The following is a 144,179-nucleotide window of genomic DNA, read 5'->3' as shown; positions in this document are numbered from 1 at the left end:
AATTTTACCTCCACTCTTTAATTATTCTTTGATTTGGTCCATATTCACAGTTAGACCTTCTCTATCTTTGTCAATTGTCTTGATTGGGATCTCAATTCTTTTCTTTTCATAATCTTTCTCTACATTGTGTAGAGCAGCCTCTCCAAGACTCTTCATTTGCCCCCCTTCAAATGTGACCAAGTGGTCCAATTTTTCAATGGGAGTTGTGAAACTATCAGTGTCAATCTTTGGTAACATACTGGAAAATATGTCAATTACAGTCTGTATAGTCTGAGCTTCTCTCCTCTTAGATCTTATCATCTTCTTCTTAGATTGCATTGCAGATGTAATCTCCATCCGTTCTGTTGGACTCAAAATATCCATATTTATTGGTCCTTGGATAGATATTGTACCATCATCTTCATCATCATCAATGATTATCTTTGAAGTAAATAAATGGGGGGTTACTTTTTGCTCTTGTTCTTCTTCTTTATGCTTCTCTTCTTCCTTCTCCAGTGACTTTTTAGTTTGCTCGACATCTATTTGTACACTCTCTTGAGTATCTTTCTGTATTTCTTCATCTTTCTTCAGTGGCTCGATGATTTTCATATCATCAATTTGTGCATTCTCCTTTGTATCTATCTCCTCTTTATCTTTACCAATTGGAATGTCTTCTGGTAACACTGGTTGTTCTATTGTGACAGTAGGAACTGATGTGGTATTATCTTTCGATTCTATCTGATCAATCTCAAACACATCTGGTAGTTCACCTTCAATTACCGGTGCTTCGAGGATATCTTCTTCCTCAAAAGATTCTATCATCTTTAGTTCCTCTTCTTTTTCAAGTTCTAAAAACTTCTTCAAAATTCCTTCAGTCTCAACTTATACTGACTGGGACTCACCAACAAGCAATCTTGCTAACCTCTATTTGGTGCGGAATAATGGTTTTGAATTTGAAACAATTTCTTGCACTTCCTCCTTGGGGCTCTCTAGTTGTAAATGCATAAGAACATACTCTAATATTTCTTTGTTCTACCTAATTGCAGTCTGCCATATAGCTTCCAATTTGCTATACAAAGAATGAGGTTTCTGACCTTGTAATTCAATCAATGCTTTTCTATAATGATTCATAAACCAAATAACTAAATCCTCAATTTGTTTCTTCTCTTCCTCACTAAAAATGTTATAGTACTTATGTACACCAACCAATATACCATACTTACTTATATTAATCAACAAGTTCCCAAGAGAAGTAGGTTTAGTTACCTTAACTGATTTTATAGTGGGTGCACCAACCACTTGCTCTCAGTTCTTTCTTTCCTCCTTCTAATTCGGTTTCCTCTGCTTCTTCCTCTGCTACAGCCTTAAAAACTTTTTGTGCTTGTTCTTTCTTCATGTAGATTTAGGTACTAATTTAGGTGCTTGAGGCTCATCTTTTTTTGTCTTTCTTTGGATTTGTATCTTTGGAGGAGGAGGGGGCTTCTCCTTCTTGACATTTGCACTCATAGTTTGTCTATCGGTGGAGACACTAGACGTTCCTGCCTTCTTTTCTTCAAATCTAGTTCTTGCTTCATCAATCATCTCCTTTGTGAAGCCTTGTGCAATAGAAAATTCCTCAATCTCCTTCCTGACCTTTTTGGCTATTACCAGTGTGGCCAATTCAGCATGTACTTGTATTGATTTCTCCTCAAATGTGCCAAACCTAGGTACATTAGGATCTACCGGTTTAGATAGAAGGTGATCAGCATAAATAGTCAATATATCTGCTTCTACCTCATACCCCATAGGCATGACCCATGAAGTTCTTGGATCTGCAACCTCCATCTGACAAGTATCAATATCAACCATAAAACAGATAGAGTCTTCATACCTTTTTACTGCATGCTTTGGTATCCTTTCTCTGACATGCATTCTCTTATGTAAATCCTTGAAGTATCCCCAGATTGTCTTTGTAAATTCATTGCCAAGCATCTTAATGATGTTCTTAATTTGCAACATTATCGGTGTATCGACAAACCATTGAATATCATCTATACCGGGAAAGAAATTATGGAAGTGGAAAAATAATCCAATAATGATATGACCAAATTTGAACTTTTGTCACTTGTCCTTCTTGATTGACTCAAGATTCAACATCAATTGCGCTCTCAAGGCTTCTTCTAGATCATAATCAACATTCTCTTTCAACATTCGATATGTTGTGTGGATAGCAGCTCCAGGAATGCTATTCATTCAGCTTGAATGATAAACTCTATAGCCGATGACCATGGATGCAAACTTCACTTCTGGATCTTCAATATCATTTAGTGTCATAGCATGACCGTCCCACTTTCAATTTGTTGGTTAGATAACCTCATCCTTTGGAATTGATCTCAGAACAGGGACTTCAATGGTGGCCCATAATCTGGTGACAACATGGATGGCTTCTTTTACGATCTTGTGTGGTCTATCCAACCACATAAACTGATCATGAATCCTGCTCAAAATATATCTCACATGCTCTTCTTCAAAATAATCTATAAAGTTTACAACATGGTGAAAACCCGTATCGGATTACCTTCTAAATTCATCCTTCATCAATCCTTGTTTATCACACAGTAATAAGTATTGATCAAAGATGGCAAATGGGCCCAAATCCTCCAGTTTGCAATGAAAGTATGATCTGAAGTCTTCAACATGCAAAACTCTGTAGGGAATGCTAGATAGGGCTCTAGCTAGATCTGTCTTCATGGACTTATGAGGATGTCTCTTGAATTACAATCGAGACCTTTTGGTAATATCAACAATTTTTGGTGTATCCATTGTGAAAATTCAAATACAAACTCAGATTCACAGAGAAATACCTTTAAATTTCTTCATGGCTAGGGTTTCTGGTCTGAATGCTCTACCACCGATTCAATTTTCCACAAATCTTCACAATCCACTATCAACTTTGCCAAAGTAGAAATCAAATGCCCTTTTGTGCTTCTATCACTCTCAAATATGCTCAAAAATGCTAAGTGAGAAATGAGACTGTAAAGCACCTTTTATTTCTCTTTTACCAACTGCATTTAATACTAAACCGGTTGAACATACCCTAATTACCGTTCAACCCTAAAACTTGCTACCGGTTTATATAACACATCCAATTTACCGGTTTTAACTCAAAATCACTTCATAACATCATTTTGCATCAAAACATGCAGATTTGACTTACTGCACACTATTTAGGGGGTTTGGAAATGGATATGACAATATGCTCCCCCTAAGTTTCATAAATAGCTTAGTTTACTGGTGAGGGATTCTCCACACTAGGTGAATAATTGGAGTCCTTCGATGGTTTCTCCTCACTTTTCTTCCTCCAAATCTTATTCATCTCACTTCTGGTTTCTTCCACATCTACCTTCTTCTTTCCTTTCTGATCAACAAACTGATTAACCAATTGGTTCATTCTAGCTCTGCAAAACCTTGCAAAATGTCTCGGTTTGTGACAGTGGAAATGTGTCATTCCAGATACTCTCCAGGGTCCAACATTGCCTCTATTAGTTCTTCTTTGACAATTCATGGCTACATGACCATAGTTGTGACAGATTGAACACGTCTCATTCCATCTATTGTCCATTTCATATGGACTAGATCGATTCACATAAGGTCTCTGCCAAGTAGGGTTCTCCAGTCATTGTAGATCTCTTCCATTCACCATTAGACCTCTGATTCATGTAAGATCTTATATTGTTTACTCTTGACCTGCAATCAACAGCTCTATGCCCATACTTGTTGCCATTGAAGCAATATCCATCAAAAGTACTAGGCTTGTATCCTTCATATTCATAAGGTCTATATCCATCAAAAGTATTGGATCCACTTGTACAAACGTTTGCAGTGTGACCTACCTTATGACAGTTAAAACATATTGGTTTATAAGCTCTCTTACCGGTGTTCTTCTTTCTCTTTGGTGCAGATTTAGCTCCATGCATGGTGTCCTTGGTACTAGATGGCTCTCCTTGTTCAAAGGTTGTGTATCCCAACCCATGTGTATCTCCTTGTTGCCTTTGTGTCTGAATTTGCTCATCAAGCATAGCAGTGCTCTTGTTGAATTTAGCTAGTAACTCATTTGCATCAACCAAATCCTTGGTAAGCTCCTCATTCTTCTTTGTAAGAGTTTCTCTAAGAGACATATCCATGTCTAGATCAGCTTGTATTTTCTCTTTTTCCTCTTTTTCCTCAATAAGATGTGCATGCGGGGTACCAATCTCCCGATTCACCTTAACGATCTCATGCTCCTTATCTCTTATTGTGTCTTCAGTTGTCCTCCTAGCTTCCAACTCTTAACTCATCCTGATGGTAAGGGCTTCCAACTCTCTCCTCATTTTTGACTTTTCATCATTCATCTTCTCCACCTCATTAGACAAGGCATCAATGTTTGCTTCCTCAAATGAACTATTTTCATTGAGTTCCAACAACTACTTAGCCAACTCTTTTCTCTTAGCCAAGGAAGCTTTGTACTTGACTTTTTAGTCACCAAGGGCTTCTTCAGATTCTTCAAGTCTATGTGAAAGCTCTTTGTAACTCATTGAACCTTCCCCCATGTTAGCCTTAGAGATCCTTCCCAAGTGGTCATGCCTTAAGGGAATTGGCTCTGATACCAATTGATAAACTTATAAGGCACTGAGAGGGGGGGGTGAATTAGTGCAAGCAAAAACTTAATAAATCTAATAACTGCTTTTCACCAACTCGAAAATCAATATACATACAAGAAATATAACCACATAAGCAAACACCCAACAAAGCATGCAAACCATTTTTTTTGTCTATAAATAGCAGAGTGGCAATGGGGGAAGGAGCAGTAAGTAGCAATGGAGGAATTCAAATTTCAAATTCTCTGCAAGGCGGGAACTATGGTTCCAATGATGGGAGCGGCCAAATTGTAGCTGGTCCCATAGGAGAGAAGGATAAGCCTCCAGACTATCTAGAAGCTACTGCTATTCAACAGACTGGTGGTACTCTGCCAGAGCAGATAGTGGGTTCCTCTGGTCCCTTGGGGGAAGGGACCAGCGGGGGGCCCATCCCATGTGATAGTTCCAGGGAGAGCGGAAAAGAATTAAAAAAATGGTCTTCCCTCTTTGGAACTAGACCAACTGGTAAATCCTCTTTTCCTCCTATCAAGAATATATCTGACCCTTCAGGAGGTAAGTTTGCTATCTCTATCCCGGATCTAGTTTTGGATCATAATATAAATAGTATGTCGAACTCCTTGGTAGGCAAATTTATGGGACAATGTCCTAACATTGAAGTTCTTAGGGCCTATGTCAAACGAAAATGGGCCCTTAAGGGTAATGTTGAAATTTTGGCCCTACCCAAAGGCCTTCTATCCTTTTATTTCTTTTGTGAAGAAGAAAAATGCATGATTCTTTGTGGAAGTCCCTGGTTGGTAGGAAAGACAGCCTTGGTTCCCCGTAAATGGCAACCAAATCTGAATATGAATGACTCTCTCTTGACACAAGTTCCAATTTGGGTAAAGCTGCCAGGCTTGCCTCTAGAATATTGGGCATAAAGTATCTTCTCTGGTATTGCAAACTCTTTTGGTGAACTGCTTTCTATAGACCCAGTAACAACTTCAAAAAGGAGACTCGCTCATGCTAGATTTTGCGTAGGGATAGCCCATGATGTTGATATGCCAGAATAGATAGATTTAGTTTCAAAGCTAGGAACATGGAAGCAACATATTGAATATGAATCTATTCCCTTTGCCTGCTTCCATTGTAAAAAAGTAGGGCACTGGGCAAAGTCTTGTCCCATCAAACCCAAGGTAGAATCCAGGCAGCCTAAGCCCCACTCTGAGAACCAAAGGGTACCAGAAAAAATGGTATGGCAAGTTAAAAACTCAGAAAGTAAAGAAGAAAACTCAAATTGTTTTAATCCCTTGGGGGAGAAGAAGGAAGTGCCCTTAGTCTCTATCTCTAGTCCTACAACCTAGGAAGCTCTGAGAAATGATTCAACCGTTGCCAACTTTTTGATTTCTTCTCAAACAAGAGAGTAGAAAGATCAGACTGATTACCTAAATGATATAGTTGAAGTGGTGGCTGATACTTGTGAAGTAAATGAACTACAAGAGGAAAATGATCAACTAGAGGAAGGAGAAATTCCTACCTCCCAAGAAGAAAAGACTGATCCCTCTATGCTCATGCCTAGTCTTGAAATTCAAGAATCCCAAAAATGTTCAATTTTGGGCCTAAACCTCTTGGACTCAGACTAGAGTTCAAAATCAGCTAACAGTGACTTAAATGAATCAAATGCTTCTAGAACCCCTAATTGGGGAAATGAAGAAGAAATTTCCAAAATCCTAAGCAACTCGGTAGCGGCTCCTGAGATAGATGCTGAGTGGAAAGTACCAAAGCAAAGGAATAAGAAAGGATCTACTCCCTTGACTTCTCTTCTAAGGAAATCTAGCAAAATAGCTCAAGTGGACGTCGGGTATACCTCTTCCTCCCCAGGTCGTCCCTCTAATCACACAGTCAGAATCAAGGAGGCTAGCAAGAACATTGCAGATGGAACCCAGAAGACTCTTAAGGAGTTAAGTATTGGTAAGTAACTATGAAGATTATATCTTGGAATATTAGGGGACTTAATAACCCCCATAAGCATGATATTATCAAGAACATGATAAGGGATAGTAAACCTGATATATTTCTAATTCAGGAAACCAAAATGAGTAAAGAAAAAGTCGAATCATTGAAGTTTTTCAAAAATGGAAATGTCAGTGACGGCAGTTCTGAAGGTGCTTCAGGAGGTATAGCTACCATTTGGAATCTTAATTCTGTTAAAGGGCATGTTATCATTCAGGACAACAATTTCTCTTGTATTAAATTTGAGCATCTAAAAGATGGTACTTCATGGGTCCTCACCAACATTTACACTCCCAACACCTTGAAGGCTAGAAATTCCTTCTGGAAAAAACTTATTCAAGCTAGGGATAGCTTCAGGAATCTTAGCTAGTTGGTTATGGGAGACTTCAATACTCCTTTGAGAGAGGAGGAAAAATATGGAGGAAGCCCCCCTCAGTTGGAAAGCAGATTGGCCCTTATGGATTTCATTAACTCTCAGGCCCTCAATGACTTGGAAATTCAGGGATGTAATTATATTTGGACTAACAGGAGAACTGGTACTGATCTTATCCAAGTCCGTCTTGATAGGACCCTCATTTTCGATGACTGGTTTAGTCATTATTACTCTTCTCTATCGGTCCACATTCGGGTTGGTTCGGATCATTTTCCCATCACCTTTACTACTGACTCCATCAACAGAAGGAGAAACGTCCCCTTCAGATTTGAAAAAATGTGGACCCTCCACCCAGACGTCAAAAGTAATATCCAGAAGTGGTGGAGCATTCAAGTTGAGGGAACTGCTATGTATAGAGTTGTTAAGAAGCTTAAGAGTGTTAAGGACAACATAAGAATCTGAAATAAATCCAGCTTTGGGAACATTTTTGAGGCCAAAATTAAAGTCAAGGAAGACCTCAAAGAAATAAAAACTCAAATCCAGAAAGATGGTTTCAGAACTGTATCCATAGCTGATGAAAATGAGACTCTCAAAAAATATCATGATATCATTGCCAAAGAGCAATCCTTTTGGAAGCAGAGATCAAGATGCATCTGGATTAAGGAAGGAGATAGGAACACAAGATTCTTCCACATGTTGACTATCAAGCATAAAGCAGGTAACAGGGTAACCAAACTCATGGTGGATAAAGGGGAGATTAGTAAGGAGGAGGAAATTAGAAAGGAAGCTAAAAGGTTTTTTTCAGAACTGCTAACAAGGGATAACAGATTGATGTTGAAGCTCAATCTTCTCTTCTTCTTAACATCCCCTGTCTCATTTATGATCATAAGAATGCCTCCCTTTCTTCCATTCCCTCTAATCAGGAAATCAAATATGTTGTTTTCCAATGTTCTTTTTTCAAGATTTCTGGGACATTGTTGGGAAAGATGTTACCAATGGAGTCAAGGAATTTTTCAGGGCTAGGAAACTTTTGAAAGAAATCAATGGCACATTTCTGGCTCTCATTCCCAAATCTCAAGGCGCTGACTCAATGGAAAAATTTAGACCTATCAGTCTTTGCAATTCCTTTTATAAGATTATCTCTAAGGTTCTTACTTCCAGATTGCTTTCTATCCTTCCCACTCTCATTAATCACCAGCAAAATGGTTTTGTCCCTGGTCGTCAAATTCTTGATTCTATTATTACTGTCCATGAGAACATCCACTCTCTTGTTAAAGCTAAGAAGCAGGGTCTCATCCTTAAGCTAGATCTCTCTAAAGCCTATGACAGGGTTGACTGGTCTTTCCTCTTGAAGGTTCTAATGTCTTTTGGTTTCTCTCCCAGAGTTTTGGATCTCATCACCCAACTTATCACATTTGCTTCTTATGTTGTTATTATCAATGGTTCACCTTCTCCTTTTTTCCAAGCCTCTAGAGGTCTTAGGCAAGGGGATCCTATTTCCCCCATCCTCTTCATTATTATGGCAGAATGTTTTGGAAGGAGTATGGAAAATTTGGTTTTGCAAGGCTCCTTTAAGGGTCTCCACCCCTTCTCAACGGATCTTGTTTGTTCTCATCAATAATTTGTCGATGATACTAATATCATGGGGGAATCTAGTATTTTTGAAGCTAAAACTTTGAAGAGTACTCTTTGCAAGTTTGTCTCTGCTTCGGGTCAGCTTATCAATTGGAATAAAAGTGAAGTTTTTTTCATCAATACCCCAGAAAGAAGACAACAGAGAATCAGTAGAATCCTGGAGTGTAGGATTGTTGATCTTCCTGCAAATTATCTTGGTCTCCCCATGGGCACTGCTCCTCCTGACTCCTTCTGGAGTTCTCTTGTGGAAAATTTTTAGAAAAAGTTAGTTGGATGGAAAGGAGCCCTCCTAAGTCAGGCTAGAAAGCTCCAACTTCTAAAAGCTTCTCTTCTAAGTATCCCAATATATGCTCTTAGCCTTTTCAGAATTCTAGTTAAGTATGCCTATGCTATCGAGAAAATCCAAAGAAGATTCCTTTGGTCTGGGGTTGAGGACAAGAAAATAATGTCCTTGGTGGCTTGGGACTAGGTTTGCAAATCGAAGAGCCATGGCGGTCTGGGCCTGAGGAGGATTCGAACCCTGAATGAAGCTCTTATGTCCAAGCAAGCCTGGAGAATGTTTCATCTTGATACTAAATGGTGTAAAATTTGGCAAAGTAAGTACTCTCTTCAGTCCTCTTCCCTTTCTTCTTTTATCAATTCGGATATTAGTATTAAAGGCTCCCACATATGGAATTATGCCTCTAAATGTAAAGAAAGTATAGCTAAAAGTGTGATCTGGAAAGTTGGAAATGGTAGGAAAGTCAAATTCTAGGAGGATCCCTGGCTTTTTGATAAGCCTTTGATAGAAATCAATGAATGGGCCCCTTATGCTCCCTCTTGTGTAAGATCTTTTGGCTCCTTAGTTGCTGAGTACTAGACTGGTAATGAATGGCAGAATATTGAAAGCATCCACCCAAGCCTCTCTAAGCTCAAGATCCATTTGTTTGCGGTTTGGTTGAATAAAGAGGTAGACTCCCTGATCTGGAAACATGATCCAAAAGGTATCCTTATTGTTTCCTCTATGTATCATGTTTTGTCCCCTGATCCTTTAGGTAATCCCTTCTGGTCTAAAGTCTGGATTAGAGGCCTAACCCCCAAGATCAATTTCTTCTTCTGGACAGTTCTCCATAATAAAATCTTGACCCTTGACATCCTGAAATTTAGAGGCTTTGCTATCCCTAATAGATGTGCTCTATGCCTTCAGGAAGAAGAGTCTATGGACCACCTTTCCATTCACTTCCCATTCTCAGCCTCAATATGGGAAAGGTTTCTCAATAGTTTTAGCATTGCCTGGGTGTTTCCCAACACCATCATAGATATGTTTTCCTCCTGGAACATAAAATGGACTAATTCTTTTTTGAGATCTTTGTGGCAGCTCTCACTTCCTCACATCCTATGGGGACTATGGAAAGAAAGAAATAATCGAATCTTCAGGGATATTTCCCTTAATCAAGATATTGTGTTCCAGAAAATCCAATGGGTGATTCAGGAAAATATAAGATCATTGAGGGTCCTTGTTTTTTGAACAATACATTGGAAGCAAATGTTTTAAGGGTGTGGAATATGAAGGGTACCGACAGTCCAAACCTCACTCATAACAAAAGGCTTGAAGTTAAATGGAAAACCCCCCCTCATGGTTGGTTCAAAGTCAATTTTGACGGTGCTGCCAAAGGTAGCCTGGGTCCTTCAAGTTGTGGAGTTGTTCTAAGAGATGACAAAGGAATGTGTAAGGAAATGGTTGTTGTCCCTATTGGAATTCAAAATAATCATAAAGACGAAGTGATGGCTGCTCTCCAAGGTATCCTCCTAGCAAGGAAATGGAATTGTTCCCACCTATGGATTGAAGGGGACTCAAACAATATTATAAACTGTCTTAAGGGGGTCTCAAAACCTTCATGGTTGATCAACAATATCATCATCTCTGCTAGGGACATAATTAGCACCTTTAAAAAAAGCTACATATCCCACATATACCAGGAGGCCAACGGCTCTGCTGACTGGGCCGCCACTGTGGCGGTTAACAAGGAAGCAATTACCACATGGATGGGAGAACAAGGACTCCCCAAAGATGTCAGGGAAATCATTTGCTATGATCACTACAAAAGTACTCCTAAGATAGTTGATGGATAGGATAATTATGAAAAGAACTGACTTGAGTACTTCAAGTCATTATAATAATGAGAGACTCACTTATTATATTACCAATGCCATAAGTTCCCATGCTTTTTGGGTGACTTTGATAGTTCTAAAAAACTCACCGGCTAATCTGCTCTGCAAGGTTCAAAACTTGGCGTTGAGCAGCGACAACATGAGTGGTAACAGGAGGCGATATGAACCAAGTAGTTGTAAAGAATGGAAACAGAAGGAGGAGGTTTGGGACATTCTGCAGAAGGGTGGCTTCTCAAAATTCATGGAGAGACTCCACGGTCATGACAGTATGATCACCAGTTTTTTCTGCAAAAACTGGAAAAAGGGCATACTGAAAATGGGAGACCAAATTGTCGAAATTGATGAAGATTTAATTGCTCAAGCTACGGGACTCACAAGAGAAGGGTGCAAATTCTACAGAGATAGGAAAGTCAGTAGGGAAGCTATTAAAAGATACCCGGTCACCGAGAAAGAGAAGAAATGACTGGTAAAGTTGAGCAAAACCTACTACCTGCCTAGGGCTTTTGCCAAACCCTGGCGGGAAGTCCTCTTTTTTTTAATACGGTACATCACTCTAGATGGTAGGTTCACTAAAGTTTATGGTTATCACTGTGTTCTACTAAATCACTTTAGGCACAATGATAATGTTAACTTCCCTTATTTTCTGCTTTGTTTGATGAATGCGTCCCTCAAGGCCTACAAAGAGAACCCACGGGGTGATATGACCATGCACCAAGGCCTTATGGTACTAATCTATGACCATCTTAAGGCCAACCAAATTGCTCGGATGCAGCCCTCTATGGATTGTGAGGATGAGGGGTCTGACCCTTCCTTCTCAAAGGAAGAGGAGTCTGAAAGTGACCCTTCGACTGATACTAAGGACAACATGGATGTCTCAGACTATGAAAGTGGGAAGAAGAGGAAACACATCAAAACCAGACCCTCATCCTCTAAGGGAAAAAAGCCTAAAGGCAGACCCCTGATTAGCATTTCTTTAGAAGAAGAGACTTCGGATGACTCTGAGGAGGAGCACCCTCAAGGGTGGCTGAAGAAGAAGACTAAAGCTCACACCGAGGCAAGGAAAATGCACAAGAAGAAAGAGGAGACTGTTAAGGAACCATAAGCCCACAAGCAGGTTAAGGCCCTGGAAGATGATCAAAATTTGGAAAAGGAGACCATGGAAGAGGTTCTTAGGGTTGTTGACACAACCATCCAGCACACTCCTAAAGAATAAAAGACAACCCTTGGAAAAGATGACCCCCCCTCTAACCCTCCCCCCGAGGGTTTGAAAGGTTTCATGGAAACTATGGAGTGGCTCATCAATGGTTACAAGAAAGCTGTGGACGAAAATAAAAAACTTTGTAACAGAATCTTGATCCTGGAAACCATCAATACAGGGGAAGGGAAGACCATGGCCAACTTCATAGAGGACCTAAAAAGTACCATCGCCAAAGTTGAAGACATAAGAGATGCTTTCAACCCCAAGTTCAAAAAAATTGAGAAGGATTTACTGGAAAGAAAGAATCTTGCTGACACTAACGACCACACCCTTACGGAAATTGTTGGCAAAATTGGTAAAATTACGGAGTGCTTGAAGAACATTGTTGAACAGAGTCTTAGCATCTTGAAGATTTCAGCCAACAACACCAACACTCTCATCAGTAAGTTGGATGATGAAAAGGAAATCCTAGACATTGACCTAGAAACAGAAGGAACAGGGGAAGCTCAAGGCCCCAGAACCCGCACTAGAGGCAAAAAGAAGGACAAAAAACCCAATAAGGATCTGGAAGACCTTAAAGCTGTTGGGGCTTCTTACAACAAGCTGGTGACAAAGGTGGAGGACTTGTTGAAGAAAATTTCCATGTAGCGCCTTCTCAGTTTATTAGTTGTTGTTAGTTTTGTTGTCCTTTTTGTTCACTGGTTTTTTTACCAGTGTTTTTGCATGCAGCTCTTAAGCTCTGATCTTTTTGGTGTCCTTTCTTAAAACTTATGTTAAAGGTTTCAGGTCCTGAAAATTTGTTTTTTAATTAATCAGAACAAAGCATGCAAACCATAACACAATGAGTTTTCATGTGAAAACCCAAATGGGATAAACCACGATGGGAATTAGTACCCACAAAGATCTACTAACTGCAGTATAGAGATCTGATCGGTTAAGGTCATACAATACTCTGTTAGGGGTACACCCGGTTAAGAGTGTTTTAGCCTGGTTAAGAGTTATACAATAAGGCCTATTAGGACCTAGCTCTGTTAGGAGCTACCCACATTACTGGGATTTACAAACACAAGCTAATATGTCACCTTGTTAGAGGATTTCACCCTTGGACCTGCTAGGATCCTACTGCACCCTGTTAGGAGTGATCTTATTAGAGGATTTTCTTGCTGCAACTGTTAGGAAGACAACAAGTTCAATGGATCTGAAGCTAGCACCTTTGTGCTTGATTAGATCTACTTCTGCTTAGCTTCTATCACCAACTAAACATCAAACCCTAACTTCTCCTTCCACCGCACGATCAAATTCTCACTCTTGATCCATGAAATCATACAAATTAGATCTCTTTATAAAGAACTCTATTAAGTCGGCTAAGAACCTTGGAACAATTCCCTAGATTCAATGGACCTAGTGACCTTTTACATATTTCCCACTCATTACACTTTACTTATGTCGGCCAAACAATTCATAACTTAACAACATAACAATAAGTCTATCAGTTACCGATCAAAGTAACTCTATTTTACCGGTTCTCTGTTCTTCTTGACTGTGATTGGAAAATTCACCATATCACTCAATACACTGAATCTGCTAATGCAGTTTGGAAAATAGGTGTATGTTCCTGTCTCCAACACTCTTGTAAAACCGCAATGTCTAACTCTTCTCCAATCGTTTGTACCGTTCGCTTGATCATCGCTCTATTTCTGCTTACCGGTTGACAACAACTTAGCAATTTTGTTGTCTAACTAATTCCACTACCAGTTAGGCTATACCAGTTGGTCTAGATGACCTAGATGACTAAAAAAAACATGGTTTCCATCAATGACAACACAAATAAAGTCATCAATCAACCTATTACAGCTCTATCGTCATCATCAAGCCAACAGTCCCACCATAGCTTGAAATTGATCTACATGTAGGTCTGTAGGCACTGTAGCAGTAGCGAGTGCTTTATCAAGGATAGCTTAATGTTAAGGGATAAGCGTAGCAACTCAAGTATAGAAATATTTGCAGGCATCTTCCCTGATTACTCTATAAGGTTGTATTGTCATGATGGTGCAACGGGTTTAGAATTAGGGCTTCTAAGGATAAATGTGCCTCTATGGATGGTAACATTACAATCAATTTTTTTGCTCTTTATGATGAAAGTGTTCACATGATTTTTGGCCTCACTGATGTTATTTATGGTATATTCATATTTAGCATTGGTATAGTTCACATTGTTACCATATTTTAGGGCCTTCCCTTTATCCTGGTCATGCTTAGGGAAAGGATTCTTTAATATCTCACGATTGGAGTTACCAGAGGAAGTATGTCCATCAACTAAAATCTTTCCTTCATCAAGAAGGTCTTGTATCAAATGTTGGATTTTATTGCAACTGTTAATGTTGTGACCATCGTGTCTATGATAATCGCAAAAGTGATCATCATTCCACCATGGGGGTTTGACTTGTGGATCGTATTCCCTTATCTCTGGCAATGTTATAAGATTGTTTTCAAGGATTTATTTCAATGTCGACTCAAGCGGTTGTCCCAATGGTGTAAAATTTTGTTTAGGGAAGATTCTATGTTTCTCTTTTCCTTTGTCTAAGGATTAACCCTTGAGGTTATAAACAAATGATTATGTTTTAGCATTTTTTGCGTCAATGACTCCGTCATTAACCTCATTCTTGTTCATAGCCCAGAAGGGTGTTTTGTGGTTCGAACTTGATCCTTTGTGATCTTTATCATCATTTATATTTATAGTACCATCATTGATAAGGGTTTGTTCAATGCAGAATCCCATGTCTATTACCTCATCAAAATAATCCAAACACTTAAGACGAAGTTCTCTTCCAATTTCCTTGTTTATATTGCGACAAAAGAGATCAACAAGTTGCTTATCGGGAATGTCATAAGGTGCTCTTTTTTTCAAATGTCTCCATCTTTGCAAAAATGATACAAAGGATTCTCCTTGTTTTTTGTTTTTTTTGAAGAGGTTCATCATGGTCACCTCATGTTTGTAGTTGTAAGCATAGTGTGAGATAAACTTATCAGCCAATTCTTGGAAAGATTTGATAGTTGGAGGTAATTAGGAGAACCATTCCATGGAACTTCCTCCAAGACTTTGAGAAAATAATCTCACAAGGTATGTTTCGTCCACTGCAAATTCTAGGGTAGTGGTGCCAAATTCTCTCAAGTGATCTTTAGGGTCTCCTTTTCCTCGATACTTATCCAATTTGGGTATCTCCCTATGACTAGGAAAATGTGGCATCGAAATGCTCAAATCAAAAGAATAGGGACATATGTCCTTAATAGAAAATTTGTGTGACAATGCCTTCTTATTCTTGAGAGTGTCTAACTCTTGTCTTAATGCTTTCAACTCCTTCAAAACAAGCTAATTGATAGGCATAGGTTTCAATGTTTTCATAGATCTCTTGTATCTCGGTTGCAAGTAGAAAGGTCTATGATCTTTTATCCTCTCCTCATTGTTTGTCCTTGTATATTTAAATTCACTAGCTATCGGTTTGTCATTAACTATGAGCAATGATATGTCAAAATCAGGTGGCAATTTAATTCCCTCATTAGCAAGGGCTTTGAAGTATGCTCATGGATCACATTTAACCACCTCTTTAAGAAGTTTAATAAATCTATGATCATGAAACACTTTGTCAATGGTGGATCGAGTTATTTCTTCATTGCTCATTTTGCTTGTTTCACTAGTCGCAATGCTAACGTGTTCTTCTTCATCAAAATCAATAAGGCTATCTCCATCTTGAAATAGACGATTTTGAAACATTTTGATTCTCGTGTTAGGAGACATAAGTGATTGTTCTGATCGTTGACCTAAGATAATGCATGAGACTCAAGATGGAATGAAAACTCTAAAAATATAGACTCAACTATATGATAGGATAATTATGATATGAGGCTCTAAATGAGGTATCAACGACCAACGGTGAACCTAGTATGATAAAATGCAAGGATTCAAGGCAGCTCTAGGACTGAAGGAAATTGTGATGCAAGGTGTTACTTGTGCTACGATGGATAGACATGAGGACAATGATCAAGAGAGGGTGTGCTAAGTAGGAGATGATGAACTCCAAGTAGACTGCCCAACTCAAAGATGCTAAAAATGTTTCCCTAACTCAAGGATGGTGTGCTTCAAGTGATGCGAGAGGATTTATAACCAATGTTTGTTTCAAGACCTTTTAAGAGTGACTTAAATGCAAGGCTAAGATTTGTTTGACCAATGAATGAGTTCAAGGATTGAATATGCAATGAGATGAAGTGATCTAAAGGATGCAAAGATTAAAGATGATGCTAGATGGGATGATCTAAATATGTAAAGACTAGGTATGACTAAGTGAGATGACAAAAACTATGCAAGCATTAAAGGTGCAACTAGGTGTAATGATGTGATTGTGCAAGGACCTAAAAAGATTAAAAATTTTTTGTAGAAATGATGCCCCAAGAGACCTAAAATGATTGTTTCAAGAGGAGTTCAATGTTTAATGTTTGTTTTGCAAGGTTTCAATTTCAAGTGTGGTGTTGATTTGTTGATTGGAAATGTTTATTTTGAACACACACACAAGACATGGTAGACATAATGTTTGTTTGATTTTGCAATGAAATAAAATCACATTCAAGCACAATCCTAAGGTTTGGTCAAGGCAATATTTGTTGAATCCCCTTTCAACAGAATACCATATTTAATTGGATAGATAGAAACTTGGTAGCACTGGCTCCCCTCCATGGCACTCACTTCTTGGGCATACCAAGCTTCGAATTTCTAAAGACCTGAAGATCTCGAGAAATCTTCTATCTCAAATTGAAGGGTACATGAGAGGTTTCTTTGGCATATGTGTTTCACAACACCTGAGTCAACAAGTAGAAGGTAAGGTTGCTAAAACAATTTGGCTCTTAGTGAGGGAACTTCAGCGAAACCCAATGTCTAACCATGTGGTGGCCGCTCATTTAAGAACCCATTCCCAGTCCTCGAGAGGAATTTTATGCATCTCATACAAGTGTGAATACTAAGAGAAAACTACTGGTGTATATACATGTCGGCAGGCAGTCACTATTTTTGCCTGACTTATTAATTTGTATAGCTGGCTAATGAAGTAGCGCTTGGGTTGTTCCCTCTCACCAGCCAAAGTGGCACTCGGGAGGCATGCCCTCTACCAAAAAATAAAAACTTGAGTGTTGCTAACACTTTTCTCTTGCAAGCATGACCACAAGAGCCAGGGGAGAAGATGGTGTGTGTTAGCAGTAGGTCCACTCACACACACAATTGTGCCAATCACATAAAACACATATTCATTTTAAGCCTAAATCCAAATATTTGCTATACTAAAAGACAATTGGTTTCAAAATCAAGTCTTCGTCAAATGTCCTGCACCAAATGTCATTAATAGTTTCAAGATATTATCTTCGACACACGACAATAGATGTCCTGCACAAGTAACATTCAAAAGATCAGCCTCCCAAGATTTGAAACAAGCTCAACAAACAAAACAAGCCATGTTAACTAACAAAAAAAGTTTAAACTAACAACAAAAAGATCTAGGCTAAAAAAAATTTCTAAACTAAATAACAAGAAAATAAAAATAAAAACAAACCTATTTAACTTGTTAGTCGACTAGTCTAAGCTAGATTAGTCTAATTTAAGCTAATTAAAGAAAAATCTAAATTAAGGTCTAACTAGCAAAATTAGAAATTTAATATGATTAACAAAAACTAAAAACTAGTTAATAAAAAAGAAGAACTAATTAAAAACTAATTTAACTCTAATCTAAAACTAAATTAAAATCTAAAATTAAAAACCTATTTTAATTCTAAATTCAAAAGTAAATTAAAATCTAAAATCTAATTTAACTTTAAAAATAAAAAATAAAAAATATAATCTAAAAAAAAAAGAAGATAAAAAAAAGAAAGAGAGTTGGGGGCAAGGTAGCCACGTAGGCTACTAAAGAAGCTCCACGTGCTGCTAAGGTAGCTGTGTGGGCTAATAAGGTAGCTCCATAGGCTACTAAGGTAACTACATAGGCTACTAAGTTAAAAAAAAGCAATGAGCAAGCATGAATGAAAACAAGATATGCACGAAAATGGATTCACTGAAACAAAACTCTGGCAAGCAAGGCAGATTTATATGCAAAATGGGAAGCGCAAACAAAGCGATGTGAATTATTTAAAAACTACTTGACAAATATATTACACATTGATCATGTATTGGCAAGCATTCATGCAAATTGATGGAACATAGACTGCTAAATGGTGTTTAAATGAACTCTAGGCTAAAGGGGATAGACTTGTATCATATCATATGGATTAGAGAGGCTAGTAGAATGCATCGTGAAAGATAGTTATGTGGATTTGCATATGAGCATAGATGGGAATTAGTGGACATCATGTGTTGTATAACATTGTAAATGGATCAATAGTAGATTAGATTGCATCCATGATCATGTAGTTGCATGTCATGAAAGGGATAGTTAGCGAGAGTGCATTTATGCATATGCAAGATAATAATGAATAAGTAAAGTTAGCTCATGATAGTTCACGATAGCTAAAGATAACTCTCAATGTTTAATAATGTTAGTGAGTAGATGTTGTTGCTGAAATTTAAAGTAATGACATTAATGTACCCTAGGGAATAGACGTGGTATCAAAATGTAAATTCTGCTTGCGTAAGAACTTATTAAGATAAACCAAGGAACAAGACGAGAACATTAAGATGAAACTAAGTTAATTAAAGCTTAATAATGTTGATAATATAAGTTAAGTGACATTAGTTTATTAAAGAAAAATAAAAAATTAGCCCTCTTAGAGTAGTTTGACTTTATTTCTCTAGGGTGTTTTGGCGGGCATTACATCTGGTATCAGAGCCCATGTTCTACACTGGGTACTCTGGTTTCACATGAGCCCATTATGTTTGTTAAACACATAGTGTGGGATAGCCCAGTGGTTTTATTCCTACTATTTAATTTCTTGTTTTAGTGGCCTAGTTTAGTAGCTTATAGTGTCCTTTTGCGTCTTGCCAGTCGATATGCCTGCTAGAGGTAGAGGATGCGGACGTGGTTGTGGTGGACGTATGGGGACTTGTAGGAATCCTCATCCTGAGATTTCTGATGAGTCACACCATAGCGAGAAGCGTCAAGAGAATCTTGGAGGAGATGCAATTCTGCAGCTAGTGAACGTGTTACAGGAGCTTCTTGGTCGGTTAGGACCAAGATGGGAAGAGAATTGACAGCAGGAGTCACATCAATTTGAGTGACATGAGAGAGAGTGCTCACGTTCTCCTAGGAAGAGAGTGGTTGTTGATCAGGAGGAGTTAGCAGCTAGTCACATGAGGGACTTGTTGAGATCTCGCCCTCCTACATTTGATGGTTTAGGTACTAGTATGGAGGCAGAGACTTGGTTGTTAGATTTGAGTCAGTGTTTTGCTATGCATCCCTATAGAAACAACACCAAGGTGAGGTGTGCCATTATGCACCTACGTGACTTCGGTTCTACATGGTGGCACACTGAAGAAAATAAGCTATAGTTAGAGATTACCATAGTTTCATGAGAGATTTTCCTTGAGCGATTCCGAGCACAGTTTCTTTCAGAGCATTGGAAGTAGTGTAAGGCTAACGAGTTCCATGATCTTATACAACACAGGATGTCAGTGGATGAGTATGAGCATAAGTTTTTCAAGCTCATGTAGTATGCGGGTATAGTAGGAGATGAGTCGATGCTTATCCAACACTTTGTGAGAGGAATCAACGATAGTATCAATGGTGAGGTTTGGATGCACGATCCTAAGACCTTAGACGTAGCTATAGAGAAGGTGGGGTTAGTTGAGGAGAATCATACCTTATCTACAGGAGGTGTTGCAGGAGGATGAACATTTTGTGCACCAATTATAGGTTCAATGGTGAGAGGTTCACAACAATAGTCTGCAGGTGTGGCTAGGAGCCATCCCTCTTCTTTCCATAATAGTCAAAGGTTTAAGAGGAGGCACTCTCAGGCACAGAACTTTGTGCAAGGAGTTAGATTTCAGGTGGATAGAGGTCATAATCAATAGTGTGATAGGAGACCTACTCCTACACAGCCATCACAGAGTTTGCAGCCAACTTCTAGTAGAGGCAGTGTACAGTAGTCGAGTACTGCACCTGGGAGTAAAGTGTTCAATAGGAGAGGTTGCTTCTCATGTAGACAGTAGGGACACATAGCAATTCATTGTCCTCAACGTACTTCATAGGTGTCAGGGCAACAAAGAGCAACTACTTCAGAGCCTACTATTGGTGATGCAGGTAGGTCACATAGAGTATTTGTAGCGGTTGATAACCATTAGGTTGAGCATCAGGCCACCGTTGTGGAGACATCAGGTGTGATAGGTGGTATTTCCTGTTCAGTATTGTTTGACTCTGGAGCATCTGATTCTTTTATTTCCCCTTTTTTATTTGAGATACGTGGGCTTGCTATGACAAAGTAGGATGACAGGTGGCAGGTAGAGTTAGCTACGAGGTCCAAGATAGTAGTGGATCCCCTTGTTCTCAGTTGTCCTTTGGCTATGGGATACTTCCATGGATCTTCATGTTATGGCGTTGGGATCTTATGATGTGGTTCTTGGCATGGATTGGCTTGGGTCTTACCAAGCGCATATAGATTGCAGAGGCAAGAGATTTCACTGTGTAGATGATGGTGGGAAGAGTGTGGAGATTGTAGGGATTTAGAGACCTATCTCTCTTCGCATGATTTCCGCCATGCAGATGAAGAGATGCACACGTAAGGGTTGCGAGTTGTTTGTAGTTAGATTGAGGGATGTGGACGAGGGAGTTAGTTCAGAGGAGTTATTGCAGCAACATCCCATTCTTCAGGAATTTGCAGATGTCTCTCCTAGCGAGATTCCAAGGATGCCCCCTAAGTGTGAGATAGATTTCAAGATTGATCTTGTGCCAGGAGCAGAGCCTATCTCTAAGGATCCTTACAAGATGACCACTCTGGAGTTGAGTGAGCTGAGAGTATAACTTGAGGAGTTGTTGGAGAAGGGTTTCATTCATCCTAGTATATCCCCATGGGGTGTACATGTTCTATTTGTGAAGAAGGATGATTCTCTTTGGTTGTGCATTGACTACAGACAGTTGAATAAGGCAACAGTGAAGAACTGGTACCCTTTGCCTCAGATAGATGACTTATTTGACCAGATTAAGGATGCAAAGGTCTTTTCTAAAATTGACCTTAAGTCCAGATATCATCAGTTGAGGATACATGAGGCAGACATACACCACACAATTTTTCATACCAGGTATGGGCACTATGAGTTCACAATTATGCCATTTGATCTCACAAATGCACCATCAGTCTTCATGAGTTTGATGAATGGTGTGTTGAGGACATACTTGGATAGATTTGTATTGGTTTTCCTGGATGACATTTTGATTTATTCTAGATCAGTGGAGGAGCATGAGGATCATGTCAAACAGGTTTTACAGTGCCTTAGGGAGAATCAACTATACGCCAACTTGGTGAAGTGTGAGTCTTCTAGTCAAAGGTCAGATATTTAGGTCATGTTATATCAAGAGAGGGTATCACAGTTGATCCCTTGAAGATTCAGGCGATAGTGGATTGGCCAGCACCCACTAATGTGGGTGAGGTGCGCAGTTTTATGGGACTTGTTGGTTATTACCACAAATATGTGCAACATTTTTCCAGGATTGCTCACCCCATTACTTCTCTTCATAGAAAAGGGAAGAAATTCATTTGGTTAGAGCATTGTGAGATAACTTTTAGGATCCTTAAAGAGAGGTTGACCAGTGCATCGATTCTTGCAGTTCCAGATCTACTAGGTGATTTTGTTGTTTGTATTGATGCTTCATTGGAGGGTCTAAGAGCAGTGTTGATGCGGGATGGTAGAGTTATAGCATATGAGTCGCGAAAACTCAAAGACCACGAGCTGAATTACCTCACACATGATCTTGATTTAGTGGCAGTGGTTCATGCCTTAGTCAAATGGAGGCACTTTCTTTTAGGGCATTGATTCAAGCTGCACACAGATCACTGTAGTTTACAGTATATATTTACGTAGCCAAATTTGAATGCTCAATAGAGGCACTAGATGGACTTTCTATGCGAGTATGATTTCGAGGTGAAATATATTCAGGGGAAGGAGAATGTAGTTGCGGATGCCTTGAGTCGCAGGAGACATGAGATATCAATAGTGACGCTTGAGGTAGATTTGAGGAGTTGTATTATTAGCGCACTTCCAACATATGCTTGGTATCAGGAGGTCAGTTCAGAGATTGCATCAGGTAGAACTTTAGAGGGCAGATATGCGAGATATTCAGTGGATACAGATGGTCTTCTTAGATACATAGGATGCATTTATGTTCCACCATCCGATGGACTTCAGAAGTTGATTCTAGTAGAGGCTCATCGTGTACCTTACTCGGCACATCCTGGTGTCAAGAAGATGCACATAGATTTGAGACAATTGTATTTTTGGGCAGGTGTGAGGAGAGACAGTGGATTTTGTGTCATGTTGCCTTGAGTGTCAGCGGGTTAAGGCAGAACATCAACATTTGACAAGATATTTACACTGTCATGCAGTTCCGGAGTGGAAATGGGACATCATTTCCATGGATTTTATAGCTAGTTTGCCTACATCTTTGTGACGACATGATGTTATTATGGTCACTGTTGATCGGTTGACTAAGGTTGCACACTTTTCACCACTTAGATCTTCATACACAACAGCTTCAGTAGCGCAGATTTTTGTTAGGGACATTGTCAGATTGCATGGTATTCCGCATAAGATCATATCAAATAGAGATCCAATGTTCACTTCTACATTTTGGATAGCTTTACAACATGACTTAGGGACTCAACTGAACTATAGTACAACTTACCATCCAGAGACAGATGACCAGATAGAGCATGTGAATCAGGTTTTAGAGGACATGTTGAGGATGTACGTGATGGATCAACAATCCAGATGGGAGGGTTACCTATATTTAGTTGAATTTGCCTATAATATTGGGTACCACAGTTCCATTAACATGTCACTGTATCAGGCTTTGTATGGTAGACCATGTCACACACTGTTGAGTTGGGACAAATTAGATGACAGGATACTCATTGGTTCAGAGATGCTACATGATATGGAAGAGCATGTTGTGTGTATTAGAGAGCATTTGGCAGCAACAAGATAGACATATTGGAGTTGAGAAATACAACACCACAGGAGCCTGAAGATCTTCTGCAAGTTGAAAAACCTGTTACAAGGAGAAGCAAAGAAGTAATAATCTAAAGAACACACAAAACACATGAAAAATATTCTCAAAAGATGAGAGCTCCAATTCACCAAAAAAGTATTGTGAATAATAATACAATAAAAAATAAAATTAACCTCTAATAGGTCAATAAACCCTAAAAAGTGAAAACCCTAGGCTTGCACATAATAATTAATAAAATAATTAATTAATATGCACCTAATGTTAGCTTAAGTGTAAAAAGATAATTGGGAACTTAAAGAATTAAAAAAATATTGTTTAATTAATCAAGTAAAGATCCAATTACTCTAATACCCCCCCTTAAGCTAAACTTAGGGAGAAGCTAAAACCTAGAACAACTACTAAAAGCATGAAAGATGGGTCCCGACAACAAGGCCTAATCAGGTACCCAAATACAATGAACTCTCTATGAAATGGAGACAAAGGAGAAAACTTAGTGGGAAAAAACTCCTCTCCAAAAAGAAATTAAAGAACATGCTAAAAGAAGAAGAAGGAAGGAAGGCCTCATATAGACCCCCCAAGGACAACTTCCTTCACCCCAAGCACAGAGCGCAATTGAAGATAGCACGGTGATGCAAAAGGTTTCGTGAAGATGTCTGCAACCTGGTCGGAAGTGGGAATGTACTCTAGAATGAGAACACCATGCATTTCATCTGTGGCAGGGGCCGCAAAAGGCTACTGGCGGGGCTGACCTGACAGGTCTGCAGGCGTTGTACGACGACCGGATTGTCAGGTCCGGTACCCTCAAAACCCAAAAAAAATAAAAATTCGTGCCCTCCTTTTTTTGATTTTTTTGAAAAGATTTTTTCTTCAAAAAATAAAAATGTTGTCCTGCATGCCATAAAAAGGCAAAAAAAAATAAAAATTGGAAATTGTTTTTTCTCGATTTGCGTGTTAGAGCTATATGGCCTAGTTGAGAGGAAAAAAATCACCCAGATACCCAGGAGTCAAAAAAGGACAAATTTCATATGACTATAGGGGTTTTTGGGCCTTCTGAGCATGATGGTGAGGTCCGTTTAGGACCAAAGTGCTTAGAAAAAAAGGCCTAACCCTAAGCACACAAAAAAAATTCCTGAAACCCCAGATCTGCTTCCAATGCAAAATTCTCAAAAATAGGAACAGATAGCTGCAGATCTGAGCTCTGATACCATATTGGAGTTGAGAAATACAACACCACAGGAGCCTGAAGATCTTCTACAAGCTATAAAACCTGTTACAAGGAGAAGCAAAGAAGCAATAATCTAAAGAACACACAAAACACAGGAAAAATATTCTCAAAAGATGAGAGCTCCAATTCACCAAAAAAGTATTGTGAATAATAATACAATAAAAAGAAAAATTAACCTCTAATAGGTCAATAAAACCTAAAAAGGGAAAACCCTAGGCTTGTACATAATAATTAATAAAATAATTAATTAATATGCACCTAATGTTAGCTTAAGTGTAAAAAGATAATTGGGAACTTAAAGAATTAAACAAATATTGTTTAATTAATTAAGTAAAGACCCAATTACTCTAACAAGACAGAAGAAATATGTGGATGCACATCGAGTGGACAGGTAGTTTTCTGTAGGTGATAGGGTATTTTTGTAAGTTCACCCACGAAAGAGTCTGATCCGTTATGAAAAAGGCTCTAAGTTGGCACCTCAATTTGTAGGACCTTTCAAGATTTAAGAGCGGATTGGTCCTATATAATATTACCTTGCCTTGTCACCTAGCTTGTCCTGCATCCATGGTGTCTTTCAGGTATCTTTTTTGAGGTATTATCATCTTGATATTTCACATGTTCTTAATTGGAATGCATTGCAGGTCGAGGATGGGCAACTTTCTTTGGAGCTCGTGTGCATTCTATAGAGTAGAGAGATGTCCCTAAGAGGTCAAGGAATAGAACAGGTAAGGGTCTTGTGGGATCCGAATGATGATACATCATCTACTTGGGAGGATGCAACGCGAATGAGAGAGTTGTACCCCTATTTGTTCTCAGGCTTCTAGGAGTAAGCCTAGGCAAAGGGGGGGAGGATGTAGTGTCCACCCTTGACTGAACATATATTTCATTTTGATAGACATACTTAGACCTTTATTTTATGCAGGATGGATATGTTTAGACATGATTAGACATATTTTATGATATGGATTATGTTCATGATCAAGATATGATACTTTATATGTTTCAATTTATTAGTATGATGATAGATACCATGTGGATTCATACTATTTTATGATGATGTTATCTTGATGATTACATGATTTGATGGTTTTACATGCATTCATATGTGTTAGATGGATTACATTGTTTATGCCTTGATGATGCTTAGTAGTGATAACCCTAACCTTTGATTATATGTATGCGTGATGATCACTGGTTGTACATTGTCTAACTGTATTCGTGGGGAATCAACGTCACATAACTCATTGCGAGTGGGATGTGTTGTTGCAATATTATTCCACTTGTTTGTTACACACACACACACACACACACACACACACACACACACACACACACACACACACACACATATGTATATGTATATGTATATGTATATGTATGTATATGTATCTATATCTATATATGTATATGTATCTATATCTGTACGTATATGTATATGTATATGTATATGTATCGGCTGGAATTTTCGCTAGGGTTTTTGAGTATTGGCTTTGCTTTTTATTCTCTTGCCGTGAAGTTTTACGACTTCTTCTTTCATGTTTTTCTCCTATAAATTCTTGCTCTTCTGAAAATTTTTCAGTTTTGATCTTGGAGCTTGGATTGGCTAGGATTTACTGGTTTCTAAAGGAGTGAGGAGGTTGTTCTTCAACCTCTTGCTTTTCCATTACACGGGGTGAAGGTCGGTGATCTGTAGCCTTTGTTTTCTCTTTGTATTTTGGTCTTTGCATCTTCTCTGTGAATGTTTTTTCTTGCTAGGAATTTGGGGAAAAAGTATTTGTATTACATATATTCTTGTTGCAATGAATAGAGGGGGAAAATTTATTTGTGCATATATTGAGTTGTTGGTTGTATGCATTTTTTAGTTGCCTGTAGAATGTTGTTCACAACAATGGCCTCATCTTTGTACATTTCTTGTTTGAAGCTGAATAGCTATTGTTATTTTATTCATTCTGTTGGAATCATTTTGGGATAAACTATATTGGGTGTTTGTATTCATAGTTTTATTTATGTATGTTCATCTCCCTGTAGAATGTCGTTCACAACAATGTGATGTGTCTTTTGTGTATTCTTGGTTGAAGATTAGCTTTTGTGGCTTGTGCCTTTCCTTTTGATTCTTCTTATTAATATTGTTCAATAGTGTTGTGGATGCTTATTTTGGAAATGAGCTCTCCAAGAGAGCATTCTGAAGGTTCATAGTTTTGTTGCAGAGAGATTCATTTCTTGTGGAATCTCTCGCTTCACTTAGCCTTTTCAATTTTATTTATTCCCGAGTGTTGTTGGGACTGGGCGACCCTATCAATACCTATTTTGTGTATTTCCTTCAAGTTTTGAATTTATTTTCTTAACTGTAAAGTCTTATGCGTCGTAACCTGTATTTTATGTTTGCGTTGTATTTGTTGTTCTTATGTACAAGTCTGCAACTTTCTGTTGAACTTATCCCAAAATTATCAATTGGGTTTTCACGAATTTTATTGGACTTTTTTTCATTTGTCTTTTAAATTTTGTGTTAAAATAGTAAAATTTACAATTTGGGTTTTTAAGTTATGATTAAAACACTAAGACTATGTATTTAGAGTTTTCTAGTATTTTTGGTTATTTTGATTTGTTTCTCTCAGTCATTTTTTGTACTATAGGCTAGGTTATGATGTATTTTTTGCATGTTTCAGATTTTCCTATGCTCAATTTTATGTTTTTGTGATGTTTTATGAGCTTTTGATCTTCATGTAGTAGTGCTATTGGGTTCCTCTCATGTGGAGATGTCATGAGAGAAGGTTGCATCTGGTTGTTGTTGATACCAGCAAGTGTATGGCCTTGCTGTGATTTATATTATGTCTTTTTAATAGCTTATGATGGCCTTGTTGATTGGCCTTTGTTTTATGATTTCTTCTCAAGAGGTCCTCTTGCTTATTCTCCTTATTGTTGTAGTCTTGTTTCATGCTTCTTGCTCATGTATATGTTCATGTGGAATGTTTGGGTTGCACGATATGAATCTCTTTTTAGTTTGCATACTTGATTTTAGGACCTCTTGGGCATGTTAATTTTGTATGGGTACATGATAGGGGGAGTGGGCTTCCTTGTGATGACCGGGGTCACAAGAGATAGACTCTCATGAGGTTCCTTATAAGGATGCATGAAGTCTAGACCGCTAGGGCACAAGGAGATTTTCCTTGCATTGTAAAACAAGTGATAACCTAAAATCAATATGGGATGGGTAGTTAGCAAACTAATATGATAATAATTTGATTTAGCCTCATGGCCTAGTCCTAAGAAGGATGTTTTAGGATAGGCATGAGAAGGTCGTGAAGGCGGTAAGCTAATCTCCCTTAATCTCTCATAGGTCGAGATGGCTCCACATGTCCATCGGGATAGTGCATTTTTGTTATGTTATATGGATGGCATGTGATGACAATCCACTCCTACATGTGTCCCCTTGTTATTGGTTGCATTTGCATTCTTGCCTTGTTTGAATTGATAGCCTCTAGGAGTTTCCTTATTGTGTTGTTTGTGTTTGTTCATGCTTGAGAGTCTACGTTATGGTCTAGTCCTTGGTATTAGGTGTCAACCTTAGATGTAGAGTCTGCATCAGGACCTAACGTCATCTCCTAGCACGCGGGGTGGTTCCTTGTAGGTTCCACATTGGTTGGGTGGTTGGTGATTTTTACCATCGGGGTTTTTCCCTTGCTTGTTGGTGTTCTTCTCTTCGTGCGTGGATTGGATCTTCATTTTGATGGCAAAGGATCTTCATGGTAGTCAATATATGTATTTATATTTACAATGGTTAGAGTATTCTTTTGTAATACTCATTGATGTATATGAAAAAAAATGTAAACAGTTGAAATAGTTATAGGAAAACATTTGTACTTGTGCTAGATGAGCTATGCTCATGTTGTAGTGACCATGTAATGAGATTGTAATTATTCAAGTGATATTGATATGTTATGTAATTGATGTATGGCTATGTTCTAATGGAATAAAAAAAGGATTCTTTAGCTGGTTTTATCATGTTATGCTTCAATGTTGGAAGTAGACTTAGTTAATGGAAATTGATTAATTTCATAAGATTGTTAAAGAATTGCAATTAGATGATGGAAACATTGAACATGATCTAACCTCAAACATATGATATGATTAATGGGATAAAGAACCACAATGAATGCATGAAATGGTTAGAGGTAGAAAACATGCTATGTAAAAAAGTACCTTAGACAACAACATGGAAACTAAACAAGACATGTGGCTGAAATTAGATTAGGACTAATGAAGAATGATATCACTAAGGAGACATAATTGATATGATGACATTAATAGGATAGCTGAAATAAAATATATCATGTATAGTTAATGACAATACTCTCATAGTTACATTGGCAAGTTAGTAAGCATGCATTTCATAGTAGTAATAAGTGGAAATGGCATATAGAGCTATACATTATGCATGTGGGTAGCATTAAAGATCTTATCATAATAGGAGTAGGAACTCATATGCAACATGTAATGGTAAGAGATATATGCATTTCATGATATGCATTACATAAGGTTGAAAGGAAGAAGTTAGACATTGCATATTACATCAAGGATTCAATGATCATGCACGAGGAGATGGATTATCATGATAGATGCATTATTTTCTTAAGGTATGGAATGGTTAAGGGATTAGGAATATTTATATTTGGTGTTTAAATGAACTTTAGGCTAAAGGGGATAGACTTGTATCATATCATATGGATTAGAGACGCTAGTAGAATGCATCATGAAAGATAGTTATGTGGATTTGCATATGACCATAGATGGGAATTAGTGGACATCATGTGGTGTATAGAATTGCAAATGGATCAATAGTACATTATATTGCATCCATGATCATGTAGTTGCATGTCATGAAAGGGATAGTTAGCTAGAGTGCATTTATGCATATGCATGATAATAATGGATAAGTAAAGTTAGCTCATGATAGTTCACGATAACTAAAGATAACTCTCAATGTTTAATAATGTTAGTGAGTAGATATTGTTGCTGAAATTTAAAGTAATGACGTTGATGTACCCTAGGGAATACACGTGGTATCATAATGTAAATTCCGCTTGCATAAGAACTTATTAAGATAAACCAAAGAATAAGATGAGAACATTAAGATGAAACTAAGTTAATCAAAGCTTAATCATGTTGATAATATAAGTTAGGTGACATTAGTTTATTAAACAAAAACAAAACATTATTATCCCTCTTAGAGTAGTTTGACTTTATTTCTCTAGGGTATTTTGGCAGGCATTACACATCAAACAAAGATATCAAAACCTCCAGCCAACTTGCAATAAAAACTGGTCAAAGATATGAAACTTCTATTAGGCGAAAGAAAAACAATAAAAAGGATAAATGCATGTCCCACCGGGTGTGCCAAATGAAGATGGAGGAAATGGGAAACTAAATCATGGATTTAGCTTCTTCCAACATCCAACAATGAAGTTCCTGCCAAAACACACACATGCAAATCAAAATCTAAACGAAAAACACACATGCATGGTATAAAACCTACTCCATTGTACTCCTTAAATCAAGATCTTATGTAGATAATATGGCTCTCATAAGCACACACAAAAAGCTATGATTTATCAAAGATTTGAGATGATGAATGTAAGATGATTGAAAAAGAAAGCAAAATGTGAGATAACAAGAATGCAAAATACAAAAGATGAACTAAACGCTAGATGGTTGAAATGAGATAAGAGCCGAGTTTTTATAATTGTCCTCAAGGGTGAATCCAACATCAAGATGAATGTGGGATAAAGGATTGATTTAGAAATGAAGAGTGTTTATCCCACATTCAATAAGTGGATGAAATGGATAGAGTGGGAGGTGATAAATAGAAAATGAAGTTTGATAACTAGGAGATTTGGAAAATAGAGTAATAATAGAATATATTAATGGATTTAAATGAATTAATAAATAATAATATTAATAAATGGAGTTAATGAAAAATTATGAATGAAGAATAATGATGGATTATGATATGAATATTATAATGTAATGAAGAATGAAATAATGAATAATGAATAATAAGATTATCCACTTGATAATGGGAAAACAAATTAAGTTTAATTAGGAGGACATTTTAATGAAATTTTTTATGTGTCTACAATCTTAATACTCTTCTCCCCATGAGGGAACTTGTTCAAATTCAAGGCCTTTTTATTATTAAGAGCATATAGAGGATCTAGGAGTCCATCAAGCCCTCACTTCTTTGGGATGGTAATGAAATGACCTTTCAATTAACCAATGATCTATCTAGTAATCTCCCATTATTTCTAGTTAAATTTGTCCTCTTGCCCAAGCCTTAGGTTCATGCTTTGAAATTCTTTATTAGAGACCCATCATAATTCTACTTGATCTCTTGGTCATGAAAATGAAGATTTTTCTCTCTTAGCTTAAAGACAAGTTGAAATTATAACTATCCAAGGAAGATTTAGAGACCTTTCAGACTAGTATTGATGTCATTTCTCCCTATATAGTTTATAAGATTGAGGCTATACCCTTTAAGCCTTGGTAGAAATATTGGAAATATATCTTGAAATGTTATTTTATAATTATAGATCCTCAAGGGATATTAGTGGCTAACGCCTCATCTTTTAGTGGTGGATTAATTAAACCATCATTGGCATCTCCTGTAATGCCCCGCCAAGAAACCCTAAAGGATTCAACTATAACTCTTGAAATGAGAGCAAATAATTTTTTTTTAAACATTAATGAACTTAAAGATGCATTAAATTAAACATTGAAATAACATTTTCACAAGCAGAAGAATTAACTTAAACTCCTAAAGAGTTTTTAACGAAGATAGCTCATTTAATCTAATGAACATTAACGTTAATTAATCTAATTAACAATGAGATTGATTAAACCAACTCATGATAGAATGATTACAAAATGAAAATAGAAATTAAATTCATTAAGAGATTAAACTAAGCATGAATGAATATATATACATTTTCCATTAGTTACATTACATCACTAAGCTACATTCATCACAATCCATTTTACAACATTTAATTAATAACTTCATACATACAATTAAGATAAATATCACCTAAATTACATTAAATAATTTAACCATAATGTCATTCATACATCCAAAATTAAAAGGAACCAGATGAACACATACACCATACAACACAAATTGACAACGAAGTTCACCCCTAATGGGCTACGTCTCTGGGTTCGCTTCAAGCGCAAGACCATTCTATTAAATGAAAGATGAAAAATATATAAGGTTTACATCAATTATATCCCACCATCAAGGCTACATAAAAAAATGATACATATGACCACACAAGGTCCAAGAGATACATGAATGATCTGAGAAGAACAAGAGGATCCATCTAAAACATGGAATGGAGTAAATACAAAAGAACAACTGGAGCACCTACAAAACTAATTCCTCGCAATCCATAACTAAGCATTCCACGGTCTAACATGAATATCAAGTACGGACATAAAGCATAAACATACATATATGACTCCCACAATAGTACTCCAAGCAAAACCAACATAAGACTACACACTAGTGAACATAAGGAAAGAGTGTCATCATCGCATAGCTAGTATGGGTTACCCTGGTAGGCCTTCATACCAAATGAATTGATTGGGTCTGCGATTTTGAATGGGGCTAGGAGCCCATTTATTTTTTAAGTTTTAAACCTACTATGTGACCACGTGGGAGCCAATGTAATGGTGGGGTTACCCACCATCGTGGCCACCACGATGGGTGAGCCCCCCCCCGCCCCCAAAATCGTGGTGCCCACGATCGTGGTACCCCACGATGGCTGGGGTTTTCCCACCATCATTGTGCCCCCCCATATTGTTTTTACAATTTTTCAACAAAAAACACAACCCAAAAAAAAAAAAAAAATTACAATCTGTAAAAATAGTAGAAAAATCTTGCCCAGCAATAGAATGAAAGAGCACTTTAAGTTGTTTGACACTATGCATTCAAAAATCTAAGTCAATAATTCAAATATGAATCTATTTTTTTTAAAGAAATTTCTATTTAACAACTTTCCTCAAACAAATTCTAACTTCCAAATTGGGAAAACAAAAAAAACCCCAAAATATGAAGTTTTCCAGCCATACCCAATTTTTTAAATATAATTTTTCTTGCCCCAAAACTGAAATTCCTCAAAACCCCATATAAAAACAAAATTCTTTCTTTTAAACAACCATTTTGATGGAAGAATAATAACAATCCACACATAAAATCATAAATTTTAAAAGAAGAGCAACAAGGGTTTGCAAAATTCCAACCTTATATACTTTCCTAAATGAAGATTGATGAAGAGCAAACCCCTTCTCCAACTACAAGAAATTCTTCACCCAAAATCCACATTTTCCCAAAATACCAAAGCCTCCCCAAATCTGGAAAATTCCCCTTATAAAAGAACTTCTTTTTCTAAAATATCCTTTTTCTTTTTTTAGGGCAAATTTCTTTTCTCCAATTTTTCACTTTTTCAAAAAAATGCAAATTCAAAATACTTTTTCTTCCAAATGATAGCAAAAGTCAACAAGGGGGATATTTTATTTTTCAAAGTTTATTTACCCTTTTCTAAAATGCATAACACATAGTTTAAATTCACAATATGAGATTTTAAACAACCCTCTAGTTTAATAACTTGATAAATTTGTCTCATCAATTAATAATAAAAAGGGTTTCATTTTATTTTTATCCCTTATTTAAATATGCAAGACAATATACATTAACTATTAATCCCTTTAAGGTATAATAATTAATTTCACACGAATACAAAAAAAGGATAGCACTAACAATCACAAAACGCATAACACGCAACTCAGACTAACCAATGCATGACAAAATACATTAGTGGTTAATAATTCCTCAAGCATTAATAGATAATCTCACATGAGCGACACTTAGGTAATAACAAAGTTGCAAAACACAAAACAAAACAAACTCAACCCAAACAAAACAAAGGCAAGACTCACATACCGACATTGGCAGGGTTGACCGAAAACTGACAGTGCTCACTATTGAGCAAGGCTAGAGACAATATTTAGAGCCTTAAGAATATCTCTTCCACTTCCATTGGGTACACTCAGACCTGTGGAGCTAGGTGGAGTCAATACCTTGTACCTGCATGATACTTGTGCATGCAATTCCTGCATCACTGATCCACACATTCAATATACATTCAAACACGATAGACACACCAGTGAAGGAGAATCATGACGTCTCGTGTCCAACCGAAGTGAGTGACGAAAAATCATCTCCTTGCACCCCATACAGATTCCACTCATACAAGAAGACAGATGCATAATACAACTCATATGTAAAGTAAAAGTGTTAGTCCATGATCAATAATACATAAATAAAGCCAATGTCTAACCATCTATCAAAAACTATGCATAATCAACATTCACTGATACACACATCAAGCATAATACCTAAATATAAACATCACCACATGATGTACCAACCATCCACATAAGCCACTTAAAAGTCAACCATGGTCAAACTAGGTCAAAGAGAAGTCTAGTCAAGGGAGGGGTACTACATCTCCAATCTTCATTTGCCACTTGGCATTGACAATTTTAAATAGTTTGACCAATCATTATTAAGCCTAAATTAGCTCATTTGACATAGTGCATTATTTATTGGGTCTTTTGCCTGGTACTCGTTGACTCACTAGGGAGTTCTCAACTTTTGTTGTCCCTTTAATGGATAATTGGAGTCTCTCAATCATCTTTTCTTTTCTATTTTAAAGCTTAAGAAACTTAGAGTTGGATACATGATTTATTCAAGCCTTTTCAACTTAACCCGTTCAAATCACATATGGTGTTGCTAGGTGATTAGCCTTGCCATTGTTTCCAATTTAATCAAATTTGACATGCTCTTGGGTGGAAAGCTCTCCTCAATATCTAGAAAGATAAATTTAGCTCTCTTTCTAGTTGTTTGTTCGATGATCACTTTATACATTAAAGCTATGATCTTATCTAATATACTTATGTAGATCTAGGTGTATGCTTGCAAAGTTTCACTAGAAGTTGTGCATCTACAAGAGCTTCTTAACCACTAGGGTAATGCTCCGTACATAGTTGCTATCCCAACATTTGCATGATGGTATGATGAAAGAATAAGGATCCGATCAACTACTAAGAGGGGGGGTGGGTGTGAATCAGTAGATGGAAAACTGATATAAACTTTCACCAATCTCAAAAACAACTTCTCAATGCAAACTCTAAACTGACAAGTTTAAACACTGAACTTCAAATGCGATAAGTAAACCGGTTGACTGTTATAACAGCCTAATAGTAAAACATCTCTGAAACTCTCAAACCATTTAACTAAATCATTCAAATACTTTACTGACATAAGTTAAACCACATTTTAGAGTGTTGTCAATCAACATTGTTAGGATTCCCAAAGATATTGAGAGGGGGGGTGAATCAGTATCTTGTCGATTAACAGATTTTCTGACCTTATTAAATAAATTGCATTCCAAAACAGTGTGTCAATATACAAGAATTTATGCAGTAAATATGAACAATAAGCACAACATGGAAAGCACACCATAACACAAGATTTTTAATGAGGAAACCCAGTGTGGGGAAAACCTAGGTGGGATTTGTGACCCACAATATTCACTCACTGGCTAATGAATGGATATTACTTACAATAGGGGCCTGCACATGCAGGAACGCCAACTACCTAAAGCTCACTGCTTAATTACAAAAAGGAAGTCTCACTGACTTACAAAATGGATTATGCAAATCCAATATAATGTACTGCTTTAGTTCAACATCTTCTATGCCAGGTTTAGTACTGGTTTAAGCTCGTACAGTAACCATAAACCTTACTCCAAAATCTACCTTAATATTCGCATATTACTTCTGCAATAATCTAACCATGTTCGCATCTTAAATGATCTACAAGATCTCATACTTATATATGAGCCTTATTACAATACGCCTTGTTGGCTTACAAAAAGATATTACAATTAAATACAAAATGCAATATTCAAAATCCTGTCGGCTAGGGTGTCAGTAATCATCTTTGCTGCTGCTAGTAAACTATCTGCCGGTGTTGGTGCCATAGGATTGCAAGGTTGCCATCAATGACAATACCTTCAATCACCTGCAATTTCTCATTGGAGTGTGCAATGCCAACAATTAACATAACATATCAAAGTGGATTTCACAGTTAAGCAATTCAACAATAATAAACATAACCACAAAAACATTCACCACTTAACACAATATTTTTTACGTGGAAACCCAAATGGGAAAAACCACGGTGGGGATGAATACCCACAAGTATTCTAAACTCTTTTGAAGTTTGCACTGTTAGGAGCCAAGCCTATTAAAGCTTTACAATAAGCCATGTTAAGAATAGATCCTGTTAGGGACCACCCGGTTAAGGGATTGACTATAATGCCCTATTAGAAGCAATACCCTGTAAGGAGTAACCTCGATAGAGGATTTGAAATCCAAGCTAATGGATCATCTAGTTAGAGGATTTGAATAACACTAAGCTTGTTAGAGCTTACCTGGTTAGGGGATTTAATTGCTGTAATTGTTAGAAAACAACAGGGGTTTGCTGATCTGTTTGAATAGCACTACACTTGCTTGTTTAGATACTTTTCATGCTCCTATCTGCCTTTACACATATTGCAGATACATCATCTGGTTCGGCAACCACACTCTCACTTTCAACTACAAATTGCCAACTCTTCAACTAAACAACTCATCGACCTTATAAACAAAACAATAGGTTGGTAACACATCACAAACCTAATTCTCTCATAGAGATTACAAACAAATCAATTCAAGTATGACAGTTGGATTACATAACAATCACTGCACATCATTCAAGATAACCTCGACCACTCCTTGATCATCGTTTCATCGAACTCTATAACTCATCACGCGGTTTACATTACATGCAATGAACTTGCTCGTTCCCAAGATAAAAACCGTTATCTCTACGCACCAAAACCGTTTGAAACTCTTCTCGTACAACATGCATATGTGTTATAATCATTACCGCTCATCATCAAATCATAAACCAATACAATCGATTCACCAAACTTCATTGGTTAGGGTTTATCATATCAATAGGTAGGGTTTACCGGTTCACCTCTCCATTACATAGCAATACTGGTTTCCTCCACAAACTCACCTTCCGGTTGCAGTTCCCTTCACTAGCTCTACCTACCGGTTACAAAACAACATCATTACCAATTAATTGACATCAACGACAACATAACATTTCATTAATGCAATCTTCATGCAAATGCCATCATTGTATCCTCCCTAGTTTGAGAGTGTATAGGTGATCGTTGTCAATTTGCTAAATGAGATTGTAAATCCCAATCATAAGGCTCTTAACCACAAGCTCCTAGGGATTGCAATGCTCTTGGATGGTCTCAACCCTCTTGGCTAGCTAGACTCCAACAAGTTTTTTTTGCTTGGAAATGACAATTTCTCCTATTCATGCTCAACAACATGTAGAAGATCAAGAGGAAGAGGGCGCTCTTATTGGTTGGGAACCTAATATTAATGATACTATCCTTGTAGGATTTTGCCAAGATCAAAGGCACAATGAAAAGCATAAAAGAGACAATAGAATGACAAGAATAAATTGTATTCTCATCAATATGCAAAATGATCAACTGGATTAACCAATACAATAAATAGAGGCCTGCTTATATAGGCAAGGCCATATGGATGTATGAGCACACAAATATGACATGTGGCTGGATGAGAAACAAGGGTAGGTAAGAAATAGTAAGGGTAGGTAGGAGAAATAATATAATATTCCACAAGAGGTGGATGACCCACCAAATGTGGAGTGTAACAGCAAAATAAGACTACAAAAGGTGGAATTTCTCCTACAAGCTCTATCCCTAAGTGCACACTTCCCTAAGTGTCTCAAATCCAAACTACAAAGAGATGCATTGTCCTAAGTTAACTTAAGTAAGTGTAATAATATCCATAATGAATATTTATTTACACCAACACCCCCCCTTAAGTGCAACTTAGGGGAATGAAGACTCAAGTCAACAATGCAAGATGGGTCTCGGCTACTAGGCCATGATAGGTACCCATGTACAATATGCAAATGCAAGCAAAACTATGCAATGCAATCTCTCACAAACGGAGAAAGGGAGAAAACCCAGTGGGAAAAAACTCCCCCCCAAAAGAGAGATGAATGTACAAAAGAATCTCAAAGAAGAAGGACAAAACCTCAAAGAGGAAAAAGTCCCCCCCATAAGAGAGGAAGGAGAAGTCAGCTGACCCCCCCTAATGACACATCCCGCACCCCCAAGAGAGCTCGCAACTGCTGGAACTTACTCTCGGTGAAAGGTTTGGTGAATATGTCAGCAACCTGCTCTGTTGTAGGACAATACTGCAAATCAATGACCTGCTCTTGGATGAGCTCTCAGATATAGTGCATATAAATCTCGATGTGTTTGGTCCGCTAGTGCTGGACCAGGTTCTTCGAGATCGCAATAGCACTCTGATTGTCGCAATGTAGAACTGTCGGCCAAGGAGTGGTGAATCCAAACTCTGTGAGGATCTGCTGGAGCCAAATGGTCTCAGTCATTGCGTTAACAGCGCCTCGATACTCAGCCTCAGTCGAAGAGAGAGCAATAGCATGTTGCTTCTTGCTCTGCCAACAAATGGGGCCCGAACCAAGGTGAAAACTATAACCAAAAGTAGACTTACGATCAACTAGATCGCCAGCCCAATTGGAGTCTGTGTAACCAACCAAGCGAAGTCCTGTGCCTGTTGCATAGTGAATCCCATAGTGATGTATACCCTGGATGTAATGAAGGATGCGTTTGGCAGCTTTCCAATGAAGCTCATGTGGATCCTGCATGAAGCGGGAAACCATGCCAACTGCAAATGAAATATCAGGGCGTGTATGAGTCAAGTAGATGAGACTACCCACAAGCTGACGATACAAAGTGGCATCAACTGGTGGAGAAGAACACTGAGCCTCAAGCTTGACTCCTGAAAGAAAGGGAGTCTGGGTAGGCTTACAATCAGCCATATGAAAGCGTGCAAGTAAATCAAGAGCATACTTGGGCTGCGATAGTGTGATCCCGAAAGGTGACTGTAAAATCTCTATCCTGAGAAAGTAGTGCAAAAGACCCAAGTCAGTCATAGCAAATCTGTCATGCAAAGTAGATTTGACCCTGCTAATGATGGATGAAGTACTCCTTGTAATGATCAAGTCATCAACATAGAGCACAAGTATCAAGTGAGAGTCATCCTGTCACAAAATGTAGACATTCGGATCAGAATGACACCTGGTGAAACCTACAGAGAGAAGAAAGGAATCCATCTTGGCGTACCAAGCCCTGGGGGCCTGCTTAAGGCCATAGAGAGATTTCCTTAGTCTGCAAACCAAGGAAGTATCCTGGATGAAACCCTGTGGCTGCTCCATATAAATCTCCTCATCAAGATCACCATGAAGAAAAGCACTCTCCACATCCATCTGATGTATAGCCCAGCCATGAGCTGCAGCAATAGCAAGTGTCAAACGAATGGAGTTCATCTTGGCTACGGGTGCAAAGGTCTCAGTATAGTCAACACCTGCAACTTGCGAGAAACCTTTTGCAACAAGCCGAGCCTTATACTTATCCACACTACCATCCATTGCAAACTTGGTCCGATAGATCCACTTACATCGAACCATCTTTCTCCCTTTAGGGAGATGGACTAGATCCCATGTGTTGTTCCTCATCGAGGAACTATACTCTTCCTCCATAGCTTGGTCCCACTAAGGAACCCCTGATGCTTCCCTAAATGTCTGTGGATCGGAAGCGGTAGCAATGAATGCATGTGGAAGATCCTGATGTTGTGATCGAGTTCTCTGTGTATCCAAAGGATCCCCAACAAGAGAACCCGCGGACTCAAGTGTCTGTCGAGCCCAACGAGGTCTAGGTGGAGGTGGAGAACGAGGCTCCTCAACTGCAAGTGGACCCTACGGAGGTGTAACCTTGAGAGTCGGAGTTGTAGGAGTCTCATCATTTGAGTCACTAACATCACTATCCACAATGGAGGAAGGTGGAGGAGGTAGAGAGGCTAAGCTAGGAGAGCTTTCCTCAAAGTGAACACTCCTCTCAATGAATACCTCATGTGTCTCTGGATCCATCAATCTGTATGCCTTAACACCCTCAGGATATCCAACAAATATGCAAGGTCGACTCTGTGGTTCCAATGCCTTGCGTTTTTGCGGAGGTATGCGAGCCCATGCTGGACACCCAAAGACTCTAAAATGTCTCACAATCAGTTTCCTACCAGCCCAAGCTTCAAAAGGAGTAATACCTTGCAAAGATTTGTGAGGAACCCGATTCTGGATGTGTGTGACACAACTGATAGCCTCTGCCCAAAAGGCGGGATCAAGAGAATGTGCATGTATCATACAACTAGCCATTTCTTTGAGAGTTCTATTCTTGCGTTCTACAACCCCGTTCTGCTGTGGAGTGTATGCAACATAATGCTGAAGATCAATCCCCTCAAATGTACAAAAATCCTCAAGTCTTTTGTTCACATATTCCCTTCCATTATCTGTGCGAAGAATCTCGACCAATTTCCCTGATTGCTTCTCCACATGAGTCTTGAAGTCCTGAAATCTGTCAAATACTTCACACTTATGAATGAGAAAGTAGACCCAAGTGAAGCGGGAGTAGTCATCAATGAAGGTGAGAACATAGCGGGCCTTACTGAATGAAGGTGTTGGAAATGGACCTGCTACATCACTGTGAACAAGTTGAAGAACTTCCAAAGCTCTCCAAGTTTTCCCTTTGTCAAACTTCTCTTCGGGATGCTTGCCCATGGAACAACCTGAACATACACCCTCTGAAAAACTGATTCGAGGTAGACCTGTGACCATGTCTTTAGTGCTTAGCTACTGAAGATAGCAGTAGTTGAGGTGACCAAACCGTTCATGCCATAGCTTACTTTCTGAATTTGAATGAGTAAGCAAGGCCCTAGAAGGTGAACTTGGCACAAAGTGGGAGAATGAATAAAGCCTTGAGTTGTCATTGACTTGTCCCACTTCTACCAAGGCATCATCATCAAGTTCTTTTACCACAACTGAATCTGGTGTAAACTCAACCTTTTTCCCATTCCCATAGCGAGTGATTTGGTAGATGGAGAGAAGGTTGGTAGACAAGTTAGGAACATAGAGAACATTCTCAAATGTTCCATCATCCATGTCAACTGAACCTTTCCCTTCAACCTCTACTTGTGTATCATCACCTATGTAAATGTGAGGTACCTTAGATGGTTCCAATGAAGAAAACTGCTCCTTTGTAGAACCCATGTGATATGAGGCACCCAAGTCAAGTATCCATTGCTGTGAAGAACTTGTTTTAGCCACAAATGCTTGTCCTTTTCCCTTAGACTGTGAGGAAGAGGAAGGAGATGAATCCTTCTTTACGTAGGCGGATGGCAAGTTGATGTTGTTTTTCTTGAGAAGATTGGTTAACTCATCAACTTGTTTTGCGTGGCATCGATGCTCATCATGACCATATTTCTTGCAATATGCACAAGTTGGTTTATCCTTCTTAGGTGGTGTCCCCTTCTTGGAAGAGGATGAAAAATCGCCTTGTGATGGAGAGGATGATTGTCCCTTTTCCTGGTGTGGTTTAGACTTAAATTGCTTTTTATTCTTGTTGGAATCTTTGCCTTGACTTCCTTGATTTCCTTGATTTGCTACCAAAGCCTTGGACTTTGAAGACTTGAGAAACCCTATGTTCAACAACTTAGTTTGTTCCAATATCAACATTTTTGTGAAGGCATCAAATGAAGGCATAACATAAGAACTCCCCACTGTTAAATGATGAGTTTGGAAGCTAGACACAAATGTTGCATATTCTGGTGCAAACTTATCCAACAAGTTGAATATCAATTGAGCATCCTTTTTGTCAATTCCACAATCCTTTAGCTTTGCTCTTAGCTCATTTGCTTTGGTGACATAATCTTGGATTGTATCAAAACTCTTGGGATCTAATTTGGTGAGCTCATTGTCAATCTGATAGCCTCTAATTTCATCAACTTGTCCATATAATTTATGAAACATATCCCAAGCCTCTTTGATTGTTTTACACTTCTCAATGTGGAAAATGAGGTCATCTGATACATACTTGCGTAAGGTTCCAAGAGCCATGCAATTGTTTGTGAGCCATTCTAATTGAGCATTTGGATCAACCTTAGGATCAGGTGGTGTTGTTATTGTTCCATCTATGTAGTGTGTGAGACCCTTTTCCATTAGTTTACTCCATACTTTAATTTTCCATGATGCATAATTATGTGGAGTTAAAGGTGGAAATTTGTTAGGACTCATTGCAACAAGAATGGAAAGAGCACAAAGAGAGGCACAATCACACAAGACACCCCCCCAAATTCACTCAATCAAAGAACCCCCCCAATGTGATGATTTTGGCACTTTATAAGTAGTGTGTATACAATGGGCCACTTGTAAAAAATGGCAAAGTGGACTTCTGATTTACAATTTTACAACTATCTCAATAAGGCCAAAAGAGTCTCAAACTGACATTGCAAGAGATCTAACTAAGATCCAAGCAATTTACAAGTACCTAATAGGCCAAATAAGACCAATATCTGAAAGTACAATTTCCACTCAAAATCTCTGAAATCTGATCATAGATTCTGAAAGTAGACAAAAAAATAAGCACTTTCAAAAAAAATGGCACCTGAAAAGGAGGTTGTATGAGCTCAAACGAGGCCTTTGAAGTTGCAAAATTGAGGATTGGACAGGTACAGCTGAGAGAATCTGAAAATTTTGAAAAACTTGTGCACCAAAACCAGAAAATAACCACACCACTGCGAAGATCATGAAATTTTAGCCCATTTCAAAAAAAATTGCACCAAAAAAGGAGCAAAAATGAGCAAGATATGGCCTTTCAGAGTTGGACTGCAAAACTGAAAAGCCCAATGGAGAGGGGTCAAATTTTTTTCAAAAAATGCTGATGTGGTGCTGATGTCAGCAAGTCACTGTGTTAAATTTGACAACCGTATGACTGTCGCATAAACTTTGCCTCCTTGCTGACTGGGCGTCCGTACTGTATGGATTGCTGACTGTGCAGGTGACTGTGTAGACCGTACGGATGATGTGGCATTGTACGGGCGCCTGCGTGGCTCTTTGACGTGGCACGATGACGTGGCATGTAGGGGTACGATTTTCCCATGGGCTAGTGGCCGCCTGCCACATGGCGGACGCGGGTGCCACCTGGTTTAGGTGGTTGTCGGCAGAGGAGGTGCTGCCGGAGACGGGAGATCCCGGCGGGCTGGGAGCCGAGGACCGGCGGCGGTGGACGAAGATCGGTGGGTGGGAGCTCGGCGATGGCAGATCTCAGCACGGGCGGCAGCGGGAGGACTTGCACGGTGGCGATGGTGCTGGGTAGATGGGCACGGTAGGAGCTGTGGTCACCGGAGAAGACACAACGGCGGCGGTGGCAGCACGGTTCTCGACACAGGTCGTCGGCTACTCGGAGGTACAACGGCCCTGCAAAACCTGCGACACGCAGGTACTGTGTACGAGGGGTCTATGGACCCCCAAACAAAAAGCCTTTTTTTTAAAAAAAATTTTTGATTTTTTTTTGAAATTTTTCGAAATTTTTTTGTAAATTTTTTTTTGAAATTCGTACGATAATAGCCAAAATGGGGAAAAAAAATTTCTCACCAAAATAGGTCGACTTTATAGTCGAAATTTATGGAAATGGCCTCCCGGATTCAACGGTGATGTCCACATTGCTGTATGACGCCCCCAAAAAATGAAGATCCCCAAATCTGAAAATAGAAGCCTTCCACGATGTCTCCAAAAGCCAATCAATGAAGCCCCAATAGCTCTGATACCATGTAGGATTTTGCCAAGATCAAGGGCACAATGAAAAGCATAAAAGAGACGATAGAATGACAAGAACAAACTGCATTCTCATCAATATGCAAAATGATCAACTAGATTAACCAATACAATGAATAGAGGTCTGCTTATATAGGCAAGGCCATATGGATGTATGAGCACATAAATATGACATGTGGCTCAATGAGAAACAAGGGTAGGTAAGAAATACTAAGGGTAGGTAGGAGAAATAATATAATATTCCACAAGAGGTGGATGACCCACCGAATGTGGAGTGTAACAGCAAAATAAGACCAAAAAAGGTGGAATTTCTCCTACAAGCTCTATCCCTAAGTGCACACTTCCCTAAGTGTCTCAAATCCAAACTACAAAGAGATGCATTATCCTAAGTTAACTTAAGTAAGTGTAATAATATCCATGATGAATATTTATTTACACCAACACAATGCTCTTGGATGGTCTCAACCCTCTTGGCTAGCTAGACTCCAACAAGTTTTTTTTGCTTGGAAATGACAATTTCTCCTATTCATGCTCAACAACTTGTAGAAGATCAAGAGGAAGAGGGTGCTCTTATTGGTTGGGAACCTAATATTAATGATACTATCCTTGTTGATGTTTGAAGTAAATTAAAGGATTGTGATCCCCCTCTTATCAATACTACCTTGCTGCTAAATAATTTTATCTATATGTATTATTAATTGGATTCTTTCATCTATTATTTAGACTTTGATCTCACCTAAACTCTAAAGACGTCTTTTTACCATACACTTTTTTATTTATAAATAGTGTATAATTATCCTTTTAATTAATAAAACATAATATTCAATCCTTCACCTTAAACACTAGGCTCTTGGAGGATGAGGATCTTTACTCTGCCCTGGCCTTCATCAGACTTTTTAATATGAAAGAGCAGAATCGACTCTCTAAGATTGATAAATGGAACCTGAACATTAAAAGCTGGACCACCCTCTACCAAACAGTAGGGAAAAAGAAAGCCAAGCATGCCAGGTGGGTTGAAAGGTTGCTTTAGGAAGATCTTTGTAATGCAGAGATGAATCTTCATAACTCTCCTAATGATGAAAGCCTTACTAACACCCTGGTGTCAATCAAAAACCACCTTAGGAAGATCCAGAATGAGAAAATTAGAGGGTAGAAAACCAAGACCAAATTAAATTAGTTGGACTTAGGAGACAAGGGCTCAAAATTTTTCTTCCAATTTCTTAAGGTCAAAGAGGCAAAAGAGAACAAAAATGCTATCTGGAATAACAATACCCATATTACAGACTTAGAGGAGATCCTAAAGTGCTTCACCCAGTTCTACCAAAATTTATTCACTGCAGAAGAGTTAAATGATGGACATAGGGCTACTGGGGTGCTCATTAAGGAATTGATCCCAACTAAGCTTAATGAGGAGGATTATGAGTTTGTAGGGAAACCCATCTCAAAAGAGGAAATTGAAAAGGCCATATCCTCAATGGGCAATGACAAATCCCCTGGACCGGATGACTTTCCGGTGGAATTTTACAAGAAGAACATTAGGTGGATTGCTGGTGACCTCCACAACCTATATCTGGAAGCTATTAATAAAGGAACCCTGGACAAAGAAATCAACCAAGGGGTCATCAAGCTCATCCCTAAGGAGGGGGACAAGACATTGCTAAAGAATTGGAGGCCTATCACGCTACTCAATGTCTCCTATAAGATATTGGCCAAAGTGGTGGCTAATAGGCTAATTAAAATCCTTCCAAAGATAATCAACCCCACCCAAACATGATTTGTTAAAGGCAAATATATCCTAGAAAACTTGGTAACCTGCTGGGAATCTCTCGAGTGGGCTAAGGACTCAAGACAGAATGGGGCCATGTTGTTGATTGATTTTGAAAAGGCATATGATATGATAGAGTGGAGCTTCACAATCCAGATGTTAGTAAGTTTGGGGTTTCTGGAGACATTCTGTAGGATAGCTCAAACATTACTCTGTGATGCCAATGTTGTTGTTGATGTAAATGGAAACAAATATGGTAATATTGTTCTTTCTAGGTCAATAAGACAGGGCTGCCCACTTGCCCCGACCTTATTTGTGTTGGCTGCTAATGCTATGCACTATGTTCTTAAGGATTGCAATATAACCCCCAGGGTCAAAGGCATCTCTCTCCCTAATAGAGAGGAAATAATCAATGTTCAGTTTGTTGATGATACAACTATTCTGTTAACCTTGGAAGAGGAGAATTTATCCTCTTTGCTATACAATATTGAAATCTTTTGTAAGGCCTCAGGCAACAAAATTGCTCTCCATATATCTACCTTGCTAGGATGGACTGATTCCCCTCCTAACTGGATGACAAAATTTGACTTGAAATGGGGAGGACCGAACACAATCACTAGATATCTGGGTATTCCTTTCTCTGTCTCCTCGAATCTGAAAGAAATGTGGGAGTGGTTTAGGAATAAGGTGGATAAAAAACTCACCAAATGGAACATGAACTTCCTCTCCCTGGCAAGTCGGTTTTAGGTTTGTCAAAAAATCTTGTTGTCATATAACATCTATTGCTCCTCGGCCTGGCTATTCAGTAATTACCAGTTCAATTATCTTCAAAAAAAAATCAGGAAATTTCTATGGTCAGATGGGAAGGGGAACAGGAAGCAGTATGTTGTTAAATAGGAATGGTGTGTTAGATCTAAGATACAGGGGGCTATAGGTCTCAAAGACCTCAAAATTCAGGGCATTGCCCTTGCTGCCAAGTGGATTTTTAAAGCATTTGATGGCAATGAACCTTGGAAAGCTCTGATCAGACATAATATACAATGCTCCACCCCTTAAAAGGCAAAGAATTGGAAGAACTTGCCCATGTGGGACCTGATTGCTGGTAATTTCAAGATCTCTCTTGCGGGATCATAAGTCTTCAAGTCTATATGGAGGGCTTGGAACCATGTCATACAATTCATCAGTAACATGGGCATTGTTGATAATAAGGGTTCTCTCAACTTGGGCAGATCTATATGGTGGAATACTCTACATAATGGAAAGCAATTGGTCTGCCTTAAAGGATGCTCTACCTTGAAGTGGCACAACTTAGGATTGGTTACTTTTGAACACATCTTGAAATACGGTTCCCTGATCTCTTGGGATGCTCTTAGCTTGGAATTCAACCTCATCGTTTCCCAAGCCAGAACCTACAATGTACTCAAGACTACACTCAAACCCATCCTCTCCTCACCTGCCCCTTCTTCGCTCTCCCCAATCTCCTCCCTCTGTTGGGGCGATGGCTCTCCCCTCCCTCTAATGAAGGCCAAACTGATCTACTCTGCCCTTGCTGACTCCAAAGTATCCTAACCCATCTCAACAATATTTGGGACCTCACCTGGGATTCTAAAAAGTGGCACTCTAATCTCTTGAGATTCTGGTCTACTCCGATTGAACCAAAAAACTTCTTTGCCTGGAAACTTTTGTTTCACAAACTCCCTCTTAAGGACAATAATGGCAACCCCCTATTGTGTAAATTGTGTCGTCTCCTTGAGTCTATGCTAAATATTTTTTTTGAATGTCATTTTGCCAAAGAGGTGTGGAAATTGTTTGGTTTTTCAGTTGATAATAAATGTCTTTCTATTGATGACGTGGTACTTGGCTATATTAAAGGTGACAAGAAATGTGCTAGTCTCTTTTGGTCTGTTCTCTCTTTGGAAATTCATTGGATCATTTGGAAATCTAGGAATGATGATGTGTTTATTGGAAAGGGTAGATACCTCACTGAGTCTCTTAGGAGACTCATTTGTTACCTTGTTGCTATGCAGGTCACTGTGGTTCTACGACTGGATAAGGACAAATTTGACAGATGGCTGAATGATGGAACAACACATGCCTTCATTCGAGAACTGTCCCATGGGTTCACTTGGGACCGAATGGGAAGCAACAAGTCACACTTTGAGCAGGCGCTAATGAGATTTATGCAGGAGATGGAGGCAAGATAACAGAGAGAGGATTTCATTGAGATAGAACTGGAAGGACTGCCCTCCCACCCCTATAGGGACCAGTTCGCCGAAGGAAATGTACTGGTGTGGTGCGAGGGAGAGTTAGGATGCACTGCGTGGCTCCCCCCCTTGGGAGATAATATAGATCTTGACTCCTCCTCCCTCTTTAGTTAGTCGACAACATGTTTCCTCTATGATATATTTTGTATATGGGACATCCAACTCTGTAATTTTGTGATTCAACCGCAACCTGTGTATAATGCTCACATGATATGACCCGCCGACTTTCCTGCCATGTTTTTTTTGTTACTATGAGATCTATCTGCTAGCTGACTATGTGTTTTCTAGCTTAGTCTACTGAATTTTGTAATGATATTTTATGATACTTAATACAAAAAAACATAATATTCAATCAAGAAAAAACAATAACATTATATAATGAAAAGACATCACATTTCAATGGGCCCTTGAGAATTTGTTGGTGAAGTTGAATGGTTCTTAATGAGCCCACGAGGGATCAAGTCTTGCTGAGTGCATGACTTTGACATCTTGAAATGACGGAATGGATACCCTTTAATCCTTTAATCCTTAGGTCCAATAAGAAGACTCGTGACAAAGAAATTTCATACAATAATTAAAAAAATATAGTTTCGAATTTCTCAAAAGTTATTCACGTTTTCCCCATAACGGAACAGATATGAAGATCAGATAGTCATATCACACCAACCTAGTCAGAAACATGATGCGCGTATTTATAATTTGCACACACGTTTTTAAGATACCATTAAAAAATGACCCCTAACTAGGTATATTCACAAAGTCGAAGAAAATACAGCTACAAGTTGCATTAGAGAACAGCACGAAACGATCAACTCCATGGCACTAAAAAATGCATTCAGGCCAAAATTCACAGAAGTGCAATAGCAAGTAGTGACCGAGTCTTTGAACTCGGCTTGCATTGTGGGTCAAGTTAATCTACCCTGTATATAACCAGTATATTACAATGAGGGCATGTGGGCCCATCTATGGGAGTTGACCAGCCCCACCATAACATGCAGGGAAGCAGGTAATATTTATAGTGACATTGATTATAAATATTATCTAACTGGATTAGAGTTAAACAATTAAAAAAATGCAATTCTGTGAAGGATTTCACGGATCTGAGATTGGGTATTCCTGTTTATATTCACTAACGGTATATTTGGTCAAACTGGGTCTTGCAAAAATTGAGCACAATTGGCCTTGGAATCCATGGATGTTTTACATATCTGAGTGAGAAACAGTCTCATGCATTGATAGACAGGAGAGCTCTACAGACATGGGGACATCAGGGGCATTTATTAAGCTGCTGCAAGCATGTTTTGTCATGATTATGACAGCTGGTTTTTTGTTTGTTAGTCTTGGAGAGGCCATGGAGGTTGCAAATAACAAAACCCAAGAGCCCGGCTGGAGAATGCACACATTATTTTCTGTGGAATGCCACAATTATTTTGATTGGCAGACAGTGGGGCTAATGCACAGCTACAGAAAGAGTGGACACCCAGGTCCCATAACAAGGTTATTGAGCTGCACAGATGAGAAGCTTCAGGATTATAGAGGCATGGATTTGGCCCCCACTCATAAGGTGCCATCAATGAGCAGACATCCTGTCACTGGTGACTGGTGATTCATTGCCCCTTTTGTTATGTGATCTATGAATAATTGTCCTAACATGGCGTTTAGCTTTCTGGTACTGAAATTGGGTTATGTGATTGCATTTCTAATGAATCCCCTTAGTTTAAATATTCATTTTATTTGTGAGCAGAGGATAATTTAAGCGATGGAAACTGTTTTGCAAATAAAGAATAGTTGATAATTACTACAATATCGAAAATAAGAGATGTATGAACTATGCCAAAGAAAAACATAGGTTTTTTCATTTAGTATAAGCTAAATTTTTCTTCCAAAAGTTTCGAAAATTTGAGAAACTAGGCAATTAACCAACCCCACTCAGTATGCGTGTTTCTCTGTTTTTGAGTTGTTTTCGGGTAAGTAAGGATTTATTCATTCCTCCTGTTATAGTTTTCAAAAGTGAAAATAGACCCCTATCTGACGCATTGCTGTTTTCGAATTTTATGGTGCTCTTTTATTAAAAAATTGTTGAATTTGTCCACCTATCAGCAATTGCCCCTTGAAGTGTATCAATTTTTTTGGTGAAAAACCTGCAGTTTTTGGCATGCTGGAATCCCATTTTCAGGTTTCCAAAACTTCCAGTCCTGGAAACTCTTAAAGAAGGCATGGAACGTAAAAAAATATTTCTCGCAAATTTGGAAACTCTCCAGAAGTTACCTTTGCTGGAACTCCTATTCTCAGAATATTTTCAAGAATTCAAAAAGTGTTTCCAGGAGTTTCCTGAAGTTGCGATGATGTTTCAAGATTCTTCACAAGTTTCTGCCATTTCAGATACATTCTCTTTCACTTCCTTAAGCTGTTTACAGGAATTTCTATTTGCTGACCTAGCCGTCTTCTTCTGGGAAGGCTCAAATTGTATCAGTACATTATGATTTAGGTTAATTAGATGCAAGATTCATATTTACATTGTTCTAGTTTGTAACGAATCCATGAATGTCATGAGAGCAATTTTTACGCGTGCGAAACCATCATGCCACACAAAATCTGGACAGCTATTGATAACTTAATAAACATGTATATAATAGCATGGTCTAATCTGAAAATTTACTCCCACTAATGATTTTGTGTTTTTGAAATGAAATTCAGTTAGACAGTAACTGATCTTATTAGTGATAGCTCTTGGTTATTCTAGAGGTAACTAATTACTAATGATAACCTTGTATTTTCAAAATTTCATTTGAATATTTCTTATTTTCTAAGAAAAGAACTGCTGAAAAGGCCTAATTAATTTGTTGGCCAGAAAAAAAGGCAAAACAAGTTGATTGCTTCAAATTTTGTTCATTTTTTAATTTAAGAATGAACCATCTTGATTGAGCACCATATGTGCCTGTATGCACCTGTTCTAAGGTCTGTTTTTCCTACCAATGTGTAGCTCACCTTTAACCTTTTCCTTGTTCTTTGTTACGCTGCTAATAATGCCAGGGGTTTCCATGATGTCCATTTTGGTTCAGGTATCCAGCAATAAACAAACCAGCAGGTGTTGTCCACTGGCTTAATCATAGCGAAGATGCAAAGAATGTTGACTGGGTTGTAATTTTAGATGCAGACATGATTATCCGAAGACCAATTATTCCTTGGGAACTAGGTGTAGAAAAGGGCAAACCTGTGGCTGCACACTATGGGTATGTATGTCAAGTTTCAATTGGTTCAGTCTGATAACTAGCTAGTATTGTATCTGTTAATTTTGTATTTTGATTGTTGAGTAGAAATTCATGTTTCATCATGGTTTTTCAAAATGTAAATTCTTGGCCTTTCTATGTATATATTATTAAAACATTACATTTTTCCGTATTCCCTTGTAGTTTAAAAAATAAAAAATAAAACTAGTCTTTACCTGCATATACATGCATGGCTCAGTTGGGCATAAAATGGGTATACCACCTATTTTCAACTGGAAATATTAACCTTTCAACGCGGAAAGTGCATTATTGAAGAAAAATAGTGGTCATATGTATGGCATATGTCCGGAAATTTCTCTAAATGCACTTTACAGTTGGATAAGAATTTATTAATTGTGTTCAGCACTAGATCATTTCTCGTTTTAAACACATGCTGGTAATTTTATTTATGGGTTTATGTTGCTTTGGGGAATTAATCGCAAAACAAAAAAAAGTATAAGATTTTTTGAAAAAAATGGATTTACAAAAAAATGTAAAAAATTGTATAAAAACAGTCAAAAACTACTTTTTTATTTTTTTATTTATATTTAAGGGCGTTTCCATGGCATAGAGATATTGTAAGCAAATAAAATAGAGAATTCAACACATGAATTGTAGAAAATAGATTTTTGTTGTTTATATTCATATTGTTGATTACAGTGCACAAAACATACCACAACAACATAAATAATAACTAGATTGTGACAGGTGCAGAATGACTTTGTACAAAGTCAACCTATAAACTAAGAACAAACTTCCAAAAAATCAAATGTAGCCAATGACATGCTAGAGGGCAGAAGGCCTTGATGATGAAGCTCCTGGGTGAGAGCTTGTCCTAACTTGTACAATAATATGAGGATCCAAGCTGGCTTGCCCCATGATATCAAAATCATCAGGCCCAAGAAAATAATAATCATTAGCAGTCCACTCATACTCTGGATCAATCTCGTCAAGGTCAATTGGTTCGTCTTCTTTAATAGTTCCAATTTTTGCCCTTGTAGAAATTAGTCTTTGCTTTACAAGTGAAAAACACAATGAATACAATTTCAACTAAATGCAAGTATATTAAAATTCTTAGCTAGACCTTTTTTTAGCTTAAGTTGTTGTGTTAGGTGGTTGGATTTCTTGAAATGTATGTGTTTAAAAACACTCCAATTACGCTCACAAGCAGATGAGCTGCATGGTTGGGTCAAGATGCGTACTGCCATCCAATTACCTAAGATTTTTGCATTCATGACCAAAACAATCCCACCATTGAGCTGAAAAAAACATTATATGGAGATGATATTGTAAGAATATCTTAAAATCTTAACAAATGAAATGATCATGTTGACAAAATAAAGAGACTGTCAAAAGTTAATAGTCAAAAGTTAATAGAGTCTACCTGGTTGGAAGGTCTTTCTACCTTCCATGACACCCCTAGAAGAGAGAAAACCCTTTTCCTGCTTGTACGTTTGCAACTCTGACATAGCTTCATTAAATTGATCTGGGCTTGGAAACATTTTGTCCATGTACTTGAAGAAATCTTGTGTGATCTGAGTATCAATATCTTTGAATGAAGTTTTGTAGAACAACGATGGATTGAGAAAGTATCCTGCAACATGGAGAAGAGAGTGCATCTGCCCATCCATCTTCTATCAATTTGTTGTGACGTTTTCACACATCGCCCCATTGCAAATGGGGACCCATGTTTTTTGCTCATTTTTGCTCGTTTTCGCTTTGCTTTTTAGGGTTTTGGTTTGAATCCAGTCGGTTTTGGGAGCTTTTTGAATTTCCTTTTCTAGAATGCAAATTTTGAATGCAATGAATTCGCTAGAATGGTCTAATTTTCAATTGGAATGTTGATGCAGAGCTTAAATTTGTCTAAGTGTTGAAGATGAAATGTGAATTTTTGTCCAATTGAATATTTTTTTGACCAAATTTTGACATTTTTGATTTTTGATCCTAGGCATTTCAAATGATTTGTTTTCGCCTTGTGAAGTGTTAAAATGTGTAAAATCATGTTATTTTGGCCTGTAGGAGCAAAATCGCTCCTGTCCCTCAGTGAAGGACGGGAGCTCGTTTTCAAATATTTTACTATTCCTGCAGGGTCAAGATGAATTACGAATTGGAAGTGATGGAGAAAGGCGAGATCTTTCCATTGAATATAAATTGAAGATTTTCATGAGCACAGAAATGCCTCCAGGGGAAAAATCGCTCCTGTCCCTCAGTGAAGGACCGGAGCTACAAATCCAATTTTGCTTTGTCCTTGCAAGATTTTAACGTCTTGACGATGTGAAAAGGTCCAAAGAGGTGCATTTTATCAAATGAATATAACTTGAAGCGCTGTCGGGGAGATCAATAGGGTGGCAAGTCCGGCTTGAGTGAGGTCCTGATCCTGAAATTTGGCTAAGTCTGGAATGTCCTGACCCTGAAATTTGACTAAGTCTGGAAACTGAAAAAAACCTCCAAAAACTAGATTTTGCAATATAACTCCTGGAGGTCTGAAACCACTCTCAAACATCCTGAAAGTATATATGGAATATAACTTAAAGTATAAGTGACATTTCCTTCTATGTTTCTTCTCACTTATACTTAAATGTTATATTCCATGAAAATTATCCTGATAGAGAGTGCGAAAAGTCAAATTTCGCTCGTGTCCTTCTCCAAGGGTCCAGAGCGAAAAGCGCTCCTGTCCCTCTCCAAGGGACCAAGGCGAGTCGCTCGTGTCCCTCACCAAGGGACTAGAGCGAAAATGCTTAGTTGAGCCATTCCTGACCTTGTTTGGACGAATCGAGACATCAAAGGCAAGGAAAGAGGCGAAATGAACGCGTTTAAGACAAATTGAAGATTACCAAATGCCAACAAGGGACCAAAATGCCTAGGTTCGCTCCTGTCCCTCAGGGAGGGACCAGAGCGATTTGCATAGGATCCTTCATTTACCTTCAAATGCATGTCAAGGCAAGTTTACACAAGATCAAGGACGTCCTTTAAGAGGCAATGAACGAGGAACCAAAGTTGAAAGATGACGCATTTCGGCTAGAGCTTCAAGATCGCTCCTGTCCCTCTCCAAGGGACAAGGGCGATGATCCTTCCAGACATCCATACGCCTTGTGGAAGCCAAGTAAGACAAGCATGGAATGAAGAAATAACACTAATGTTCGCCTTATGATGGAAATTTGAGAACAAAGATGCAAGATCAAGAAGAAACAATGGAGATCGCTCCTGTCCCTCAGTCAGGGACCAGGGCGATGAGGTACGTATCTTTCATCTTCAAAATTTGGCGCTCAAACAAACATTTTGAATTTATTTAAATGCTAAGAAAATCGATAATTTTTGAAAATTCAATTAAATGGCATTTAAATATTGCACTTAATATTAGTTAATTGTTTTTGCCTTGTAAAAAATCGAAATTGTTAAATTAAAAAAACGTTGGCAAATAATTAATTAAGTTTTTTAATAAAAATTGAGTGGAGCGCTTGATATTTATTTGTTTATTTTACTAAAAGTCGGCCTTTTACTTTATTTTAAAATTCGCGGCCTTAAGGTAAGTATGAGGTGAGCGCTATAAAGGGAGGGTGAGAATCTTCATTTTCACATTATCATTCTTCATTCACATGCGATTTGAGAAGGTGCGAAATTGTGTTCAAAGTGCGATTTGGAGTTTACAAAGCAAGGTGGTGCCAAGGTTATCCAAGGTGGTGCAAATCTAAAAGTTTCCATTTAAGCGAATTTGCCAAGGCATTAGAGATCACGTCCAAGACTTGAGGGGTGGCGAAGGTGATAAGAGGAACGTTCTTTTGAAGATCACATCAAGACTATCGAATTTCAATTTTGCCTAGGCAATTTTATTCATTTTGCATTCTAGAGTTAGCTCTTAAGTAAGGTATGGCAAGATCTCTTGTTTTAATTTCGAATTTTGATCATCATTGCCTTAATTTTGAATTTTGAAATTTTGTTTTGCCTTAGCTCAATCGTTTTTAGGAAATGATTAATAAAGGACTTATCATTAAGTTTCCTAAAAATTGCTCTCTAATTTATGTTATGTATTGCTAAATCATATTACTAATTTTGAAATGTTGTGTAGGCATCAAATGGAGATCTCATCAAGGAAAATCAGGACGGTCTTCGCCAGAAAAATCAAGCCAGGACAAGGGCGACCTCTTTCAATCCAGCATTCCAAGGCGAGGTACATCATCTTCCTGCACATCAAGGACGCAAGGAGTTAGAACAAAGGGATCGTTGAAGAAGTAAATAGTTCCGGATGAATTAATTGAAGCAAGTTTCTCAACAACATCAAGTTGAATATCTATCAAGTTACAAGTGTCAAATGAGGTGGCGTCCTAGTCATCATTTCTCCAATCAGTGAGGTCCACCTCAGCATGTCCAGATTCAATGTACTTAACTCATGGAAGGTGGCACAAACTCCGATGTACCTACCCCGGCTATCCATTGGTCGATTTTTCTAAAAGCGACATGTGTCCAAGCAATACAATTTTGTCATTGGTCAAGCATTAAATGTTATGTAATGGTTGTAACAAACCCTAATTAGGGTTTTCATTGTTGAATCTTGGCCATTGATCTTGAATTGATCTAAGCCATCAAATTGTATTGTGGGCACTATATAAGCCCAGGCATTTCATTTGTAAAGGCTAATTAGCAATAAATTAGAGAGATGATATAGAAATAGTTGAAAGTAGTTAGTAGATAGAGAGTAGAATAGGAGGACAAGGCAAGAAATTGTTGCCATTGATTGTAAACAAACTCCATTTTCATTGAAGTAATGGTGAAATATGTCGTTTTCTTGCAATTTGCATGGTTTCTTGTTGAGTCTTCAATCTTAGATGGTAGATGATTAAATGAATGGAGGAAATGTGATTGATTGATGGTGGAATTCGTATGTCCATACTACTAGCAGTTTGTTGATTGCAGACTTGCCTTGTGTAGTCAACTGGAATCATTCAGCCTAAGCTCAATTTCAATTTGTCGCTTCTTCATTGATATGCATCAACTTGGATGGTATCTATGCCTGCGGTGATGATTTGAACATCATAAAGCTTCCCTAGAAGATCGCACTAGCCTTGTGTAGATGTTCCATTGATGTCAAAACAAGATCTAGTTAGAGTTTCATCAAAAATCAAGTCATTGCTCCTACATTCTTAGTATTAGGATTAGATCCTCTCTTCGCCCTTATCCTTTTTTTTCATTTTTTTTCAAATCTAAGTCAGTAAGAGCCTGTGTCCAGCAAAGCAGATCGGAAGTTCAATCATCACATGTAAGTCCCCTTGTGATCCCAGCAAATCACATCATACCACTGGAGCTTGTCCACACGTAGAGACCCTACATCAAAGAACCTTGGAGTCTACCTAACTGATCCTTTACGCGAATCTTCAGCAGTTAGAGACTATTTTCTCAAGAGAGGATAAGATGCCTTTAGGTATTTTATTCTGTGTATGATGGTGTACAAAATACACGTCAACACAATTATGTCCCACAACGGCATATACCTATCCCTATTATTTTCCATCTTACTCCTCATTACCTCCTTGGCCCTATCCATGACCTCATATAAATATATGATGGGGGATTTTTCCCCATCCACTAGTCTCAAGACTTTTACTAGAGGCTTTGAAAAATCTACAATTTGTTCAACTGCATCCTAAACACTGGTAGAATACATGTATACAGTCATTGTTATGCTTTCTACTTGAATTGTGAATCCAAACTCCATCCACTCGGTTGAAACTTACATTTGCCTCAAATTAGTTTTTGTTGACATAGAGTTTGTAGTGCAAGGAAGTGTGTTGAAAATCTTGTCATCCCTTGGTCGAACTAGCTCCTTGCCCCTTGTGAAAGAGCACATTATAGACAAAACCCTTGTGTTATTGTAGATAAATTTGGTAATCGTGCAAGCCTTCTGCAATACCTCCTTAACCCATTCAATTTTTTCAATGTCCTCTAGGGTTAGATTAAGGCAATGTGCTGCACATGGGTAAAAAACATAGAGGGGTATTTGTCTGTTAGGAGTTTCTCAGTAGCAACACAAGCAACACCATTGTCTATTATAAATCAAACCACATTTTGTGGCCATACATTGACTACCAAGTCATAAATCTTGAACAATGCAGTTGCAGGTTTGATTATATTTGATGCATCCACAGATTTCAAAAAAATAGTGCCAATATCACAAGAGACAAGGAAGTTAATGAGGGTTTGGTGCATTCTATATTTCCATCCATCTGACATAATGCTGCAAACACTATTAGCTCACTCTAATCGATGCTCTTCAACATCTTGAACATCCCGTACTGCATCTTTGAGCATACCAACCCTCAATGTCTTGTAAGATGGGGCTTGAAACCCATGACCTGCAGTTGCAATAGCATCCACCATACCTTTCCAATATGGAAATCTGACTGCATGGAATGACAAGCTTAGGGGAGTACCTAAAATTCACAATCACCTTCTTTGCTTGTTCATGAACATTTTTCCTCCATCTTGTACTCTCCAAAGTGGCCTGTGATCATGGTGTAGTATGATGTTGGAAGAAATCATGAATGTTTCCTCCACCTGTGTTTGATCCACGTGCTATAGAAGAAGGTGCTGACCCAGATTCCCTGAAACCCCCTTTTTCAATATTTGTAGAACTAGAATCTATTTCAACACCAGTTCTTGCCTTTTTGGCCTTACCATCAACAATCCCAATAAGAGCTTGTTTGGCCTGATACATGACATTTGTAGGGCACTGTGTGCAAATGGTAGTGTTATTTCTTGATTCTTTTGTCAATGCCATTTGAAACGATAAATTCCACCATTGATGTCACTTAGACACCAATTGTATTTAACTTTCGTACTACTAGCAATTGGTGTGCAATGTGTCCACACAAAGTCTTTTTGATGTGGCATTGTGATCAAGAATCAAATCTGCAAAAGCATTTTAATTTAGTCTTTCAACTTTTTGACGTAGTAGTTGTGTGTTGATAAGTGATGCTCACCATTTAGATAGATAGTTTTTTAAGATTGCATGAAGTTTTTGCAATACAAAGAAGTTTTCTGTAATTAAAAACATGGACAGAATTTTGTTTTAAGACTACTAACTGTTTTTTTGGAGGCTGCAATCTCTATAAAAGGGGTCTAGTTTTTTATAATTCCTAACTTTCTTAAAATTATGTTTTAGATGTTTTCTTGCAAAACTAATTCTTAGAAAGTTAGAAGTTTCTTCTAGCTGATGAATCTTCAAGAACTGATAAGTTTGTGAATGCATATAAATTACAATAACATATCAAAGTTGTAATTTTGATGGAAAAGTTCACTATCATTTATCAAACTATTAGCTGTGCCATCTAAAACTAAATGAAATTAGCTAAGGCAAACTAATGACTCTTTCCCCTAACCCTGTCTGTTGTGCCATATGGGAGCTTTAGAATGGAGACCTAAATACTTAAACCAAAAATAGTACCAAAACATATAAACCAAAAATGAAAATGAAAATGAAAATAATCATATTTCCCACTGTACAATGCAGCAAGTAAATGCTTAAATTGCAAATGACATTATTTATGTTAATAACTTTAAACCAGCATATAAAAATATTTTCTATGGCCTACAGAATGAATTATGTGCCTATGGCCTTGCAAAGTTGTAACGCTCTAAGTTCCTGGATATTTAAGCTGTAAAGTTGTAAGTTGTAACTAGCATATAGATGTTTTTGGATTGCATCTAAGTTGTAAAATTTTAACCAGCATATAGATGTAAATATTTTTTATGGCCTACAGAATTGAATTACTTGTCTATGGCCTAAACAATTGAATTATGTTGTAAGTTGTAAGTTGTAAGTTTTTAAAGACAAAATGCAATTTCAGGTCAAGTGTTTAGACAGCGGTAAAAAACTAAACACAAAACCAACCCAACCCCTTGAATGTCTTGATAACTCTACCCTAGACAGCAAGCAACAACCTCTTCCTTCCAAGATATGAGATTGTAGACTCCTAAAATTGTCCTACCCTAATTAAATAAATGTTTTATGATTTATCTATTTAATTATTTTAGTCTAAGCCTTATATTAATTAAATAGGTTTTTTATTTACTTAATTAATTAATTATTCCTCTTCTAGCCTTTCCCTATTTAACTAAATATTTTTATTTATTTAAATTATCCTTTTTCTAAATTAAATTAATATTTTATTTATTTAATTGGCCCCACCTCTTCTATTAATTAAATAAATATTTATTTAATCAATTCATTAGCATTTTCCTTCCATGACATTTGTCATCTATCTCTTAATTTACCTTTAACCACTTCTCGAATAGTTTCCAATTTTCTATATGTACCTCCCAATTTGAGCCGACCATATATCTCTCCACCTCTTAATCCTAGCCCTTCATTTTCTAAGGTACTCTCTATATAAAAGTATCTTTTCATCCCTAATGTGATCATAACCCTAATCACTCAATCAATCAATGCTCATTCAACCTTCATAGCGATCACTCAAGCATCTACACAACCACAATCCGTTCTTTGTTGAGCTGGTGCTCAATACAAAATCTGAGAGCAACCATATCAAGCAAGATCAATGGAGATCAAACCCTACTAAGCATGTGAATGGTATAATCTTCCTATTTTGATGTTTTGCATGTTTTAGGTTCTTCATTGGTGTATGATGGATTTCATTGTAGAACTAGGGTTTTTATGTCGTTGAATTTTTGTTGGTTTTACAATATTTTAGTCTTCTGATTCTATCGCACACAGAGATTATATTGCATTTCATATCAAATTAACTTCAAATATACACAAAAACTAATCAATTGGTTTAAATTCAATCACACACATATATTCACAACGAAACAAGTATTCTTGTACTATGATATGAATACAATTTTAAGTGTATTATGTGAAATTTGCATGGCTGGAATGTTGAAATCTCAATGAGATTCTGGTCCATCAACCTTCACATTTGATGCTAGATCATGTCTTTTTTTTTAACTATTTTATCTATAAATGAATTTGTTGAATATATTTCTGTTTCTCCCAGGTGTCAAACTTTAGATTAGAGGTAATGGCAGCTGTTACATGATTTGTTCTCAGTTGTGATCTGCCTGTCTACAGTCATTGTATAAATTAAAATTCAATGAAAGGTCAAACTATAGATCTAAATAGGCTTTAGGCTTTAATACATAAACCATGACCACTTTGTTGGTATTTTCTTCTCAAGTTCACTTTCTTTGATTAACAGGGAATAGTTGATTTTTATAATATTTTACCAGCTGCAAAACTATTTGATGCTTGTGATTCAACAAAAGAAAATGAGATGGAATGAACTCGAATATTTTTGCCAAATTCCAGAGAAAGGTGAAATATCATATAGGAAATAGACTGATAGTTTATATAATTAAATGGATGCATTGTCAATGTGAAACAATGAAGACTCAATTAACAAACTATTAATCCTAAGTTCCATCTTCCACTGTCTATGCAATCATATTCTACCTCTTTTTAAATCATTCGCATTTAGAAATCGATGTAGATGGGTTTGGTAGAAAAATACAAAAAAAGAAATAGACGCCTACCTCCCACATGATTTCTCAATTGTGCAACGCTAGCACCCGGCTGTTCAAACAAGCTTGCATCCCTTCGTGTCCCTCTGCATTGTAGTGGAAACAAGCCTGGTGATGTTGTTTCAGTGTTGTGTGTCCATTTTATAGAGTATCGCTGCGCTTTCGTGGGGTTTTCCCCTTTGCGTTTTGTGTTTAGGGTTTCTGGCAGTTTCCCACAGTTTTTTGCTGATAAATCGCCTAATAATCGGGAAAAAGCTGTTGATACTCGTTCACTGGAAATTGCAATTTTTTGGGGGTAAAAATTGCGGCCATGGGCGATTACTCAATTTTTTTAACTTTTTTTGCTTCTTTGAACTTAACTAAATTAGATTTCTGGTTGTTAAATGAGATAAAAATAAATTTAAAGATCAAGAAAACCTATGACACATGGACTATGACCAAAATTGTTAGCTAAACACATTTGGTAATGTTTAATTTTGAAAATGACAAAACTAGCTCACATGCTGACATACAAGAAACACAATCAGGCGTGGACTGGTAGAAATGCATGTCAGCTCATATATATAGAGTGGGAATGGATATTTAAAAATGCTAGAACATTTCCAGATCATTAAGAAATTGATATTGGAAAAATAAACCTAAGATATACACAGGCGGGTGTATATTGTTGAACATATTTCTATTCACAAATTGATGATGAATGATGCCAAAAAGGCAACAAAATATGTAATCATTCTTCCTTACAAATGCCTTACCAGTTATCAGTAATTGTGAGAACAAAGTTTCATATTATGAATGCCTTTAACATTCTTCTTCCTTCAAATTCAAGATGCTTTGTTCTCTGCTTGCCTAATGGTCCACTCAAACTCTCTTTTCTGATTACATGCATATACAAGTGATGAGAGAAATTATTATGTTGAGGAGATTGAAGAATGTTTTAGCAGTTGTTTTTCATTTGGTAGTTTCTTTAATACAGAAGCTATGCATCAGTCCATTTTACTATTATTGGTTTTTATTTGCAATCATACGTTTTTACTGATAGTGGAGATGCCTGAGAGGGATATCATTGGATATCATATATCTTGTTCTTACCAGTCCTGTTGAGTGCATGCTGATCATCTATGGCCATTAACTTTCTTTCATTTCCATGAATTTCCAGTTTCAATCCCTAATCAAATTATTTCTCTGTACAAAGAATTGCTGCATGACCACAATCATCAGCATTTTATAAACAGTGCTTCCGACATAAATTATTCTTTTCAATATGCCAGTGGGTATTCCGTGGTGATGTAAAAACCCAAAATTTAAGGGTTCATGCATGGAGATAGATGATGAAAATCATGAGACTTCTCAAGACATGGATGTTGATTATGCTCCTGAGATTCAGAGGGAGTCTACAGAACCTGATGTGAATGCAACATCTTTAATTGATGAGTTGGATAAATTTAATAATAGTGATAAATTGTTTTGGATAATGTGTCTCTGAGTGCTTTTAACACATGATCAACATCCATGTCTTGAGGAGTCTCATGATTTTCATCATCTATCTCCATGCATGAACCCTTATCTAAATATTTCACCTCATGTAACGGATTATTAAATTTATCCAACTCATCAATTAACCTTTAGACTTTCGGAATTTAACTAAGGTGATATTGATGAGGTAAAATAACTAGATATGTTGAAGAAAAATTAACATGTTTTGCATTCGAATTATTATTAAATATCAGGGGTCACTCCCATCATAATGAGGCAATGCCACCTTACCCAGTGCATGCTGGAAGTCTCTGAATTGATGAACCTTTGTTCTCAACTCTAATGCCTCCTCTCTTCTTCCTCTGATTCAGGGATTCATTTAGAGATTAATGGTTCTGAATCTCATTAGGTAATGTTGCATACTCTGCATAACTAGCCCTCAACTCATCAACCAAAGGAAGCTGTACCTCTGGAGCAACCTATATCTCCTCCATACATGTGAACGTGGGCTAAAGTGGTCTAGGAACAGACCCTAATGCTACTGCAGCAGTACGTCTTTTAGTATTGTTTTGCTCCATGAATATGAATAAGTTATGGAAGAGAACCAAACCAGAGGTAAACCCATAAATTACCAATCCATACTTTAGAATTTATTGCATTCCTAATTTATCAACATAATTTTAACATGCTAGAAATTTGATATAGCTGATTTAGATTTTGCTTGGCCATAAGTATTTGCTTAAAAAACAGAATTACTATATTATCCCTAAAATTGTGATGGTCTAAATGCTGAAGATTGAAAAAATAGTAAACTAAAACGAAATGAAGCTAGTGGATGATTGAGAGTTGAAACAACATATAAAAAAGAGAATTAACACAAGCACTGAAATGAACTATAAAAGAGAGAATTGCCATAAGAATTTACCATGTAGTAAACCAATGTGAAAATTATCCAGAAGAGTGGGACCATACCTTCTCAGTGCCACCATCATAATGTAAGATTTACAAGCTATTTGATTTAATAGAGCCTAGAAGAACACAATAAGACTTTTGCAGTATTACTACAATGCATTAAAAGCGTTCCTTGCTCCGTAAATTTGCTCAAACAACATGCTATGGCCCTCTCTTGCCACCATTACAATGCAAGATTTACAAGCTAGTTGCTTGCTCTAATAGAGCCTAGAAGAACACAATAGAACTTTTGCAGCACTATCATATTGCATTAAAAGCTATGTTAGCCCGAGTTTCTGGGACAGGGGGATGCATTTCTGAGTCCCTGATTTTCAAGCCATTTTGGGGGACGACCAGGCAACGGCTTTATAAAAAATAGGGAGTATTTAAAATATATAGGGAAATTTGAAATATTCACATGATAACATGGATAAAGCATACATATATACATTATAGAACCTTAATATATAACATTTGTGTTAAATTGAGAGTTCACATGGGAGAAAGTCAATCAAATTAGCAAAACTCAAACCTTAATTCAAATTGCTTTCAGAATTCATTGTCCATATGCATGTGATATTTAAAAACAGCGTGTAAGTTATAACAAAATGCCCAAAGGCTACAAGTTTCATTTTTAATTACAATATGAAAATACAAAAAAAACAAAGTATATTGCTGCCCCTAATCTGCATCTTTCAACACTGCATAAAAAATGCTCTTCCTTCAAACCTTGCTGCAATTTAAAAGCTTTCCTTGTCCCGTAAATTTGCTCAATTGTCATGTTCCCTTCTTGATCATTATATATATAAAAACCTAAATGAAATAATTATTATTAATATAATATTTATTAATAAAAGATTGATTGAAATCCTTAAATACTTGTTTATTTATTAAAAAATATTATTTAAGTAATATTCATTAATAATAATATTCCGAAAATATTCAAATAAGAATAAATCAATATTATTATAAACATCAGATTGTCATACATAAGAAAGTTGAATATTTTAGATAATCATTACCATCAGCAAAGATTATCATGAATGGCGGATCGGTCATACAAGAAGCCAATCTAATCAATGAAAGTTATAAAGATAGCAACTGCAGATCGTGGTTGGAATTCAGTGGAATTAAGGCATTAAAGAAGGTAAGAACCTCCACGAAATCTTCTTGTTAAGGATCTATTAATGTTAAAGTGATTAACCAATCAAACGATTAGTCATGATATCGATAGAGGTTAAGAAAATGATTATGATAACAGCGATTTTAGAAAATAAATAAACAAATCACGGTTTGCATACAAACCGATTTACATATATTCTGGGAGGTGCGATAATGAGGCATCGTGTCTCTTAGGCATTTAAGAGATGCGACCCTTTAGTGTGGCAAGATATACATTGAGGATCCATTTTGAGATATGTTTATGAAGCCCGATAATGTCTTTATGCAGAATTTGAGTAGTAATATAAACCATAGACTGAAATACGTATTATGTTAATACATAATTTCATGACAGTGGCAGACCAGATCTGACATATGTCAGTTCTGTCTGCCACTACCTGCCACTAAATATATTAATAACCAATATTTTAAGCAGTGGTAGAGTTATAAAATGGAGAAGAGGATCTTTTCTAATTATTCCAGGGAAATCTGCTCTACGTTGAGTGATTGCCGTTGGCATGGTTAGTTGCATATACAAAAGGAAAGAAAGTGAGATGATATTGGCAGCCATCCAATAGATTGCAAACGATTATATATGGTCTGTGCCATCGATCAGATCAGAACTGAACTGTTATTAAGTTACAGGCAGTAACATCCTGTCCTTAGTGGTATGTATAGGAACGGGCTCAGTATCTATAATATAGAAGGCCGCTGATGTTGTTATGCAGAATTTAATAATATTATGAATATTAATAATGACATAATAATTATAACTTACTGGAATACAGGTAACTGCTCTGCAGTAATATATATAGTATCTGAGAATAGATAAAGGTATTTGAATATATATATAAATATATACATCCATATAATTATATATATATACACATATGCAGAAACAGTGCTTTGATCAGAACAAAATAAATCTGAGATTATACATCAGATGGAATTATCAATCAAATATCAGGGAAAAGATTATGTTATCATTAATTGGATTAATGTCAAGAGGGTTTGGTCTCCTAATCAATGTAGTTTAAGTCATATTATAGGTATACAAGAAGGTCATATGAAGAAGTAAGAAGATTATCTTATACAGTTGGATATTAATAAGTAGTAGGATGCAGATTTGAATGAGATGTGCTTTGATTTCCAAGACAGCAACACTTATGTACCAAGTTATATCGATAAGGAGATAGATTGCAGACTTAGGAAGGAGTTGTATGCGAACATTACTTCAGATTTAGAGCGAAGTGTATGAACTCCCAGCAGATTCAAAAGTGAGCATGAACAGACAAATAGTAGATTAGATGAGAATAATATAAGGGGTTTGAGATCATATTCATGATCAGGTTATATCAAATATAAGGAGTCTTATTACAGATTTTTAGTGAGGACTTTTATAGCAGAATTGTAAATAGCATCAGTTTATGGGAGATTTATGATCAGCATAAATCCATTGTCAAGACAGAGAAAACTATCAAGATAAGCTCCATCTTCCAAAAATTGAACTTAGCATTATGATTTAAATATTATAGTAAAATGTCTTTAGAATCAATGAAATTATATTTATAAATATTACAATTCTCACTTCTCTAGTTAGAATTGTTGTTTCAGGAGTAAAATCAAGGTAAATCCCAAATGGGGACATTACATCAATCAACATGCTTCACTTCTCTATTTGGCTATACACACATCCTAAAACTTAAGAACAAAAGATAGATGATCACAAGGGGTATATTAATACAAGTATGAGAGCAGTTGAATTGAACAGAAATACCAAACATCATTTCTCATTATGAGATGGAAGATGGAGCAGATGAAAACAGAGTTACTTTTGTTTGGAGTCTTTTGAACGAAGCATTTTCAGTACCTTTGACCTTCTTATGCCACTCCTCCAATTGGGTGTTAAGTTCAACTTTCAAATATGTCCTGACAGCATAGTAAGCTTGTCATGTGAGTTTTTTAATTACTTCAATTTCAGCTTTCAGCTATTTTTGTTCTTCAGACAATTTGTTTTAGTTATTTTATTTTCATCACATGCACTATTGCACTCTCCACGAGGGCTTCACTTTAATAAATTTTTTAGTTTTTTGATCTGCCATAAGGGGAAAGTTAAAACCTTGGAAACAATCTTTCTTGAAGAAAGGACCTGCCAATTCCTATAAAGTTTTAAAGCTTACAACTCAAAGTGAAACTGAAATTTAGCTGGATTTATCAATATAAATGATAGGCTGCTCATCAGAGTGTCATATTTTTCTTTGGGAAACTTCCTTTTTATATAACTCTTACCTGTGTAAAAATGTGTTTTCATGGACATTCTCTCAAACCTTGAGACTTTCTAGTGTAAATCTGATCTTCTATACATTTTTTGTTGGGATTTATGTCAACTGTGGGTTAATTTTGTGGTTTCATATATTGATCTGTCTTATGAGTTTATTTTTATGCAAAAAATGCATTTCTGAGCACTCTTGGTTTGCAGATCTATTTATTCTGAATACAGTTTTTTTTTTCTAGGCTGAAAATCTGCATTTTTGAGCCCAAGATGTTTTGATCTCTGTTTTCCAGCCTGGATGTGTGTTTTTCAGACTAGATCAGTGTTTCTACTAGTCTGCACTTGTGTTTTTCATGCCATATCTGCATTATTCAGGTTAGATCAGCATTTTTATGAGGCTTTATCTGCATTTTCAGACTAGACCTGTGTTGATTAGGCAGATCTGGTTCTCTGTATTTGCTGGTGTTATAATAAGAATCTGCAAAGACTCACTAAGATCCGTTACAGAAAATTTGCTTTGGATGTCTCAAGTTACTATTTTCCCTTTATTGTTGTAATTTGGTTGTACTTTTCTTCCTCTTTTTTCTATAAAAAATAGAGGAAAAAAAAGTTGCACTTCTACTCTTACATGTTTAGAAAAATCATGGATATTTCTAAATTGTTTCAGCATAGAAACAGAAATTGCAATAAACGTGTAATCAATCATTAAAATTGTGAATTACCACAGTTAGCATTTGTTTTCCTTGAGAAGAATCAGTTTTTTTAAACAGAATAGTGGTCAATGTTTATTGATCAATTTTTTGGTTTAAATGCATGAAAATCGCATTAAAATTGTGTTAAAATCTGTAACGTTCCATTCTAAAACCTCCTTATTTTTGCCTTAAATAGATATTCCACACTAACAATAATATTTGCATAATTAATTATAAATATTAATTTAACTTCAAACTTATAATTTTGATAAGTATTGATTTTGAATTTAAAGCATAATACAAATTTGATGAAATTGTTATGGTATTGATTGAATAACTAAGGAGTTGAAAGCTCCTTCAATAACAATTTACAAACACAAACAATGTTTCCATAAGAGAAACAATCGTGAACTGAAGCGAACGGAAAGTTTCTAAAATCAATAAAATTGCTTAAATGACCATTAAATAATAAATGTGAAAATATTATTTTAATATCCTCTCATAATTGTCATTTTACTAACAACACCAAGTTGCTCCTTAAATTTTACAAACTTGTCCGAGCTCAAAGACTTGGTTAGAATATTTGCAGTCTAATCCTCAGTTGGAACATACTACAAGATCACAGTTCCATCTTCAACAAGTTTTTGGATGAAATGACAATGAAGATCTACATGTTTTGTGTGCTCGTGGAAGACTAGATTCATGGCGAGTTTAAGCACCCCTTGATAGTCACAAAACAAGGTGAAGGTCTTGCTCGAGACATTTTCATGTTAGAAAATATCTTCCGTAGCATAGTGCCTCACATGTTGCTTTAACAGTTCCTCGATACTCTAATTCTGTTGAGGAAAGAGCTACCGCTTGCTGCTTCTTACTTGTCCATTTGACTGCACTCGTACCAAGACTGAAGACATACCCAAAAGTAGACTTCCTGTCATCAATAGAACCTGTCCAATCCAAGTCTATAAAACCAATCAGCCTAAGATTTTTGCTTCTATTGTACAAAATGCCAAAGTCAGGTGTCCGTTTCACATATCTTAGTACACGCTTTGCTACAACCCAATGTTCTGCCTTAGAGGCTGTCATGAAACAAGATTTGTAGCTCATAGCATAACTTAGATAAGGTCTAGTGGCTGTATGATAGATGAGGCTGCCAACTAGTTGCCTGAATGTTGACTCATTCATCATCAGTGAATCTAATTTGGTTGATAGTTCCAGCCATTTCTGCATAGGTGTAGATGAAGGTTTGCAATCTGTTATCATGAACTTGTCTAGCAAACTCTTGGCATACTTCAACGGTGAAATGAAAATATTGCTACCTGTCTAGCAAACCTCTACATCGAGACAATAATGCAGAAGGCCCAAATCAATCATATCAAAGGCCCAACACAAACTCAGTTTGATTAACTCAAGCATATGTGCTTCACTATTAGTAATGATGATATCATCCACATAGATGACAAGAAGAATGATGTCATTACTAGTGCTCTTAACATACAAGTTAGGATATGAAGGACTTCTTTGAAAGCTTTGTGCAACCAAATATTGATCAATCTTGATGTACCATGCCTCGGGGTCCTGCTTTAGGCCATAAAGAGCCCTCACCAGTGCACATACTTGGTACTCTTTTCTTGCAACCTTGAAACCTTAAGGCTGCATCATGTAGGCCTCTTCCTCCAAATCACCATTGAGGAAGGCACTCTTCACGTCCATTTGATGGACTTTTCAGCTAGAATGTACTGCAATGGCTAGAATTGGTTGGATGGTGCTCATCTTTGGTGTAGGAGAAAAGCTTTTCCTCATAGTTGATGCCTTCTCTTTGCGAGAACCCTTTAGTTTGCGAGAACCCTTTAGCCACCAATCAAGCTTTGTATCTATCAAGAGTTCCATCAGCTTCGTACTTCACTTTATAGACCCATTTGCAGCCAATGGGTTTCTTCCTTGGTGAAGATTTGATAGAACCCATGTGTTGTTCTTCAAAAGACTGTGATTCTTAGCTTCCCCAGCCTCCTTACTTTCGCCTCTGAATAAATCTGGGCTCATAAACACTTTGAATGTTGGCCATAAGAGCAAAGTTCATTGTATTCTTCTTCTTGTTCTTGCCTCTAGATGATCTAGCCTCAACGAGCTCATTATCCCAAACACCACCAATGAGCTTTTCCCACCACTTAGGTCAGAGAATACATCCATCTTCTTCCAAATCAAGGGGATCATGACTTGGGCTGCCTGGAATAAAATCATTTGGATGTTGTTCTAGGTTGTCTTGAGGAAAATCTGGTTGTACAATGTCATGCCTAGGAGATCCCATGAGTTTAGATTTGGAATCAATAGAATCCCTCCCCTCTGGTGAAGCTAAAGGAAGCTTGATACCCAAATCTTTTGTCTGCAAAGGCTGATCTTTAGGACTTTGGATGGGAAAAGAGAGCAAAAAGGGCCCACCTTCTTTATCAAAAACCACATTTCTAATCGATAGGCTTTGTGATTGTCATTGTAGCCTATAAGCATCAACTTCTGACTTTTGGAATCCAGTTTAGTCCTCCTTGCATTTGGAATCCAAGCATATGCAGTTGAACCAAAATCCTTGAGGTGGCTGATTTTTGGTTTCCTCCCAGACCATGCATCCTTAGGAGTCATATTCTTGATGGCCTATGTGGGAGACTGATTCGGAAGGTACATTGTCGTATACACTGCCTTAGCTCAAAACTTCTTAGGCACATTCTTGTTCTCTAACATACTACGAGTCATTTTTGTAACGGTGTGGTTCCTCTATTTCTAATTGATAGGCTTTGTGATTGTCACTGTAGCCTGTAAGCATCAATTTCTGACTTTTGGAATCCGGTTTAGTCCTCCTTGCATTTGGAATCCAAGCATATGCAGTTGAACCAAAAACCTTGAGGTGGCTGATTTTTGGTTTCCTCCCAGACCATGCATCCTTAGGAGTCATATTCTTGATGGCCTATGTGGGAGACCGATTCGGAAGGTACATTGTAGTATACACTGCCTTAGCCCAAAACTTCTTAGGCACATTCTTGTTCTCTAACATACTACGAGTCATTTTTGTAACGGTGTGGTTCCTCTACTTAACAACACCATTCTGTTGAGGGTTATAGGGTGTGCAAGTTGACACTTGCTACAATGTATAACACAAAAGTTGGTGAATTCATTGGAACAAAATTCACCCTCATTATTTGACCTAAGAGTTATGATTTTGATGTTTCGACTCTTTTTCAACTAATGCTTTAAACTTTTGGAATTCATTAAACACATCTGATTTTCTTTGAAAAAAAACATGAAGAAAATACTTGGCACCAATGATCGATGCCGTATTCATTAGTCCACATATATTTGCATGAACTAGCTGCAGTACTTGGATGCCCTCCAAGCTTGTTCGTCTGAGAATAGAGTTTGATGCTGCTTCATGTCTAGCAAGCTTCGCATACGCCATGTGTCTGTTGCTGAATCTCAGGTAAGCCTTATATCGGATTCTCTCGAGCCAACTAAGAGAGGTATGATAGGTTGAGATGCCCATATTGTTGATGCCAAAGAGTGCTGATGGAAGAACTCTTTGTAGACATTGCAAGCTCCTAAGACTCTAGTATCAACCAATCTATGCAATCCATGATCTTTGAGGACAACAACAATTGTTTACTTGGACTCCTTATCAACAATGTGGCACATGTGTGCATTGAAGACAACATCCAACTTCGAACGGTGTCACATAATCTGACTCATAGAAAGCAGATTGAGCTCCATTGAGAGATATTATATTTCTTCCACTAGATATAATCTAAATGTTGCCTTTGTCAAGAATTGTATACTCTTCACCTCTGCCGAAGATCACTGGATCAGAGCAAGCCTTGTACTCCGTGAGCTAGTCTATTCTGTGCGTGAAATGTTGACAAGCTCTAGAATCAATGTACCATGCATATGAGTTGACATGATTTGCTGGTCTTTTGGCCATAAACGCATAAAAGGAAAACTCCTATCTTGTATGCTCTGCAACATGGGCCTTTTGCTGAGACCCTCCCTAGGTGAATTTTTCATCAACCAATTGTTTCTTGCAATGCTTCTTCATATTGTGAGAGCTGAGAAATACAACACCACAGGAGGCCAAATGATCTCTGCAAGCTGAATAAACCTGTTACAAGGAGAAGCAAGGAAGCAACAAAGAAAAACATAAACACAGGAAAATGCTCAAGAATATGAGAGCTCTGTATTCACAAAAATGTGTGTAATAGAATAATACAAAAGAAAGAATTCAACCTCTAATAGGTCAAAAAACCCTAAAAGGGAAAACCTTAGGCTTGCACATAATAATTAATAAAAGAATTAATTATTATGCACCTAATGTTAGCTTAAGTGTAAAGAGATAAAGGGGAACTTAATTAATTAAACAAATGTCGTTTAATTAATCAAGTAAAGACCCGATTACTTTAACACCCCCCTTTAAGCTAGATTTAGGGAGAAGGTAAAACCTAGAACAACTACTGAAAGTAGGAAAGATGGGTCCCGACAACAAGGCTTGATTAGGTACCCAAATACGAGGAAATCTCTATGAAACGGAAAAAAAAGAGAAAACCCAGTGGGAAAAAACTCCTCTCCAAAAAGAGATAAAAGAACATGCTGAAAGAAATATGAAGGAAAGGCGGCCTCATAAAGACCCCCCAAGGACAACTTCCTTCACCCCAAGCATAGAGCGCAACTGAAGATAGTGCGGTGATGCAAAAGGTTTCGTGAAGATGTCTGCAACTTGCTCGGCAGTGGGAATGTACTCCAAAATGAGAGAACCATCTTGAATCAACTGGCAGATGAAATGCATGTGAATCTCAATGTGCTTCGTTCGTTGATGCTCCATCGGGTTGTGAGAAATGTGAATAGCACTCTGATTGTCACACCAAAGAATAGTGGGACTATCAGGAGGAAAACCAAACTCAGTCATCAACTGTCGAAGCCATAAGATCTCTTGACTTGCGAGCACATCAGCGCGGTACTCAGCCTCTGTAGATGATAATGCATGAGTAGTTTGCTTCTTGCAAGACCATGTGATAGGACCAGAGCCAAGACATAAAACAAAGCCAGAAGTAGACTTTCGATCATTGACATCACCAGCCCAATCTGAGTCAGTGTAGCCAACAATGTGAGGTTCCCCTAATGTGTAGTGAATGCCATGAGAAATAGAGCCTCGAATGTACTGCAAAATACGTTTGGCAGCTTGCTAATGACTCTCAGGAGGATCATGGGAGAATCGAGAGACAAGGCCAACCGCAAAGGAAAGGTCAGGATGAGTGTGTGTCAGATACAACAAACTGCCAACCAATTACCTGTAAAGTGTAGAATCTACTGAAGGAGTGGGGCAAGTAGTAATCAAAACAACCCTTGACTGAAAAGGAGTGGGGGCAGGCTTGCAATAAAGCGTGCCAAAGTGCTGAAGCATGTCAAGAGCATACTTCTGCTGGTAAATGGAGATCCCATCAGAAGACTGAATCACCTGAAGACCAAGAAAATAGTGCAGAAGACCGAGATCTGCAGTGTTCCACGGGCGTTGGGAACGGGGGGACGGGGGGACAAGGGGGACGCGTTTCCGGGACGGGGGGACCAAGGGCCTAAATTTGGGGACGGCGGGGGGACGGCGGCGGGGGGGGTGGCGGGGTGGTGGTGCTCATATATATACATATAGTACTTGAAAAACTAGTTTTGAAAAGATGTATAACAGTATAACAGTATAAGAATTAGATTTCAAATGAAACTATAGGAAATACCAAGATTAGTAGATTACTTAGATTAGTGATACGTAACTAATTGCTAAATGCTAATTGCTAAAACTAAAAGTAAATAAAATTTGACAAATGAAATTGTCAAATTGGAGATTTCTCATTTCTATCATATGAATATCGAAAAAGGAAAACGAAAAATATGAATATCTGATGCCATTGCAAAGTCTATAATAATAAAGATGATTACATGATTCATCATTACAATGAGTAGCCAAATACAAATACGTGTAGCAATAGCATTACAAAAGAGACGAGTCAAATACAAAATGACAAAACTGAAAAGTGAAAACTCAAACTGTAGCTAATGGAGGCCTCTAATCATCTGCAAACTCCTCCTCACTGGAACTGCTGGACTCCTGAGGATCAAGGTCCCTCAAGCTCACACCAACTAGCCCTGCATCTGAAGTGGTAGGATCATCCTCATCAATCTGTGAAGGCTCCTCTGGCTCTACATCCCATCGTGCCGCTGGACTCTCCTTGTACATAAGTGTCTTGCGGTCAATGAGACGCAAAGCACTGTGTACAGCCACAAGCTTCTCTGCTCTCTTAGAGGTAAGTCTGTTCCTCTTAAGAGAGTGGATGAAGCTATATGTAGACCAGTTCCTCTCAGCAACTGAAGAACTGGAAACCTGGGATAGCAGACGGATGGCTAGAGTGGTGGTCAAAGATTTCGGGCCATGACATTTCCACCACAAAAGTGGGTCCTCCTGTGCCATAATGTCTATATCCATCTTTGCCGCATCTGAATAACCTCTAAGAGTGGCAAATCTTCCCCACTCAGTGCGCATTGTGCCGGCATCTCTGGAATCAAACATCTTCTCTATGCACCTAAATAAACCCGCCTTCACCTCATCATCCTCAATCGGTGTCATTCTACCCGGTCTAGCCTTGTACCACTTAGGATTCAAGGCAAAGGCAGCCATATGCAAAGGAGTGTTCAACTTGTCCCATCTACTCTGAATGATAGGCCGGATTTGCTCATTGTAGAATGCTAGAGAGGGGTCCTTCACTCGCACAGCAGCCCTCATCTGGCCAAGCATAGAGTCAATGCACTCATACACCTCTCCAAGGTTAGGTGCATCCCCATCCCCATATCTGATCACCTGGAATACTGGAGAAATGATGGAGACAATGTATTTTGCATCAGTCCAAAACACATCACTCTTCACTATCTCCTTCACCCTTCTCCCCTGCTCTGTCTTGGCCTCAGCCCACCTATTCCACTCATTAGTCATAACCATGAGTTGCAATGCCTCTTGCAACTCAATCATTCTCTCCAAGAGAATGAAATAGGATGCATATCTAGTCTCAACTGGTTTCAAGAACTCCTTCTTCGCGAAGGTCCTGAAGAGTGCATGTGAAATGTGGTGGTTGCAGATAAACATCTGCACATCTCTCGCATCGGTGACCACTCCTCTAATCCAGTCAATCTTCCCCATGTCCTTGAGTGCATTGTTCATGGCATGCACACAACATGGGGTCCACCAAATGTGTCTATAGGCTGCCTCAACGAGTCTCCCTGCTGCTCTACACACATAGGCTGCATCTGTCACTACTTGGACCACATTTTGTGGCCCAACCTCCTCAATAGCCTCCCTGAGGACCTGAAACTGGAAATCAACATCTTTACGATGCCCTGTACAATCAACTGCTCTAAGGAAGTATGGGCCCTCTGCACATGTGACCATGACGTTGATGAGTGGACGATGGCTAATGTTCGTCCACCCATCCATAACTATGCTGCACCCCGATGCCACCCAACATGCCTTCATCTTCTCCATCAAAATATTGATCTTGGAATAGCTTTTATCCAAGATCGAGGTCCTCATTTTCGTCTCCCCTGGTGGCACATAAGATGGTCCTCCCTTGGCCACCATATCTATCATCTTCCTATAATAAGGAGACCGTGAAACATGAAATGGAATGCCATTGGCAAAGAAGAAATTGCCAATGGATTCATCTATCTCATCTCTCAGCTGCACATTAAACATATCAGCAATGGGGTTGCTCTGTGGTGTATGCAACTTATGTTTCCCAGCCCTGGCAGCAGTAGAAGTGGAAGTAGATGGAGATCCAAACATCATTCCTCCCGCCTGCGAAGCATGATAAGTATGTGGCACTGGCACATTCTGGCTGTCGTGAAGTGATGCCCTAGCAGACAAAGTAGTAGGCATTGAAATATTTGTGTCATCTGGAACCCCCCAAAGCCTGTTAAACTCAATTCTGTAATGTATATTTTTGGGTTCCTCCAAAAACTTACAATGTTTCACGCCTTTTCCTCTCCAAAATAGAAAGTGTGCATTCACCCTGCTAATGCTACCGAACCATTCTCTGTCACAAATATTGCACTTCCACTTCCTTGTTCCCCCACTTGAATGTGATGCAGTGCCTTGTACTGATATTTGTGAAGCAAACTGTTTTAGAGGAGACTTAGGATCAAAATGACCCCTAGCATATGGTGCCAACAACTCTGAAGGGCAACCTGTACTAGCTGCTGCACTTGCCATAGAACTAGATTAGTCCGTATGCTAGGATTACTTAAAGTTCAAACGGCTAATTTTCAGGGTTCCTTCAGTGCGTGGATGTGACTTAGTTGTTTGATGGGTTTGCTGATAACCCAAGGGGGCCTTACGTGTGTTGAAGAAAAATTATGCAAGCTCAAGGATTTTTGTACGGATGATTTGCAATGAAAGCTCTAGTTTTGGATCTTTTGGATTTTGAATTATGCGGAAAGTAAATAAGAGTAGGGTAGAGAAAAACTAGACTAAAAGTAATCTAATCCTATGAACAAGGAGACTAGATAACTTGTGCAAAATCCAACCACACTTCGTTTTGCCAACAATGCACAACTACACGAAGGCGGTGCAATCTTCAGAGGGTGTGTTAAAGATTTTCAAATCATCAAGAGAAACCATCAAATCGAATAATCTCTTCTGATAATCAAAGTTAAACATACACATATAACGGAGGCTCAGGCTAACTTTGCACAGTATGCAACAATCAGCTGCACACCAAAAGTATGAGCACGGATTTTGCAACAAGCGATCCTATCAGATCCAGTTCGTCTAACAACATGAAAGCAAATCTAATTTATGAAGAGAATGAGACCATCCGAGCTCCAAAACAACACAAGAACACACCAACAATGGAAATATGTATTAAGTGTTTGCTTCAAAAACTCTTAGCAACAATCTCTGACGATAGTCTCTCCTCCTTTACAAATGAGGGGGGTCACCCCTTTATATAGGCTTCAAGCCCTGGCTACATGCAAACCCTAATCAGGGTTTTCCCTAAAAGATTCTCCACTCAAGATGCAACAAGGTGGGAATCTCCAATTAATAACCCATCATGCCCATATACAATTAATTATAATCTGCCAGAAATGGCGCCCATAAAGCATTAATTAACCATTACATTCAAAAAGTGCCCACTATGCAATGAATGTGCCCTCATGCAAAAATTGCCCATGATGCCATAAATGCACCATCATCTCCTGAATGTGATGGCCGCATGCAGAAGGAATCTGCCATAATGCCATAAATGTGATGGCTGCATGCAAAGAGATGCTTCATTAATTCAGCGTTTGTTGACTCGATTGCCACTTGGTGGAAAAAACCTTGGAGAGAGAAAAACTTCAAGAGGGAGAATCTCTGACTCTGGAAGTATTTTCTTGAAGTTTTTGAACTTGCCTTGCTGTGGAAAAGATTTTCAACGATTTTTTAACATCTCCTATTTTTTAGGAATTTTGCAGAAATTAGGGTTTCAAGTCCAGGAGGAAGAGAATTCTCCTACGAATCCAAATCTGTAAAACTTTTGAAACTTGGATGTGATTTGATGCCCGCCAATGGATTTTTCAAATTTTTCCTTGGGGGGGGAAATTTCTTGTTTAGTTCATCCTTGATTCCTTCCTTGTCTTAGAAATTTTATCTTCAATTCATCCTTGGATGTGATTTCTTGTTGTGGAGGAATTCTCCTTTGGAAAGAAATTTGTTCCTTACCCTGAGGAAGGAAATTCTTCATGCCTTAGCCAATTTTAATGATTTCCAAGAACTATGTCCTTGTTGACGTGTATTTTGTACACTATCAAACACAGAATAAAATACCTAAAGGTACCTTATCCTCTCTTGAATAAAGTCTCCGAATGCTGAAGATATCTCGAAAAGGATCAATCGGGATGACTTCAAGGTTCTTGTATGTAGGGTCTCTACGTGTGGATAAGCTCTCTGTGGTATGATGTGATTTGCTGGAATCACAAGGGGACTTACATTTGATGACTGAACTTCTGATTTGCCTTTGAATATTGCTGGAACACAGGATCTTACTGCCTTAGATTTGAAAAAAAGAAAAAGGACGAGGGCGAAGAGAGGATCTAATTCTAATACTAAGAATGTAGGAGCAATGAATGATCTTTGATGAAATTCTAACTAAGTCTTGTTTTGACATCGCAGGACCATCTCCACAAGGTTAGTGCGATCTTCGAAGGAAAGCTTTATGATGTTCAAATCATCACTGCAGGCATAAACACCATCAAGCTGATGCGTATCAATGAAGAAGCGACAATTGAAGTTAAGCTTAGGCTGAACGATTCCAGTTGACTACGCAAGGCAAGTCTGCAACCAACAAACTACTAGTAGTATGGATATACGAATTTCACCATCAATCAAGCACATTTCTTCCACTCATCTAATAACATGAAATCAAATATGAGAAGTATAAAGACCATGCAAATTGTCGAATCGACCCATAAATTTCACCATTTCTTCAATGAAGTTACAAGTCTTTTACAACAACATCTTGGCAACAATCTTTGCCTTCTCTCTCTACTCTACTCTAATTGCTATTCTATCAACTAGCTAACTACTCTCTATCTACTAACTCCTTTCTATTATTTCTATCTATTTGCTTCTATATGCCTTTACAAATGAAGAGCCGGGGCTTATATAGTGCCCATAATACAATTCGATGGCTTAGATCAATTCGAGATCAATGGCCAAGATTTTACAATGAAAACCCTAATTAGGGTTTGTTACAACCATTACATAACATTTGATGCTTGACCAATGATAAAATTGTATTGCTTGGACACATGTCCTCTCTGGAAAATTCCACCAATGAATAGCCGGGGTAGGTACATCGAAGTATGTGTCACCTTCCATGAGTTAGGTACATTGAATCTGGACGTGCTGAGGTGGACCACACTGATTGGAGAAGTGATGACTAGGATGCCACCTCGTCTGACACTTGTAACTTGGTAGATATTCAACTTGATGTTGTTGAGAAGCTAGCTTTAATTAATTCTTCTGGAACTATCTGCTTCTTCAACGAACCCTTGCTCTAACTTCTTTCGTCTTTGATGTGCAGGACGATTGATGTACCTCACCTTGGAATGCTGGATTGGAAGAGGTCGCCCTTGTTGACGTTAGTCCAAAGAAGGCCGTCCTTGTCGATGCTAGACTAGAGGAGGTCGCCCCTATCCTGATGATGCTGGATCAAAGAAGGTCATCCTTGTTGATGCTTGATCGTCCTTGATCTGGCTTGATTTTACAACTCCGGGATCTCCATTTAATGCCTACACAAAATATTAAAGTTAGTCTTTTGAGCATCAAACCTCAAAGCATGAAATTTAAGACCTTTCAAAGGTAAAACTTAAGATATTAATTTGAAAAAAACCATGATAAATCAAGAACTACACATTTTCAAATTAATAATGAATGGAATTTGGATCTTCAAGACTTAGATTTTACAAAATTGCAATGGGATCACAATAAGTCTTGAATAAGAACTTCAAAAATGATTCTTCATACCTCCTCCTTTGAGTATTTAAGTACAAAACCTTGAAAAAATGAAGGAAGAAAACCGGATTTTGATGGACAAGCTTAGATTATAGTCCTCCCTTGGATGAATTACGCCTCCTCTAGCTTGGAAAAGAACAAATTCCACTTGCCTCCTCAAGATCTGGAAATTCGCCTTCAAATGTCTTCAAAAAATCTGGAAATTATCCTCCAAACTAGCAAGAAAATTGCCTCTCCAATTTGCTCCTCCATAGTCTCCACACTTGGTAGAAATTCGCTCCACTCCAGCTAGATTTCGCACCTTCAATTAGCTCTCCAAACTCGCACTTGAAAGGATGATTGAATGATTTGAATTTGTCCACAACACTCCCCTCTTATAGAGCGCTCACCTTCATCAACCATGAGGCTGACTTAGCAAATAAAAGGTGAATTAATAAATAAAACCTCAAAAGGAGTAGGCCGACCTAGCAAATAATGCCTTGTGCGCTCAACTTTTAATTTTTTATTTCACAAAAATTAATTTTAAATGCCTTTATAATAGAAATTCGATTTTTTGAGGCCCAAAATTAATTTATTAAATGCCAATTCAATTAAAATTTTCCTCTTTCAAAAATCTCGAAGTTAGCAAATTTGGTATCTAAGGCAAAAAAAATAATGAATGTTAACAACTTCGCTTTGGTCCCTTGGAGAGGGACAGGAGCGCTCTTGCATTTTAAACCTTGCATCTTTTGCTTCCACGTTCAAAACTTCATCCTAGGCGTTCAAAATGGCATTTGTATAGGAGTCTTGAGTTTAATTCGCTCGACCTTTAGAAAGAACATGCCTTAGGATATTTTCGCCCTGGTCCCTTGGTGAGGGACAGGAGCGATTTTCCACTTTTGCCCTTGATCTTTATCTTTTAGATTGCCAATTCACGTTGTGGGGTAAGCAGTGATCTCCACTCGTCCCTCCGGTGCATGTTCAACTCGCTTTCTCAAGACAAAATGGACTCTCCAAAGATTTTCGCCCTGGTCCTCCAGTGGAGGACAGGAGCGATTTTTGCATTTGAGCCTAGGATTGTCGATTCTTGGAGGCAATTTCTTGTTCACCATTTTTAAAAAGGTATTTCTCATCTTGCACCACCTTGCCTTGGCGTGGTCTTGGAAGGAGATTGTTGATTTTGTAAAAATCGCCCTGGTCCTTCGGCGAGGGACAGGAGCGCTTTTTAGTTCATTGTACAAACTCTTGATCATATCAACCTCCAATTATCTTCAAGGCATAAAACATCATCCCCCACTCCTTCTTGAGTCCTAGAAACAAGAAATAGCATTTCAAAATGTTAGGCAACTAGGCATATTTGGAGATTTCGCCCTGGTCCCTTGGAGAGGGACAGGAGCGATTTTGCAATTATGAGCTTACCTGTCCTTTGCTAGCCTTCGAAATTATATTCAATGGATAAATCATGTTCTCCTTGGTCTCTTCAAATCATAAAATTGTCTTGATCCTGCAAGAACAGTGCAAATTTGAAATTCAAGCTCCGGTCCTTCAGTGAGGGACAGGAGCGAATTTTGCCCTCTAGGCCAAAATGCTTCACTTTTAACCATGAAATGTCTTGGCTAAGGAAGATATCATCTTGTTACACGCCATGAATAAGAGTTCAAGTCCAAGAAAGGTCTAAAAATGTGTATATAAAGAAAATCGCTCTGGTCCCTTGGTGAGGGACAGGAGCGCTTTTACCTTTCTAGACAAAAACTCCATCATTTCATTGTCTTTGATCAAGTCTGGATGCTCTATCATGCTCATTTCGTCCTTCACCATGCCTTTGATGTTTCAATTTGACCAAACAAGGCCAGGAATGACTCAAATAAGCCCTTTCGTCCTGGTCCCTTGGTGAGGGACAGGAACGCTTCGCCTTGGACCCCTGGAGAGGGACAGGAGCGCTTTTCGCTCTGGACCCTCAGTGAAGGACAGGAGTGCTTTTTGACTTTTTGAACTCTCTATCAGGATAATTTTTATGGAATATAACATTTAAATATAACACTTCTTATACTTTAAGTTATATTCCATATATACTTTCAGGATGTTTGAGAGTGGTTTCAGACCTCCAGGAGTTATATAGCAAAATCTAGTTTTTGGAGGTTTTTTCAGTTTCCAGACTTAGTCAAATTTCAGGATCAGGACATTCAGACTTAGCCAAAATTTCAGGATCAGGACATCACTCAAGCCGGACTTGCTATCCTATTGATCTCCCCGACAGCACTCAAAATGCAAAGGCTAACTAACAAAACCCTAAAAGACCAAAAAACAAACCCTAAAAAGCAAAACAGAAAGGGTCCCCATTTGCAATGGGGCGATGTGTGAAATGGTCACAACAGTCCTGAAGGAAGAAATTTCAAACACTTAATCAATTTTTCACCTTTCTTGGAATTTCTTCTTCTTGGATGCAATTCTTCCCGGATGAAGGAATTCATCTCTTTGTGCACTGTCCATGAGAAGATCATTTTAGCGCACTCCTGTGTTCCTGGGCGACATTTTACACTTGGTGGGGAATTCTTTCAATTCCATGGATTCCTTGCATCCCTCTATCTGACGCTCCTTCTCTCACTTGGGCGCTAAAATGCCTTGGTCAAGGACTCTTGCAATTTGCTTGTTTCTCCGTGCACTCTTCATTCTGGCGCCCTCCACAAGGCTGGGGCAGAAATTCCTCCTGAGGAAGGAATTCATTGTTTTGTGGATTGTCCATGTCTTCTTTTCAACATCCCTATTTGTTAGGGATCCTCCTAAAATTAAGGAGCCAGGTTCATTGGATGGAGAATTCTGCCATGATTCTGAATCTATAACAATTTCCTCATTTCGGCGAGATTCGGTGTCTAAAAATAGCAAATTCAAAAATTTGCTTGAGGGGAATTTTACTTTCTATTCCTCCTTGACCCCTTGGATTCCATGCCTTGGGCAAAATTTCAACTTTTTAGCTTGGGCGTAGGATTCACTGTGCCTTGGAATTTTCACTTTTTTACACCTTCCATGGAAAGCCCATTTTGGCGCCCAATCACTCCCTTGGGTGGAATTTTCACTGGATGAAGGATTCATGGAATTGTCCTTCTCTCCTTGGGCATGCCACTTTGGTGCCCAACTCCATCCTTGGGCGAAATTTTCACTATGCGATGGATTCATGGAATTTGTCCATCTATCCTTCCCTGATCCATTTTGGCGCCCAACTGCATCCTTGGGCAGAATTTTCACCATGCCATGGATTCATGGAATTTGTCCATCTATCCTTGCCTAACCCATTTTGACGCCCAACTGCATCCTTGGGCGGAATTTTCACTATGCCATGGATTCATGGAATTTGTCCATCTATCCTTGCCTGACCCATTTTGGCGCCCAACTGCATCCTTGGGCGGAATTTTCACTATGCCATGGATTTATGGAATTTGTCCATCTATCCTTGCCTGACCCGTTTTGGCGCCCAATTGCATCCTTGGGCAGAATTTTCACTATGCCATGGATTCATGGAATTTGCCTTCTCTCCATGGGAATCCCATTTTGGCGCCCAACTGCATCCTTGGGCGCAATTTTCACTATGCCATGGATTCATGGAATTTTCCATTTGTCCTTGTCTCCCTCAGTTTGGCGCCCAATCATTTCCTTGGGCGGAATTCTTCATGCATGGAGGATTTTGATGCTTTTCACAAGTTCTAGGCTCTTCGTGAGGATATATATATGAAATATAACATTTAAGTATAAGTGGTTTCAGGTCCATAGGAATTATAATGCAAATTCTGGATTTTGGAAGTTCTTTCAAGTTTTCAGACTTAGTCAAATTTCAGGCCTTTTCGGATCAAGATGACATTGGTGGATTGATGTGAATTTTTGGACTTAGATGATTTTGCATGCTTTCCTCTTCTGGAATAGGAGTTCCAAACTTAACCATTTTTTGATTCAACTTGTCTGCCTTCTGACTCTTCCGGATTTAGAAATGGTCTTCAGGAACGTTCAGTCTTCAGCGTCTTCAGAGATATTCAGCGTTCAGTGTCTTCCTGTGAAGATCCTGCCAAAAATAGATTTTCCCAAATAGTAAGTGTTTCAAAATGTCAAGGTTTGTGCAAAATAGGTCAAAAAAGCACTTACTAAAAATAGAAACTCACTAAAAATAGAAAGTTTGATTTTTGGCAAAATGACGACATTCTGGGACTCAGTAAAATCCCTAAAAAATAGGAACTTTCTAAAAATAGAAAGTTGCTCCGTTTTGGCTCAAATTTTATTGGGAGGTTCCTTGAAGGGTCTTAATTCCAGTCGTATGTTCAGTTTTCCCAAAACCCTAACAGAAACCCCTAAAATCTAGGACAGAAGGCAAAAACCCTAAAATTCACAAAACGAGTCTTAGACTTAGTCAAATTTGCTCAAACGGAAGGCAGACTTGATCAATATGGCCCTCAAACACTTGCAAAGCAGAGAGACTAACAAGACTGCTGTGAAAAGACCCAAAAAACGCAAGCCAAAAGACCGAGAGGGCCTAAAAAGTAGGGGGTCCCCATTTGCAATGGGGCGATGTGTGAAAATGTCACAACACCGTCGAAACAGGACCTCTCTGGAATCAAGATCAAACAACCTGTACACCTTAACATCCTCACAGTAGCCAACAAAAATGAGGGGTCGGCTCTTCCACTCCATTGCTCTCCTCTGAGCATCAGGAATAAATGCCCATGCCTCACTGCCAAATACTCGGAAAAAAGAAACATCAGGCTTGTCATGAGACCAAGCCTCCTCAGGAGTCATATGTCGAATCGCCTTGTGAGGCATCCGATTTTGAATGTAGTTGGCACAATTGACTGCCTCAGCCCAAAAAGATGAATCCATGGACCTGGACTAAATCATACAATTTGCCATCTCTTGTAAAGTCCTGTTCTCTCTCTCAGTGACACCATTCTGCTGAGGGGTGTTCGCTGAATAGAACAATCAGACTGCTTCTCTACAAATGTCTTGAAGATTCGAAATGAATCAAAGACATCAGACTTGTACTTAAGAAAGTACACCCATGTGCGTTTGGAGAAGTCATCAATAAATGTGAGTACATACTTGGCCCCAAAAAAAGGAGTAGGGAATGACATGAGGTCACTTTGAATCAACTCCAAAGGTGCCAAAGCATGAGGGGCTCTTCCCTTCGGAAAGGGATCCCTGTGATGCTTGCCAAGCACACGACCATGACAAACACCATCAGTGTAGGAAATCTGTGGGAGCCCAAGAACAAGTGCCTGTGTACTCATCTATTGAAGATATTTGTAATTGACATGGCCCAAGCGCTCATGCCAAAGCTTACTCATTGAATCTGCATGTGCTATAAGAGATGAACCTGTACCCGCAGAGGGCTCAAATCCATCAAATCTGTAAAGACGAGATGCAGTATCAACACTCCCAGTAGCCACAACCAAATTAGAGTCATGGAGGTCCCGAATAACCACATCATGTGGTGAGAACTCAACTGTCTTACCAGAGCCAGAATGACAAATCTGATAAATGGACAGGAGGTTCGTCAAGATGTCAGGAAGAACCAGAAAATCCTGCAGAGTACCCCCATCCAAAGAGAGAAAACCTGAATCCAAGACTGAAAGATGAACAGAGTCACCCATTGCAATTTGTGAAGTACCACAAGAGGCAAGAGAAGTAACCAACTGTTGAGTGTGAGTCATATGGTGAGAAGCACTAGAATCTAAAATCCAAGTGGACCCATAGGTCGAAGCTCGAGCAGTGAGCATGACCTTTCCCTGTGGAAGGAGAAGACGCTAGAGGTGAGGAGATGTGATGCTGTTGCATGGCTTCCTCTAAAGCCTCTAATTGTTTCCAACACCTAGAAACTGGATGTCCTTCCTTGCCACAAAAACTGCAAGTATCTCTTGATTTCTTCTTAGTCTTGGAGGAAGACTCACCAGACTGCGAAGATTTCCCTTGTTTCGGATTAAATGGTGGTTTAGAATCAAACTTAGGAGGTGGCTTGGAGGAATGCTCATTGCCTGCAGAATTCTTCTTTGGCTTCAGTTTCTGCTTTTGCTTCTCCTTAGATGACTGAGCAACCAATGCTTTGTTCTTGGACCCTGAGAGCATGTCTAGCTGAGAAAGGTGAGACTGCTCACGAGACAAACGCTCACAAAACACATCAAAGGTAGGCATGGTAAAACGAACACCCAAGCCATCCATGGTGGAGTAGAAGCAGAGGCAAAAAATTGGAAAGGACCTCGAAGCTTTGAAAGGATCAAGTGAATGCACTCTAGGTCTGTCTTGATCTTTCCACACCCTTGGAGAACAGATCTGGTAGTCTTGAATTTGTTCAAAAAATCCTCAATGGTGGGAAAGGAATCAGGTGACAAGGAAACCAACTTTGCTTCAATCTGTAATGCTTGGATCTCATTAACTCTCCTGAAGAGAGTCTCAAACTTCAACCACATAGCTCGAGGAGTGAGCAAAGCATCAAGGTGAAACAGAAGAATCGGAAACATGTAATCAGAGCAAACCCATGGCCTCATCCATCTTGTTTCTGTGCTAAAGAATCTCAAAAAGACGCTGCAACAGAGGTTGAACCTCATCCAAACAAGACCACAACCCTCGTGCCCTGAGAAGCCTCGTGATGCGAGGCTTCCAGGTGCGATAGTTGTGTGATGTCAACAACTCAACTGAAGAATCTGCCATGAAACTCTGCACTTGTACCTGCTTGTGATTTTTATTATTATGTGATCTTTCAGAATAGACAGAAGATGCAGAAGGGTTTGTTTGTTTTGAGAGTTTTGGTGTTCTAGATTTCTGATATAAATGACAAAAAGCGAGAAAAAAACACCCCCCCCACAATAGATAAACCCAAACCCTAGTACATATTGGTGAGAATGAAGCAGTGCATAAGAAAAAAAACTTCAAACTGAAATCTCATGTACCTGATGAAATATTTGAGAAACAAGATCACATATCTAAATAGAGCATGTTGAGAGCTTTCCAACGCCTATTCGTTTTCGAAAAACGGAGTCTGTTTGCACATTCTACGGCCTCGGAAGTGCAGAAAAGTGACCCCACTTTGACTAGAAAAAAGTACAGTCAAACAACAAAATTGGAAAAACATTCCAATACCGTGAGGTCCGGCTCGAAACCAGCTTTCTAACGCCTATTCATTTTCGAAAAAACGACTCCGTATGTTCAAGATATGAAGAAAAAACCAACCCCCCCTACAAAGGCAAGAGAGAGGCTATTTGGTGGTAGGGCCGGGCAAAGGTGGCCCAGGGGCGGCGCTCCGGTGGTGGAGCGGGCGGCGCGGGGCCTGACTGCTAGGGCCGACGATGCAGGTACAGCCTGCTGCAGGCCAGGGGGCCCACAGTACCTTGCGTACCGTGGGTTGAACCCAATTGTTTTTTTGAAAAACTTTTGCCAAAGATTTTTTTTGTTTTTAAAAAAACAAAAACAAATTTCGGCCTGCATGCCGTAAAAAGGCAAAAATTGAATTTTGAATTTTTTTTCTCGAATTGCATGCTAGGGCCATACGGCCTGGTACAAAACAAAAAAATACTCCCAGAGGCTCAGGTGTCGAAAATGATCAAGCTTTATATGACCATAGGGGTTTTTGGGCCTTCTGAGCACGATGGTGAGGTCTGTTTAGGCCCAAAGTGCTCAGAAAAAAAAGCCTATCCCTAGGTGCACAAAAAAACTTCTGAAACCCCAGATATGCTTCCAATGCAAAAAAAAACTCAAAACAAGAATAGGTAGCTGCAGATTTGAAGCTCTGATACCATGTGAGAGCTGAGAAATACAACACCATAGGAGCCCAAATGATCTCTGCAAGCTGAATAAACCTGTTACAAGGAGAAGCAAGGAAGCAACAGAGAAAAACATGAACACAAGAAAATGCTCAAGAATATGAGAGCTCTGTATTCACAAAAATGTGTAATAGAATAATACAAAAGAAAGAATTCAACTTCTAATAGGTCAAAAAACCCTAAAAGGGAAAACCCTAGGCTTGCACATAATAATTAATAAAAGAATTAATTATTATGCACCTAATGTTATTTTAAGTGTAAAAGAGATAAAGGGGAACTTAATTAATTAAACAAATGTCGTTTAATTAATCAAGTAAAGACCCGATTACTCTAACACATATGACCAAGCTTACCATAATAATGACATGTGATAGCCTTCTTGGAACTCTCCTTATGTTTGCCTTGCCCTTTTTGTTGAAAGGACTCGCCTTTGCCTTTGCCCTTGTCTTTGGCAGTAAAGGCTTGTTCCCCAGTGGTTGTTTCACTATTGCTCCCAAATTGTTGCTTCCACTTGTCTTGCTACAAGAGCTTGTTGCATAGTTCATCAACCTTCAAATCAACATTGGTGGACGTAATGTTGAGAGTTTCGATGAAATGCCCATAGGATTGTGGTAATCTTTTTAACGTGATGACCACCATATCCTCTTCTTCCATCTTGCGACCAATGGCCTTCTATTAATCGCAAATATCCTTGATCTTCATGAGATGCTCCTGTAGGGACATCTTGCTGTCCATCAAGAAAGAAAACAACATATTCTTCAGAAAGAATGCTTTGCCCTTATTTGATGTTTCATGGAGACTCTTTAGATGCGTCCAAGTCTCCACAACAGTCTTGCCAAATGGCACTTTTGGAAGCATTTCATCAGTGATTGATAACTTGATGAGCATTACTACTTCCTAATTTTGCTCATCGAACTTGTCCTAGTCTTTGCCTACTGCTGTGGGATGAGCAATTTTACCCAAAACAATTTGATCCATGTATTGGTACTTGAAAATCGTGGGTGTCCTTTGTTTCCACATTTGTAATTCTTGCCATTGAAGCGTTTGCTGCCTTCCAACATGATGTTGTTCAATGACGCAATCTCTCCCGTTTTCCAAGGACATGAAAAATGAGGTCCAAAAAGAGTTGCAACAACAAACTTTGATGGTTGAAAAAGTCTGATTTTTATGGTCAAAATCAGTTAAAATCTTCTGGCACAATTCTTGAGGCGTTGAATTTTTAGGAGTTTTTTTTGAAAAACGCTTCAATTTTTATTGAGAAAAAAATCAGAAAAAAATATTGATGCAAACCCAGGTCTGAAACCCTAGGTCTAGGACCCTCGATTTTTAAAATCCTAGTTGTAGGAAAAGGACATCGGTTGTAGAGAAACATCAGCTGCAGCAAAATTGAGCAAAACCAATGCATTGAATCCCATGATCTGTGAAAAACGTGATTAGAAACTTGAAAAACAGACCATTGTGGATTTAGAATACCCACGATTTTAATTAAAAATTGTGCAAAACATTGTAAGTTGTAACTTTTCACGTTAGAAGAACAAGCGTGATTTTATGTAGATGAAAATGCCAGTCGTGAAAACTAGGTCGTGTGCAATATTACAACCCAAGTACAACAGAAAGAATTGAAAAAATCACGCCAAGTTGCAAAACACGTGATTTCCAGAACCCATGATTTTTGGTTGTGTGCTCCACCTATCGTGCAAGTAGAGATAGATGAAAATACCTTCGAAACACAACCACAATTTTATGTGAAAATTGTACCAAAAAACTGAGCTCTTATGCGCGCAATTTTTTTTTGTGAAAATAAACGCCCAGAAGAAGAAAAATTCACTGTGCTTTGCAACAAAAGACCTACGAATTTCCAGACATACGCGATTTTTAGAAGAACAGAGCCATGATTTTTCTTCAGATCCCATGATTTTTACAAAAACCCTCAAAATTTATAGATCAAAAGAATACGATTGAAAAAACTTCTAAAAAGTTTCAAAAAATCTTTTAAGAAAAGCCATAAATTTGTTTTAAAAATATTTGCCAAAAATTATAGTTGGCTCTAATACCATGAACTTGTTATGGTATTGACTGAATAACTAAGGAGAAATTAAGGGTTTTCGTCCTTAAAGCAGCTGCAGGTGGATTTATATCTAAAGTTAGGGGTTTTCATCCACTAACATGGCAAGAGAAATTAAGGGTTTTCGTCTAAGTTACCGGTTCCGGTTCGGATTCAGGTTCGGATTCGGGTACGGATTCGCGGATTCGGCAAAAAAAAATAAATTTGGGTACAGGTACGGGTTCGTCCTTACATATATATATATTTTTAAATTTTTTTTAATATATATATATATATGTTCAAACTTCAAACATCAAAATTATATATGTTCACAGTTCAAACATACAAATATGAAACATACAATGTAACTTTCCCATACAATGATACATAAATGATAACAGATAAATCATAAATAATAAATCCATAATTGCCAATGCCAATAAATATTCTGATATTGATATATCATAAATCATCAAAAATGCAAGTAGAATAGGTTGAATGCATGTTTTGATGCATGAAATGCATCATAGAGGGGCAGATTAGGGTTTAGATGTAAAAAAATAAATTAAAAAATTGTTTTTTAATTGTTTTTAATTGCTTTCTAACCCGTGGGCCCCGTTTTTGGGAACTGTTGTGACCATTTCACACATCGCCCCATTTGAATGGGGACCCCCTCTTTTTGCTCGGTTTTGCCTGTTCTTCTCTCTGCTTTTAGGGTTTTTGGGTAAGTGAGCAAGTCGTCTGGACTAGGGTTAAGCCTTAGGGTTTCCATTTTCATGTTTTTAAGCCAGAGTCCAGTCCGTTTTGAATGATTATTGAGCATCCTCCTGTGGATTGCAATTTTGGATGTCAGGTTTGTCGGTCTAAGTTCAGTCGGAATTTTGAAAGCAAGTCCAAATTTTGCCTAAGTGTTAATGATGGAATTATGAGATTTTGTCCGGGTAAATTTTGACCAAATTTTGGAAATTTTGATAATTGATCCCTGGCCTTGGAGATAACCTAATTTTGCCTTGTGAAGTGACTGAGAGCCTAAATTCGTGATATTTTGGCCTATAGAGGTAAAATCGCTCCTGTCCCTCTGTCAGGGACCATGGCGAAATTGGTATTTTTATGCATCTTGGTTATTAACTTGTTTCATTTGTCTTGTGCAGGGTCGCCAGGAGATGCAGTTGAACATAAATAGGAGGTTTTTGAAGATTTTGAGACTCAAAAATGGCAAGTTTTTCAAGGTTTAAGGTCAAATCGCTCCTGTCCTTCAGTCAAGGACCAGGGCGAAATGGCCTACTTAGACCATTTTTGGTCTTAGTTGATCAAATTAAAGCATCGAGGACGCAATGAGGGATGAAATCAACATGATGGAGCATCCAGACTTAGTCATTTGCGATGAAAAATTGAACATTTGGCCTTAAGGACAAAAATCGCTCCTGTCCCTCACTGAAGGACCGGAGCTTGTTTCTCAAAGTTACACTGTCCTTGCAGGACCAAGACGATTTTTGGATTGGAAGAGATCAAGGAGGGCATCTTTTGTCCATTGAATATAATTTGAAGTAATTTGCAAACAAGGAAATGTGTTAAAATGACAAAATCGCTCCTGTCCCTCACTGAAGGACCAGAGCTTGAAATCCCAGATCGCCTTATCCTTGCAAGATTTGAATGATTTCGTGATTTTAGAAGAACAAGGAAAGTGTGTTTCATCAGTTGAATATAACTTGAAAGGGCCACCATGGAGAAAATCGACCCAAGAAGTCAAGTTCGCTCTTGTCCCTCTGACAGGGACCAAGGCGAATTTCAAAGGTAGCTCCTATCCCTCTCCAAGGGACCAGAGCGATTTTTCCTCAAGACAAGTTTTGGGCCAAGGAAAAGTGAATTTCAAGCTAGAGATGAAGGAAAGAAAACCCAACCAATCCGTCAAAGATGATTTTGAAAGTTGGCGAAACACAATTGAGCTAATAAATGCAAAATCGCTCCTGTCCTTCAGTCAAGGACCAGGGCGAAATATACATTATCTAGCATTCCCTTCCGAATTTGGTTAAGTCCAGGCCAAGGGGCATGATGGTAAAGATGTTTGGAATGCCTCAAGAGAGAACGAAGTTGTAAATAACCCAAAAACTGGATGAAATTGCCCAAGGCGCTCCTGTCCCTCTCCAAGGGACCAGAGCGATTTTCTTAGAAGACAAGTTTTTGGCGAAGGTGAAGTGAATTTTAAGTTTGAGGCAAATAAAGGAAGGCGTAACCACTCTATTGAAGATAATTTTGAAGATTGCAAAGAGCAAGTGAAACCTATTTTGTCCTAGGCGCTCCTGTCCCTCTCCAAGGGACCAGAGCGATCTCTTCATAAGGCAAATTTCCCACAAAGTTAGAACAAGTTCCATGTTGGAGATGAGTGAAGGGGAGCATAATGAATCAATTGAAGATAGTTTTAAACGTTGGCAATGAATGATTGAGCCTATAATTGCCAAATCGCTCCTGTCCCTCACCAAGGGACCAGGGCGAAATATAGATTGTCAAGTCTTTTCCTTCGAATTTAGATGAATCCAGGTCAAGGCACAAGGTGGCGATGATGTTGAAAATGCCTCGAAGAAAGGTGAAGTTACAAAGACCACGAAATGTGATGAGAATTGCTCCAGGCGCTCCTGTCCCTCTCCCAGGGACCAGAGCGAAATCCTCAAGTTTGCCTTATTGCCTAGTATTTTGGAGCACTACTATCATTTGCAAGACTTAAGAAGGAGTAAGAAACACTGTTTTACACTTTGAAGGCAATTGAAAGTGGATATGATCAAGGATTAGCACAAGGAACTAAAGTTCGCTCCTGTCCTTCAGTCAAGGACCAAAGCGATTTTTATAGAATCAGTCATTTCCTTAAAAAACTACGTCAAGGCAAAGTTACACAAGATCAAAGATGTCTTTAGAAAGATGGTGAACAAGGAGTTAACGTCAGAAGTCGACAATTTTGAGCTCAAACACAAAGTTCGCTCCTGTCCCTCACCAAGGGACCAGGGCGAAAATCACTTGAATATCGAGTTTGTTTTACAAGGGACGAGTTAAACATGCGCAAGACAAACAAGGATGATCATTCCTTACCTCGCAAATTAATTTGATGATTTAAAAGACGAAGACCAAGGAAGAAAAGCAAAAATCGCTCCTGTCCTTCAGTCAAGGACCAGGGCGAAAATGGCTCAAAAAGGCGTTCATTCAAAAATTGAATAGATCAAGCTCAAGGTTCCCAATTAAAATGCCAGTTTGGACATGAAGGAAGTGACTTTGAACGTAAGAAGCGAAAAATACAAGACCAAAATGCTAAGGCGCTCCTGTCCCTCTCCCAGGGACCAGAGCGATATTGTTAATGTTCCAAAATCCTCCCATGATTAGGCGCCAATATTTTCGAAATGCATTAAATGCTAAGAATCGATAAAACTTGAAATATTTAATTGAATTAGCATTTAAAAATAGCGCATGAGGCATTTAATGATTAATTTAGCCTTTTAAAAAATCGAAATTATTAATTGTAAAGGCGTTTAAATTAATTAATTAATTAATTAAATAAAAGAGAGCGCTTGGGTTCTATTTTTTTTACAAAAGTCGGCCTCCTCTTTTTATTTAAATTTTGTTATTATTTGCCTTATTTCAAAGTCGGCCTATGGGCAAGTAAGGAGGTGAGCGCCTATATAAGAAGGGTATGATATGGCATTTTAAACCATCATTCAATCGTTGTTCATATGCGATTTGGGGAGGCGAATAAGAGAGAGTGAATTTTAATCCAAGGGAGAGTGCGAATTTGGTTAGAAGTGGAGCGAATTTGCTCTCAAGGTGGTGAAGCTAATAAAGGAGACGCATTTGCTAGAGGAAGTTCACGTTGAAGACTCCAATCTTCGTTTTGCCTAGGCGAACTTGCTTAATTTTGCATCTTTTCTTAGAGTTAGCTCTCAAAGTGAGGTATGGCGAAGTCCCCTTTGTCTAGATTTCCAATTTTGAATTTTAAAAATCGTCCTAGTTTCAATCTTGAATTTTGAAATTTTGAACTTCCAGTAGCTCAATCGTATTTAGGAAATGATAACTCAAAGACTTATCATGAAGTTTCCTGAATTCAATCTTTAATCTAATCTATATTTCTACATTGTAAAATCCATTACTTATTATGAAATGTTGTGTAGGTGTTACGATGGCAACCCCGAAGGCAGGAGCATCCACCAATCGTCCAGCTCTCATGAAGGAAGATCAAAAGAATGAAGAATTGGAGACCAAGATCGTGTCGAAGTGGAGCAACATTGGAGATACCAACTTGGGAAACTTCAGTACGAAGAAGTTTCGAGAGATCCCTTACATTGGCAAGCCATCACCTGTTGGAAGAAGAATAATTGAAAGTGGCATCATTAAGGCGGCCGGCTTCCCTCCAGCAATCCAGTGCCATGAGTTGATGATCGAATGTGCTCGCTATTATGATCCACAGTCCAGATCGATCGTGTCTAAGGAGGGAAACACTTTGGCTTACCTTTCAGAGGAGGCTTTAAGTGAGGCTTTCCATCTTCCAGAGCACAGAGATATGATTTACAAGAGCCTAGAAGGAGCCAGGTCCATGTACGAAGATGATCCAGACACTTGCCTAAGCATCATCAATAAGAACTGGTTACTCAAGAGTCGTCCTCGCCTGAGCAAGATTCCAAACACACCACATAGGATCGACTTCCAGGAGGAGTACAGAGATTTGATAACACTACTCAACCGAGTCACAGGAGCCCCTCAAGCCTTCTATTTTGAGAAGTGGATGTTTTACTTCATCCAAGTGATAGTTCAGGGAAAAGGAACAATTCATTGGGCTAGAATAATTAGCCATTGCTTGGACGTACAGTTAAGGAGATTGAAGGCTACCAAGTCTTTCCACATGAGTTCATACATCATATATGCCTTGATCAGGAGCTTTGAATATGCAGGATTACCTCATAGAGGAGTGATTGGAAGAGGACCCGGGGAGGTCAGAGTTTGTGATTCCTATGTTCACTTGCATCATCCACCAGGAAGTAACTACAAGTTAGTCAATGATACCTTTACGATGAACATCACTAGGACATTGCAAGGCGGGATTCATAATTGGCTATCTCAAGATGCACAAGAGCTTGTAAAGAGGTACGGTGCTTGGTTTATCCAATTTTCGAAATTTACATATATTAGAGTTCATGGATGTCCTTCACCTCCATACATGTTGCCGAGATATTCGACAGACAGAATAGTGTTACTTGAAGTAACTAGACAGTTGGCAGCTTATGCGAAGGCATTCAAACACAGACATGGAAATGGAGTTCCTGTGCCTATCATATTAGGGAATTCAGTTGAGGTATGTCCTAATGCTCTAGCCATGGATGATGCAGAGAAGGAGTTAGCTTTATATTCATTTTCATTCTTTGCCTTGAGGGAAAGCTTTGATCCTTATGGGTATATAGAAGAGACAGTCGGTAGAAAATACAAGCATGAGTTTCAGATAGAAGACTTTGTGATGAATCTCTCAGATGATTTTGAAGTAAAAAGAAAGATGCATTCTAGATTGCCTTTAGACTTCATCAGGAAATGCAAGATTTACAGAGTGGCCGACCAAGCTCAGGACAGTGGCAGACATCTTCAATCATCTTATGATCGAGAAAGCAAATCAGTGAGGCTAGATTGGAATGAACCCGAGATTGTGGATCTAGATGCTTTGATGGCTCCAGTTTTGTCTTGTACTCGTAGATGGGTTGATGTGCAACATCAAAAGTTGAGAGAGCAGGGCATATCTATGACTTTTACTTTGGAAGAAAGACCAGCTGAAGGAGGAGCAAGTGTAAGTGAAGGTAATTCTAATCCCAGAAGCACAAGCGAAGGTAACCTTCGAAGCGTAAGCGAGGGCAATCCTCATCCTAGAGGCTCAAAGAGAAAAGAGAGACCTGAGAAAAGAGAATCCTCCAAGAAGAAGCAAGAGGCCAATCGAGATCGTTCATCTGGCACATCTTCTCGACAAGAGAAGAGGACACTTGAAATAGAGGAGTCTATGGAATCAATGGTACAGAACGATAAACAGGAAGAAGGACAGGCACTTCAACGTTCATCAAGTCGATCTCTCCAAGTTAATGAGCTACATGAAGACAAGAACGATAACGAAGTGATATCTCCTCTCAGAGAAGAAGAAACATTGCCTAAGGAGATACAGGTTAAAGAAACAAGATCTGCCATCCCAGATTGGTTAAAGGAGAGACTAACAAGGGTGATTGTGATCGAGGACGAAGATAATGTGATTGATTTAGAGAGCCTTGTTGGAAATTCTCAGGAAGTGACAGAAAAGAGGAAGGCTACTAAGATGTCCAAGATGATCAGAGACGAGACAGGATCCAGGAAATAGCAGATAGCTACACCGGCAGTGGACAAGTATGAAGGTGAGATCCTCGCAGAGGAATATGATGTAGAGACATTTGAGCTTGGTCCACTCACAGCCAAACAGACGCTGGATGAGGCCACCGATTCATTTGAAGCATTAAAAGACAAGCTTAGGGAAGAAATGGAGAAAAATAGAAAACTTGAGAGAGAGGTCAGTGCATGGAGAGGCTACTTTAGCCATCTCAATCAGCTTTTGGGATGTTAGGATCCAGCAGTATCACCCGTGTAGGCACTTCCCCTTGAATCAGTTGGTGAGGCGAAGAGAGTCAGGAGTTTGGTCCAGCTTATGGGCTCTTGGATTGACAAATCTCATACAGTTGCTATTGAATTTGCAACAAGAATGATGCAGACCATTCACCGAGCTATCCAGGTTCTTGAGATCATCCACAACCTAATGATAACGGTAGCTGCCTTTGCTCATACTAAAGATGTTATCATTCCTGTCCTGCAAGTAATCAAACAAACATCGAGGAAGGTCCTAGTACAAGAAAAGATAATGGATGGAGGACCTCATAGTTTACTTCAGTGGTCAACTTTACTCCAGATGAAGGAAGTTCTCTTTGAGGACATTAATACCAAATGCAATCATGTTGAGGAGGTCATCCACCCGATTCAGGACAGAGTATTTGAGGTATTATGTACTATTCTTGGCAGAAGGATCGCAGTTGAGACAGATGTGGATTTACAAGAATTGGAAGAAAGGGTCAAGGTCATCTTTTGCAAAGATGCGAATATTATCATAGATGAGCAACGAGACCAGATGTTTACTACCATGCTCCTGATTGAGAAGACCAAAGAACTTGAACCTACATGGGACGCTGCTCTTCTCAAGGCTTTTGATCAGGTCATCCACTTGGAGGAACGAATGAGGAATCTTCCCGAGATTCCAATTGCTGAGATCGAAGGAATCGTATCTAGATTCATTGCATATGCTAAAAAGGAGCATTGGAAAGGGAATAAGATTCTAGAAGAAAGGTTGTTATAGATGACGTGGCACCTTAATTGTCATTGGTCTATGTCTCCTAGGTTTTTGTGTCAAATTTAATATTTGGCTATGCATTTAATATTGTTCAATAAAAAGGGGACTATTTGTAATAAACCCTAATTAGGGTTTAGGTGTCATAATCTTGGCCATTGATCTGGATCGTTCATTGTAATTGAGGATGCTATATATACCCTCACTCCTTTTCATTTTGTTATTAGCATTAGACATTAGTGATTAGAGATTAGAAGTTAAAAGAGAGAGCAAGTTACTTTGTAGCAAGATTGAGCTTTGAAGAAGGAATTTCAAACAATTGTTGTTTATGATGGCTTTGAGATCAATAAAATATTGAAGTTATGGTGTTTTATTGCAATTCTTGTGGCTATTTCCATGGTTGTTCGTTTTCTTGAATCATTCTCAATCAAGGTAGTATTTTAGTTTGAAGGACAAAGTGTTGGATTTGATCTTTGGTGAGATTCACTTTCCAAACCACTAGCTTCTTGTTGATTGTAGGAACGCTTTGTGTGGTCAACTGGAGAAACTTGAATCACCTAAACCTTCAATCGTCATTGAACCTTGGATATGTGCCTTTGTGGTAGTGTCTATGATCTTTGATGAATTGAAAGATCATTTGTTACCTTAGAAGATCGCATCAATTTCAGTTGAGTTGTTATTTTATGGCAATATTGAAGTTGGTAGAACCTTACCAAGTCTTGTCCACATTAAGTCATTCTTAGGATTAGACTAGAATTAATCTCTTGCAAGCCCTACTCTTTTGATCTTTTTTGAGAATTTGTTAGTATAGGAAATCCTATTTCGGAACGTAAGGCCCCTTGATGAAACAGCAATCACAACGACCACTGGTGCTTATCCACACGTAGAGACCCTACATAAAAGAACATTGGAGTCACCCTGATTCATCCTTTCTTTGCGATATCTTCAGCAATCAGAGACTTTATTCAAGAGAGGATAAGGTGCCTTTGGGTATTTTATTCTGTGTATGATTGTGTACAAAATACACGTCAACAGAATTGGCGCTAGAAGGAGGGCAGTACTATCATGCCTCGATCATTATCAAGCTGTTCATAGATAATCATATTCGCAAGGAGTTGTGCAGGACTTTTGTCCCTCCTCTTGCGCACAACAGAATTGGCGCTAGAAGGAGGGCCTAACATCCGAAATCCGAAAATTTAAAGAAGAATACATTTCAAACATGATCATGAATCACGACGGTGTTGCCACATGTGGGATTGAATCAAGTAGTGCAACCTAATTTGGAGATAGGCAACATTCAAGAGGATATTGTTTCAGGATTGAATCATCTAGCGTGGAACATAAGGAGAAGTGAAGCTGAGTATAACAAAGTGAGAATCATTTTGGAACAAGAAGAAGATAGGGCTGAAGAACACTGAAGAGTCGCAGCTAGAGAGCTTCGCAATCAAAGGAACCTACAATAATCTCCGCAAGACTTCACACTGGATCGCATTGGTTCTTTCTCGCCCGAGAAACATCAAAGACTATTGAGGTCAACACCAGGCATCAAGAATCTAAGTGAGCTTCCGTTTACTTCAAAGGCGAAGCGAGTCAAAAGAGAAGATACTCCCAAAGAATTTGAACTAAAACTAGAGGAGTCTCCTGAGTCATCACAAGTTCCGTCTCTTCAAGAACAGGTACAAGTGGCGATCCAATCAAGTATCCAGGCAATTTCTCAGACAAAAGGCCAGGCTAGTTCATCAAGTCCCTTGTCAAACTTCCAAGCCTCAAAGAGTACGATGGCTCACCATGCTCCGCCTCCTCCTCCTCCTCCTTATGTACTTAATGGCGCTACTTGGCTAATCAACAACCCATCACCATTGGAATTTGCAGTCTATCATGATATGCCAAAGAATCCAGAGCATTTCTGTTCCAAGTTCAATGTCAGTGATTTCAATCGCACAGCGGAAGATCATATCAAGATGTTCGAAGACCTTCTTCGTAACAGACGAATCGAATATGGAGATGTAGCATGTAGGCTTTTCCCCTACTCATTGGGAGAGGAGGCATACTTTTGGTTCATTCACTTGCCTGCAGGGTCAATCAGGACTTGGGACGCGATGAAAGATGCATTTATTGCAAAGTTTGGTATACCAACCACACCAGCTGAGTTGTATAGACAATTTGTTGAAGTCCGAAGGAGAGAACATGAGCCAATCACTTCTTTCAACAACAGGTTTCACCGCGCATACACGATGCTACGACATCCTTATCTCATTGCGGACCCAAGGGAAATCTACTATGGTGCTTTGGATCATCTCACTGCTATGTTTGTAAGGACACATCCTATCCCAAATGATCTAAACGCAGCATATGCAAAGGCTATTGAAGTTAGTAAGCACATGGGACAGAATATCATTGGGCCACTACTACACATGGGACCTGTCGCGGCACCAAATCAAATGCAGACAGTTGGAATGGCATTGGCTAACCAGACTCCAGTTATGAATCCGATTCCACAAGCAACATATCCGAGCGTACAGCCGACAAACCAGTTGGTCCTTCACCCTGGAGTTCCGATTTCACAAGCTCCACCAGCACAACCTGTGTACCTGCAAAATGCCACAAGCTCATCAAGAACACAGGAAGAAAAGGATGAAATGAAAGAGTTGATTGAACAGGTCAAGAAACTGTCAACCGAAGTAACTCATCTAAGGAACCAGAATAATCAACTCCAAAGTATGTAGAGGGCCAACCATGGTCAACATACAAACAATCAAAATTTCCAAGGAAATAACAATCAAGGTTTCAAAAATAATTATCAAGGAAATAATAACCAAGGCTTTCAGAGGAGACCATGGAATACAACTCCCAATAATGGAAATGTGGTGACGCCACTAGATAACCCACCAAATTCTCAGAATCAAGAAAATCATTCTAACAGCAAAGTGTTTCTAGCAGAGGCAGCCTTGTCCAGTTGGTGTAGACTCCATAATACGAACCAACATTCTGAGTTACAGTGTCCTGAATTCAAGATCGCCGCCGACATATTTCAGCAAGAGATGCGTAGCAATGATACACCTGAAAATTCGCCCACGATAGGATACGAAATGGTCCCAACCACGCGGTACGATCAAGCCATGATTGTTGAAAGCTGCAAGTATTCACAAGAAGAAAGTAATCAAGTACGAAATGGGAGATTTCCACCAGAATTTGCTAATGGACCAATGATACCACCAGGTTCCTAGTTCCCACCTGCATCTGCAAACGGACCCATTGAAGACTCAGAGTATTATTTTCCACCTTTGAACAACAGTGTCCTAGTTGAAGGGATAAAGGAGGTATTTCACCAGTCCTCAGGAGGTGTGAACCAAAAGGTTTATCATAGAAATCAGAGACTTTATTCAAGAGAGGATAAGGTACCTTTGGGTATTTTATTCTGTGTATGATTGTGTACAAAATACACGTCAACAGGAACCCATGGGCTTGGGTTCACCCGAGTCCTCCTGGGTTCGCCCTGGGTCCCACCCGGGTCCTGCCCAAGCGGCTGGGTTCCCTGTGGGTCCTGTCACACAGGACCCACAGGGAACCCAGCCGCTTGGGCAGGACCCGGGTGGGACCCAGGGCGAACCAGGCTGGGACCAGGACCGGGCAGGGACCAGGACCAGGACCCAGCCAGTTTAGGCAAGAACCGGTAACTGAGGTTTTCGTCCTTAAATCTTTCGTCACACAGGACCCACAGGGAACCCAGCCGCTTGGGCAGGACCCGGGTGGGACCCAGGGCGAACCAGGCTGGGACCAGGACCGGGCAGGGACCAGGACCAGGACCCAGCCAGTTTAGGCAAGAACCGGTAACTGAGGTTTTCGTCCTTAAATCTTTCGTCTTTGAAGGGTTTCACCCTCGGTTTGCTGAATAATTTACAAGGAAAAATATATCATATGTCTTCACCCATTGATGCTTCTTCCGCTTGATTTATCTCCCTTTTATACCCCCTTTTGTCCAATAAACATAACCCTTTGCATGCCTTTTGGCTTTTAGTTATTTATTATTTAATTTAGGAAAATCACATGTATGAGTGTAATCACCAAATTATTATTATTAACTAAAGGATGGCTGCTAAATTTATTGTCGTTGCCTAAATTAGCTTTTGACCAGCTTTTATCAATAGTTATAACTTGCAGAAATCGAGAGAATAATATTTAAAGCTAGGGCCTTTACAATCCACCCTTCCCAATACTGCTTATTTTCAAGCAATTTTAAATTGGTTTGATCAAAGATATCTTCTTCCTCCTACGTGGCATCCTCCATAGGCAGGTTCTTCCACTTAACTAAATATTCTGGAATCACCTTATTTCTTAACTTCCTTTGTCTCATGTCAATGATTGCTTTGGGTTCCAAAATCAATTTACTCTCATCATCAAGTGGGGTAACTTTGGGCATGGCGTAACATGTTGGCCTAGCACTTTCTTGAGGCAGGATATGTGAAAGACATTGTGAATTCTATTGTTTGCTGGTAACCCCAATTCATAAGCCATCTCTCCTAATATTCGTGTAATCTTATAAGGCCCATAGAATTGCGGCTTGAGCTTCTTTGCACCACTCCCTTTGAGGGAAGATTGCTTATAAGGTTTTAATCCTAGGAGAATCATGTCCCCAACTTCAGATGTTCTTTCCAACTTGTGGTGATCATAATATATCTTTTGCTCATTTTGGGCTTGTTATAAGTTTTCTTTGAGGGTGTTTGAAATATCCACTCTGTTGCACCAAGGGACTCTACCATCTGGGAGAATCAAATTCACAAATGGTAATGCCTCGTAACAATATAGTGTTTTGAAGGGAGTCATACTAATTGACATATCATGGATGGAATTGTAATAATGTTCTCCAAGATCAAGCCATTTTTACCCAATGCTATTAGTCGCCTTGTAACAAAATTCCTTAAATACTCTTTAAGCTATTTGCTCACAATTAGACTTTGTCTATCTGTTCGTGGGTGGTAGCTAGTGCTTGGGGTTAATTCTGTTATAGTCAACTAAAAAGTTCTTGCCAAAATAAACTAACAAATTTACCATCTTTGTCACTCACAATAGTGTTAGGCAGTCCATTTAGTTTTAACACTTCTCTAAAGAATAGACCAGCCACTTGTGGAGCTCTATAGTTGAAAGACATGGCACTGAAATGAGCGTACTTGGTAAGTCTATTCACGACCACAAAGATACGATCCTTCCTTTGTACTTTAGGCAAACTTGTGATGAAATCCATCAAAATGCTTTCCCACTTTTGTTTTGAAATTGGTAGGGGTTGTGAAATATCCCCAGCAGTTGGTAGACTGAATATGCAAGGAATATTGACAAACAGTTGGCCGTCAACCTGCATGCTATGTGGATTTTACAACTGGTGTGTTATGCTGTACGATTGTCTCAGAGTTTTCAGATTTGTTTTGGAGACTCAATCACAAGTTTACTTCGAAGTATGACTTACAAACAACTATTCAATGACAGCATAACCCCTAGGATGAATGTGCAACTAGTTCTCAAAGTGATTACACCAATTTGGAAACAAAATCACTCTTTACAGCTGACTGTAATTTAATCAAACAGTTGGCATGAAACTGCAGATAATGAACAATGATATGTAAATTAATTTACTCCTTTATATAAGAGTCAATTATGCTCTTTGCAATAGCCAAATCAATGCCCAAAACACTTAGCAAAGTTCAATGATTTACTCAGAAAATCTGAGGACACATGACAGCCATGGATACATGCATATAACTGATTAATACAAGGAAATACTGATGCTGATGCTAAATAAACCTGACTTGAATTGCCTAGCCTTGAGGATGAAGAAGCAAGCAATATTCCATTCTTTGGAGCCTCCACTAAGCCAAATTGAATTATTTTACCAAAATTGCCCTTGCTGCTGAACTGCAGATTTCTATCACTTGATTGACAGCAATTTGGTCACCTTTCAATCACTAAACTTTAATGTTGACCTACCCAAATAATATCGCACTCCTCCAATGGTGGATTTGCTGTTTGGACAAGGCAATATAAGCAAAATCGTGGGTAATGGAGGTCTGGTTTGTACTTGTTCTCAGATCTGATTTGACCTCTGAAACCTTCTTATTGTTGAAATGTAGCTAGGTTGAATCCCTAGCTTAATTAATTTAATGTGGCCCTTGTAATCATTTAATGTATAGGGCTGGGCCCAATTTGGATGCTTATGTAACTTGCATATTGCTTAATTATATCATGTAATTGGGCTGGGCCCAAATGGAACTTAATGTAACTTGTGAACATTGAAAGGGCAGGCCCTATTTTGGGCACTCAATTTATGTGACTTGTAATGGTTATGGGGCAAGATCCTTTATGTAACTTGTAACTCAAAAGGTCGGGCCTTATTGAACATGTAACTTGTAACTTGTAAATTATATAGGTCAAGGCCTATTTGTAATGCATAGGAAATACGTTTGAATTATTGTAACTTGGTGGCAAAATACACAAGGCCGACCAAGTATTATGTTATGCTTAATCTCCTATATGTAAGGAGACTTGAGGATCACAAACACAATCTAAGCAAGCGAACTTATGACTGCTGCTACACAAGGTCTACTATCTAAGCGAACTAGGTCTGCTACATGATCAACATATGCAACATCAGCGAATCTACAAGTGTGACGAATTTATACAAGGGCTGCTGAAGTTGTTCAAGGGCTGAGCGAAGCAATTCATGTGCTGAGCGAAGGCATTCAAGAGCTGCCAAACTATCATATGAGGTTGACGAACTATCTTCTAGGTTGGGCGAACATCATATAGGCTGAGCATACTTCCATTCAAGGCTGACAAATTCATATGAGGATCAGCGAATTTCACTCAGGGTTTGGGTCTGCACATATATTCTGAATGATTTGATCATATTCAGATCTGATCAGGACATCAGATAAGTATGTTTAGTTGACATTCATATTTGTGCCTTAGCTAGGCTAAGTTGTAACTGTTTTCTGCCCTTAATAATATTCAGATTTGAGACTTTGGTTGCTGGGTTTTTCCTCCAAGAGGGAGGTTTTCCCAAGGTATATTTGTGTTGTGTGCTTTGCATTACTGTGTATTTTGTTTCTGCTACCTATTTGTAAATCTGATCACTAAAAACTAACACTTTTTACTTCTCCCAAATGCTCCTAAGTGAATCGCCTTATGTGCCCATTGCTAGCACTATCCTTCAATGAATGTCTTGATGCTTCAACAAGGAGATAATAGCAAAATCATGGGATAGAAGGGTATGACTCAATCTTCTTCAGACTGGTCTATCAGCTGCAAACTTCACTCAATCCTCCTTCAAAATTACGAAGGTGACTCGCCCTTTGTCCTTAATACAAATCGATGCTAGTGAGGGCCAATTGAGCCAGATCGTGGCTTTCCCCAAATCTGATATGAATCTGAAGAATAACTGAGTTTAAGAACTCAGGAAATGTAGTGCAATTAGCTCTAAATGGTAGAATTGTTGTAGACACTTTGATGCCCAAAAATATCTTCAATATGAACCCAAATATAACCGGTCCTTGGCCACCAATGAAGCTCAATTGAGATGACTGAAGTATCACCTCCTCAATGCAACCCCTCGAGAGATCTTTCACTCCCTCAGTTATGCTATCAATGGGAGTTTTCGTTCCCAAAGACAATATTATGCACAAACCCCTTGGTTCCACAAAACCCAAATCAATATCAAAATCAATTTCCAAGTTGCCTTGTAGCTCAACTAGATCTCCCTTCATACTTTTTCAGTCCATCTCTAGAAGCTTCTATATTATTTCATTTAAGTGACTTTATGATATAATATTTAATTAAGTCACTTTATTAAATTAATTAAATATAAAGTCATCTTTTAATTTTTAATTTATTTGATAACTTTATAAATAATTAACTTATAATTATTAATTAAAATAATTAATTAAGCTATCCATATGAAATATCAATAATTTGGACAACTTAACTAATTAAATTAATTAATTATTCTTACTCCAAAAATGGGGACATTATAAGTTGTAACAAACCAGATGGAAATGTTTATTCTACCATGTTTTGTTGACAAACTATACATTCTTTGACACGCTTGAAGACATCCCCTTTGAGGCCTGCCCTTGAAAATTTCACTTGTTTATATGTTTTATAGTATCCTTGATGACCTGCCAGAGGGGTGTCATGGTAGGCTCTCAAAATATTTTCTCTCATCTTTGATCCCGAGACTAGATATATTTAGTCTTTATAGAGAATGAGCTCCTCAACTACCTTGTACCTGTCGTCTTGCAACTTGCTTTTCCAATATGTCATTAGGCAATGTATCTTTGGCATGCTCTACTAATATAGGCATTTTCCAATCAGTATAAATATCTGTCATAGAACATAATGTGACCTTCGAGAAGAAGCATCAGCTACAATATTATTCATTCTCTTCACATACTCAATATCAAAATCATAAGCTTGTAACTTTCTTATTCATTTCTTTTGCCTATCATTCAATTCTTTTTGATTTAGGAAGAACCTTAGATTGTTATGGTTTGTCTTAACCACAAATTTCCCACAAACCAAGTATTGCCTAAATCTTGCTAATGCATTCATGATAGAGAGCATCTCTTTGTCATAAATAGAGTAATTTCTCTTGGATTCCTTGAGTTTACGACTCTCAAATGCTATTAGGTGTTTATTTCGCATTAAAACTGCTTCAATGCCTTATCTTGAAGCATCACATTTTAATTCAAATGGGAGTGAGAAATCTGGAATGGCTAATACAAGGCAGGAACTCATTACCTCTTTGAGCTTGTCAAAAGCTCTTTGTGCCTCCTCACTCCATGAAAATGCTCCTTTTCTAGCTAAGTCTGCTAGTGGGGCAGCCAACTGTGAGACAATGTGACAAACCTTCTATAATAGCTACATAGTTCCACAAATCCTCTCAGATTTGATAGTGTCTTAGGTTGAGGCCAATCTAGCATCACCTTGATTTTCTCTTCATCCATGTTGATGAAGCAGGAAGCAGTAAGGAAGGAACCTGGGAAACTACAAAAGAAAGGGAAAATAATGCCAAGGGATTCATATACTCATGAATCATAAGTGAAATTTGAATTTTTGGATAATAAATATTTGTCTTACTTCCTTGCAGTCAATAATTTGATTTGGAGTATTCACATGCTGTTATTGTATAATGCTAATGTAGGATATGGAAACTATGGAGTTTCATCCTAATTTCGGAAGTTTTGAATTAGATTTTGGTATGTTTTATGCCATTGTTTTATAAGCTAAGTGATATTTTTCCTAGCAATTGCTTTTCCAAATATGGCATTTGAAGTTTGGTCTCTCACAATCATCTCTTGGATGGGTTGTTCAGGTATCTAATTGGATGCGATAACATTCTCGCTCAGCTGCACACAAAGCACCCAGAATATTGTGACAAAGTTGGTGGGCTGCTTGTATTTCATATTGATGATCTAAGATCCTTAGCACCATTATGGCTTTCAAAAACAGAAGAAGTAAGAAGAGACAGTGCTCACTGGGGGACCAACATAACTGGGGACATTTTTGCAAAGGGATGGATCAGCGAGATGTATGGTTACTCATTTGGTGCTGCAGATGTAAGTCACTTTCTCTCTTGCTTAAAGTCTTATTTTTGAAAGCTAGAAATTGTAGTTGTTTTATTGTGCATAATCTTTGTTCTAGTTTCCAATATACTTGTCAATTGTCATCTTTTCTTTGTAGGGAATCTATCGAGCAATTCTTCCATCTCACTGTTTGCAAGCTCTAATATTAGGACTATGATTTTTCATTTGAAGCTAATGTGGCCATGCACTTTTCTTCCCTCATTTTTGTTTTGAAAGGTCTATTATACGCATTTTCGAACAGTGCTTTTTTTTCCTGATAGATTAATCTTTAATGTATGTTCTATAGGGGCCTATGCCCAGGAGAAAACTGAAGCATACATAAGATCACGAAAAAAGATCCAGCTAAAATAGAGCTAACACTGTTCAATATCATTAAACAAAACTACTCTGGATTCAGCATATGAAAACAAAAACTCAACCCAGGCAAAGGATCGATCAATTAATAGTGAGATGGTCTAGGGTTACCTTTTTTCTCCACCTTAGGTTCCGCCTAGACCCCAGGCTCTAGTAAAGTCAATTGGGTGACTGTCATGACACCTGTCAGAGATAATGAGTGCATTGTAAACTGATTGGAAATCTCTAAGGATCCATTTCTCAATATTACCCAAAGATTATCAACATAAAGAGCTAAATCCTGGCAAAAGCAGACAATATTTTTCTGCTGTTTGGTCACTGTGAATGCAAAGCTCTTAAGCTTAACCACCTTCTTTACACAACATCAGTATCCCATGCGATTCTGCCTCTCCACCTCTTCATCAAAGCTTTTCAAGAAGAAAATCCTCCTCTAACAAGAGAACCTGACATAAATAATCCAGTCTCTTAGCACAACATCCTGCATGCATGTAGTTTTATTCGTAAAATTCTAAGCAATGGATGCTTTAGCCCTCAGCGCCTTTGTATTGCTGGAACCTCCTCCCCAAGAACATCCTTGCTCATCTTTATAAATTTTGTATCCAGAATTCAAAATGTCCTCCATAATCTCTCATCTGAGATTGTCCTAGCATAGGAGGAGTCTCTCATTGCCTTTCCTCTCTCCATATTAGCATCACATAAACCAGCACAGAACAGAATAACATTGGAAAAACTAAACCACACAATCCTTAAAATTTCTGGTTTGCAGAAGTCCGCCCTGGTCTATGCCTTAAAATACAGCATATATGTTTCCGATGAGCCCAAGATTGGCCTGCATGCCAAGCACATGTGGGAGCAAATAATTAACAGCTTCTCAACAGCCAAAACCAAAATCAATAATAATCACCAGTGACATCTTAAGCAGAAGATTGGGGTGGCAAGTGAAAATTAGGGGAAATGAGAAAAACTATGAAAAGCTATTCCCAGGCAACAATTGCACCAGATTCCTAGCATCTGATTGGGAAACGCTCTGAGCCTTAGGTGCATTTATTTTTAGGGGTTTATCAATTCCCCATTTAGATGATTCTGAGCTAGCTTTTACTGTGAAAGGCAGCTGAGTAATCCCTTCATTAGCTAATAAGCAATAAGACCATCACCCCATTACTTTCTTGAGACTATGGGTAAGATAAAAAAAACAATCTTTTTAAACAGACAACCAACCTCTAAATTTTCATCCATGACACTTCTGAGTTTTCAATCTCTCAATTATCTATTGATACCAGAGTTCTAGGTCTCAATTCCTGAGCCAAACCAAGCCATCCAAAGTCTGGAGTCTCAACTGTGAGTTTCTGCCCGACAAATGAGTCCCGAGCCTGAGATTTGGCCACATAATTGGAGGCAAAAAACATTAAAAAAGACTTCTGAACACTAAAAAGCAAAAACAAACACATTTGAATTAAACAAACATCATTTGCAACCATAAACAAAGAGAAAGAGAGATTCCAGCTTTGACATATTTCATGTACCTAGCAGACATCAGATGGCAGAGACAATTTGGCAAGATCATCACCAGAGAAGAAGCGGAGTGCTGCCAGAAACCAGAGGCTTTTGGCAGAGGAGGCAGAAGCGCAGGGCAGTGAGAGGTCGACGGATCGTTGAATACCCTCCGCACCTACGCTCATTTGGTGCAGCTGTGCATGACGATGCAGGAGTGCGTGGCGGGGATGTGTGAGCAACGATGGGCAGGAAGCCGTGTGTGCGGGTATGGAGGCAGCTATTACACGAAGCAACTGCAACATCATGGGCTTAATAAAGATCTTTCCAATAATTACAAAATCACAGAGTGATCGACCTTAAGAGGTGAACATCAAGTGATAATTTTGCAACAACAACTTCACGTACTGCATTTATATCTAGTCAAGATTTCCCATCATAATGATAACGCCAGTTACTTGTCTTCTGTGTGCGTTGAAATCATCCAAGAACATAGCCTGTCTTATTAAATACAATTGGCATCGAGATATTCCGGAGACATCATTTGCATAGGGATTTGGCTTTGGTGATACTGATTATTGCTGGAAAGAATAATTGCGATGCTTAGCTGGTCCTTACTAGATGTATAGTTGAGTATGTGAGAATTCAGATCATGTTGCAGACCTCCATAATCAGTGCAGGCAATAAGGGAGGCAATCTGTTATGAGGTTGCACTCGATACTTAACAAACTGTTATATGCTTTCACCCCGTGAGATAGAACGTTGGCAAAATTGAAAGCTGTGAGCAGAGAGTTCGTTTGCTAGATCAAGGCTCATAAGGCAGTTCGCTGTGTGAGTAGCTCATGTGATGGTTGCCTTTCTGCAACTTGGTTGGCCATCACCAGACTCTGCACAGGGGCGTTTGCTAATATCCATCTGCTTGTTTGTTTGTTGGGGTGGCCTATTCAATCTTCGTGTATCATTGAGACCCTTGGCATGAGTTCCAGCACTCTGAAAGGGTTGGCATGTCCCAGACTTGAAGGGTGATGTTCGTGGACTGAGTGTCTCAGTCTCTGTGAATGAAAAGTTGAGACACAGTGTCAGGACTAATTCCATGGGTACCAACAATAAAGAGATAAGTATTTTTTATCATTGAATAATGTTCATTCATACATTTGAATAGTGAATCTTGTATGCTTCATTTGCATTGGATGAAGTATTATTAATCTCCTTTGTAGCTGGAGAGCTTCTAGGTTGCTTGGCAGCGCTTGATATCATATTAAAGTTGCCACCAGCTTTATCGGGTTTAACAGTGTTGGTATGGGGAAACTCTGTGAGGGATCTAGTTACAAAGGCTGGACAGCCAACCATGGCTATGGCTGGTTGTTATGCAGGGCCAATGTTTAACATGCTTATTGGCTTTGGGTTTGCACTTGTGATTCGCACAGCCCATGCATATCCCTCTGGAGTCATTGCGAGTTGCTTCATACTAGTTGTGAAGATTTTTGAGAGTGTCTCAGAAATGAAAGGAGAACTGCAACTCGATGGTGATTGGTTGGTCACATCGATTTCATTCTCTATGTACATGGATTGAGATGGCGCCTTGAGAGGCCTGGTCCTATTTTGAATATGCTGGCTGTATAATGTGTCTGAGAAATCTGAGTTTTTTTTTTTTGTGCTGAGATTAGCACTTCCAAGAGCAGTAAAGATGAAAGAAAGATATTTCAGAATCAACTAAGATAAGTTCTATTATTTCTTTAATTGATTTTTCAATGATATTTGCCACTTCACTTGTAGTTTGATTTCTTTTATATAAACTATTATTAATCCTGTTAAAATGCAAGTTGGATTCAGAAACAAATGAATGATGAATTTGAGGAATTCAAGAAAAGAAGAGCTTGAGGCATCATCGCAGATTGGAGACTAGAGACACAGCTTGCTGAGTTGGTGATACATAACTGGAGGCATCCCTCGAAGAGGAAGAATATATTCAGGTTATCATTGCAATCAGTTTCTTTGAAGAGGAGGAATTAACATTCAAAGGGAGTTTGACATTTCATCAGAGGCAACCTTGGATGAGGAGGTCAGAAGGTTGATATTTGATTCAAAGGGAGTCTGACATTTCATCAGATGCAACCTTGGACGAGGAAGTCAGAAGGTTGATATCAGTTTCAGGGGAGCCACATCATCATGAAGATCTAGTAGATCCTACCATGTACAAGTAGTAGACTGGATTGTTGATACTAGACCTGATATTTGCTATGGTGGAGTGTAACTAATCAGAGGAGCACCTCTGGCTATTGCTTCAATTTGGGGTCTGCTTTGATGACTTGATGTAGCAAGAAGCAGTCTTCAGTGACATTGAGCACCGCAGAGGCAGAATATATTGTAGGATGTATGGCAGCTCGAGAAGCAGTGTGGCTTCAAAAGCTTCTTGCAGGATTGGTTGAGCAATCATTGGAGCTGACTGTTATTCATTGTAATAATCAAGCTGTATGAAGCTATCTGTCAATCCTGTGTATCATGACAGATCAAAGCATGAGGAGATCAAATATCACTACATTAGAGATATGGTGCAAATGAATGCTATTCAGTTGAGGTACACTAGCACTGATGATCAGATAGCTGATATTCTCACCAAGCCTCTTGCCAAAGTGAATTTTTTTGAGACAAGCTTGGAAATGTGGAGAATGAAGCTCTTGCTGAGAGGGTGTCTCAAAATCAGTGATTTCTTGAGATGTAATTTAATGCATTCTTCCCTATGAGAGAAGTTTGAGGTGCAAGCCCTTGTTAATGCATTCTTCTCTGTGAGACAAGTTTGAGGTGTAATTAATGCATTCTTCTCTGCAAGAGAAGTTTGAGGTGAAAGCCCTTGTTACACCCTTTGGGAGTAGCCATGGTGGCTGTCATGTGAGAGACTCCATGACTTCGCACTTGTGTTTATTCACCCTCTGGGAGTAGCCATTGTGAATGTCATGATGAGATGACAACATCAGTTTGAGTGACTCCGTGATGGGCACTTGTGTTCACTTGCATTTCCATTCATGGGAGTAGCCATGATGGACCCACCCTCTCGGAGTAGCCATGGTGGTTGTGTTCATTTGCTTTCTTCATACTTGGGAAGTAGCCATGATGGACCTACCCTTTGGGAGTAGCCATGGTGGATGTCACTATGTGACTCAGATATTGAGAAGGACTCCTCCCTAGCTAAGAGGGAGTGTTGATGTTTGTAGCTAGGTCGGATTCCTTCTAAGGCCGACCTAGCGTATGAATGACTAATTGGCCTGTCGGCCTTAGTCATTATGGATGTGCAAATTAAGATTAAAATATAACTTGTATTGAGGCCGACTTGATATTGGAATGTCATGTTGCTTATAGGGCCGACCCTATTATATTATTGTTATTACATTTATCATATATTGCTTGAAGGCCAACCCACTATGAAAGGGTGCCTCTTGCATATATATACAAGGTGTAATTGGCATTTATTGATCATCCATTCATTCATTCAAGCTTTCAGTGATTACCTCCAGCAGAGCAATCACATTCACCAGCGAATTCATTCCTTGGTCAGCAAATACACTCCTTGGCAAACAAATCCTTTCCTCAGTCAAGCGAACCGAGCATACTGCAGATCAGATTCCCCACCAGCAATCTGAACTACACTTGCATGACAATTCGGCCAAATATTGTATCAGTTTGATGCCCTAGTGCAATTCGGACTTTGTATACAGAGCGTGTGGTGGATTAACTTGTTTCTATGACTTCAAGGAGTGAAGCAACATTGTAAAGTCTTATTTAGTTCTGATTAATATATTCAGAGATCCTAGTTGCTGGGTTTTCACCTTCAAGAGGAAGGTTTTCCCAAGATATCTTGATGTGTTATCTATTCTCTGTTTTTTACTTATGTTAATTACTAGTAATCTGATCTAAAAACAACAGGATCCACTATAGAGCTACTGATGTTGTGCTGAGTGATAGATGCTTCTCTCTTCTATGTTTCTTATTTTTGTTTTTGATGCGATGGATATCATAGTCCATGAGTTTTGTACACCAAACACACTAGAGAATACTTATATACTTAAAATGTTGTTTCTTTCAGTTCAAATCTGCTTTAGTACTCATTTGCTCAATGTATACTTGTGTATGTGATCAAAGTAGCCTGTAATTGATTACTTAATTATGTCTTTAAAGTTGAGTTAATCAGGAATGCATAGAAAAAACTTCAAATCCTCAAAAAATCTCGATATTTCATTGTTTTTGAATTTGCCAAGTCTGCAGAATTGGACTCTTCTAAAATCAGCCTATTTAGTTGTGCTAATTCTTAGTCTGGTAAGTACGGTTGATACACCCATTGATAAACACTTGAGAGTCCTCTAACTTTGAGAAAATCATGAGGCAGCTATTCTGAAACCTTCAAGAAATGCCAATGCTTCCACCTCATTAGACTTCAATCCAAGATAGAAAGAACTACCTTTTAAGAAAAACACTTGGGGGATCTAATTACTATGCCAGCTTCTGCTGGACCAGAATGGTCTTTTGAGGCTCCATCATCAAATTTCAACTTTACAAAGCTACAAACCCAACATTAGATTCTTTCCAGGATACCTTATGCTTCTTCTTATTCTTGACGATCCTTTTAAGAGAGGTCTAATAATGCTTCCTTTATGCACTTAATGCTTACTTTTGTTGTTTTAAGAAGAATCTTATTCTTATACACTAAGAATTGATACGTGTTCTCTTGAAAGAATGTGGAGAATTAATCTTTTCTTTCTTCTATTTTGACAGGTTGGACTCCGTCATAAAATAAGGGATGATTTAATGCTTTATCCAGGCTATATTCCAATGGAAAGGACTGAGCCTATTCTTTTACATTATGGTTTAAGGTTTACTGTTGGAAATTGGTCCTTTGATAAGGCACAACATCACAATGAGGAAATTGTCTATGACTGCAATCGCCTTTTCTCTCTGCCTCCATATCCTAAAGAGGTGAGATATCTGAAGTAAATAGAGTTTTATCTTATTGCAGTTAGCTACATTTTATATTTTTGTTGATAAGTTGATTTCATCACAATGAGGAAATTGTCTATGACTGCAATCGCCTTTTCTCTCTGCCTCCATATCCTAAAGAGGTGAGATATCTGAAGTAAATAGAGTTTTATCTTATTGCAGTTAGCTACATTTTATATTTTTGTTGATAAGTTGATTTTGCACAGAACATTGAATATCATTCATCTGAACATATTCTGAAGTTGAGATAAACTCATAAATTGCAATTCATATTTTCCATAACAATGCAAAAAATTGTTTTTTTTCGATTTAAAACTACTGGTAGCAATCTATTTGTGCATATGAAAATATAGTTTATGTACAAATCTAGAAATATTATATAGATTCTTAAGATAGTGGGTTAGTTTGCCAATGCAGGTGCAAATGATGGAACCTGACCTGAGCAGGAGGCGAGGCTTATTTCTGAGCATTGAATGCATTAATACAATCAATGAAGGTCTCCTGATTCATCACGAATCACGTGGATGTCCAAAACCAACCCGATCAAGATATTTGAACTTTTTGAAGAGCAAGGTGTTTTCTTTGTTGACTAGGCCAAAAACACTAAAGATTGACATTAAAGATACTGAAAGTGCAACCAAGGAGTTCTCAACTCAAGAACTTGGGAGTGTATATTATCCAAAAATACATACAATTTTCTCCACGGAGTGCTCTCCATATTTTGATTGGCAAACTGTAGGATTTATCCATAGTTTCAATCTGAGTGGGCAGCCAGGTCGAGTTACACGCTTGCTTAGTTGTACGGAAGATAAACTAAAGACATATGCAGGTCATGATCTGGCTCCTACACATTATGTTCCTTCAATGAGTCATCATCCTTTAACAGGGGATTGGTAAGATTACTTTTTTTCTTTTACTTTTATAACCATTACTGTAATATGGGAATAAAAAATGGATTTCATATAAACACAAACAGGCATCCTCCCTGATCCAGCCTAGAGAATTCCTGTCATCTACAAATAACGTCATGTAGTTAGTGCATATACTATTGAAATAGTATTGCAAGGCTTTTCTTTCTCCGAGAATTGCTGATTTAATCATTATTTCTCTTTTACCGGTCTCTGTTTCCCAGAGGGAAACCTCTAGTGCATAGAGCATAGAGGTGGACGAGGAAAGCATAAGAATGTCAATATATTCAACATAAAGGTTTACATAATTCTTTGTGTAGAATTAAGAGGAAACTCATCCTAGAACTAGTGTGCTACAGGTAATGTAGGAAGATAAATACCCAATTAAGAGAAAGGTTCAGAAAGAATGATTCCTGTTCTTGGTTGCGAGGCTTGCAGTTTAATCTATTTGTTGAGTGCTGGTTTGTATCAAACTTACACATATTATTGCTGTTTCAGGTACCCTGCAATCAATAAACCTGCTGCTGTACTACATTGGCTTAATCATGCAATAATAGATGCCGAATACATAGTCATTTTGGATGCAGATATGATAATCAGAGGCCCCATTACACCATGGGAATTTGGAGCAGAGCGCGGGCATCCAGTATCAGCTCCTTATGAGTAAGTTTAAATTCTCCACTGATTATATGCACAGTATATATAGAAAAATGCTTTCTAACCACTGGTCAGTTCTATTTCTGGGCAACATTTTCATCATGCTGTTTATGAACTTTAGTTTTACTTCTGATCTGTTTCAAACAATATTTTTCTTATGTGTCAATATCATGCCAGATATCTCATTGGCTGTGATAATGAGCTGGCACAAATTCACACAAGGCATCCAGAAGCATGTGACAAAGTTGGTGGTGTTATCATCATGCATGTTGATGATCTTAGAAATTTTGCACCACTCTGGCTTCACAAAACTGAGGAAGTTAGAGCTGATAGAGAACATTGGGCAACAAATATCACTGGATATATTTATGGACAAGGTTGGATTAGTGAAATGTATGGGTATGCTTTTGGCGCAGCTGAGGTTTGTGCTTTGCCATTAAACTAGGTTGATACTGATAGCTATATTTGATAAAGCTTGTCTCTGTTGAGTCATCTGTTGTGTTCATAATGATCAATTTATATTTATAACTATACATGCTTGCATAAAGTCAAAATTGATATTGTGTTAGAGTGTTACTGAGAGGTTTTTCTACATTCCACTATGCTGATTTGTTTGTACCATCTAACAGAGTCACCAGTATTGTTTCTCTCAACTTCTAAATGCTTGCATAAAGCCAAAATTGATAGTACGTTAGAGTGCTTTTTAAGATATTTTTCTGCATTCCACCATACTGATTTGCTTGTGCCATCTAATAGAGTCACCCGTATTATTTCTCTCAACTTCCACACTATATTCAAGTTATCTCAAAATCCAAGGCATGCAATACCATAGTTAAAAAGTTCAGACTCGGTGACTTGGCATCTTAAAATAATAATTTAAAATCCTTTCAAAAACAAAATTCTATGCAAAACATAGTTACAAAATGTATGAAATGAGTATATAAAACATTGGGGAAGTGTTTTCTATTAGATTTGAATACAAAATATTGAAAATGGGAAAAAGCAAAGAGCACGAGGCTCAAATATTACAAATTAATCAATCATTTTCATTACACAAATGATTACATTCAATGGCTTTATAAAGCCATTCAACTTATTAACTAACCAAACCACTAACTGCCAACTAATTAAATACTAACTATAACATGCATTCGCTATGCAAATTAAATAACAACTTTTGAAAAGGAAATGGAAATAAAATTTACATCAACTAACATCTTTAAAGAATGAAACAATTAACAGAAAGCATAATATTTTTTTTTAAAACAACAATTTAAACTTGATAGATGTAATCATTGCATATATGTAATGTCTACAATTTACTATAACATTAAAGTGAGAAGAGAGGTTTAGAGATTACAGTTCTCCTTGAAACACATTCCAATCTTCAATTAGCTTTTCAATGATTGGGGGAGGGAAAGTATCATCAGGGCGCTTTTCAACCCAACCACGGACTTACAAGTCCCTCGTGCTGTTTCCAACTAGAAAGGCTCGACCCTTTGTAGGGAAGTAACGAGAAGCTTGACCCATGCCATCTAAGACTGGTGTTTAACCCTACACAATCCCTAGTTGGTCACACACTATAGGCTTCCCCTAACTAGCATGACCTCTGACTGGGTTGTATATTTGGATTAATGAATTGACGGACGCTCATAGTAAGCAGCATCACCTTGGCCAAGGATTTTAATGTAGTTGCAATCATGCTAATGCATGAAGTCAATGTTCATCACCCTACTTGGCTACAACTTGAACTTTTAGGACAGGTTCTTTTCTAAGAGACTTAATTTATGGATGACCACTAGTCTTTCAACTTGGTAACCAATTACATTGCACGTAATCTGAGTATAAGCACTTTTCCTCTACTGAGTGTCATAGCTTATTTACTTAGAAATGAAATATTCAGTCTTGCTGATTTTAAGTGTAACTTTTTCCCCCACCGCGTTCATTACTCCATTGTTTGGTCTGGTATTAATACCTTAGTATGGATAAGATAAGATAGGCAATAGGACTGCTAGCTCTCATATTCGTGCTAAGCTTCTGCATTCTGCATGCATTATGTGAGTATCTGCTGTCACTACACTATCCAAGTGAATGCATGTTTATATATATGCCAATCTGCATTTAAGGAGCACTATATAGAGCTACCCTTTGCCTATCTAACCTTCTTCACACTAAGGTTTATTTTCACATTCTCCTCTTAAGGGTTATTCACTGTATTTGGCTCGGTTAAACAGAGCTGAGAAAGCTTCTCATTAATTCAATTAAAAAAAATAGAATAAAATTAAGAAGATATCACTAATGCATCGCGAGTCTTGGTATTTCTGTGCAAATAATAGTTACCGGTTCTCATACTACGAATTTCACCAAATTCTGAGTTACTTTTCTACCTTAAGCAGTCTACCCAATTGTTTTTCTTTGTTATAACTCTGCAATTTGAATGAACCCAAAATTAATAGGGTTTGGTTCAATTTTAACTCATTGTTTTGCTATATGAGATACGGCTAGCTGAATAAATACAGTGTATTTTCCACTCCTAACTATTAGAGCTTCTGAAATATTTTCTTACTGTTCTGAATTTAATTCTGGATATCATATCAGAAACTTCACGTATCCTTAACCCCAACTCACAGGGTTTGGAAAAAGAACAGTTTGAAAATCTATGCACAGCTATACTAAGCTACGTGCTAGTTTCTTTATAATGCATTGCCATAAATTTAAGCTTCTATTCTACTAAAGATAACATTTGCCGTATCTAAATGGTGCACAGAGTCTTTTTTCCTTCGTATTGCAGAAATAAGAGAATGGAATTTTTAGATCCGATTTAGGAAATGGAACATGACCTGGTATTTAAGCAGCAAAAGTATGGTTCAATATGGCTTCCTTTCAGAATTTCCCACTAATCCTTTCTTAGTTTCCACGGCTGGTTAATGCAGGAGCGCCGCTAGACAAAGGAACTCAAGCTCATTGCAGAGTGACAATATGAAAGATGCAAGTGTATATTTCCCTGAAGATACAAGTATTCAAATGTATTATCTTCTTTTAGAACAACACTAAGCAAGCCATGATAATCCCCTTACAGATTCCAAAAAGACTTCTATAACTTTCATAGAAAGATGTTTTTGCCAATTTCGGCTATTCCATTTCAATTTGAATGAATCTCATATGAATTTAATAAGCATGCCACAAATTCTGCCCAGTCACTATGGCGGTACTCATTTCAAACATAGGTTCAAATATCGCTTGGTTTAAGTGGTTCCATCTCATACCAACCCACTGACATATTTATATATTAAGCAGCGCTTTAATAGAAGTATTAATCTTATATATGAACAAGGCACCACAAATATGGCATCCGTATTTAAGCTATACCAAAGATTGGTAAAAGGATTTTAAAATAAACTTTACGTTGCATATATATATATATATATATATATATACACACACACACACATGTCTATATAAGCACGTATATGTATATATCTCTCAAAGTCTTGAATATATATATACACACACACACACACACACACACAGATATATACACATATATACATACACACACACATATATATATAGACACACACACATGTATATATATGCATAAATTGTGTTTGATGAATTTTTTTTAATAAATAATAAACAATTAACATCAAGAAGTTCCATAACTATAGGGAACATAAAGAATAAAGATTAGGATCTCAAAAAAGTTTGGACGAAAGAAAAGAATACCAACTCCAAGACTAAGATGGTAAGAACCCTAATCATCTATACTGGCCAAATAGGGTTACTTGGCTCATACTGGCTGACAGTAATGAGGTTAACATAACTTAACATGTCTCAACTTACATATAGGATTATAGATGGCATTGAGTCCTTTTGTTACCTCCTGACCTGATGATACTTCCCCTCCTTTCTCGGAGGACGATGATCTCTTGCACACACTAGGACAATTTCATGTAGTTAGTCTGAAAATCCTGACATATCTCTGTCATTGCATTTATTGATATAAAAAACAAACATCTCATATTCCATCATGATTAAAACTAAATCATTAACATACATGTTGCGGATTATCATTCCATTGTAGTAAGCACAAGTGTCAATGCATAAAATAACATCAAAATATCTAGGGCACAAGTGGGATGTACTAACATATATTAATTTATTACATTATTCTATGTCATGTACTATGATTCCTAACACAAAGAGTACACTATCATGTCATCATTGGAACACAATTATACATTGGCCATCCAATGAATACTAAATGCATTTTGATGATGCCATTGAAAATCATCGTAAAAAATTAAATGTCCATTCATGTTACAACAATTTACAATTTCTTCTCCATTCTAGGAAAAATTTGGGCCTACTCTTTGCAATCAGCTATAGCTTGACTCTCATATCAGGAGGTGCAGCTTCATCTTAGAATTAGATGGCAACGATTTCTTATTTGCCTCAGTTCAAGATGATCTCCAATGATGTCATCCAATCCAATGTCTTTTTCTTTAACACGTGCATTTGCTTGCCTTTTGAATATTAGCAATCCTGTCTTCTCATTCTGCTTGGTTCAGTCTTTGTACATGTCAATTTGATACAAGTCTACAGGCTTCTAAGCAGCTGTGGCACCTTTCTTATGCAAAGGTGAATGTTGTATTGCACAAAAAAAATGTCATTGAGGCATTATTGTGAAAATTTGTTGCATTTTTTTGAGTGAACGGTCTCTAACAATCTCACTAGGCTCCTAAGCAATTGTGTCCATTTTTCTTATGCAAAGTTGCAGGTTGTATTGTACAAAAATGATGTAATTGAGGCGTTGTGACAACTTGTTGCACTTTTTCGTGTGAATTGTCTTAGAAACTCTAGTTGTGTTTACATCCAAAAGAATTAAAAGGTTGAAAAAAAATATGAAGGACTAGATTTTGAAGATTTGGGCTACTTCTACCCCAATCTTCCCACCAAGCAGCTACAAATAAGATATTTAAAAGTTGTAAGTAAACAATAGTTGTAAGATAAAAGTGAAGATTTAATTTTTTATCACCTAGTGGTGGGGTGGTTCTCCCTCGGATAGTTAGTGGTGGACAAAAACTCCCTCCTAACCTACTTGTAATTTTATGACTTCTAAATAATCAAGCCCCTCACCTCAACATTAGGTGTAATCCTCTCAATATTTATGAAACTCTTTGAGAAGAAAAATTTAGCTTAAGGTTGCACACCACCATAGGAATGGGTTAGTGGAGTTGATTGTTCCACCTCCGATTGGTGATCTCCCAATTGGTTTACATTTGTCTCTATCTCTCTTGTACTGGTTTTGGATGGCCTCCTTGATCCTATCAATGGCCTCATAAATGTATGTCGTTAGTTTTTGCTCTCCATCTAATTGCAAAACCCTTACTGAAGGCTTTGACATTTACAAACAAATTAAAGTTGCATTTAAAATATCTTCCTAAAAAAGTGAAATTATAGGATTGAATTTTAAATTTAAATTGAAGTTTGAAGCTCCCTTGATAATCTTCAAAGCCCTTTTTATATAGATATCATATTAGTTTCAAATTCTCTCTATTAACCTCATTTGAATATGATGAATTTAGCCATGCTTGGCTCACAAACATCTACTTTAACGGTGTTAACAAACTATGAATGCTTTGCAATGTGAAGATGTTAATTACAAACTCCCACTTACACAAACTCATTTCACGAATAATTTATGTGGATCTCATGTTGGATCATGTAGCACTTACTACTACAAAACTACTTAGGTTATTGGGCATAGGTTAGTAATGTTCATGAGCATGCCTCTTTTGAAGAATATCTAACTCATCCGCCTCAAAAGAGAATGAATGAAATACAGGTTTTGCAACTTCAAATTAGTATGGTAGATTTGTGACCATGAGGAGTCGTTAATTTTTAGGTACTTTCCTGTATATGCTTATTACGGGGCTGATAAAAGCCAAATGTGAATGGTCTAGCAGCACTGGTAACTGTTTATAATATTACAAAGAACAGGTTTCTCCTGCATCAGTCAGAATAAACTGTTAATGACTATAGCAGCTAATTAATATTTGATTGATACTTCTTGATGCATATAGGGCCTAGGCTATCAGTATCCATAGATGGAAGACAGTAAAAACACAGCAAAAATTCGATGAGTATTGAAAAAATCGTGAGTTTATTTGGGTTTTGAGTTTTCACAAAAACTTAGGGAGTCTGTGGCAAAAACTCAGCTGCATAAAAAAAAGACTCAGATGTATCAAAAAATTGTCTAATTTTTTTTTTGGGGGGCATAGCCCCCGAACCCCCACTTATGGCCTGCGGGGGAATGAATCATTGATCAATGATGAAATATCAAAGATTCCAATGTAATTATTAGAAATTTAGAACCTCTCCCAAAGTTCTCACTAGACAGGGAAGAGGAAGATGTAAAATTTTTTAATATTCAATTTATGAATCATGATGATGTTCAAAAGCAATCATCATAAATTCATAATACTTGTCAGCTAACTATTATATCAAGATTCAACATGAGGATGTGATTTTGTACTCAATTTGCATTCAAATCAATCAAATTTAATAGAAAACACTTTTGTACTCGTTGGATACCTCATCATTGAATTTTGCAAAAAGAAAGTGTTTGTAATGAACTTTAAGTAATTTTTTAAGTTGCCGAGATTTTGCTGAGTCATATTTTTTGGGCTTCCCGAGTTTTATATATATATATATATATATTCCCATACCCATATCCAAGGAAAAAATAATTTGTCATACTGCCATATTGGGTTTTGGTTCCCATACCCGGACCAATACATGAATGGCTGAATCAGCAACTTGGGTTATAATTTTTACCATTGAGTTTTTGTGCTCTTGATGACACTAAATTCTGAATACTAACCATTTTACTCAACAATTTTGAAAAAGAGCTCTTTTCCTAGCATTGATTTTCCCCCTGTTAGAGTAATAATTTTTTCCTTGGATATGGGTATGGGAATATATATATACCCATAGCCATATCCAAAGAAAAAAATAATTTGTCATACTGCCATACTGGGTTTTGGTTCCCATACCCGGACCAATACCCGAATGGCTGAATCAGCAACTTAGGTTATAATTTTTTCCATTGAGTTTTTGTGCCCTTGATGACACTAAATTCTGAATACTAACCATTTTACTCAACAATTTTGAAAAAGAGCTCTTTTCCTAGCATTGATTTTCTCCCTATTAGAATAATAATTCTATGTAATGTTAATGGTCAATATTGTAATTAATGTGTCTATAGTATTAGGTAGATAGAAGTAGGTGTCATAATTAATGTCTACAGTATTTTTTGTAACTTCTATATATTGTATTTTTCCTCAGTTAATGTTAATGAAAGTTTTTTACCAATTCACTTCCTGAACATGGTATCAAAGCCCTAGGTTAGGAAATTTTTTCGAAAATTCTGTGGCCATTCATTTTTTCGAAATCTTCCTAAAACCCGTCTAGGGTTTCTGTTCTTTCTGGGCGTTGTCTATTTTCGTGGGTCTGCGGGTCTGTTCGAGGGCATTTTTGCCCTACTTGTGTCTCTTCTTTTTCTGGTCGCAATTTTCTTCTATTGCGTGGTCGTTCTTTTGTGTTTTTTTGGTTTTCACAACCTGCAAATCACGATTTTCGCGCCCAAACCTGCGCGCGATGATTGTTTTCTTCATTTTTCGTGATTTTCTCTGCAAATATTGCGCGATATTTTTTGCACGATTTCGTTTTAGTAAAAATCGCAACACAATTTTTTCGCGTGTCTTTTTTTTTTGCGTTTTTCGCGACATCTGCAGTCGCCGGTTAGGGTTTTTCGGTAGTTTGTGATTTTTTCGCGACCTGTGGGTTTTTCCCATCGGCGGCGGCAACGTTTTTCTGATGGCCTGACATTTTCTGTTCGAGGGTTTCTTGCACGCGGTTTTCGTCTTCATTTTTCTGTAGATTGGTTAAGCCGATTAGAGTTTCTATTTAACCCTTTGTTTTTCAACTGCTAAGAAAACTACTATCTGGGTTTTTTTTCTGCAACCAGGGTTTTCAAAAAAAAAACCTCAGTCTATTTTCAGCGCCTACCATTAACATTTCCAGGTCTACAAATTTCTTGAAGAAGCCTGGTCAGGACACAAGCCTAAAGTGGGCCATTTGAAAGTGTTCGGTTCTACTGCTCATGTATGGATTCCAGACTCCAAACGTGCTAAGCTGGACTCAAAGAGCCAAACACTTATGTTTACTAGTTACAACGACAACCACAAGGCCTACAGGTTGATTGATCTGGAGAGAGATCGTCTCATTTTCAGTCGTGATGTTGGGGTTGATGAGACTACTGGTCCATTTATGCCTTCTAGTACTCCTAGTCCTGCGACTCCTGATGGTGGTGTTCGTCTTCCCCTTGGTTCCCATGATGGGAGGGAGGGCTTCAAAGCATTTTAACTTTGAAGATGAGGAATCGACCAATCCAGCACCACCTGATTTTCCACAGGATTCGCATCCAGATGACTTTGTCTCAGCAACTCCAGGGGATGTTGTTCCTCCAATGCCAGATGTTGGTACTTCTACCCTTAGGCCTAAATGGTGGGCCAAGACAATAGGAGCTCTTCGTGATGATGAGCTTCTTGAGGATAGATCAGTTCGCTACAAGAGAAAGTAGCAGAATATAGTCAACTTTGCACTTATGGCCAACATCCACAGCATCCATGAGCCCCAGACATATTCCGAGGCTAAAGGCATTCCTGAGTGGGAAAAGGCTATGGAGACAGAATACCATAGTCTTCTGAAGAACAACACTTGGGTTCTTTCTGATTTGCCTCATGGGAAGAAACATATCAATTGTAAATGGGTTTACAAAGTCAAGTATCATGCAGATGGTACTTTGGATAAGTACAAGGCCAAATTGGTTGCTTGGGGTTTTGCACAGCGGGAGGGCATTGACAATGAGGAGACCTTTGCTCCTATGCCAAAATGAGTACCATTCGTCTTCTTCTCGCCATTGCAGTTCAGTTTGGATGGAAACTTCACCAGATGGACGTTAAGAGTGCATTCCTCAAAGATGAGTTGCAAGAAGAAGGTTATACGACTCAACCTCCTGGCTTCAAGGTTCTTGGTAAGGAACATCAGGTTTGTAGATTGGTAAAAGCCCTCTATGGCCTGAAGCAAGCCCCTTGGGCTTGGTACTTCAAGATTGATCAGTATTTGGTTGAACATGGTTTTCAGCGCAGTCCCTCTGACACTAATTTGTATGTCAAATTCTCTGGTGATGATATCCTCTTTCTTGTTGTCTACGTGGATGACTTGATCATTACTGACAAATTTAGCACATTTGATTATAGCCATCAAACATGACTTGTGCCAAGCTTTTGACATGACAGATTTGGGGCTTCTCCATTATTGCTTAGGTGTTGAAGTGTGGCAGACTGATGACAGTATCTTTATTTCACAGTCCAAGTATGCCCGGAGTTTGCTTGACAAGTTTCAAATGCAGGATTGTAAACCTGCTTACACACATATGGAGAAAGGGCTGAAGTTATCAGCCAAGTTTGATTCACTTGCAGTAGATGAAACCGAATTCAGACAACTAGTAGACAACCTTATCTACCTCATTGCCACTAGACCTGGCATTTATTTTGCTGTCAGTTACGTCTCTCGCTTCATGACGGCCCTAAAAGATGATCATTGGATTGCAGTGAAGTGAGTGCTATGATATGTGAAAGGCAATTTAGACTATGGCATTCTGTATAGCAGGTGCAATGATCCAAAGCTGATTGGTTATACTGACTTAGATTGGACAGGCAGGATCAGTGGATGACAAAAAATCCACTTCTGGGTACGTATTCAGTTTGGGTACAGGTGCTGTCACTTGGAGCAGCAAGAAGCAATAGGCCGTGGCTCTTTCCTCGACCGAAGCTGAATACCGAGGAACAGTCAAGGCCGCATGTGAGGCAGTTTGGCTCCGAAGGATGCTTTCTGACATGCAGATGCCGCAAGTAGGTCCTTCTCCCTTGTATATTGATAATCAAGGGGTGCTCAAATTGGCCAAAAATCCAGTCTTCCGTGAATGTACCAAGCATGTCGAACTTCATTTTCACTACATCCTCAAGCTGGTAGAAGACGGATCAGTTCAGTTGCAGTATGTTTCCATAGTGGATCAGATTGCAGATATTCTCACCAAGTCTTTGAGCCCGGATAAATTTGTAAGATTTAGGGGGGCAACTTGGTGTTTTTGATAGATTGACCATTAAGGGAGGGTGTTAGAATAATAATTCTATGTAATGTTAATGGTCAATATTGTAATTAATGTGTCTATAGTATTAGGTAGATAGAAGTAGGTGTCATAATTCTATGTCTACAGTATTTTTTGTAACTTCTATATATTGTATTTTTCCTCAGTTAATGTTAATGAAAGTTTTTTACCAGTTCACTTCCTGAACACGCCCCCCCCCCCAAAAAAAAAGAAATTGACCCAAAAATGAACCTTTATTTTTTTTCAAGTTCTAGCAACTCCTTGAATTTGACTTAGAAATAAAAGTTTTATCAAAATTTTAAAATTCTGAACCTAGAAATTTTTCGAATCCTCAGAAACATTTGAACATTCTTCAGAAAATATTAGAAACACTTTTAAATTTCTGAAAAATCAAGAACCTTGAATTTAGAATAAAATTACTAGAAACAATTGATGTATACTGTTGCATGCCCTAATTGTGTAAAAAATCCTATGCAAAATACACCCTTGCAATTGGAGTTAAAAATGCTTTAATCTGCACAAAATTGTGCCCTAGTTGTGATTTTTGAAACCTGCAATTTTATTTTAGGTTTCCTACTAACAATTTTATTGGTGCATGAGCTTTGAAAATTAGTGATTTTCAAATCATATTCCAAGGTAATTTTAGTAGTTCACAACTGCCGCAAATTGTTTGTTTTCATGTTTGAAACACATCAAAAATCCCATTGTAGATCTCTTGAATCACAACTTCTATAAATTCACAAATTTACTTAGATTTGTGGATTAAAACCTCTCTATTCGCATAAAATAAATGCTGTGACCTTCAACAACAGCTACAATTTTTTTGAAAGTTTCTATGCATAATTTTTGACATGACCTCCTGTCCCGGCTTTGATGCCAATGTTGGTAAGATTTGAAGAACGAGATGCAAGAAATTGGCGTGTGCTCTCATGTGGAGAAGAGTATTTCATTATATTAAAAATCATATGCTAAATAGAGCATGTATTGCATACTAAAGTAGATTTGCTCCATAGATAGAAAAAGATTACAACACACCAACAACGAACTAATCTAATTGACAAGTGTACATAAACGTTTTATTATAATATAAACGTAATATAAACTAATATTCTATTAACTTATCCACATTTGCAATGACCACCTCGAACACAATCTTCTCTAGCATTGTATTTAATTGTTTGGCATTATTTATCTTATTGAAATGTCAATGTACTTCAAAACTATCTCACCATTCAAATCTGCTAGAAAATTGACAAGGATGAGGTTCCTTCCATTTGTCCACCCATTTGAAAATATTGAGTATCCAAACTTGCACAACTACTTTTTTTGTTATTTCAAAATTGATTGTGCATCTTTGATATGCTATTGGAGCAACCACTCACTGAAGTCATCTAGAGAGGGTGCCTTGTACCCTTTCTTTGTGACCATCAATGCTATGAACAAATACTCCCAATAAAGGGACCTCACCACATTGAAAGTGGAGGTTGTTGTAGGACTAAAAACTACACAAGGCATATTTGCTTCTCGCATTTCCTTGTTCCATGTACTTTTAAAGGAAGCTTGTGTTACATGTGTGTTTTGAGGAATAAAAAAGCCTTGTGATTGGGCTTTTCTTAAGTTAGACAAGGTGGATGCACCGGAAAGTGTGGGCCACAAATAGAACCCCCAGTCTGTCATATCCATCTTTATTTCCCCCACCGAGGTGGGATTAATGGCTGCTACTATGACTGTGTTTGTCTTTGTCTTCACCCTCTTTAATTGCTTCTGATTTGTTAATGCAAGGGCTTCATGCATCTCTTATTCAACTTCTTCTTTGACATTGAGTTATGTTTTGATGTCACGACTAGGAATACATGCAAGTGGTAGTTAAGGGTATTGATGCCTATACTCATCTTCAACCCACAATAGTTGCAAATGACAGTCCTTGCATTTGGTCCCTGTTTGCCATGCTTGCTGGCAATGCCCCTTCTAGGGGTGGGTCAACTTCCACTTCTTGTTGCTTACTTGGAACTTTGAAAATTTTAGAAATTTGCTCGTTAAATTGGCTTTAAATTTGTTTGAATCACTCAAACAGAAAAGCTGTGTGATGAACTTGCATGGTTGGATATGCTTAAAAAGGTTAAATATTTGTATTTTTACTGCCTTTTTTCATGATTGCATGTTTACCCACTGGTCTTCCATATATAGTGAGTCTGTGTCGCAAGCTTGCCAAGTACTTGTGGTGAGTATGCACCATAGACTTAACAGAAAACTTCCACGAGTCCATGGCTGAGTAATTTGGCCCACAATTTAGCTTGGGAGTTTATTATCCTTGTGCAATACAGTAAATGAAATGTGTAACTTCAGATGTTTTCATAAAGCATATTTTTCCACAGCCCAATATTTCAGGCAGTTCATGAGATTCAATAAGGAAGTCACTGCCCTAGTCAACCTTTGTTTTTGGAATTTGCATATTTTCTTTTGTTGTTTTCTTTGAATTCACTATTCATCTATTTGAACATATAGGTTGTGTACTCGACAAGAACTAGTGGTGTCCACTTATGTCATTCCTTTACAGGAATGATGATTTCAGTGTGTTTGTGATGTTTCAACCACATTTTTCTTTGAGTATTAGAAAGATCGTTTAGAATGATGAGATCCCAGTGTTCCACGGGCGTTGGGGACGGGGGACGAGGGGGACGCGTTTCCGGGACGGGGGGACCAAGGGCCTAAATTTGGGGACGGCGGGGGGGGGTGGCGGGGTGGTGGTGCTCATATATATACATATAGTACTTGAAAAACTAGTTTTGAAAAGATGTATAACAGTATAACAGTATAAGAATTAGATTTCAAATGAAACTATAGGAAATACCAAGATTACTTAGATTAGTGATACATAACTAATTGCTAAAACTAAAAGTAAATAAAATTTGACAAATGAAATTGTCAAATTGGAGATTTCTCATTTCTATCATATGAATATCGAAAAAGGAAAACGAAAAATATGAATATCTGATGCCATTGCAAAGTCTATAATAATAAAGATGATTGCATGATTCATCATTACAATGAGTAGCCAAATACAAATACGTGTAGCAATAGCATTACAAAAGAGACGAGTCAAATACAAAATGACAAAACTGAAAAGTGAAAACTCAAACTATAGCTAATGGAGGCCTCTAATCATCTGCAAACTCCTCCTCACTGGAACTGCTGGATTCCTGAGGATCAAGGTCCCTCAAGCTCACACCAACTAGCCCTGCATCTGAAGTGGTAGGATCATCCTCATCAATCCGTGAAGGCTCCTCTGGCTCTACATCCCATCGTGCCGTTGGACTCTCCTTGTACATAAGTGTCTTGCGGTCAATGAGACGCAAAGCACTGTGTACAGCCACAAGCTTCTCTGCTCTCTTAGAGGTAAGTCTGTTCCTCTTAAGAGAGTGGATGAAGCTATATGTAGACCAGTTCCTCTCAGCAGCTGAAGAACTGGAAACCTGGGATAGCAGACGGATGGCTAGAGTGGTGGTCAAAGATTTCGGGCCATGACAAGTCCACCACAAAAGTGGGTCCTCCTGTGCCATAGTGTCTATATCCATCTTTGCCGCATCTGAATAACCTCTAAGAGTGGCAAATCTTCCCCACTCAGTGCGCATTGTGCCGGCATCTCTGGAATCAAACATCTTCTCTATGCACCTAAAGAAACCCGCCTTCAGCTCATCATCCTCAATCGGTGTCATTCTACCCGGTCTAGCCTTGTACCACTTAGGATTCAAGGCAAAGGCAGCCATATGCAAAGGAGTGTTCAACTTGTCCCATCTACTCTGAATGATAGGCCGGATTTGCTCATTGTAGAATGCTAGAGAGGGGTCCTTCACTCGCACAGCAGCCCTCATCTGGCCAAGCATAGAGTCAATGCACTCATACACCTCTCCAAGGTTAGGTGCATCCCCATCCACATATCTGATCACTTGGAATACTGGAGAAATGATGGAGACAATGTATTTCGCATCAGTCCAAACCACATCACTCTTCACTATCTCCTTCACCCTTCTCCCCTGCTCTGTCTTGGCCTCAGCCCACCTATTCCACTCATTAGTCATAACCATGAGTTGCAATGCCTCTTGCAACTCAATCATTCTCTCCAAGAGAATGAAATAGGATGCATATCTAGTCTCAACTGGTTTCAAGAACTCCTTCGCGAAGGTCCTGAAGAGTGCATGTGAAATGTGGTGGTTGCAGATAAACATCTGCACATCTCTCGCATCGGTGACCACTCCTCTAATCCAGTCAATCTTCCCCATGTCCTTGAGTGCATTGTTCATGGCATGCACACAACATGGGGTCCACCAAATGTGTCTATAGGCTGCCTCAACGAGTCTCCCTGTTGCTCTACACACATAGGCTGCATCTGTCACTACTTGGACCACATTTTGTGGCCCAACCTCCTCAATAGCCTCCCTGAGGACCTGAAACTGGAAATCAGCATCTTTACGATGCCCTGTACAATCAACTGCTCTAAGGAAGTATGGGCCCTCTGCACATGTGACCATGATGTTGATGAGTGGACGATGGCTAATGTTCGTCCACCCATCCATAACTATGCTGCACCCCAATGCCGCCCAACATGCCTTCATCTTCTCCATCAAAATATTGATCTTGGAATAGCTTTTATCCAAGATCGAGGTCCTCATTTTCGTCTCCCCTGGTGGCACATAAGATGGTCCTCCCTTGGCCACCATATCCATCATCTTCCTATAATAAGGAGACCGTGTAACATGAAATGGAATGCCATTGGCAAAGAAGAAATTGCCAATGGATTCATCTATCTCATCTCTCAGCTGCACATTAAACATATCAGCAATGGGGTTGCTCTGTGGTGTATGCAACTTACGTTTCCCAGCCCTGGCAGCAGTAGAAGTGGAAGTAGATGGAGATCCAAACATCATTCCTCCCGCCTGCGAAGCATGATAAGTATGTGGCACTGGCACATTCTGGCTGTCGTGAAGTGATGCCCTAGCAGACAAAGTAGTAGGCATTGAAATATTTGTGTCATCTGGAACCCCCCAAAGCCTGTTAAACTCAATTCTGTAATGTATATTTTTGGGTTCCTCCAAAAACTTACAATGTTTCACGCCTTTTCCTCTCCAAAATAGAAAGTGTGCATTCACCCTGCTAATGCTACCGAACCATTCTCTGTCACAAATATTGCACTTCCACTTCCTTGTTCCCCCACTTGAATGTGATGCAGTGCCTTGTACTGATATTTGTGAAGCAAACTGTTTTAGAGGAGACTTAGGATCAAAATGACCCCTAGCATATGGTGCCAACAACTCTGAAGGGCAACCTGTACTAGCTGCTGCATTTGCCATAGAACTAGATTGGGCTCCAGGATCAGCCCCATGGTCAACCCCCTCATTTTCAGGTTCATATTCTGAATCATTCTCACTATGAGAATGGATTTCCATGTTATCTTCACTCGTGCCTTGAGAGCTCATTGTGAAATTTTCAAATTGACACTGCATTTCACAAAATAAAAATAAAAATAAAAATAAAATCAGCCTTGTTTAACAATATATTTTTAAATTTTTTTCCTATTCATCTCAAAATGAGATTTGATGTTGAATCTTGAGGGCAAAATGATGAATCATTTTGCCCTCAAGATTCAACATCAAATCTCATTTTGAGTCTTGAGATGAATAGGGAAAAAAAATTAAAAAAACCAAAAATGACATAGAACAATGAAAATCAGAAAGTAAAACAAAAAAAAAACAAGAAGTTGAAAAACCCTACCTTGTGCTTGAAAAATCTCTCCAAAATGTAGAAGAATCTTCTTCTTCCTCTTCTTCTTGCTTCTTCTAGCTCCTATCACGCTTGTAGTCACTTTTCTCACCCCTTCAATCAATCTTCTTCAAGTATTTCCTCCTCTTCAAGCTGCTGGAAAAAAAATCAGTTTTGCAAAATGAGAGTGAAATCCAAAATAAACATGCTTTTGTGTTGTTTTGGGGGGTAGTGTGGGGCCCATGTCCAATTAGGGTTACCCCTTAACCCCCCACCAAAAGCACATGTTATAAAAAAACTTAAAAAATTAAAAAAACTGACTTTTTTCGCGTGGGAACGCGGGAGACGCCTTGGCGTCTCCCCGTCCCTCGAGGGACGCCTGGATGTCTCTTGAGGGACGGGGAGATGCCCAGACGTCTCCCAGGAGACGCCCAGACGTCTCCATGTCTCCCTGGGAGACGCGGAGACACGGGGACATCTCCACGTCCCGGCGGCGTTTGGGTGGCGGTGGCGGGACAGCGGGGGATGTCGCGTCCCCGTCCCCCCGTCCCCGAGACGTCTCTGATGGGGGGACGAGCCCAAAAAGGGGGGGGACGCGTCCCCGTGGTTCACTGTGAGATCCTGTATTAACTCCAAATCATTATCTCAAAAAGGCTTTATTGGTGCTGATTTACAGTATTGCTTGGAGATCACTTTTTATTCATATTATCAAACAAAGCGTCTAAAGACTCCAAACTGATGAGCCTGCCATGGAGATGATTAGTCATGACAGTTTGATAACTATCTTGTATGGGAGGTGTATTTTGGTAGCTATTAAATTGTTTCAACCATTTGATCGCAGTTCTGCCAATGAGAAGTCAATAAAGCAAGTAAATAAAGTGCTTGACATGAAATCCTTGTTCTTATAATTTTATTATGCAATGTGGTTGACCCACAGTTAACTGTCTCAGAACAAAAAGTCGAGCAAGCAATGCAGATCAATAATCATTCTTGTTAACTTTTAGATTGGGATATCTGCAATATATTTGTACTTGTTGACTGCAAATACAGATGCAATATTGCATCCAACAAATTTGTGTTGCTGTTAGAGAGGTCTTAAGATGAGCAGAACAGTCATCAATGACAGATACAAGATGGTGTCTTTTCAGCATCCTTTTCATCGCTTTGTCTTTGAATGAGTTCAGTTGACTGGTCAGGCCCAAATAGGAATTGAGGGCAACTTCTTCAAACCTAACCTTTTATAACAGAAGCAGGGCTTTACTGTCCTGAACATCTTAGAGTTAGACCTTTCCGATAGAGATAGCTGTTCATATTATATAATACCGTACATTTTCAGCCTGTATCTTAAAATATGTAGCCCTTAGCTAATAGTAATAACTAATATGATAGCAAAGGTTCTTAGACTTAAATCTTGATTCTAGTTGTACATTGGATCTATACTCTTCCCAGTGGCTAGGGTCAAAATATCTATTTTCAAAATCCTTTGCAACTTTTTTGACTATGAATGAACTTGTTAATGAAATCCAAACAATATATCATATTAGTGGTATGGTCGATTTCTTGTTGAACATCAAATTTTACTTTTTGATTTCCTCACCTTTCCTAGTTGAATAACATGTATAAATAACTATGAAGGTCTGATAATTTATTGTTAATGAACAATTCCAAATTGTGTTTTGACGTGCCAAATTTCTCTTGGCTATGTCGATATTGATTTTTCTTCCATTTGCTTTCTACCATTTTACTACTAGGGTTTCCCGAGTACTAAATGACAATGAATGGTCCTCTGAGTAACTTATGTGTGATGAATGATGGATCAACCAAATTTTGATAAATCTGTATAGAAATTTTATTTGTCACTTGATGAAATTTGGCTGAAGATAATTTTTGTTAATATGGTTTTAAATGCAGATTTTTACCTATCAATTGTTGACTTGCATTCAAATATAGTAGTTATTACGTTCTTATTGAATACCTTTACAGGGTTTGGTCCTTTCTTTTATAATATTGAACGAAAAAAGAGCAGACAGTGTAAACGTATTTAATAAGAACAGAATAACATCTATTTAACATTTGTCTGAACAAGAAATACAGTTCATTTACTCCAATTTGTTGTTTTGTAGATAAACTTGAGACATCGGAGACGAGATGACATAATGCTTTACCCTGGCTACATTCCTCTTCAAGGTATTGAACCAAGAGTTCTTCATTATGGCCTGGAATTTGGTGTTGGCAACTGGAAATTCGATAAGGCTGACTGGAGAGAAAAAGATATGACAAATGTGTGCTGGAGGCAGTTTCCAGAACCACCAAACCCTTCTACATTGATGTCAACAGATGAGGGCAGTTTAAGAAGAGACAAATTAAGTATTGAGTGTGCAAGGACATTAAATGATGCTCTATATTTACATCATTTAAGAAGAAACTGTTTGAAAACTCAGTCCAATGAGAACACATTACATGCACAATCTCCGCCAGGTATATCTGATCAAGTTGAGAGAAGCAAAAGCTCTGAATATCTAAAGCAAAACTTGCTTGAGAAAGATGCATCATCTGATAATGGAATCCAAGGTAACAGTGAACTTCTGAAAAGTACTCATAGAAATTCTTTGAGTGAGAAGCAAATGTCCTTGGAAGAAGAAAGGGGAGTCTCAGCAAAGGGTGGTTCTCATCTTCTTGTACGTACTGGTCCTAGGTATTGGATGGTTACGTTATGGTTTCTTTCTGTTTTAGCATTCCTAGTGGTTGTTTCGACAACATATTCAAGACAGAAAGATGAAGTGCTCCGGAAAAAGAATCCACGCACCAAACAGTAAATTCTCCTTTAAAACAATTTAGGCAGAATTTGGGAGGAGCATCCTTCTCAGCGAAGCATTTTAGCTTTATCCCAGTAGATGTGGCACACGGATTGTAGACCGTACTACCACTGCATTGCTTTATGGTGGTGGTCCCCTGATTTAGGACAATATTTTGAAGCTATGCTGAGGTATCATAGGCAATTTGTAAGCTACTTAGAGTGCATGCAACAAGGCTTAAAAAACCATTCATTCCCAAGGAATGAATTGTTAAATATACTGATATTAGAAGTATGTAATGGTTTGCAGGCTGAAATTGGTATTAACACATTGTGTTCGTATGAAGATGGATGTATTCCCTCAAAGGTTCATTTTTATATTTAAGTAACCGGAAACGGCATAGGGAGCCCAATAAATATCAGAGCAATTGTGTCCAACTTGAGGTAGTTTTGGATTTTTATGGGATTCATTTTGTATTAGATATAATTTATCACATAAACAGTTTTGGATGCCTTTTTTATGGATTTTTTAAAGTAAAACAGATATTTTAAAATCAATAAATTTATTATTTTTTCTAGTGTAAAAATAATTTTTTAGTATAAATATCTTAAATATATTTATTTAAAAAAAATGTTAATTTAGAATACACATTGTTTCATCATTTGAATATTTTCTTTTTGTTTTAGTTTTTTTTTATAGGAATTATTTTTTACAATATTTATATGAATATCATTTTTAACTCATGGACACAAATAGATAAAAAGATTTAAGAAATATATAACTTTTATTCATTTTAGTTTTTATTTAATTTAATTTTTTTTAATCGGTAAAACATATATTGTATTAATTCAAAAAAAGATTTACAATCAGTTTTCAAGCCCTCGTCAAAAAATGAGCGATTTCCAACCCCAGCGTTTCATACAAACAAAATTACAGACAAAATGTCCCCCCTCCACCGACATTCACCACCCGAGATGTCCCCAAAAATATCGGTAATTACACATTTCAAAAATCCCCTGCACACTTTGTCTTCGTCTACCACTTCTCTGCCACTGCCTTGCCCTTTTCATCTTCTGCTACCTCCCTCGCCTCATTCTGCATCACTTCCTCCGGATCGATATCATCACCCGAGCCCTTTCCCAAAAGTAGAACACAACCCCTTCTCGCCCTTCCTCTTCCAGTCGGTCGACCTTGCTTCCTCCGTGGTGGAACCATCCAAGCCTTCAAAGCTTGGAATTCTTCATTGGGTTCCCACTTTGCTAGCTCCATCCGGGCCTCCCATGCATTTGTATAAGCAATGTACTGTTTAATTCCATGCAACCCTATCCATGCCGAGGCTCGTCGCACCTCTTTGTTGCTCATAGCACTGCACATTAAGAAGGGGTGCATGGGAGGGGTAAATTCACTCACGTGGATCCAGACCCCACCTAGGCATTCAAATCCCTCCATGTCACGAACCATTGCAAGCAACTCCTCCATACCACCTAACCATTCTTTCTTCACGCACTTGCCCATGATTTCTTCCACCCGTCGATGTGGTTCCAACTCCAAACACCACACTATGAACAGGGAAACAATGTCCGAATTGGTACGATACCTTAAGCCCCCTTCAAGATACTCTACTCCCAACAAAATCTTAACCGTAGGGATGAATGTCCTCTCTTCGAACACAAACAAATTGGCCAGCCTATCATTTGAGATACGCCCCCAAAAGGCGACTTGTTGCTTGCTCGTTCTCAGAGAAAAATTTGCCTCCATTTTGCCCCCGTGCTTTGTAACACCACCTTTGGCTTCCTTCAGACGATTGGATGATAAGTGGCACTTTGCTTCCTGCTTGGTTTATAGGCCGCTTGCTCGCCCGATGTCATTAATGCCCCTTCTGATTTGGTAATGGCATGAAATGGTAACTTTTCCAACTGGGCATGAAATGGTAACTTTTCCAACTCAACAAGATCCTACTTGAGTTGGAGATTTATCGACTATTGGGCACATTACTCCTGCATCCTCGCACGCACAAACAAATCATTTCTTCTCGACCATGGTGCAATGGTTGTTCTACACTTCTTCCACCTCCCTCGTATACAAATTCTATTTCATTATGTACTTGCACACACGATGGCAGAGTACCATCAAGGTGATTCGCCCTGACCATCCAAGTCATTGAGGTACTTCCTCAGTCGATTCTACATAAAACCATCTCAATTTGCCATGGTTGAAATCCACTGCCTCCGCTTGAACATTTGCTTCCACATTTCCCTCCCTTAATGTATGTGAAATTTTGAACTGAGGGAATTCCTTTAGAAGCTTATTGATGACCTTAATAATCTTGTCAATCTGCGAATGGATGACTTCCCCTTTTGCAATTGCTTGTGGTAGTGATTCTAGAATCCCCTTTCAACTGGAGTTGATTCACTCCAAGTCGTTTAGCCATTTGAATGACTAATAGTGCTGCATTAGCTTCCGCCAAATTATTAGTTGTAACACCCAGATCCAAACCACACTTAGCTACAATCTTTCCTTCATGATTTCTAGCAACACAACCAGCACCCGATCTACCTGGATTACCCATTGTTGCGCCATCAAAATTCACCTTAATTCAATCTGTATCAGGAGGATACCATTTAATGTTTTCCCTGTGCTTTTCGAGAGGATCAACCCCAGGAGACCTATTAATGGGTAATTTAATTTTTTATTTATTTTAGATTTAATTTATCTATTATTGAAGAGCTATTTTTTTTCAATATTAATGCAATGAATAATAAAAATCTATGTACAAGTTTTCAAAAAAGTTCAGTAAATAAAAACTATTTATTTCAACTTTTATTCTCATTTTTTAAATTTGAACAAATCTATTTTTTTCACTTATTATTTTAATTATTATTAGATAAAGGGGATTTTTTAATGGTCCCAATTTTATTATACAGGTTAGTTTAGATATGACATTGAAGCTCCACAAATAGTTGATAAAAATGGAAAATAAATAGTAGCACAAGGGCTGGAAACTGACATGGAATATCAAGCACATCACCACAAAATGAAGAACCGATTAAATAAAAGGATCAAAACCATGGAGCTGAAAAAGAGGACATAATACATCAAATTATGGTGGTTTCAAGCCAAAAGACTCGAAAGAGCATTGATTTCCATATAGTCATATCCATAGGACCATATCTAGAGCCCTTAGCCAAATTTATTGATAATGCCATTGAACTAGAAACCCTAGTTGACAATGGCACTCTAGAGGGCCTCTCACTAGCCTCTAAAGAAGGGGGAAGAATTGCAATACTACAGTTGAGGAATTGCCCCTTCCTATTGGATCATTGCCTAGAAATAATTTGAGGAATTTAGTTTTGACAATCCCTAACATTTGTAGAATCATTTTCACTTACTATTTTTTTTTTTTGCTATTCTATATTTTTGTTTTGATTTAACAAAATATAATCTAATATTATATAATAATTTTGTAACTTAATGTTTTTTTCCCTATTTTTTTTCGTTTTTTTTTTATATACAAGATGGTGCCTATGAAGGCAATGGCCATATATTAGAATAGAATTTTCTTACATATCCTCATGAAGAGGTTGGGGTTTTGAATTCTTTTTTTTCTCATATTCCTATCCACCTCTTCTGAACTTGAACCCAAACCTGAACTTACCACCTTTGGACTAAGATATCCACCCAACCCTTATGTCAGAGCTTACTCATGATCCCACCATAGAACCAGAGCTTTCAAAACTAGCTATTATCATAACTGTCATATTCCCATGTAGACAGCAGGCAACGATTAGAAACATTAAACCACACACACACACACACACACACACACACACACACACACACACACACACAATTATTTTCACCACTTAAAATACATTTTATCTTAACTAGTAATGAAAGGATGCGTCTATTCCTAAGAAAGCATCCAACAGGTAACTTCGTTACTCAGTAATAATATTTATTTCAGTTTTCATAATTTATGATGCCTAGACAACCATGAGGATTGCCCGGGGAATGCATCAGTCAGTAGACGATGTAAAAGGGCTAGTCGCTGGTTCTTCCCAGCGATGAAGAACCAGCGCCTAGTAAGCATTCCTTTCCATCAACAGTACGCTGGTACGTCCCCAGGCCAATCCGCTTAAATGTCGAAATGTTGAAGTATGTTTTGTGCCAATTGTATTAAATCTGTTTTCATTCCTCATATAACAGTAATTAATATAATTTAACTAGTGACCCAGATTAATTGCTAAATTGGTTCCATGCCTAAAAATGTCTTACCAAATGAACTAAGCACATCTATAATGTACAAAAGGGTAAAATGAACTTAATCTTCACGCTAGATAGGTAACCTGCAATATCAGGTTTAGAATGCTGCATTAAAATACACTTTAGTGATAGACAAAATAATAAAAACAATTCATTCATTCTCAGACACAACTAATATGTAGAGAAAATGAATACTAATTAATGATAGTCATGTTTTTGCAACTAGGCACAAATATAATGAATTAGTCCCTACAAATTTATATATAATGGATAAATGTTAACCAAGTAATATAGTCATGAATCTATGTTTTATGTATGCATTTGTTATCTTCTTGATATTCTCTGTTTGCTAGTACATTCAAGATAATGAGTGCAAGCCAGGGGTATGCTGGGCCCATCCTCAAGTGGCCCTATTAGCCCTAAGAGACGAGATGGGTTTGGATGGGTAGCCCAACCAACCTGGAAAATCCTCAAAATCTAGAATGGGTCATGTATGTATTTTGTGCTGCAATAATTATGCCACCGATCTAATATTACTGCTGACATAAAATAAATATCTAAATGTTGCAGGAAACTGTAATTTCCTTTTGTGGCCCTAAATCCAACCTTCGGTGGATAGATCAGGCCCTAATTATCAAAAAGGCAAGGCAGGTACATCAAAGGTTCATTACAGTGGTATCAGAGCCTCCTTCCTGCCACCCTGTGGAAATAGTTAATGCAACAAAGCCAAAGATCCCGTAGGGCTTTAGAAAGAGAGAGAAACAAAGGAGCCAACGACATGAGTGAACAAGCTAGTAATGAACTTAGGGCCTTCATGGAGCAAACCGCTCAAGCACTAAGGGAACAAACTGAAAGAACCATGCAGGCCTTCATTGAACAGAATGAGAGGAATAACCAACTAGTCCTTTAGGCCCTCCAAAACATAAGCAACCATAACACCAAAGAAGCCCAATCCAATCATTCTGAAAACCACCACCCCACCCCGTCAAAGGACACTAGGTCAAGGCCCACTTGACCTTCATTCCTACCTGAGGAAGCACCAATAAGTGATGATAACCATGACATGCCCGTGGGAAATGTAGATCAAATCTTTGCAGACTACTGCGGGTTGGATCCCGAACTACGAGATCTTGTAACCTTCAAAGACTATTGTGATGCCAAACTAAAGACACTGGGCCGGAATGAAAGACATCCTCCAGCCCACAAAGAGCTTCAAAACAAGCTTAGTAAGGTGACTATCCCCAACTATGATGGGGAAGGCAAGGTATCAGCTAGGTCATGGGTCCAAAAATTGGATACCTATTTATCCCTCAGCCCCTGACTTAATCGAATGCCATTAAATTTGCTATACTTCATCTATCCAGAGTTGCCCATGAATGGTGGCATCATGACCTTATCACTCAAGGACATCAACTTATAAACACACATGAGGAGTTCACCCAAAAGCTCATAAAAAGATTTGACCAAAAGCATACTGAGTGGTACTTTCGAGAGCTCACCCAACTAAGGCAGCAGGGGACTATTGAAAACTATGCCACAGAATTCCAGAAATTAGCAGTGATGGTACCGGGTCTAACACAAGAAAGGCTTACTTACCTATTCATAGAAGGCTTGAGGGGATCAATCAAAAGCACAGTGAGTGCCCATGAACCCCAAACATTAGATGAGGCTATACAGAAAGCTATGAAATTTGAAGAAAGCTCACCCAAGGACAAGACCAAGCCCTTTGGCAACTCCTCCAAACCTCCGCCCAAGGACAGTAAACACAATCAAGAAGGGATTGTAAGGTCTTGCACCTATTGCAAGGGAAAGAGAGAAAAGGGACATATGTGTTCAGCCTTGGAGGACCTTAAAAAGAAGGGACTTTGTTTCACATGTCTAAAACCCTACGAAGGAAGGAGCCATAAATGTCAAGGCCGGGCTCACAGAATAGAAGCCTCACCATATGAGGATGAGGAAGAGCCACCTAGCAAAAGGATGAGACCGGGGGAGGAAGATCAGGCCATAGTTGCCACTATCACCCATGCTGCTAAACACAATCTGTTTAGAATCAAGAGTTCGCTTTAAGGGAAGAAAGTAGTCACACTTGTGGACAGCGGAGCCTCCCATAACTTCATTGATGAAAGGATTGTCAAGCAGCATAAATTACCCACACAAACTTTTAAGGGGTTCGAAGCAGCAACAACCACAGGGGCAAGGGTCCAATGCACTAAGTTGGTACCTAAGTTGGAGTTCATAATAGGTAGCCATCCAGTAAGGGAAGATCTCTACGTGGTACCGTTGGACACATATATCATATTGGGGACTCCATGGATTTATTCACTGGGATGTTTTATGTTTGATCTCCCAAACCAAATAATCAGATTTCATAATGAAGGGAAGGAAGTTACTCTCAAGGGCTTACCTGATGTCAGCCCTAAAGTGGTTTCTTGTAAGAAATTGGAGCAAATTTTTAGAAAAGGATGAGGAGAATGGGTGGCCCAATGCATGATACTAGATAAGAGCAATACTCATGAGAAATCCACGCATATGGACATCAAACCCATCATGGAGAAATATAAACGGGTGTTTGGGGAAATTCCCCAAGGTTTGCCTCCCAAATGGGGGTTTGAACACACTATAGAATTGGAAGAGGGGGCAAAACCAGTCATCACTACCCCTTATCGCCACCCTCACAAATATAAGGAAGAAATTGAGAAAACCATTAAGGAACTACTTGCTATGGGACACATCCAACCTAGTTCTAGCCCTTTCGCATCATTAGTGGTACTTGTTAAAAAGAAAGATGGCACTCTAAGAATGTGTATTGACTACAAAGCACTGAATATGAAAACCATCAAAAATAGGTACCCAATCCCAAGGATAGATGAGCTGATTGATGAACTACACGGAGCCAGATATTTCTCCAAGATCGAGCTTCGATCAGGATATCATCAAATCCGGATGAGGGAAGAGGACATCTACAAAACAGCTTTTCGGTGTCACTATGGACATTTTGAATTCTTGGTTCTACCTTTTGGTCTAACCAATGCACCAACAACATTTCAGTCATGTATGAATCATACTTTCCGCAAGCAGCTAAGGCAATTTCTACTAGTTTTTTTTGACGACATTTTGATCTACAACAAAACTTGGGAGGAGCACCTCAAACACATTGAGGACACATTAAGGATCCTAGAGCAAGAGTCACTTTATGCTAAGGCATTCAAATGTGAGTTTGGAATGGAGGAAATCCTATATGTAGGGCATAAGATTAATGCAGAGGGGGTTAGCGTGGATGAGGAAAAGATAGCCACTATCAAAGAATGGCCTAGACCTAAGTCCCTCACACAATTAAGGGGGTTCTTGGGGTTATGCAGTTACTACAAAAGGTTTTTACGGGGTTTCTTCAAAGTGGCAGCCCCTCTCACCGATCTAACTAAGAAAGGGGCTTTCACTTGGAGCGAAGCAGCCCAAAGAGCTTTTGAAAGTCTAAAGGAAGCTATGAGCTCATGCACTGTCCTAGTTATCCCTGATTTTTCCCTTCCTTTTGAACTACAATGTGATGCCTCCGGAGAAGGGATTGGAGCTATCCTCATGCAAAAGAAACACCCCATAGCCTTCGAAAGCCGTAAGTTGACAGAAACAGAAAAGCATTACCCCGTCTATGATAAAGAGATGTTAGCCATCATGCATGCCCTAGCCAAATTCTGCCAATACCTAGTTTGCACCAAATTCCATGTAAAGACAGACCATAACAGCCTAAGATTTTTTTTAAACCAAAGGGATCTAAATGATAGGCAACAAAAATGGGTCAGCAGGATACAAGCTTATGACTTTGATATTGAATACGTTAAAGGAACAACCAATGTGGTAGCAGATGCCTTATCAAGGAAGCAACAAATAAATACCATAACTTCTATAAATGCTGATTGGAAATATGATATTTTGGCAGAATACGCCAAGGACACTTTTGCTAGCGAGATCTTGAGGGACCCATCAAGTCATGCAGAATACAAAGTTGTGGAGGAGCTTATCCTATATAAGGACAGGTTGTACTTGGTGCCCAACTCTAAACTCAAGGAAGTAATAGTTAAAGAGTACCATGATAATCCATTGGAAGGACACCCAGGGTTCTATAAGACATATAAAAAAATCAGAGAACGGTATTCTTGGAAGGGACTTAAGAAAGAAGTCCAAAAATACGTACAAGAATGTACACAGTGCCAGAAGAACAAAGCAAAACTCAACCACCCAGCCGAGTTGCTACAACCATTGCCCATTCTCGACCAGAAGCGGGAAAGCATTTCGATGGATTTTATCACCGGCCTACCCAAGGCCGAAGGAAAAGATTGTATATATGTGGTTGTGGACCGTCTCACCAAACATGCACACTTCTTTGCTATAAGAAACAAATTCCAAGCATCTCAAGTAGCAGAAGTGTTTTTTAAGGGAGTTTTCAGACTTCATGGGCTTCCTCAAAATATCACAAGTGATCGAGACAGCTAGTTTATGGGGCAATGTTGGCAAGAAATCTTCAGGGATGGCGGGGACTAGTCTCACTCTGAGTATTAGCTGTCATCCCCAAACCGATGGACAAACTGAAATCATCAACAAATGGATTGAAGGATATCTAAGAAATTATGTCACTGGGCAACAAAAAGCTTGGATCAAATGGTTACATTTAGGAGAATACTGTTATAACACTACACATCATATGTCTATCCAAATGAGCCCATTCAAAGCACTTTATGGTTATGAACCCACCTCTTTTGGATCACTAATTCCTCCAAAAAGTCAAGTACCACGAGCCAAGGATTTTATTCAGGAAAGCATGGACATCCTAAGGGCTCTAAAAAATCACATACATCAAGCCCAAAATCAGCAAAAGATATACGCTGATCGTAATCGTATTGAAAGATCATTTGAGATAGGGGACTTAGTCTTCCTACGGTTGCAGCCTTACAAGCAGCCTTCGTTGAAATCTAGTGGGGTAGAGAAGCTGAAGCCACGGTTCTACAAGCCCTACCCAATATCAAGGAAGGTAAGAGAGGTAGCATATGAACTTGAGCTTCCTCCAGGCAGTCGCATCCACAATGTATTCCATGTGTCTAGATTAAAAAGAGCATTAGGGCAGCAGATATCCCCATGCAAGGAGTTACCTCCAATAGATGACGAGGGAAAATTAACACTCGAGCCAGAAGCCCTTTTAGACGTAAGAGAAAGGAGAATAAAGAGTAAAAACATTGTAGAATACTTGATCTTATGGAAAGGGTTGCCGGAGGAGGATGCAACTTGGGAGGGTGAAGAGATCTTCAACCACCCAAATCTCCACATCGCTTGAGGACAAGCAATGTAAGGGGGGAGGACTGCCATATTCCCATGTAGATAGCAGGCAATGATTAGAAACATTAAACAATACATATATATATATATATATATATATATATATATATATATATGTATATATGTATATATGTATATATATATATATATATATATATATATATATATATTCAATACAAATTATTTTCACCACTTAAAATACATTTTATCTTAACTAGTAATGAAAGGATGCGTCCATTCCCAAGCCACCTCCGAATAGACACCACGTTTCAAAGGGAATCGCGTGGTTTCAAAGAGGTATAAAACCACACCCCAAGGAAACACAAGAGAGGGAGTGACAAGGAGAAGGACAAGGAGAAAGCATCCAATAGGTAACTTCGTTACTTAGTAATAATAATATTGTAAAGCGGAAAATCGGGATCGAACCCTAAGTGTTCCCCCCACCACTCCAAGGAGAGAGAAAGGGGGTCACTAGGGTTGACGGTTTTCAAGTAGGAGAGACTTTACATTCAAAAGAGGGGTTGAAACCCACAAGATCCAATCCCACACAATGCAAGATTGGATTTTAAATGAGTTTCAAGGGTTATGACAGCAAGGCTACCCTCTTTTGTAAAGAATGTAGATAGAAGAATTGAGCTAGGAATGCATGTAAAGTGAGAAAGATTCACTTATAAACAGAGATAGGAATATAGGATGAAGCTGCGGACCTGGAATTAGCAGTAAAATGTCGAGACGGTGCTGTCCTACAAATTTGAACAAAAGTTGACGGGACGATGGCACCCGGCGTGCACACGGTCCTCTGAAAAATCCGCGAAACGAAGGGGGATCTGTTCGTCTCTGCACAAGGATTCCAGATCTTCAATTACAGCTGCGTACCTGCAACCTACACACAAAAAAGAGGGGACGATTGGGGGGTTAGGGATTAGGGGTTTGCCCTTAGGTCAAACCCCGGTTTTGGAATTAACCAAGAAATGAGAATGCTGTAAATGTAAACGATTGTAATGTAATAAAGTACCAATACCTTGTTGTAAGAATGTTTGTATTCTTACATGCGAAGGTGTAAATGTTGTTGTATGTTATATGTTGTAAGTGATCTCCTCTTCAATGGTTGAATCCATGTCTTGAATGCAACACTTAGCCTTGAATGGAGACTTAGAATGATCAATTGCTTGAAGGAATGCTTGAATGCTTGGATGTTTGAATGTCGCTTCTGCCTTTTTTCCATCTACCCTTTTTGAGAGGGGAAATGTAGTTTATATACTTGCCAATTAGGGTTGAAAGACTGATTTTTCCGACCTTAGGCCGACCAGGAAACATTATTTTCCAATTTGCAAACTTAAAGACCCGAAGCCCCATAAGAGATAGGGCCCAAAATAGGGCCAGGGACCAGGGCGCTGGGCGCCCTCGTCCTGAAGGACCAGGGCGCTGGGCGCCCTCGTCCTGAAGGACCAGGGCGCTGGGTGCCCTCGTCCTGAAGGACCAGGGCGCTGGGCGCCATGGTCCTGGGGGACCAGGGTGCTGGGTGCCCTCGTCCTGAAGGACCAGGGCACTGGGCGCCATGGTCCCACCTCCCGGGACAGCAGGCTGCAAGGAGGATCAGGCCAGGGTGCTGAAAAATGCAGTTTTTGGTGTTATGAACAAGTTTCGGGGTCTCCATTCAGGTTCAGTGTTGCGTCGCCATAGTGAAGACCCAAATGCAGTCGAAATTGCAAGTGTCGCAATTTTAGGACACTACATTTAGCCCCCACTTTAGCGGGAGTATAAGCGTACACCCATACTTCCGGTAAAGTACAAGGAAACAACATTGAAAGACTTTCACCACGTCAAGGAGGCAAGACACACCAAGCCCCCAGTGAACTAAGGATCTTACGACTTCGATTGACAAAGTAAAAGGGAAGATCACGAGGGAGAACCATGACTATCAGTAGTAAGGTTCCCTCACTATGAGTCATGTAAGAAAAATACCAAAAATTTTCAAGGCAAAGCTAAGTTTGCCAAGAAATTTTCAAGTATCCTGAAGGGATAGACGGGGTGTATGCCCCCCTACGTTAAAGCAATCGCACACGCCTCAATGGGGGTGATTTCTTTAAGGTAGTGATACACATAAGAAATGAGAAGAGAAAGGAGCACGTTATCACAAAGATTTAGCCCCCAAGTGTGAGATAAACCCAAGGATAATAGACACAAAACACAAAGCATGAGGTGACTTCGCTTTCCTTGGGGTCAGTATGCTGTATGATAATTCATGTATATCATATGTATGTATGCATAATTGTTCTTCATTCCCCAATCAAGGAAGGTCACCTAGAAGAAGGGAACACATGTGTCTTTTGAGTCAACATGAGAGAGACCAAAAGAGATCTCAATGCTT

At 38.4% G+C, this 144,179-nt stretch overlaps 1 protein-coding gene across 2 annotated transcripts; it reads left to right on the top strand.

The window, feature by feature from the left end:
* The first annotated feature begins 48,035 nt into the window (after window positions 1-48,035).
* LOC131040492 (peptidyl serine alpha-galactosyltransferase) lies at window positions 48,036-132,740 on the top strand. 2 transcript variants are annotated; one of them, XM_057973429.2, is made up of 8 exons: window positions 48,040-48,893; window positions 50,354-50,524; window positions 104,762-105,005; window positions 111,645-111,845; window positions 112,284-112,759; window positions 113,273-113,437; window positions 113,609-113,852; window positions 131,549-132,740. In XM_057973429.2, exons 1-8 carry the CDS (start codon window positions 48,550-48,552, stop codon window positions 132,239-132,241), a joined length of 2,538 nt encoding a protein of 845 aa, XP_057829412.2. In that variant the 5' UTR covers window positions 48,040-48,549; the 3' UTR covers window positions 132,242-132,740. The 2 variants fall into 2 exon arrangements, with proteins under 2 accessions (XP_057829413.2, XP_057829412.2); XM_057973430.2 differs by lacking the exon at window positions 50,354-50,524 and having other exon boundaries at window positions 48,036-48,893.
* The last annotated feature ends 11,439 nt before the right edge of the window (window positions 132,741-144,179 follow it).

The sequence above is a fragment of the Cryptomeria japonica genome, chromosome 9 (assembly GCF_030272615.1).
Source record: "Cryptomeria japonica chromosome 9, Sugi_1.0, whole genome shotgun sequence".
Taxonomy (NCBI): domain Eukaryota; kingdom Viridiplantae; phylum Streptophyta; class Pinopsida; order Cupressales; family Cupressaceae; genus Cryptomeria; species Cryptomeria japonica.
This window is presented reverse-complemented; position numbering and strand designations above follow the sequence as displayed.

Coding starts and splice junctions, on each gene's coding strand:
- LOC131040492 (XM_057973429.2), top strand. CDS start 48,550: ATGGGGACATCAGGGGCATTTATTAAGCTGCTGCAAGCATGTTTTGTC. Junction 105,006..111,644: donor ACTCATTTGGTGCTGCAGAT/GTAAGTCACTTT, acceptor CTATTTTGACAG/GTTGGACTCCGTCATAAAAT. Junction 111,846..112,283: donor TGCCTCCATATCCTAAAGAG/GTGAGATATCTG, acceptor TTGCCAATGCAG/GTGCAAATGATGGAACCTGA.